At 35.5% G+C, this 120,178-nt stretch overlaps 1 protein-coding gene and 1 pseudogene across 9 annotated transcripts; one reads left to right on the top strand and one right to left on the bottom strand.

The window, feature by feature from the left end:
- Positions 1-8,494: 8,494 nt before the first annotated feature.
- On the bottom strand, positions 8,495-9,898 carry LOC141506417 (ADP-ribosylation factor-binding protein GGA2 pseudogene; annotated as a pseudogene).
- An 8,920-nt stretch (positions 9,899-18,818) lies between these two features.
- On the top strand, positions 18,819-115,862 carry N4BP2L2 (NEDD4 binding protein 2 like 2). 9 transcript variants are annotated; one of them, XM_074216071.1, is made up of 12 exons: positions 18,819-18,946; positions 21,627-22,962; positions 35,311-35,435; positions 38,296-38,384; positions 38,768-38,844; positions 43,706-43,840; positions 78,335-80,124; positions 86,755-86,840; positions 88,708-88,791; positions 89,258-89,306; positions 91,210-91,407; positions 94,432-115,859. In XM_074216071.1, the coding sequence occupies exons 2-11, from the start codon at positions 22,001-22,003 to the stop codon at positions 91,368-91,370; spliced, it is 3,558 nt and encodes a 1,185-aa protein (XP_074072172.1). In that variant the 5' UTR covers positions 18,819-18,946; positions 21,627-22,000; the 3' UTR covers positions 91,371-91,407; positions 94,432-115,859. The 9 variants fall into 9 exon arrangements, 7 of the variants coding, with proteins under 7 accessions (XP_074072172.1, XP_074072171.1, XP_074072175.1 ...); XM_074216070.1 differs by having other exon boundaries at positions 91,210-115,861; XM_074216075.1 differs by having other exon boundaries at positions 18,824-18,946; positions 78,335-78,426; positions 91,210-115,862.
- The last annotated feature ends 4,316 nt before the right edge of the window (positions 115,863-120,178 follow it).

Here is a 120,178-nt window from a genome sequence, read left to right on the forward strand (position 1 = left end):
AATCTTAACTAGGTCTTCACCACAACAAAGCTAATCCTTTAAACCTAATAGTTTTGTTCTCCTACTCAGCACAGTAGAAATTCCCAACCCTTTCATACCCTCCTCAAGCTTCTTATGGCACTCCCTTCCCTTCCATCCTCTCAGCTAAGACTGTCACTTTATACTTCACTGAAAATCAAAAGCATTTACAGACAGTATTCTTCTCTCCCTTTTTCTTATTCTCACATCACCCAAACATTTCCACTGACTATATTTTCCTTCACTACTGTCTAACAGGAAGAGAGGGCCTTCCTCCTTGTATATGAGCCTTTGATCTCATTTTTCCCTTGTTCTCCAGCAGATTGTCCCCCCTCTGTCATTTCCCTTCTCTCTAATTGCCAATCTCTTCCCAATTACTGGCTTCTTCTCTGCTCCCTACAAACATTCCCATATAGCTCTCATCCAGTGAAAACAGATTAGATGCACAACAAACAAGCAAATTGACCTGGTAGCCTAGTGTTGGATAAACACTAAGGCCCAGCAACAGTGATAAGGATTCACAGTTTGTTTGATTGATTGAAAAATGCTGGGAAAATTGGATAGCACTATGGAAGAAATTAGGTTTAGATTAATACCCTGCACCTTATACTAAGATAAACTCCAAACAGATAAATGAACTAGATATAAAAGATCAAATTATAAACAAATTAGAGAAACATGAAAAAAATATCTAGAAAGAAAGTTCAGGGCCAAACAGAGGATAGAAAGGATCACAGGAGATAAAGTCAATAATTTTGAATAGATAAAATTAAAAAGTTTTAGTACAAACAAATCTACTAAACCTAAGATTAAAAGGGACACGTTAATTGAGAAAAAAAAGTCTTTGCTGCAATTTACTTCTCCCCAAGTATCCTAAAAGAAATAAAATGGATTAAGTATTTTTTAAGTACCACTCATGTTTCAGATTAAGAGCTTTTCAAATATTATCTCATTTGATTCTCACAAAAACCTCATTGTCCCCATTTTATAGTTGAGGAAACTGAGGCAAATGATTCACCCAGAGTCACAGAACTAGAAAGTACCTTAGGCTAGATTTGAACTCGGGTCTTCCTGACTCCAGGTCTAGTATTTAATCCACTGTGGCACCTGGCTGCTTGAGGAGCTAGGGGCTATCTGTCATTGACTAGAGCATCCTCTGTGTTCCCTCCAAATTCAGAGTTTCAAACACCCACTTCCCATTTTACCAAAATTAGCTTTTTTAATGTAAAAGTTAGTTTATTCTTCTACTTTTAATAAATGAGAAGGGAGGAAAACACAGCAGCCTGTCTCATATAGAACATTGATAATACATAACAATCCATAAAGCCTCTTGGTGAGGTAGGAACAGCTTTGGAAAATAATGTACAGCTGTAAAACTTATTAAAAAACACATCAAGTTTGGGGCGGCTGGGTGGTGCAGTGGATAAAGCACTGGCCCTGGAGTCAGGAGTACCTGGGTTCAAATCTGGTCTCAGACACTTAGTGATTACCTAGCTGTGTGGCCTTGGGCAAGCCACTTAACCCTATTTGCCTTGTAAAAACAAAAAAAAACACATCAAAATCAGTAATATTTTACACAGAAAATATATTTGTATCTGCATTTAGTGAGATGACAAGTGCATAAAACTGCACCACATTCTGCCTAATGTTGGCAACAGCAAAAAAACAAAACTACATTATGAAATTTTCATATGGACTCACGGTATACACTGATGTATTTTCATTATGTGCTGTATCAAGGCAGAATCATAACATGACCATTTCCGTATCTTGAGCAAGACTTCTCATATACAACCATATATACTATCTGTATGCTGCTTTCTCTTCAATATTATTTTTTTTGCAAGGCAATGGGGTTAAGCGACTTGCTCCAAGGTCACACAGCTAGGTAATTATTAAATGCCTGAGGTCAAATTTGAACTCAGGTCCTTCTGATTCCAGGGCCAGTGCTCTATCCACTGTGCCCCCTTAGCTGCCCTCCTTCAATATCTTTTTGTCAAAGATAATAGACCATCAGATTTTTGCTTTAAGGGTCAAGGTTAGCTTTTGCAAAAGAGTAGTTTACTCCAAGGGAATAACAAAAGGATACAAACAAATATTTTCCCCTTCCACCCCTTTAGGGCATAATTTCTCTTACAACCTCAATTTCTCACCCAACTTCCAAGTCCATTGGTAGGTTGGTTGCAACATCTGACCTGGAATCCTGGGTTTTTAAGTCCCCACCCTTGAGTTCTTAGACTGGTAACTCCATTCCCTGTACCTAGAACCAAAAAAATAAATAAATAAACAAGAAAAAAATCCTAAACCCAATTTTCAGGGCTACACAGGAAGATGAGGTAGCATCTTTCCTTTTTATTTGATGCTGCTTCAGAGGTAAATCTAAGGACATCATTAAATAGTTCTGGCTATGTTAGTTAATAGGTGTTAATTATGTTAGTTAACTAGGTGGTACAGGGGAAAGAGCTCTGGACCTGCAGTCAGGAAAATTCTTCTTCCTGAGTTCAAATGTGATCTCAGACACATATTAACCATGTGACCCTGGGTAAGTCACTTAACCTTGTTTGCCAGAGTTCCTCATCTTTAAAATGAGAAGGAAATGACAAAACATACCAATATCTTTACCAAGGAAAACTCCAAATATAGTCACATTAATAAGGAACTACTGAAACTTATTTAGTGGGGAGGGAGGTGGTGTATGGTTTAGGAAGATTACTTTGGCAACTGGAAAACAAGGAAAAATTTGAACCAATATTTTAGGAATAAGGTGATGAGACCTTGCACTGCAAGTAGAGAAAAGGAAATATATACTAAATATGTTTAAGTGAAGAAATGACAAAACTTGGCAACAGATTACATATGTGCAGTGAGTATAAGAAAGGAATTAAAGATGATACCAAAGTTGTGAGCCCAGATGATAATATCAAAATTGTAAGTCTGTGTGAGTAGGAGAATTCCGATGCCTTCACTAGTTACAAAGTATACAGTTTGAAACTCCTAGAAAAGCAGTAAGCACTTTGAGACTATGTGAAGTTTGAATCAGAGTGAGAATGAGAGGGAAAGAGAAAGAGAGCAAGGACAGAGTCATGAAGGTTGGCTTAATCTGACCACATGGCATGGGGGGCCCATGGTGCTCCAGAGGGCCTAAATTGGGAGCACATGGCTTAAGAGAGTTAGGCATCCTTGAAAGTAGAATCCAGAAGAGAAAGAGCCTGAGGAGGGGTGGTGCTTCTTTGTTTTTGTTTTGTTTTTAGGTTTTTGCAAGGCAAACGGGGTTAAGTGGCTTGCCCAAGGCCACACAGCTAGGTAATTATGAAATGTCTGAGATCAGATTTGAACCCAGGTACTCCTGACTTCAGGGCCAGTGCTCTATCCACTGTGCCACCTAGCTGCCCCGGTGGTGCTTCTTGAATGCACTTCTGTAGTGTGTAGAACAAAGAGTAGCACTTGGGGACAGGTCCAGCACCCAGTTCAGGTATCCTCCCAATAGGCAAGCTATGTACTGGTTCTTCCTGTCCCAAGGTGGATGACCTCTAAGTTGAACATGTCATTTTCTGTCATGCCAACATCAATGGGCAAGGTCAAATAGCTGCAAAGCTATTTGGAAGCTAGGGGAAGCTGTAGGAAAGGTGAAAAATCCAATCTGGAATGGAATCCATCTTCCCTGCATCATCAGGAATATAGTGATCCAAGATAATTCTAAAGGACTTGTAATGAAAAATGCTATCCACTTCCAGAGAAAGAACTGATGGTATCTGAATGAAGATCAAAGCATACTATTTGTCATTTTCTGTATTTGTGTAAGTGTGCTCTTGTTTTCCTTGGATCTGTTGTTTTTTACAATATGACTAATATGGTAATATATTTTGCATGATTAAACATGCAAGTATCTCAAAATGTTTACTATCTTTGGGAGGAGGGAGATGAAGAAAGGAAAGAGAAACATTTTTAATGAATGTTAAAATTTGTATTTACCTGTACCTAGGGGAAATACTATGTAAAAAAAAAGAGAAAGAAAATAACCTCCTTGAGGGCAAGAATTGTCTTTTTTTTTCTTGTATTTGTATCCTCAGGGCTTTGCCTAGTGCCTGGCCCATAAGTGCTTAATAAATTCTTGTTGCCTTTTAATAAACAAATTTAATGACCTTTTCTCAGCCCTCATCCTTCTTGATCTCTCTTCAACCTTTAATTCTGCTTATTACACTTTTCTCCTGAGTACTAGGTTTTCATAACACTACTTTTTTCTTGTTTTCCTCCAAACTACCTGACCATTGCTTCTCAGTCTCCTTTGCTGATTCTTTATTCACATTACCATCTGAATAATTAGATGGCACAGTGGATAATACACCAGACATGTAGTCTGAAAGATTTGAGTTCAAATCCAACCTCAGAAACTGACTAGCTGTGTGATCCTGGGTCAGTCATTTAACTCTGTTAGCCTCAGTTTTCTCATCTAGAAAATGATCTGGAGAAGGAAATAGCCTTCAGTATCTTTACCAAGAAAACCCCAAAAGGGGCCATAAAGAGTTGAATGTGAAATAAAAATGATTCAATAATAATAATAATCCAAATTATACCCTCTAATCATAGGGTGCCCCAAGGCTCTATCCTCAGCCCTCTTCTTTTCCCTCTCTCAACTATCTCTATTGGTGATTTCATTAGCCTCATAAATTAAATTTCCATTTCTATGCAGATGATAACCAGATCATACATCTATCCCTAACCTGTATCCTGAGTTTTAGGCTTCCATTTCCAGTACCCTCTTGTATATTTTGAAATGTAGATAATTCAAACTCAACATGTACAAAATAAATATTTTCCCCTTTAAATGCTTCCTTTTTTGCAAATTTCCCCTAGAACTAGTGAAGGCACCACAATTCTCTTACTCACCCAGACTTACAATTTTGATATCATCTGGGCTCACAACTTTGGTATCTTTAATTCCTTTCTTATACTCACTACACATATGTAATCTGTTGCCAAATTTTGTCAATTCTTCCCTTAAAACATCTTCAGTATATGTTTCCTTTTCTCTACTCACAGTGCAAGCTCTCATCACCTTATTCCCAAATATTACCTCAAATTTCTCCCTGCTCCAGTCAGTTTTCCAGTTGCCAAAGTAATCTTCCTAAACCATAAACCACCTCTCTCCCCACTCAGTAAGTTTCATTAGTACTTATTAATTCTAGGATTAAACATAAAATCAGCTATTTACCTTTTATTCTTTCATACCCTGTCTCCTCCTTACCTTTTTTTTACTCTGTTGTCCAGTCACGTCTGACTCATTGTGTCTAACTTTTTGTGACCCCATTTGGGGTTTTTCCAAACAAAGATGTTCATTGTTGCTAAGTTGTGTCTAATTCTTTATGACTCCATGGACCACAGAACACCAGACCCTCTACTATCTTTTTTTTTTTTTTAGGTTTTTGCAAGGCAAACGGGGTTAAGTGGCTTGCCCAAGGCCACACAGCTAGGTAATTATTAAGTGTCTGAGACCGGATTTGAACCCAGGTACTCCTGACTCCAAGGCTGGTGCTTTATCCACTACGCCACCTAGCCGCCCCACTCTACTATCTTTCAAAGTCTGTCCAGGTTATTTCCTGTTTATAATGTCCAGGTTTATTATTTCCCTGATACTATCTATCCATCTCATCCTCTGTCCTCTCCTTTTCCTTTTGCCTGCAAACTTTCCCAACATCAGAATTTTTTTTTTCCAATGAGTTCATATTCTCATTATGTGGCCAAAGTATTTAAGCTTCAATGTTTCACCTTCCAGGGTATAATCTGAATTAATTTCTCTAAGCTTTGACTGAATTGACCTTCTTACTGTCCAAGACACTCTCAAAAGTCTTCTCCAGCACTACAATTTGAAAGTGTTGATTCTCTAAGCACTCAGCTTTTCATATAGTCTAGTTCTCACAGTCATAGATTATTACTGGAAAAACCTTAGCTTTTGGACCTTTGTCAGCACACTTAACATTTCTGCTTTTTATTCTGCTGTGCAAATTTTCTATAACTTTCCTCCCAAGGAACAAGCATCTTTTAATTTCATGGCTGCATATCTGTCTGAAACCATCAACAAGCATTATATGCAATGGGGATAAGCTAGAGACATTCCCAATAAGATTGGGGGTGAAACAAGGATGCTCATTATCACTACTACTATTCAATATCATATTACAAATGTTAGCTTCAGCAATAAGAGAAGAAAAAGAAATTGAAGGAATTAGAATTGGGAAGGAAGAAACAAAACTCTTACTCTTTGCAGATGACATGATGGTATACATAGAGGACCCTAAAAAATCATCTAAAAAACTACTGAAAACAATTAACAACTTTAGCAAAGTTGCAGGATATAAAATAAACTCACATAAATCTTCAGTATATATATATATATATATATATATATACATATATATATATATATATATATATATATAATTAGCAAGATACAACAGCAAGAGCTAGAAAGAGAAATCCCATTTAAAATAACTTTAGACAACATAAAATACTTGGGAGTCTGCCTGCCAAGGAAGACTCAGAATTTCTACAAAAACAATTATAAAATACTTTTCACACAAATAAAATCAGATCTAAATAACTGGGGAAATATCAACTGCTCATGGATAGGCAGAGCTAATTCTACCTAAATCAACTACTTATTTAGAGCCATACCTGTTATGGTTGCCCCTCAGGTCCCCTGCCCCTGAAACCTGACTCCCCAGTCCAGCAACAAAGGGCCTGTAATTTTCCACTGTAGCCCCCTGCAGTACTCTGACATCCTGTTTACAAAACCCTCTCTTGCCCCTGACCCAGCACCTGTAACTGCAACGAATGTGCTGCCATATCGATTTCCTGCTTGGCTCTGTCTTCCATACTGTGGTTTCCCCCTTTCTTGCCTAAGATGGAAAGCCCCCCTCGCTTGGGTAGAAAGCCCTCTCACTTGGGTAGAAAGTCCCCAGGTGAAATAGTATCCACGTGTGATATTAGATTATGATAAGGAGTAAACAAGGATGTGGTTTTTCAGCATATAAGCTTGCTTATACCTGTATCAATTTGCTATTGTCTTGGATGCTTCCAGGCAATCAGTCCTCGATTCCAGTAATTAAAGGCTCCTAAATTCTGATTGACTTGTCTAAATTCTTGTGGCCATAACATACCAATCAAAATTCCAAAAAATTACTTTAATGAGTACTGGCTAAGAAATAGAGTGGTGGATCAGTGGAATAGACTATGTGCAAAAGAACAGCAGAAAATGATTATAGTAATCTGCTGTTTGATAAACCCAGAGTCCAGTTTCTGGGATAAGAACTCATTCTTCAATAAAAACTGTTGGGAAAATTAGAAAATAGTATGGCAGAAACTTGGATCTCATACTCTATACCAAGATAAGAACAAATTGGGTGCAGGATTTAGACATAAAAAAAATTATAAGCAAACTAGGAGAACAAGGAATAGTTTACCTGTCAGATCTGTGGAAAGGGGAGCAATTTATGACCAAGGAAAAGATGGAGAACATCATAAAAAAACAAGCTGGATAGTTTTGATTACATTAACTTAAAAAACTTTTGCACAAAGAAAACCACTGTTACTGAGACCAAAGAAATGTAGTAACTTGGGAAACAATTTTTACAACTAGTGTTTCTGTCAAAGAACTCATTTCTAAAATATATAGAGAATTGAGTCAAATTTATAAAAAAAAAAAGTCATTCCTCAATTGACAAATGGTCAAAGGATATGCAAAGGCAATTTGCTGATGAGGAAATCAAAGCTATCTATAGTCATGAAAAATTGCTCTAAATCATTACTGATTAGAGAAATACAAACAAAACATCTCTGAGGAACCAACTCATACCTCTCAGATTGGCCAATGATCAATATTGGAAGGGATATGGGAAATCTGGGATACTAATACATTGTTGGTGAAGGTGTGAACTCTTCCAACCTTTCTGGAGAGCAATCTGGAATTATGGCCAAAGGGCAATAAAAATGTATGTGCACTATGGTTCTATACCCTGAAGAGATCAAAAATATTCATAGCAGCTCTATTTGTGGCAGCAAAGAATTGGAAATCAAGGGGATATCCATCAATTGGGGAATGGCTAAACAAATTGTGATATTATATATATAATATATATATATATATAATATATATATATATGTTATGAAACACTATTGTTCTATTAGAAATCAGGAGGGATGGGATTTCAGAAAAGCCTGAAAAGACTTTTATGAATTGATACTGAATGAGATGAGCCCAACCAGAAGAACACTGTACACCTAAACAGCAACATGGGGGTTATGGCCAATCTTAATGGAATTGTTCATTCCATCAGTGCAATAATCAGGGACAGTTTTAGGCTATCTTTGTTGGAGAATACCATTTGTATCCAATGAAAAATCATGGAGTTTAAACAAAGACCAAAGATTATTACCTTTAATTTTTTTAAAAAAGTTGTATTATATAATTTTGCTATTTCTAATATTTTGTTTTTGCCTCCAGAATATACTTTACTGGTGAATTTTTGAGGAATGTTTTCTGATGAAGAAAATTCAATGTACTTGATAGGTCAGGGATTAGAGAAGTCTGGGGAGTAGGCAAGTCCAGTGACAGTTTCTTCTCCTGAGAGCTTCCTTGTTCAGCCCAGCCAGGTAAAGGCTTCTTGGCCGCTATACTGCAAGAGAAATTCCCTTCTTCCAGGCAACCATTCTCTGAGGCAATTGGAAGAGCATCAAAGTCTGAGAATGTCCTGTATGTGACTGGGGCATCACTGAGACCTAGAGTAGCCAGCTCTTTCTCTAGAAAACAAGATGATGTCAGCTCAGCCTGCTGGGAAGGAACCCCAGATTCAAAGTCCAGTTCAGAAAAGTCAATCAGGGAATAGATTTTGATGCTGCCTTCCTTATTCTGCAAGTCTTGAGAGGCAGGCAGCTTTCCCTGAGAACTACTGGTGGCCATACTGGGGGTCATGTTCCCAGAAGTTACTTGGCCCTCCACCACCTGCTTATACAGGAGAACACCCTGAGTAAGCATGTCATTGGCCTGGAGAATCTCTGCTAGGGCTGCAAGCCAGAAAAGTGTGGGTCTCAGCTTTTCACACTTCTCATACAGGCCCTGTAGGTTCTTTAGGTCCAGTTGTTCCAGCTTTGGTCCCTGACAGCTGCTCAGCATCTCCTTCATCATTTTTACATTGTTGTGGACCTCCTGTATTGTGCTGACCCTCTTGGATACTTTCCCAGATTTCTCTTGTTCCTCCTTGATGAGAGGCTTGATCAGTCTGTTGGCTGCCTGTAAATCTTCAGGGTGATTACTTTTCAGAAGCCTTGTCAGGAGCTTTGATCTTTCTTCATCAGCATCAAAGATGGAGCTCTTGGGACTGGGAGAAGGTGGGGGTAAGATTTTGTCCACTGGTAATTTGGGGTCTTGCTTAATAATTCCTTGTTTTTTCAGCATCTGATAAGCATTTCGTATTTTGATATCCTCAGGAAACCAAACTGTCCAATTGAACATTATTTCAATAATTCTTGATTTGACTTTCTCTGTGGTCCAGGATCCAAGATACTTTGGAGAAAGTACTTTGACCAACTCATTCAGAAAGCAGAACTTTGCTACTTCACCATGGAATTTTTTACCACAATAGTTCATACATACTTCCAGTACTGTTAAGGCGTGAAGAGCTTCCCTCTCCTGCGGGGACTGGATCTTGTGGGCCAACAGACAAGGAGCATGGGATGGGCCATCAGGGTCACCATTTACCTGGTCACAGAAACACTGAGTACAAGAACAGTTCTCTTCAGGCATGCTTGGATCCATGGCTTTATTGAGCCACAGCTCCACCGCCACCACCCCCTGAGGCCTTAGCACTGCCCAGGCCACCGCCATCTCAGCTCTCTCTCCGGCTCCAACTACACTCTACCCTTTCACCCCCATCAAAAAACTTCTTACTTCCTCTTTCTGCCATCAGAGTGGTGTCATTTGCATATCTGTGATTGGTTTGTTTTTTTTTTTTGAAGGGGCTATGGGCACTATTTATTGAGATTTTCTGTTTCTTATATCACAGTTATACTTTTTTTTACCACTACATTCACTTTTTATTTTTTTGAGTGACAATTTGGTTTATTTATTTTATATTATTACAATAATCTTGTTGTGAGAGTAAACATAAACCCCTCTACCCCAAAAAGGACAGAGAAACCTCAAGCCTAATGAAAGAGGAAAAAAAAGTATACTTCAGTCTGTGTCCAGATTTCAATGGCTTTGTTTCTGGGATGAGTTGCCTTCTTTATCATAAGTCCACCAGAGAAGTTGATCAATATTTTTCCCACAGTTGCTATTACTAGCTGTGTTTCCTTCCACTCCATTCCTCCCCACTCTCGGTTTATTCTATTCTCTCTCCTTTCACCCTATCCCTGCTTAGAAATGTATTTGAGAATCCTTTCCCATGATCTTCCCTCTCTTCTATAACCTACTCCCCGCTCCCATCACCCCATTCTCCCTTATCCCATTCCTTTTTCTCATTTTTATCTAGGGCAATATAGATTTCTATACCCTATTAAGTGTGTATATTATTTCCTCTCTGAGTCATTTCTGGTGAAAATTAAGGCTCACTCATTCCCCCTCACCTTCCCCCATTCCACTCCATTGCAAAAGCTTTTTCTTTACTCTTTTATGTGAAATTTTATTTTTAGGTTTTTGCAAGGCAAATGGGGTTAAGTGGCTTGCCCAAGGCCACACAGCTAGGTAATTATTAAGTGTCTGAGACCAGATTTGAACCCAGGTACTCCTGACTCCAGGGCCGGTACTTTATCCACTGCGCCACCTAGCCCCCCCTTATGTGAAATTTCTTAGCCCTTCTTCCTCTCCTTTCCCTTCCTCCCAGTACTTTTCTTTATCACCCATTGACTCCATCATTATACCATATTTTATCATTATATTCAATTCCCTCCTGTGCCTTGTCTATAGATGTTCCTTCTAATTATCAGTATCTTCTTCCCATACAAACAGTTCAACATCATTAAGTTCCTGCACTTGGAGATCAAACTTTCAGTTCAGCTCTGGTCATTTCATAAGGAAAGTTTGAAAGTCCCCTGTTTAATTGAAAATTCATCTTTTCCCTTGGGGAAAAAAAATGTTCAGTTTTACTGGGTAGTTGATTCTTGGTTGTAAACCAAGCTTTTTTGCCTTCCAGAATATCATATTCCAAGCCCTATGAGCTCTTAATGTAGATGCTACCAAATTCTGTGTAATCCTAACTAGAGAGCCACAGTAGATGAATTATTTGTTTCTGACAACTTCTAGTATTTTCTCTTTGAGTTTGGGAATTTGGCTATAATATTCTTGGGAGTTTTTTTGGGGGGGGGAATCTCTTTCAGAAGGTGATCAGTGGATTTTACCCTCTGCTTCTAGGATCTCAGGGAAATTTTGCTGTATTATTTCTTGAAAAATGAAGTCTATGCTCTTTTCCTGGTTGTGACTTTCAGGGAGCACAATAATTTTTAAATGATCTCTTCTAGATTTGTTTTGAGGTCAGTTGTTTTTCCAATGAAATATTTCATATTTTCTTCTAATTTTTGGTTCTTTTGGTATTGTTTTATTGCTTCCTGATTTCTTGCAAAGTTATCAGCTTCCTTTAGTTCCAGTCTACATTTGAAGGACTTATTTTCTTCAGAGAGCTTTTTTATCTCCTTTTCCAGCTGGCCAATTCTGCTTTTTTAAGGCATTTTTCTCCTCATTTGCCTTTGGGCTGCTTTTTCCATTTGGCCTAAACTGGATTTTAACAAGTTATTTTCTTCAAGGTTTTTTGGTATTTCATCAAGCTGCTGACTTGGTTTTCATGATTTATCTACATTGCTCTCATTCTCCTCCCAATTTTTCCTCTACCTCCCTTAATTCTTTTCAAAGTCTTTTTTGAGCTCCTCTATTCCTGAGCCTATTTTCTATGTCTCTTGGAGACTTTGGATTCAGAAGTTTCGACTTTGTCATCTTCTGAGTGTGTATTTTGATCCTCCATGGAACCAAAGTAATTTTCTATGATCAGATTCTTCTTTTTCTGTTGTTTGCTCATTTCTTCAGTCTATGACAGATTTACTGCATTTCCAAGGCTTTGGGGAGTTTTTAGATCACCTCACAGGCACTTTAATTCCTCCAAGGTCTTATGAGAGTCTTTAACTGCTCTCTTGTCTGTGCTCTATATGTGGATGACCACAGGTGCTCCCCTCTGCCCTGGAGCTATGAGGAGGGTCTATGCTCAGCTATGGTAGTATAGGGATCCAAACTGCATCCTGGATCTGAGTATGGCCATACAGCAGAGTCCTGCCCCAGGGAGAGCAGAGAGATCTCTGCCATCTCTCCCCGACCCCCCTTACCGTCTGTGGGCTGAGAGCTCTGGAAGTGCTCAGTGGCTTGCCAATTACCACTGCAGGTTCTCACTGCACGGCTGCTCTGAGGTCAATGCTCTGCTCCACACTCACTCTGGTGTGGCAGAGTTCTCTCACTACCCCTTCAATCTGTCCCTAGTGATCCCTGGGCCAAGAGGTCTGGAAACTGCTCCCTCTGCCATGGACCCAGGCACCCCCAGTGACCCAGGTGCCTCATAGGCTGTTCCTGGAAGGCTGGAGCTAGTTTGCTCTGGCCCAGCTGTGCCAAGCCCCAGTGCCAGTGAAACAGACCTTTCCTGCAGAACTTTCATGTTGTCTTGGACTGGAAAATTGTACCACTCAGTCTTTCTGAGGGTTCTGCCCCCTCTAAATTTTGTCTAGAGTCATAATTTGATGGCTTTTGGGGTTTGGGTGGGAATGAGTTTCTGGGAATTCCTTCCTTCATGCTGTCATCTTGGCTCTGCCTTCCACATATCTGTGGTTGTTAGTATTTCTTCTGGCAAATTTAATTCTGGCTTTTGAGTCATCCTGTCAGGTGGCATAATGTACTCTGCATATCAGTTAACTAAATAAGTTGACAGCCTTGTACTACTCCTTTTCAACCTTAAAATAATTACTTGTTCCATATTGGTTCTTATTGTTGCTTCTAGAGCCACATACAGTTTCTCAGATAAGTAAAATGATCTGGCTCCTATTTCTTTGAAGACTTGTCACACTTTTATTGGGATCCATTCAGTCAAAGCAGAAGTAGATATTTTTTTCGGAAACTTACTTGCTTTCTCCATAATCCAGTGAATATTGTTAATTTAGTCTCTAGTTCCTCTGCTTCTTCAAAAACCAGCCTACTCATCTGGTAATTCTTGGTTCACATATTGCTGAAGCCAAATTTGCAGAATCTGTTGCCAAGTTTTAGCAAAAAGTTTATGCTAAACCACAAGTATAATCTTGTGTGAATTGAGTACAACCATTTGATAATTTGAAAATTCCTTGTCATTGCCTTTCTTTAGGAATGGTATGCAAACTGATCTTTCCAATCTAGTCACCACTGTTGTGTTTTCCTGGCATAGTGAGTACATTTAACAACATAAGCTTTTAGGATTTAAATAGTTCAACTGAGTTCCATCATTTCCACTAGCCTTATTGTTAGCAAATTTTCTAAAATCCATTTGATTTCATTCTTCAGGTTATCTAACTCTAGATCAGTATCAAATTATCATGCTTATTGGTGAAGTTAAGATCTTTCTTGTACAGTTCTTATTCTCTCTTCTTAATATCTTCTGCTTCTACCATTTTATTTTGCATGAACCTTTTTTACATGAAACTTTCTTTTGATGTCTCTAATTATTTTTGAAGAAATCTTTTGTCTTTCCCATTTTGTTTTCTTCTATTTCTCTAATAAGTAATGATTTAGAGCAATTTTTCATATGACTATGGATTGCTTTGATCTCCTCATCTGTAATGAGGTTCAAATTCTGACCATGTAACATGACTTTGGGAGCTTCATGGGACTTTATTTATAAAATATTTTTTCAGCTATAAAATAAAGTTGAATTAAATAGTTTCTTAGGTCCCTAGTTCTAAGTCTTATGCTTTAAATGGACTTCTGCTTTGAGAAATACTCCACAGAATTATTGAAGAGAAAGCTGATGGGGAACTTAGAATTTCACTCATCAACATGGGATATCAAAAAAATTAAGCAAATAAAGTTTTGACTTTGGTACTGTCAGAACTCAATACTAAAGTATAAATTGCTATTTTTTAAAATTTCAATACTTTGATAGGTCTGTAATCTCATCAGTGTGGGTATTCCTTAAAACAGTGCAGAGCAAACTCATTCATTCCTTCTCATCTTGTAATTCTCTTTTAAGGGATCCATGAAATGTACTGGGGGTCTTCCTCTAGATCTCATAACATTGGGAAAGTAATCCTGGAACACATGGACTGTCCATCTGTTTCCATCCTCTAATTACACATTTTCATTGGCTGTACTATACTTGTACTTGGAAAGCTCTCTCTTATTACCTCTACCTCCTGTCTTCTCTTTTTCCAACAAGGCTCAGTTCAAATTCTAACTTTCTACAAAATCCTCATCTTTCTCATTGCTAATGCCTTCCTTCTTTGATTATCTATCATTTGTACTGTGTGTGTGTGTGTGTGTGTGTGTGTGTGTCTGTGTGCCTTCAAGAAGCTTATGGTCCTTTACCCCAATTTGTTCTCTTAAATGAAAATTTTGAGGCTGAAGAAGGCATGGTGCCCAGAAACTGCATAATACACTAACTTGAAAAATTTTTCAGTTTCTCAGTTAACATATTCTCAGTGTGTAAAATTATACCTATACAAATGACAGATAATATCATATATGCCATTAAACTATTATAATAATCAATTAAAATAATGTAATATACTATGGCATTGTGGTATTAGGACCTTTTGAAATATCAATTATCGATTATTTATTAATTAATATATTAATTAATTATTAAATATTAATACTAAATACTAATACTAAAATTAAAACCCCATCTCCTACAGGAAACCCTTTATCTCTTCAATTCTTCCTCTCTTCTCCTATTCCAAATATAGCTTGTTTGTACATACTTTCTATTTATTGTCTCCCCGCATTAAGTTGTAAGGTCTTTAAGGACTAGAATTATCTTTTGGCTCTTTTTGTATCCCTAGCACTTAGCTCAGTTCCTGATCCTTAGTAGGCATTGAAAGGTGTTTATTGGATATGATCATGATTGATTGATTAATACACTATAGGGTACTAATTTGCAATTATGTAATTTTTATTATATCTTGGACTTAAGTTAGTTAGACAATAAATTTGGCCCAGAGTCAGATATAAGGAAAAGAACAGATTGTATTGCATTTGGGAAATTGTGTAATGCTTTTTATGATTCCAGGCTTCTCCCTAAAATAAAGGCCCAGGTTTTTTTAACACAAATATTCTTCCAGTGAAGCTATATGTCTGAGAATCATAGAATTCTATTTTTCAAAGAATTTAAGTTGTAGGATACCCAAAGGAAAAGAGAACAGACTGCTTTTATTATCAATAAACATCTACCCAGAAGGATGTAAAGAATTTTCCCAAGAAAATGTGTAATTAGAGGATGGAAACAGATGGACAATCCATGTGTTCCAGGATTACTTTCTCAATGTTATGAGATCTAGAGGAAGACCCCCAGTATATTTCATGGATCCCTTAAAGAGAATTACGAGATGAGAAGGAATGAATGAATTTGCTCTGCACTGTTTTAGGGAATACCCACACTGATGAAGTCACAGACCTATCAAAGTATTGAAATTTTAAAAAATAGCAATTTATACTTTAGTATTGAGTGTTGACAGTACTAAAGTCAAAACTTTATTTGTTTAATATTTTTGATATCCCATGTTGATGAGTGAAATTCTAAGTTCCCCATCAGCTTTCTCTTCAATAATTCTGTGGAGTATTTCTCAAAGTAGAAGTCCATTTAAAGCATAAGACTTAGAACTCGGGACCTAAGAAACTATTTAATTCAACTTCATTTTATAGCTGAAAAAATATTTTATAAATAAAGTCCCATGAAGCTCCCAAAGTCATGTAAGTTACATGGTCAGAATTTGAACCTCATTACAGATGAGGAGATCAAAGCAATACATAGTCATATGAAAAATTGCTCTAAATCATTACTTATTAGAGAAATGCAGATTAAAGCTTCTCTGAGGTACCACTTCACACCTCTCAGACTGGCCAATGTGACCAGAAAGGATAATGATCATCGTTGGAAGGGTTGTGGGAAATCTGGGACACTATTACATTGTTGGATCAATGTATACCATGGAAACAATGTAAAGACTGACAAATTGCCTTCGGGGTGGGGGGAAGGAAAGTAAGATTAAGGGAAAAATTATAGAACTCAAAAATAAATAAAATCTTTAATAAAAAAAGTAAATAAATGAGAAAATTTGTGTGAAATGATGAAGAGTAAAATGAACAGTACCGGGAAAATAATTTATACTATCATATCAATTTTATAAATGATTTAAAAAAACTTATGAACAATTTTGAAAAACTTAAGAACTCTTAGCTGAGCAATGATCAATCCTGATTCCAGAGGACTGATGATGAAGAATGCTATTCACTTCCTAACAGAGAGGTGAATGATTAAATATACAGAATGAGACATATAAATTTGGACTGGTTAATACAGTAATTTGTTTAATTTGTAACAAGATTTGTTCTTGTTTTTCTTTAGGGGAGGGGAGCAAAGGAGAGAAGTAGGAAGGCAAAAATATTTGAAAATTAAAAAAAAAATTTAAAAACTCCACTCTAACCTGACCTAAAGTTTCTGAATTAACAAAAAGGTAATTAGATTGGGAAAAAGGGCATTTGAATGCAGATTATGAAAATTGTGTACAGTTTAACTTATATGGAGCTAAATTATCTTGATGTAATTAAAAGAATCTGAAAATACTTCAGCCAGCATGCATCCAAGATAAAAATTATTTTATAAAATTTTACAGAGGGTTTTTCTCATAAAACCACAGATAGTAGAGGGGGAAGTCTATAAAGCAAATTTTGTGAGAGACACAAATGAGCAGAATGGTAGTTGCACATTAAAAATTCCTTGAAGGCTTTTAAATGCATTTCCTTTTAATGCCTGGCACATTCCATGTTATAGGATTTTATGAAATATCTGTGGAATGATTAGTGAATTATCTTTGTCAACCAAAAAGAACTATGTCTCATGAAAAGGAAGCTGAAAATACTATGTAATTTTAATCAAAATCTTGGCACTTGAGATGAGTCTCTTTATACCTTGTTTCACATGGTCCTTGTCTCTTGCATTTACTTAGCTGTATTTCTTTAGTTACATTTTAAGTCATATTAAATCATGGGTGGGGAATGCCTATCAGAGCTTGTTAATCAAATCAACATTGTGACAGTATGTCTGTGTATTTATGTACAGATGTATATGTACATAAATATATTTCTGAGTTTAATGAACTATCAAAAATGAGCATTTTCATATTAAAAAGTAGAACATTTTAAAAAGTGATTTAACATAAATTATATTTTTACATAAAGCTTGCTTTTTTCCTTTTATAATAAAGTCAACATGAAACTTTAAAAATGACAATTTATCATCACACTCCCTTCTCTGATCATCACATCTAGTGCCTTTATATGAAACATCAGCCCATCTCTCAGGGGCCCCTTCTATATCATTTACTGTGTCCTCTGAATACCTTCTGTTCCATTATTTTTAATGTTTTTGATTTTGTTAAATAATTCCCAATTGTATGTAAATTTTTTTAATGATTTTTTAAAATTTTGAGTCTAAATTCTTTCTCCCTCCCACTTCACTCCTCTCTTTGAGAAAGCAAGCAATTTGACACTGATTATACATGTGAAGTCATGCAAAACAATAAATATTCTATTTTATTTTGTGTTAAATATTTTTCAATTATATTATTTTTTATATATTTATTTTTGGCAAGGCAAATGAGGTTAAGTGGCTTGCCCAAGGCCACAGCTAGGTAATCATTAAGTGTCTGAGGCTGAATTTGAACTCAGGTACTCCAGGGCAGGTGCTCCATCCACTATACCACCTAGCCACTCCTCCAATTATATTATAATCTTGTTTGGCTGGACTCTGGCTACAATGGTCTCATATTTGACATCTCTGGAGTGGATATCAGGAAGATTTGAGTTCAGATTCTACTTTAGAATTGCTAGCTCGGGGTGCTGATTGGCTTAACTGCCCTCATTTTAGCTTCCTCATCTGTAAAATGAGTCTAATACAGTGGTGGGAATCACAGGAGAGAACATAAGCAAAGCAAGCTTAAAAGCACGCTGGAGATAATATCTGCTTATATTAATAAACTCCTTTAAATCTGGAATGATTTCATTTTGATTTTGTCTCTTCAGCACCAAGCACAAGATCCGGCATTGAGGCACTTATTAGATGTTTGTGGAAATAAAATGAATTAAACGACAGTAGCGTTTAAAAAGGGGGGAGGGGAGGGGATTAGTAAAATAAATGTTTGGTTTTTTTTAAAAAAATCAACACCACCAATAAAGTTCCAAATATTTTGGTATCTGGAAACTTCCAGATTCATCCGGAGTTTGAGAGAGACAGGCATCGCTTTGAAAATGCCTCAAAATAATTCCTGCATCCTTTTGGAGGACTTTGGAAACACTCCATGTGCTTCACCGCCTTTAACAAGAGACTCGGGAGTTTAAACAAAAAGGGCCAACTTTAAAGCATTTCCTCGACCCACAATTGCAGGAAGTTCCTCCCGGGCCTTTAAAAAGAAAAAAAAACCGACCCATCCCAGTTTCGCAAAGGATTCTGGGAGTTGTAGTCCTGAGCCGATGAGATTCCGAAGGGGGATTGGGCGCGCCCGACTCCAGTTCCTCTGTGCAGGGGCCGCGGCCCGGATGTGGAAGGGGCGGTCGCCATCTTGCCGGCGAGAGGAGCCGTTGCCGGCTGAGGACCAGCGGGGTCGCCCGCCCCGGGAGCCGAGAACCCCGACCTCGGCTTGTTTTTCTCCCTTCTTTCAGGTCAGTCCTAACGAGAGGGTTCTCTCGGGAATGAAAAATCCCTTGTGAGGCCTTTCCCGCCCTCGTTCTCCCGCCGAGGGCCTCCCGGGTCTGTTGTGACCGGGACGGCCAAGGCCATCCGAGGGCCTGGGCCTCGCCGGCTTGTGCAGGCCTCCGGGACGCTAGGCGAGCACCGGAAGTGCCCTCCGCGAGGCCAGGCCAGGGACGTGTCGTCACTTCCTGTCGGGGAGAGTCAGGCCTTCTCTAGGCCCGGCTGCCCGGGCGCTCTCGCTCCTCGCCGGGCTTGGAGTTCGCCGAACGAGCGGCCGAACCGGCCCGGACTCGGCCCTCCTCCTCCTCCTCCCCGAGCCGTGGTGCTCAGGGGCGCTACTCGTGTCTGGGACCCTTTGTCTTTGAGGTATGTTAGATGGGCGCCAGGCAGCCCATGGGGGGGGGACTGATTTCATTCAGTCAAAGCATTGATCGCTGCGTGAGATACAAAATGAATCAAAAATCTTCCCTTCCCTTCGGAAGTTGAAACAAGTAAGTAGAGATTTACAGCAAAAGACACATAAGAGGAGACTTGAAGGGGAAGAACTTTTAAGAGGTCGTGGAATAGGAAGAATCACACGTGATTGGAGAAGCTGCACCCAACTTCTTGGAGTTAGAATGAATCCTTTGGGGTATGGCAGGCAGTGAAGTGGGGGAAAAGCTAGGCCCTTCCCCAAAGCGTATCACACTTTTATCTATGAGAAATCAAATTCAAAGACTTTACCAAAAATAGAGATACCTTAACTTGCTGAGGACAGGAGGACTCACCAAGTCACCTGTTGAGATCTCTTATGGTTCCAAGGGCTGTATTTTATGATTCTTCCATATGATTCGGAGACAGTGGTGGGTTTTGGAAATGTGGGATCCTCAAAGGAGATTGCCTAGGAGGAATACTTATTGAAATAAAGTGAGAGACGGTATATTTGGAAGATCAATTGAAGTCACTAATTTGGATGGGAAAGAGAAGACTTAGTGGAGAATCTACATTTGAAAGACACACAGAAGAGAAATTAAAACTCATTCTTTTTTTTTTTTTAGTTGTTGTTTTTTTTTGTTAGGCATCGGAATTAAGTGGTTTGCCCAAGGCCACACAGCTGGGTAATTATTAAGTGTCCGAGGTCAGGTTTGAACTCAGATACTCCTAACTCCAGGGCTGGTGCTCTATTCACTACGGCACCTAGCCGCTCCTCCAATTATATTATAATTTTGTTTGGCTGGACTCTAGCTACAATGGCCTCATATTTGACATCTCTGGAGAGGATAGTGTTGGACCTGTTATCAGGAAGATTCATTCTTTGTGCCACCAAAGGGTGGGTAGAATGGGTAGAAGTTACAAAGAAGCAAAGTAACAGAACTATCTTCTTAAAAGTAATAAAACGGTTTGAAAATGCAGAAGGCTGCTTCAACAGTTAGTTGATTTTCCTTTTAGTGGAGGTCTTCAAACAAAGGCATCCTGACTTTGTTGAGCATGTTATTGAAGTAGTTATTTATTTAGGTATGGTTTGGACCAGAAGAGCTTCTGAGGTCTGTTGAAAGGCCTTGAGATTCTATGAAAGATAGGAAAAGGGATAATGTGAATCAGAAAGGGAGAGGGTCCTGGAATGATTTTTTTTTTTTGTAAAATATACACAGCTATCAAAAATAACTACAACTGGCTAGGTGGCTCAGTGGATAGAGCACCAGCCCTGGAGTCAGGAGTACCCAAGTTCAAATACCACTTAATAATTATTTGGCTGTGGGCAAGCCACTACTGCCTTGCAAAAACTAAAAAAAAAAATATGATTGCAACTAAAATTAAATCAAGTTAAGTATATGTAAATATATATAAATATGTATAATATATATATATATATAAATATATAAATAAAAAAGCCTTTTTCTTGACTAAAAATATTTAAGCATTTAAATAAACTAAGCAAAATATTCATGGATCCTTTTAGGATTTTGAACATGGGAAGTGCCATCTTTTTCCCAGCAATACATAATACATGTTTGTGTTATTTCCCATGTTCCCCCCAGTCTTTATATTTATTAAAATGTTGTATTTATTTGTGAAGAAGCTTTTTTTTTGTACTTGATAGATAAGTTATTTAAATATTTGGGTTTCAGTTCTTCTATTGCTTAGGGACTAGAAAGAGTTGGTGGTTGGTTGATTCAAACTTATGAATCTTTGTCATTTCACCTATAAGATCATATACTTAAAATTTTAAGAGGAACAGAGGTGAATTATGAAAGTTACCTCACACATCTTTGTCAATAGAGACAAATTAAATCAGTGATATCATTACAGTTCTTGTAGACAAGTGTCTACATCATAAAGACCTCCATTGTTGGTACACATTTCAAATTTAGCTTATACTCCCTTTGAAAAAAATAGGGAACTATGTTTTGAGTCTGAAATTGACTCCATTTCAGGGGTAAGAGATACTGAAAAAGAGGGGGGTCTTAATGTAAATAATTTTCTGGTTTAAAAGTTATTCATCTGTCCTTAGTGAATTCTCTAAAAAAATTAAAGTGAAAGTAATGTTTAAATACAGACTTTTACAGTATGACCTTTATCTTCAATTTTTAAAAAAATTTTGTTTCTTATTAGAAAAATCAGTTCTACCTCAATAACCTAACTGTTAATTGTATGAATTTTTTCCCCCAGATGCCTTATTGTGAAAGCTAAACTGAGTCTTTGGGACATGGTTAAAAAAAACTTAGCAAGTGAAAAATGCAATAAAAAACTGAAGTCAACAGAAGATTGATAATAATATACCATGATGGTGGTGACCATTTTCACAGATCCTAAGAGAAAACAGAAAACACCTGGATCCTTTCATCAGTCTTTGATGGCGAGAAAAATGGAAAAACTCAGGAGAGCAAGACTGAAACTACAGTTTTGTTGAAACCTTTAGGCTAGATTTTACTGAATCATTTCATTCAGAAGACCTACAGCATGCAAATCAAACAGTAGTATCCATGAACATCAATGAGATATCTAGAAATAACTAAACTTATGTTTCTGTAAATAATAAAGAAATGAGAATGGAAAGAAATCACAGTGAAGCTATCCCAGTTAGTGGGGAGGAAGTGGAATACAGCACAAGCACAGCATTTATAGGCCCTATTTACAAAAGTCCTGAGGAAAATAAACAAGATAAAAGAAAACATCACACACAAAAAGTCACTGGTGGATTGGAAAACAAACAGAACCTTTCTTCTAACAAACTAGATATAGACAGTGAATTATCTCAGTTTTATAAAGAAATTCAGGAGCTTGAGAGTGAAAAAGAAGATTGGGAAGGCAATGGTCAGGAATTTAAATCCCCTCAGGAACAATTTAGTTTATATCATCATGACTATTACAGTGACAATTTAAAATCTGATGAAGAAAACAAAGATAGTTGGTTTAGTACTATACATTCACCCCCTGGTGATGAGCAATATTTTAGTAGTGAGCCAGTTCTTTGGAACACTGAATATCCATTTAATGGACAAGTGGAACCTACATTTTTTAACCACCCAATTCCTCCTTTTAGGCCTGAGTGGCAACCAATGGAATCTTCTTTAGTTCCTCATGGCCTTTTTCCTTCTGAGTTCAATTATCATTTAAATGTTCAAAGATTTAATCCCTCTCCATCTCCGCCACCAAATATTTTTCATGCTCAAGATGTTAAATTATGTGAAATGTATGATGGATATAATGTAAGCAGTGGCAGCATAAATTGGAATTGTCCAACATTTGATCAGAATAACAGATACTTTGATTGTGATGAGAGGATCAGTAGCATACAGACTTCTAGAAGTGGCTATAGTGAACAAGATGGACGAGAAAGTAATGGTTTCTGTGAAACAAGAGAATCATCTTGGGAAGACCCTTCTCTATTCCAGATGGAGAAAACAGACAGGTTTCTCAACCAGCAGTTCCAAGATGAAAAACTAAAGAGGCTACTTATCCTTTTAAGAGGTCTGCCTGGGTCAGGGAAAACGACACTTTCTCGGTAGGTAAATATTGAGTTAGGTATCGGGACTATTTGGTAATCTTAATGTTTTAATCAGTAATAAATTACTACTGTAATCAATAGCAAATATTCTCACATTCCAAGTAAAAAAAAAAAACACAAAACATGTCCAAATTGGGGAGGTGAGTTATAGACTGTTAGTTAAAGAAATATAAATTTATTGATTTTGAGTACACAGAAACACTATTGATATGGGAAAGGGAGTTAGGCTTTGAGGAAATAATGTCAATTATGGCAAATTTTATGAACAAAAATGTTTAATAAGCATATATTAGACTTTACTTTTTAGATAAGATACTTTAGAACATTTGGCTAGGAGTCAGAAAAACTAGATTTTAGTCATAGCTTTGCCAGTTATTTGCTGTGTAATCTTGGGCAACTCATTAAACTTCTATTTTAAAAAAAGTGACCTAGTCTTTTCATCAGTCAATAAGCATTTATTAAGCCCCTATGTGCCAGTTACTGGGCTAAGTTCTGAGAATACAAAGAAAGGCAAAAGACAGTCACTGGTTTTAAGGAGCTCAGTCTATTGGGAGATAAATCAACAGAGAGAAGGCATATTATCTGTATTAGATCAAGAATTAAGAGGGTTCAGGAAAAAGTTGACTAGAATGGAGTGAGACTCATGACAGAGACCAACCAGAAGGCTAATGCAGCAGTCTAGGTCTGGCATCACCTCCATAGTCTTGTGGTCTTTGAAAATGAAGGACAAACATTATATTACTAGGTCTGAGAAAATGAGAACCTTCACTGTCGGGGAAGTGTCAGGAGAGAAGGGAGGTGTATGTGAGAGATATTAGGATGGTAGACTCAACAGATTGGATAGAGTGAAAGGGAGGAGGTTATGGATGATACCTAGGTTGCCAGATGGAGGACTGGCAGAGTAGTAGGACCCTGGACAATAATAGGGAAATTAGGAAAAGGGAAGAGTTTGGGGAGGAAGATAATATTAAGTTCAGTTTTGCAAGTTTTGAGTTTAAGATGATTACATGTCATCCAGTTGGAGATGTCTAATAGGCATTTGGAGATGGGAGAGTGATGATTAACAGAATAAGTAGGTCTGAAAATCATCAGCAAAGAGACTTAATTGAATCCCTGGGAATTGATAAGAGCAAATGAATCTACCAAATGAGGGAGAAAGGGTAAAGATCATTGTAAGACAACTACTTTTAGTGGGCATAATCTAGATAAAGATCTAACAAAGGAGACTGAGTAGGAGTGGTCAGCTAGGTAGGAAGAGAACCAGGAGAGAGTGTTCTGCAAACCTGTGAAGAAAAGAGTATTACAGAGAAGAGGGTCATCAAAGGTATTAAAAGGCTGAAGAGAGAGATCAAGAAAAATAAAGACAGAATAATTGAATAGATTTGGTAATGAAGAGATTGTTAGTAACTTTGGAATAAGCCGTTTTGGTTGAATGATGTTTTTGGAAACCAGATTGTAGAGTTAAAAAAAAAAGAGGGAAAGGAACTGGAGACACTTGCAGAATTTATCCATAAAAGAGGAGAGATATGGAATGATAGTTACTGAGGATACAGACATCAAATAAGGATTTTTTAAGGATGAGGAAGAGATGGGCATGATTGTAGGCAGAAGAAATCAGTTGTTAGGCAGGCAAAGATTGAAGGTAAGAGGATGGATAATGGTTCGTGCTGCTGGAGAAGACAGGTTGCCATGAATACCACTCATGCAGTTAGAGAAGATTGCCTTAACGGAACAGGGTCACTTCAGTATTTGAGATGAGGAGCAAAGGAAGTTGTTAGCAAATTGCAAATCACTTTCTATATAATCTCATTATTCCCACTTTATCATTCCCACTTTACAGAGGAAAAAGCTGAGGCACAGAGAGGTTTAAGGTTCCTTGTCTAATTCCTCACTGAACTCTGGACAACCTTAAATTTTTTAAAAATGGATAATATTTATATAGTGCTTGAAGGTTTGCCAAGCTCTTTACAGATATTATGTCATTTGATTCCTCATAACAACCCAGTGAAGTAGATGCTATTTTTAGAACCTGTTTTTACAGAGAAAACTTGAGACAGTGACCTGTCATACAGCTAGTAAGTGTCTGACACAGGATTTGATTTTATGTTACTTTTGTTACAAATGAGGATTAAATGTGGAATTTCTTGGTAACTAATACTTTAGGGTGAATTTGTGTTTTGCTAATTTTGTGTATTCTAAATGTTGTTCAGTAGTTTCAGTTGTGTCCTATTGACTCTTAATGACCCTGTTTGGGATTTTCTTGGCAAAGATACTGGAGTGAAAACTGAGACAAACAAGGTAAAGTGACTTGCCTAAGGTCACATAGCTAGTAAGAGTCTGAGGTCATTTTGGAACTCAGCTCTTTCTGACTCCAGGCCCAGTGTTTTTAATCCACTGTACCACCTAACTTCCCCATATCCTAATTAGTTTGTTGTAATGTTGATTGTTGAAATTAAATTTGAGTATATATTTATTACTGAAGGTTTTGTGAAGTTACTGATTTCAGGATTATAGGAAGAACAAAGTTATCCAGCAAATTCAATATTATTTTCCAGAACTCTAGGGTTTATGAAAAAAAAATAATTAGGAATAGAAAAGGATGAAGCAAATTTTTAAAATAGGTTTACCTGAATATAGCAAATAATTGTAGCTGGGAAAGATGAGTGGTTAGATAAACAATACAAGTAGGAAGAAAAAACTTAGTATTCTTCATTTCTTTATTTCAAGTCACTCCCAGGTATTGTATAGATGTTTAACACATGCTCTTGTGCTTGCGCGCGCGCGCGCACACAACACACACACACACACACACACACACAGACACACACACATTCATATACATAATGCACACACATTGTTGCTTAGAAGTAGATTCCCTGGCAATTGAAATTTTCCTTACTAAGGCAACATCTTAAACATCTGTGGTATTCATAAATAAAGACAAACTTTCACCCCCACTATTAAGATTAAGCCAGGCTATGGAATTTAAGTAAAAATCTTTGATTTATCAAACAGAACAATATTAACAATTTCTCCTGAATTCTGGAGAAGCACTTTACTAAAAAATCATTCAGTCCTAGCAGAGTAGAGGAGGAGGTAATAACCCTAATTGAATTAGTTAAAGGGAATCTGAACATGCTAAATCTTGGTTCTCTGGTTTATTAAGAGTTCTTCCTTGAATTTTGCCTTAGTTTTCCCTTTAGAAATTCATTTGACCTTTACTAAAGAATTTCAGACAAGGACACTTTTTGGCATTGTTGAGAACTTTCAATTGTGTCTGACTATTTGGGATCCCTTTGGGGGTTTTTCTTGGTAACATTACTGGAGTGATTTGCCATTTCCTTCTCCAGCTCATTTTATAGACACTGAGGTAAATAGGGGGTCTAAGATCATATATTGAATAAATATCTGGGGCCATATTTGAACTCATGAAGATGAATCTTCCAGGTTACAAGTCCAATGCTCTAGCCACTGCACCACCTAGCTACACTGGTGTTTGATTAATAATTGACAAAGCTTATTTTATCATATGAAGTCCCTCATAAAGAATGATTTAAATTTATGAGATTAAGAGCCATTCCCCATTTACTAAATGGTTAAGGATTATGAATAGTCAATTTTTAGAGGAAGAAATCCAAACTATCAGTATATAAACTAAAAGGTGCTGGAGGGGCCATGGGAAAATCAGTACAATGAATGATTCACTGTTGAAGCTATGAACTGCTCCACTCATTCTGGAAAGTAAGTTAGAATTATATCCAAAATGTTATTAAACTATATACCTAGTGATACTGCTACTAGAACTATATTCCAAAGGGGAGGAGATGGGGGGGGGGAGAGATAAGGACCCATATATATACCCAAAATACTTATAGCAGCTTTTTCTGTGGTGGCAAAGAATTGTAAAATGAAGGGATACCCATTATTTAGGAAATGACTAAGTTATGGTATATATGAAAAAAGTAGAAGACATATGAATTGATGAAAAGCAAAGTTGAGAAGAATCAGAAGAACAATGATTATAGTAACAGTAACATTATAAACATAATCAGTTTTGAAAGACTTAGCAGTTCTGATCATCAGTATAACCAACCATATTTCTGAAGGAATAATGATGAAATATGCTATCCACCACCAGATAGCTAATGGACTCAATTATGCATATTAAAACATTTTCTTTTATTTATTTTCTTTTTATGGACATAGGTAATATAGGAATTTCTTTTGCATGCTTTACAAATTTGTCATGGTGTAGCTTAATGGTGCAATAGATAGAATGGTAGGCTGGAATCAGGAAGATTCATCTTGAGTCAAAATCTGACCTCAGATTAGTTGTGTGACCCTGGTCAAGTCACTTATCCCTAGTTGCCTATGTTTCTTCATTTGTAAATTGAGCTAGAGAAGGAAATAGCAAACTGCTCCATTATTTTTACCAAGAAAACCCCTAATGGAAACATAGAGAATTGTGGCCACAACTTAACAAACAAAAAACATATTTTCATGGGTTTTGTTTTTCTTATCTCCACAGTGGATGAGGGGAAAGTTCAGAACTTAACATAAAATAAAATTGAATGGTGTAGATGAATGAGATGAATGGAAAAAAAAGAATCAGGACATTAGAAGATTTAAAAAATGTGGTGTAGATTTTATTCTTTAGTGTACTTAATACAGATTAATGTTTATTATATTTATATGAATATATAATTATAATTGTGAATATGTGGTTTGGAGTTTGATGATCATCTTTAGAAAAAAGCAACAGGAAGTTTGATTTTTAAGATGAATTTTAAAGAAGGGAAAGATAGGGATTGGGTGGATTCCTAAAATTATTTAGTAGAAATTAGAAAATAGTAATGTTTAATAGTTGGAAGGACAGGAATAAAGTTGGTACCATGCACAAAGGAAAGCAAAGATTAAAAAAAAATAAATTTAACCTTCAAAGAGTTTTATCCATTGGAGAAGAAGGGGAAATAAAACATGCACTCAATAACTATAATAAAAAGCAGGATGTGGTAATTGCAAAGAAGTCTAAACCAACTGCCTTGAGGAATATGAGGGGTAGAAAATCACTTTAAACTTGGAGAATAAAGACAAGAATGAAATTTGTAGAGGAGTTAGTACCAGAATTTTGGCTTGAAGGAAAAGAGAAGGAATCTTACATATTTAGTGGAGGTGTTCCAGCCACATCAAGAGCAAAACCAGAGATGGAAGTGCATAGGATGAGAACATCCCTACTTTCCCATCCCTCTTCAAGATCCTGTGAAAGTCTCTTGTTCTTTGTTTGAACTTACAGTGGTCTTGCCTACCTTCATTTACTGTTCATACTTCCCATTTGGCACTAGACTAAAAGCTTGTGTTTTTTATCTTTATGTATATTTTGTCTTTCCAACTAGAATTTAAGTTCTGAGAGGATAAGATCTAAGTCTTTTACTGACCAGTAAAGTCCCTGCATTTAACACATTAGATATTTAGTAAATATTTATTAATAATGAGGTAGGCTATGAAAATTTTTAGTCTCTTAGGGTTGAAATAAGATTTGGACTCTAAAACCTTGCTTAAAAGTAAGTATCATCCAGAGGGAATCAGAACTAGGTCTGCTTGGCACAGTGGGTAAAACACTGGCCTTGGAGTCAGGAGGACAGGAGTTCAAATCCAGCCTCAGGTACTTACTAGCTGTGTGACCTTGGCAAATCACTTAAATAAATCCTGATTGCCTTGCATCCAGGGCCATTTCCAGTCAGATCTGGTCATTAGACCCAGATGACTCTGGAGGAGAAAGTGAGATTGGTGACTTAGTACAGCTACCCCTCACTCAATTCCAAGTCATGTGCTTGTCAATGGCATCTTCTCCCTGATGTGATTTTCTTTGAAAATGATGGCAAACATTATTAGAAATAGGGTTGATGAGAGCTTTGGGGAAGCATTTTGGTATTTACCTTTGTTAAAAAGGAAGACAGGAGAGGGAGAAACCAGACAGTATAAATTGAACAGGGTTGAAGACATTACATTACTAGTTTCCTTTCTGTTCTTAGTTCAGGGAATACATTTTTAAAACCTACTTCAGGGACAGTTAGGTGGCGCAGTGAATAGAGCAATGGCCCTGGAGTCAGGAGTACCTGAGTTCAAATTCGGCCTCAGACACTTAATAATGACCTAGCTGTGTGGCCTTGGGCAAGCCGCTTAACCCCATTGCCTTTCAAAAGCCTTAAAAAAAAGCTAGTTCAAGATTTCACTGGACTCATTCCTAATTCTTTCTTTTTATTATTAGGCATATTCAGAGTGTTGCTAAATTTATTATTCATTTTAATATTTGGGTATGTATCCAGGACTTCTAACAACATCTGATTAAAAGGACTTTGAAGCATTACTTCAAGCATTTTTCACAAGTGCCTTCAATTTCTAATTGAAATTCTTGTTTCAGTTATTTTTGCCTAGTTTTTAATTTGATATTCAATATCTAGAATTTTTATTCAAGTACAAGTTTAATTCAGTATATTTTCTCAAGTTCAAAAATGCTCTATTATTTAGAAATTTTTAAATGGTACCTAAACATGTTTGTTCTACCCTCTGCTGGAAAACAATAGCCATGCTAAACCAAAGAATAAATTAAGTTTTAATTATGTATTATTTATATAAAAAGACACTGTTTATAGGGAGGATGTAATAGAGTTGGTAAAAATAAAAACCTTATTTCTAACTTATATTGCTTGTCAGCATTTATTAAGTAGACCTCTCTAGATAAGGACATTAATAAATGATGGCAAAAATCAACATTTATAAGCATTATGAAAGGGACTGTGCAATAAGGTAATGAAATGTAGAGGTTTCTCAGACAACTAAAATTTTATTTTATTTTTAATTTAATTTTAAAAAAATTATTTCAATTATATGTAACTCTCAGGAATGTGTTTACTATTGCGATGAGCTGTATCCATCACAATTGATCCATCTCACAATATTGCTATTAATGTGAACAGTGTTGTGGTTCTAACTGCTTCACTCAGCATCAGTTCAAGCAAGTCTTTTCTAAAGTCCAGCCCATGGACTCTAGTCTCTGGGATAAGAACTTATTATTTGATAAAAACTGCTGGGGAAAACTGGAAAATAATATGACAAAAATTAGACAAAGACTCATATCTCACACCCTATACCAAAATAAAATTGAAATATGAGTACAGGACCAATCAAAAGAACAAGAAGTAGTCTATCTGTCAGACCTATGGAGAGGGGAGAAGTTTATGAATAAATTAAAGAATAGATGATTTTGACTAGATTCATTTTAAAAGGTTTTGCACAAAGCCAATGTAATCAAGATTAGAAGGAATGTGAAAAACAGGGAAACAATTTTCACAGCTTGTGTTTGTAATAAAGGACTCATTCCTAAAATATATAGAGAACTGAGAAAAATGTATAAGAAGACAAGTCATTCTCCAATTGATAATGAGTAAAGGAATATGAACTGACTGTTTATAGATGAAAAAATTAAAGACATCTATAGTCATATAAATACTCCAAATCATTATTGAAAAGAAAAACAGTGAGTTCTTATCCAAGAAGCTCAAATCTTTGGGTTTATCAAGTAGTTATATTATTTGTCAGTAGTGATTATCAAGTAGCCCATGTGAGGACATTAGTAAATGCTATGAGACCAAGTTAAGTGACATAAAAACAATGTTTATAAGCATTATGAAAAGGGAGTATGCAATAAGTAATGAAATGTAGTCCAAGTTTTTCGGTCACCAATAATTTGATTTTAAAAGCTTTTGTTGTTTATTACATTATTTTTAGTTTCGTTTTGTTTTTGCAAGATTTAAGGGTTAAGTGACTTGCCAAAGGTCATACAGTTATTAAGTGTCTGAGGTTGGATTTGAACTCAAGTCCTGCTGACTCCAGGGCCAGTGCTCTATCTACTGTGCCACCTAGCTGCCCCTATTACATTCTTTTTGAAGTTTTCAAAAATCCAATGAAAGTAAATGGCAGACTTTTCACATGCAGAGTGTGGGCAGATTAGCATCTTTTGCTTTGTGAATAAACTTTTGGAACAATGACAGTTTCTTGAACTTTGAGGAGGAAAAAACCCAAGGCAGGGTCTGTTTCCTATTGTCTGTGTTTTGAGAGTTATTTAGATATTGTGTTGTGTTAACAAATGTAGTACACATTTTATTATTGGTGGTACTTGTGTTGGTGGTAATGAGGTAGAGGGTACTTTGGGAACCTAATTTTTAGTGAACTTACTATAACATGTCACTTTTCAGTGATCCCAAAACATACTGGGCAAGTATGTTTTCTTTTTGTTCCCCTTTTCTTCCTTATTGTATTTCCAGATTGATGCTGGAAGAAAAGGAATGCATCTTCCTCAATCAGTCTTGGTATTCCTTCACCTGCTTTTTCTGCCATTGATTAGTTAAAGCTTAATATGTTCTCCATTTGGAACTTTGGAATTCTGGGTATTTTATTAAATAAAGGTCCTTTCTTCCTTAATCATGAGCTAAAGTATGTTTAATTCCCCCTTTTCACTCTCAGGTAAATTCTCTTAAAAAAAATGTACCATTTTAGAGGTTCAGATATTTTATGCCATAACCTCTAAACATTGTTAACCTACATAATAATGTTTTATTTGTTATTTAGATTTGTTTGGGTCAAATATGAGATTCTTCATATTAAATAACCTCCATAGTGCTTATTTTCAGATTATTAGTTCTCTGAAGGTGAATTCATTATATAGCTACTAAAAACATAAAGCATAAAGACAAGGTGTCAAACTGTTAGTGCATTGTGATAGGTTACTGGCTTATGAGGCTTGAAAATCTGGTTTTCCCTGACATGTTCAATTCTTTTGTTAAAGCCAACAACATGTTAAAAACATTATAAAAGCACTTTGCTGTTTTCTTTGTTTTTTTAATTTATTTTTCCAGTTATATGTTAAAAATAGTTTTCAATTTTCATTTTTAAAAATTTTCTCCTTCCTACCTTCCCTCTCCTCCCCCTAAGATAGCAAAGCAATCTGTAAATCATAATATACATATTTCCACATTAGTCATATTGTGAAAGAAGAATCAGAACAAAAGGGAAAAATCCTGAGAAAAAATATTTTTTCAAAGTGAAAATAGAATTCTTTGATCTGCATTCAGACTCTGTTCTTTCTCAGGATGTGGATGGTATTTTTCCATCACAAGTCTTGGACATGTCTTTGATTATCATAGTTGATCATCATTATTCAGTGTTGCTGTTAATGTGTACAATGTTCTCCTGGTTCTGCTCACTTCATTCAGCATTAGTTCATATAAGTATTCCCAGGTTTTTTTGAAATCTGCCTGCCCATCATTTCTTATAGACCAATAGTATTATGTTATATACCACAACTTGTTCAGCCATTCCCCAGATGATGAGCATCCGCTCAATGTCCAATTCTTTGCCACCACAAAAAGAACTCCTATGAATATTTTTGTATATGTAAATCTTTTCTCCTATTTTGTGATCTCTTTGAGATATAGATCTAGTAGAGGTATTGCTAGGTCAAAGGGTATACACAGTTTTATAGCCCTTTGGGCGGCATAGCATAAAAGCACTTTGTGGCAACTTTGTGGACCTTGTGGCAACAGCAAAATGTGACAGCTGGCAACAAAAGAAGGAAAAAAATAGACCACAGACCAATTAAAAGAACAAGAAGTAGCCTATTTCTCAGACCTATGGAGAGGGGAGAAATTTAGGAACAAATAAGAGAGAACAAATAAATTGCAGAATGTATGATTTTGACTAGATTAAATTTAAAAGGTTTTGCACAAACAAATGTAGTCAAGTTAGAAGGAATGCGAAAAACAGGGAAACAATGTGATTTGTGGAAAATGTAGAGAAGGATAACTTTTTGTTTTTGTTTTTTTTTAGGGGTTTTTTTGCAAGGCAAATGGGGTTAAGTGGCTTGCCCAAGGCCACATGGCTAGGTAATTATTAAGTGTCTGAGACTGGATTTGAACCCAGGTATTCCTGACTCCAGGGCCGGTGCTTTATCCACTGCGCCACCTAGCTGCCCCAATTTATGATGATCTTAAAAGTTGTCAGAAATATTTTATATTTTTAAAACCATCTTGGATTTTGACATTGGTATGATGTTATCTTTGAAGGGCTAATTTGTTAGAATTAAATTAGCTCATTTCAATATAACTTTGATTATTAAGTACAGCTAACATTTTTGATGGCTTTAAAAATATATTTGTAATTAAAACAATGAGGAGATACCATCTCACACCTATCAGATTAACTAAGATGACAAAATAGGAAAATGATCAATGTTGGAGAGATTGTGGAAAGATTGGGACATTAAATGTACTGTTGGTGGGATTGTGAACTAATATTCTTTTTTTATTTTTTTATTTTTATTAAAGATATTATTTGAGTTTTACAATTTTCCCCCAATCTTGGTTCACCCCCACCCCACAGATAGCACTCCATCAGTCTTTACTTTGTTTCCATGTTGTACCTTGATCCAAATTGGGTGTGATGAGAGAGAAATCATATCCTTAAAGAGAACAGAATTCTCAGAGGTAACAAGATCAGACAATAGGATATCTGTTTTTTTTTCCAAATTAAAGGGAATAGTCCTTGTACTTTGTTCAAACTCCACAGCTCCTTATCTGGATACAGATGGTACTCTCCTTTGCAGACAGCCCAAAATTATTCCCAATTGTTACACTGATGGAATGAGCAAGTCCTTCAAAGTTGAACATCACTCCCATGTTGCTGTTAGGGTGTACAGTGTTTTTCTGGTTCTGCTCATCTCACTCAGCATCAGTTCATGCAAATCCCTCCAGGTTTCCCTGAATTCCTGTCCCTCCTGGTTTCTAATAGAACAATAGTGTTCCATGACATACATATACCACAGTTTGCTAAGCCATTCCCCAATTGAAGGACATTTACTAGATTTCCAATTCTTTGCCACCACAAACAGAGCTGCTATAAATATTTTTGTACAAGTAATGTTTTTACCCTTTTTCCTCATCTCTTCAGGGTATAGACCCAGTAGTGGTATTGCTGGGTCAAAGGGTGTGCACATTTTTGTTGCCCTCTGGGCATAGTTCCAAATAGCTCTCCAGAAGGGTTGGATGAGTTCACAGCTCCACCAACAGTGTAAGTGTCCCAGATTTCCCACATCCCTTCCAACAATGATCATTATCCTTCCTGGTCATACTGGCCAATCTGAGAGGTGTGAGGTGGTACCTCAGAGAAGCTTTAATTTGCATTTCTCTAATGATTAATGATTTAGAGCATTTTTTCATATGGCTGTGGATTGCTTTGATCTCCTCATCTGTAAATTGCCTTTGCATATCCTTTGACCATTTGTCAATTGGGGAATGGCTTTTTGTTTTAAAAATATGGCTCAGTTCTCTGTATGTTTTAGAAATGAGTCCTTTGTCAGAATCATTAGTTGTAAAGATTGTTTCCCAATTTACTACTTTTCTTTTGATCTTGATTACATTGGTTTTAAAAGCTTTTGCACAGATAAAACCAATGTAATCAGAATCAAAAGAAAAGTAGTAAATTGTGAACTAATATTCTGAAAAGTGATATGGAACTATGCCCCAAGAGCAGTAAAACTGGTCAGACATACCCTTTGACCCAGCAATTCCAATTCTAAGCCTATAAGCCAAAAGAAATCATAAAAAATCAAGTAAGTCCCTCATAAGAATATTCATGTTAGCTCTTTTTTGTAGTGGCAAAGAATTGGAAATTGAGGAGATACCCATCAATTGGGGAATGGCTGAAAAAGTTATGGATATGAATGTTATGAAGTACTGTTGTTCTATAAGAAACTATGACTCTAGAGAAGCATGGAATGAATTACATGAACTGCTACTCAACGAAGGAAGCAGAACCAAAAGATCATTGTATATACATTAACAACAACCTTATGAATCGATCAACTACTATGATGGTTGCAGGTTCTTTCAGCATTTCTAGGACAACCCTTCGAGACGTGTTATAGACAATGCCATCCACATCTAGAGGAAAAAAATTTAAAACTTCCCAAAATCTGAATGGATACTTTGTGTTCACATTTTAAAACTTTACTTAAGTTTTTCCTTCCAATCGCGAGGTTTTCTTTCTCCTAATTCTTCGTACACAAAATGTCTATTATGTAAACATGTTAAGCACAAATGTACAACTTTTACCAGACTGTTAGCTGCTGAGGGGAGAGGGGTAGAAAAATGTATAACTTAAATAGGCAAAGTGAATAAATATTGAAAAAATTTCATAGCATGTAATTGGAAAAATAAAATATCAATCAAAAAATGTATTGTAGATATTTCTGTATATAACTTTTTTTAATTTCTTTGCTTCTATTGACAGTGTTCTGCTTGGTCAGAATCGTGGTGGCATCGTCTTCAGCACTGATGATTATTTTCGGCATCAAAATGGGTATACATATAATGTTAGACAACTTGGTGATGCCCATGACTGGAACCAGAGCAGAGGTGTGATAACATTAGATGGTGTTTCAAGTTTTTGAATAAATAAATAAAACAGGCCTTCATGTATCTCCTCAAATCAGCATAAAGATATCAGCATATAGAATTTCATAATTCAAGGGAATCTCAGTATTTAGTCTAATCCATTTCTGAACAAGAATACTTTCTGTAGTATCCCTAAGAAATGATCATCCAACTTCTGCTTGAAATCATATAGTGAAGGAGAACTTAGTATTTCCCTAGGATTCTTTTCTTCTTTTGAATGCCTTTATTTTTTAAGAATGTTTTTCCTTATATATCTAGCTAAAAATCAACCTTTTATGAAACTTTTATTCATTGGTCTTACTTCCTCCCTTTAGGCTCAAGGAAAATAAGCATTTTTCCATGTGATAGTATTTCAAATGCTAGAAGATAATCTATTATGTGTTTTCCCCCAACCCCTTTTCTCATTCCCCAGACTAAATAACCTTATTTACCTATTTGATCCTTAGTCCTTTCTGCATACTGATATCTCATTTCTGGTCAGGTTTCGTTCTTGGAAAAATAGAGAAAGGAGTGTTATATTTGAAATCCAGTACTTCTGTGACTGTAAGGAAGGCACTGGAATTCTTTGAGCTTTCACCTCCTTTGTAAAATGGGTATTAATCCTGATAGAGCTTTCTGTGCTTCATGCTGTCTGCTTGTTTCCTGTCCTAAGTATGTCTGCTTTCATGTTGGACTTTGACTGCCAAAAGCCCAGTCCTGGATTTAGATCTGCCCTGCCTACTTCTCATTTAGCTCTAAACTATCTTTTTTTTAATACCTTTTGAATTCCTATTGGAAAAGCATTATGATGGTCTGATAAACATAATGTATAGTGAGTTGAATCAATTAAAGAATAAAGATCATCTTAAGTTTAGGATCCTCCTTTTGAGGCCCAAAGAAGTTGTGAGTGACTTTCCCAAGATCACTGTGATAGTAAGGAAGAAATAAATGATTCTTGAGTTTACCTCCATTTCAAAAGTCTTCATTCTCAGTAGACCATTAAGCATTCATTAATTTTCTGCTGTGTGCCAGGTTCTTTGCCAGAAAATTGAGATACAAAGAAAGGGACATGATCTTGCCTTCAAGGAATTCACAGTTGAATGGCGGGGAGGGGCAGGTTGCAGATAATGGAACAAAATAGCTCTAGGCACTAGAATTAATAGGGATTGGGAAATAATTCCTGTAAAAGGTGGATTTAAACTGGATTTTGAAGAAAGTCAAGAGATTACATGCATAGGTGGTGAAAATGTCTAAAGCTAGGAGTTGAATTTTTGTTTGAAGATTTGCCAAGATCACTGGATCTTTCGAGGGGGAAGGAGGGAATGTATAAAGTGGAGAAGACTGGTGGTATTGGGGAGGGCTGGCTAACATAAACAGCTTTGATCACCAAACAGGATTTTAAATTTAATCTTGTACGAGATGGGGGAGCAACTGGAGTTGATTGAGTAGGGCAGCAATATGGTCTTAACTGTATTTTAGAAAACTCATTTGGGTGGCTGAGTTGAGAGTGGACTAAAATGGAGAAACATGCAGGCAGACCAGCCATCAGGTTATTGGAATAGTCCAGATGTGAGGAGAAGAGGGGCACCAAAATAGTGGCAGTATCAGAGGAGAGAGGAAGGCGTGGTATTGAGTGATGTCATATAGGTGAAATTGACAGGCCTAATAGATTGGATATAGAAAGGTAAGAGATGTTGAGACCTGAAGCATAGCTTTTGGGAGACTGGGAGGTTGATGGTACCTTCAGCAGTAATAGGGAAGTTTGAAAAGCATAATGTTTGGAGTAAAGAAAATGAATTCAATTTTGAACATGAGTTTAAGATATCTATAGATATTTAGTTTGAGATACTCAAAAGGCATAAGATGAAAGATGACCGTAGAGATTAGGGCAAGATAAGTCAATTTGAGAATCATCTGCAGAGATGATAATTGAATCCATGGAAGCTTACTGAGATCACCAAATGAAATAGTATAGAAGGAAAAGGGAATAAGTGAAATAGTAAGTCTGACTTACTATTTTGGCGACTGAATGGAGGATGGACTGGAGTGAGGAGAGATTGAAGTAAGGAGACCAAGTCCTAGAATGAGATGATGGATGCTTGTATCAGTAGTGCAAGCAATGACAGTGTCAGAAGAGAGAAATTAGGTAAAATCAGCAAGAGTTGACCACAAGTTGGATTTGGGAAGTAAGAGAGATTGTGAACTCTAGATAGCTAGAAGGATGATGGAGTCATTCACTTAAGAATATCTCTAGTAGTAGTATTTCAGGAATAGGATACATATTTTTGACTCAAGGTAACCTTTTCATGTTGCTATCTGAATGCTTCCATCGAACCCCTTGAAACACCCTAGAAGACTAGTAGTTGCTCAACCAATCTGCTTCTATGATAATGGTGCTATTTTTCTATTGTAAACCCTGGACTCCAGGTTGTATTGGTTGGTGCTACAGTCGTTTATGATGTTCTGACTTCTAGATTGGGCCTGTTTACCCTTAAATTGTTTTGAAGGTTTGAGTTTAAGCTAATATCGAAGTAGCCAGATTCACAAGTTCTTCCAGGTACAAGTGCTTTCTGCCACATTCTCTCCTTAGAGTAAAATCTAAATGTTACTACATGACTCAAGTAAAGCGGAATAAACACATTAATTAGAGCTTTTCAGACTCCAGTTACTTGGCTAAAACAACTGTAACAAGTAAGCTAGTCAGTAAATTCACAGTTCTAATACAGAACAAAGATAGTTTTTCTAGATTGATTAGAATGATTGCTTGTTAACATTTAATTTTATTGTGCCTATTTACTTTGTGTTTCTGAATTCTTACTGAAATTTGCTTTTTTTCTTTCAGCAAAAAAAGCTATTGATCAGGGAAGATCTCCAGTTATAATAGATAATACTAATACCCAAGCTTGGGAAATGAAACCTTATGTGGAAATGGTAAATATGAGTAACAGAAAATTTTGGCCTGGTTATTGCTTTTTCTGTTCTTTTATTCACAAATATTAAAAATTTGCAAGCTTTGATGTTTATATTACTCCTATTTCAGAAAAGATTATTTTAAAATTGTATATGATAACCCTCATGCAGGGCAAAGTGTACTTGCCCAAAGTTTATAATGTCAGAATTAATTTAACAGTTGTGATTTTTAAAAATATTGTTAAACTAAAATGAAGAAAAATTTAATATATCAAGTGTAAAAAATGTGAAATTTACAATTGGGCACATTTAAAATGCCATCTAATGTGTATGCAATTGAACAACTTTTTCTTATTTTAGGAAATCTAATTGCTTTTTTACCTTGATTTTTGATTTTTTGGTAGGCTATAGGCAAAGGATACCAAGTGGAATTTCATGAACCTGAAACATGGTGGAAATTTGATCCTGTGGAATTAGAAAAGTAAGAAAGTACATTAATTTTTCAGATGAATATTTTTACACTGCTAAATCACTTGACAATAACATTTTATATTGATCTATATAATTTAGAAAGCACTGTTGCATACATAATTTCTTATTTCTAACAACTAATTTCTGAGGGGGATGGAACAGGAAGTATTATATTTCATAAAGATTTAATGATTTACCCAGTTACAAACTAATAAGTGAGATTAGAATTAAGATCTTCGGATTTAGTTCAATGCTTTTCTACTGTATCTTGTTGCCTCTCTTTTAAATTACTTTATGCAAAATATTAATGATAGAGTTTCTGTTAAGTGACATCAGATTTTTCCTTTAAATTTAAATGGAACATTGACTTTTTTTGTTACATTTTGATTTTATACATATCTTTTGTTTTTATGCCACTTTATTTTTAATACTTATCTTTCCCCTACTCTACCCAGCAAGACATTTCATGGCAAAGAATAAAAAAGGAAAAAACAGTTCAGCAAAGTAAACCAACAACCTGGCTGTTCACTTCTGTCCCACCCTGTCTGACTGTATTTCTAAGGAACATTTATTTTTAAATATTAAAACATTGTTTTTAAAGGATCCTTTCATTAATTGCAATAACTATCTTTTACTAAGCATGAATATTAGAGCTAAGCATGAAATATGTTCCCAATTACTTTTTGACAAACCATATAGGAAAAAATTGAAGGGAGAATGAAGAAAATGATACAAATTTCTTCTAGTGTTTGAAGAATAATTTTATTTTCATTTTTTGATAAATCCAATCTGTCTTGAAGTCCCATAAGACATTTTCATCTTCTGTAATTCTTGTCTGAATTTTCTTATAAAGTTTCCTTAGAAGCCCTAATGTATCATATTAATGCATCATTTATATTTAGACTTTTTTTATGTGACTGGTTTATCTTCTTTTTTTGGTCAGACATGTCCTTCATACTTGTACATGAAATTATCTTTTTAGAGAAAGCTCTCAAGGATTTCGTCTTTTTCCCAGGTTACAGAGAGTCCATTCACCTCAAGGGAAGTTAGCACCTAGCCTGGGGTGGGAGAATAGACTAGAGATAGGACAGCTTGGCCTTTATAGTGCTTAGTGATCGTGGTAAAGGAGTATGACTAGACTTAATGATGAAGGATACAGAGTGGTTCTAATCATTTGACGCTGCTTCAATTTGATACCACTTCCATAATTAATATTTCTTAGAATGAGGCATAATGAAATAGAGAGGATAAATTACAGAAACCTTCATTGCTCCTATCATTCCTTCAAGCTGTCGAATTAACCTATAGTTTTCTTGATTTTCTCTCACTCATGTTTTAAGTTCCTTGAAATCTGACTTCTGACCTTTGTTCTTTCCAAAATTACTAGTTGTCTTTTAATTGCTAAATTTGATGGCCTTTTCTTAGTAATCTTTATCCTTAGTATTCCTTATTTTCATCAAATCTCGACTCGATTGCCACCTCCTGAATAAAGTTTCCTGATTCCCCCCAACTGCCTTCCCCTCAAAAAGCACCCGACACTCTTCACTTATAATTCAGTGCCTTTTCACTGACTCACTGGCACTTCCCTAGGCCTGGAATGCTCTCTCCTCATCTCTACCTCCTGGATTTCCTTGCCTTCTTTCAAGACTCAGGTCAAAACTCACCTTCCACATTCTTCACCCTCCAATTATTCCATGTCTCTTGAGATTCCTTCTAACCGTCACTCTTTGTCTTCTTGAATCCATAGTAGCTTGTCGTCTCCCTCATTAGTCTGTAAGCTCCTTGAGGGAAGACAGTGTTATTGCCTTTCTTTGTATCCTAATGCCTAGCACAGTTCCAAACACTTAAATGCTTATAGAAGAAGAAGATGAAGATGGTTGATGATGAAGAAGAAAATGGTGTCAGCTGCTGAGTTATAGTTTTCCTGGAGGAACAATGTGTACAGAGAGTTATAAATAAAAGAGATACTTGAGACATCCTTTTGTTTTACTTGGTACAATAGAGCTTCTGTTTCACAGGTAGATGTCCTAGATGAACATATCTCTCCCTACTTTATATTGCATTTGTTGTATTAACTTGGGAATTGTTAATGCAGTTTCCATAATTAGACATGAAGAGAATCTTCAGGGTTATATTTTACTCTTCTGAGCTTTTAAAAAATCAGTAAATTTTGCTGCTTCCAGATTTGAGTGACCATGTGGTCTGATCTTCTCTAATGTACCTTCTGGTTCTAAATTTTTTTATTCTAAATAAGTACCAAAAAGATCTTAGATCATTAGTCATTCAAGTGACTGTAAAGATGTAGTTTGTTATGGAAAATTATCACAATTTACTTATTCTCTTTTCAAGGAGAGAACAGTTTTGTACAGACCTTTAGAAGTGAGAAAGGAGTCAGTGGTTGTTGATATCTATTTGTTGGGATTTTTATTTTGTTTTGTTTTAGTAATAGTGCTCTCTGTGATCATTTGAAATCTTTGTCTTTTTGAGATTTTTTTTTAAAGAATTGATCCCTGAGTACTTTAAAAATTGTGTCCACTTTAGTATGGATTTCTTTCTGTATTTGTTTATTCTAGTCCTTCCTGATTTCATTTTCTTAAATATAGCTAAGAAATGGCTTCTTTGCAGAGCTGGTGAAGTCTTAAGCATGATAGTACAACAAACTTTGAAAATTGAGCTACATTAAAAATATAGGCAGATCTATTCTATCTTTTCCACCTGTTGTCAACTTTTGAGATTCAAAAAACATTTTGGGATGGACTGTTTTAGCTGTATCCCGATTAGATTATCTCCAGAATAATTTTTGTTTTTGTTTTTTGCAAGGTTATAGGGTCAAGTGACTTGCCTAAGGTCACACAGCTAGGTAAATTATTAAATGTCTGAGCCCAAATTTGAACTCAGATCCTACTGGTTTCAGGACCACCTAGCATCACCTAGCTGCCCCGTGCAGACTAATTTTTTAAAGTATTGATTGATTTTTTTTTAAGTAAATTGAAATTTAATTCGTTTTTCTAATTACATGCAATGATAATTTTTCACCAATCATCCATTTGCAAATTTATTAGTTCCACAGTTTTCTACCACTCTTCCTTCCCTACTCCCTCCCCATGATGATAAACAATCTGATAAAAGTTGTACATGTACATTCCTGTTTAACATATTTGCATAGTAATCATATTGTGAAAGAGGAATTAAAACTAAGGGGAAAGGAAAAAAACTTGAGAAAAAAAGAAAAAAAAGTTTTCTTTTTTTTTCTTTTATGTTATTACAATAATCTTGTTAAAAGAGTAAACATAACCACCCCCACCCCCCCAAGAAGATGAGAAACCTCAAGAATAGTGAGAGAGGAAAAAATATGTACTTCAGTCTGTGTTCAGATTCCAATGGCTCTGTCTCTGGGGTGAGTTGCTTTCTTTATCATAAGTCCACCAGTGAAGTTGCTTCAATATTTCTCCCACAGTTGCTATTACTAGCTATATTTCCCTCCACTCTATTTTCCCCACTCTCATTTATTCTATTCTCTCTTTCCTTTCATCCTGTCCCTGTCTAAAAAAAAAGTTTTTGAAAAAGTGAACATAGTATGCTTCGCTCTGTATTCAGACTCTGTAGTTTTTTCCTCTGGATGTGGATGGCATTTTTCATAAATTGTCCTTGATCTCTGAAATGCTGAGAGGAACTGCTCTAGATTTTTTTTTAAGGCAGTGGGGCTGTGACTTACCCAAGGTCACATAGCTAGGCAGTTATTAAGTGTCTGAGGCCAGATGTGAACTCAGATACTCCTGATTCCAGGGTGGATGCTCTAGTCACTGCACTACCTAGCTGCCTTGGAGCTGCTGATCATCTCATAATGTTATTGTTGTGTTCAGTGTTTTCTTTTAGTTCTGCTCACTTCAGTCAGCATCAATTCTTGCAAGTTCTTCCATGGTTCTCCATAGTCTGATTGTTTATGATTTCTTTTAGAATAATAGTATGCCATAGCATTCATATCCTAAAACTTGTTCAGCCATTCCCCAATTGATGGTCATGTCCTAAATTCCAATTGTTTGCCTCTACGAAAAGAGCTGCTATATAAATACTTTTTTGAACATGTGAGACTTTTCCTGTTTTTTTATAATTTCTTTGGGATATAGACCTAGTATTTGTATTGCTGGATCAAAGGATATCATCAGTTTTATTGCTTTAATGTATTGATTTATTAAAATGATCATTTACATTCCAATAAATTTACTTTTTTAAAATTAATAATACAACATTTTAAGAGTACTGAAACTTACATTCTTTTAATATTAGGACTTCTGTTAGGCATAAAAAGAGTGATTATATGAAGCTACAGAATTTCTGGTTTTTAATCTTTGAAGCTTTAAACTCCTTATGGAGGAGATTTTAGTTTAACAACATAAGGTGACAGAGCTATTAATTTTACTTAAAAGAATAAAAATTTTCAGATTACTGAATTGATGTCCGGAGAACAATTTTCTCTATATACAAAGGATTGTTTTAGTTTAGAATTAAAATATTAAGATTTTTTTTCCTATCCAATGAATGAAAGATTTTTTAAGTAATGTATTTCACATACTTGGGTTATTCCTGATATTCCTAATAATGTTCCATGATGATATTCCTCATAATGTTCAGTTTTTAAATTGATATTTCTTTAATTGTAGAGGATTAGAATTCAGTGATAATTAAATTTTTTCTTGTGAATTGCTGTACAATTTTAACTACTGTAAATGATCTTTGAGAAAGCAAATATAAATAATTGCATGTAAGTTTTTCAAACAAAACCTAACAAACACCTGGTATTTTGTCAATCTTTAATATGTTAGCATACAAAACTACATATTTTTTAAAATTAAATATTTTTCTTTTTGTAGGAGGAATAAACATGGGGTGTCTCGTGAAAAGATTGCACAGATGTTGGATCATTATGAATATAAAATGTCCATCTCTATTGTAATGAATTCAGTGGAGCCTCCACATAGAAGGTCTGAGAGACTTCGAAGACAGAGGTGGGGAGGCTGTCTAGACTCATGGAATCACTTTGATGTTGCAAAATAACTAATGTACAGTCTGCTTTCAACTAAAATTAGCTTGTGGCTTACCCTTAAAAAAGAAGCATTGAGACTTTCTGGAGGTTTTTAAATAGGTTCAAATCTAATAAAAAAAAAAACTATCCATTACCTCACAAAGTTTGTTCCCAGAAAACTGTTTAAATTTTTAAATGTAAATAAAAAATAGTATATAAAATTGTACATTATTTTTTAATAATTTTTATTGTACTAATTTTGGTTTTAGCAAAACATCTGAATGGTATGATGTGAAACAAAATTCTTTTCCTTCAGTTGAATACTAAAATAATTTTGAGGTCCAAAGGAAGAACCATTGAGTAGTTTTTAATAAGTGTATTGTAAAAAATTGGTTATAGATAAAATCTTGACTACTTTGTTCCCCCACAAGAAACTTGGAATATGCAAAAACATAGCTAACTTGTTACAGTGCATTCTAATATTTTATATGGTAACTCATTTCTTTATATGGATAAAATAGTTGTTTATACAAATATGTCCACTTAAACCTTTCTAAACTCCAACCAATAGCTCAATTATTTCCCATAGATTTTAATTTTAAAAACAAATTGAATAGTCCCTTAGAATTGATTGTAATAAAATTTTACCATGGGATATTTAGCTTTTGCCACTTTTTTATATAGAGCACCTTATATTTTCTGGACTACAGTTTGTCTGTTGAATTAGTATTCCATCATTTAAAATTGTAAAATAGCATTCTTTAAGTTAATATAATTCATCCCCCTTAATTTCAGGCAAGGTCGAATAATCATATATGAAACTAAAATGAATTAATAGATAAATGAATTTATAAATATAAAGTGTTTTCTATGTACTAGTTATTGTACTAAGCTCAGGATCTGAATAATTTCAAACTAAGCATCAAATCCCTTTACAATTTGACTAACACTAAACTTTTACTTCCCTGGTTACTGCCCTTTTAAACACATTGTAGTGATCATTTAATACACACTTTTAATTTTATACATGAGAAAACTGAGCTCCAGGGAAGTGAACTGTTTTGTTCACCTAACACAAAACTGTAAGCAAGAGAGATAAGATTCAAACCCAGCTTGTTCTCTTGATTCCAGTTGCCCTTTTACTGCCTCTGTACAATTGCCCTATATCTGCTCTGTTCTTGAAGATCTCCAGCAAATTTCTTTGTTATTCCCTTCAAATGTTTAACAGTTTAATTAATAGGAAATCTTTTTTTTTAAAGAAATCTGATTTTATTGGTGTTTAAAATGTGCCTCAATGCAATTACAGACCTTCTATGCCATAGCAGATAATTTATGAGTTGCTGGGGCAAGAATAGTTTATTACCTAGTGGTCAGCTTCAAGATAAGAAGCCCCTTCCAATTTAGCTGGCTTTGTCCTTGATCAGTAGGGCCAAGGACCTGCTAAAAAGGACCTATTTGAGCTTGTACTTCTCTTGAATTGCTATCAAATCCCAGGATCACTTATGAAGTTACAAAACTTTATAGGGGATTTGATGGTATTGGATAGTTATAATTCCCTTTCATATGTTATAAGTATATCATATCATATGAGAGCCATTTAACAATACTGTCTATATTCCAGTACTCACAATTTTTGCATCTTTTTTGTTCTGCTTCCTCTTAGTATTTTGTTCTCCTAAATTTTCAGTTCTTTGCTCATTCTCTTCATCAGTTTTGCATTGTAGAATTCAAAACTAGATGTAATATTCAAGCAGACTTTAGGAAAGTTACCTCAGGGTTTACATATTTACAGCTCAGTGTCATGTTTAATTTTGAATGAGTGTTACCTTACTCTTGTTGTTCAGCATGTATCAGCATATGTAAAAATAGGCATATTGCTAATGCATTCTTCATATTTTTTTTTCTCAGAAGAGTTCTTTTTTGTTTTTTCTGTCCCCTTCAAAGTTCTCTTAGGAAATGAAATAAAATAATCCACATTTGCTTTTAGGAACAAGAGGAAAATAACAGGAAAACAAGGTCATAGGCTATACCTTGTTGTCATTATTGATTTAGCCCATTTTCCCATAATCTATAGCCATAATCTATTAGTCTAGACTACAAAATGATTATTCAACAATTCTGAAGCATTAAAGATTTATTACCTTAACTAGGATTTATATATATATATATATATATAGTAAAACCCAAAAGGAAATATTTTCAAGATAATTTTTAATAACAAAGGTTGAAGTAGCAGTTTTTGGCAAAAACAAAAAAAATTGTTCTTGCCAATCTTCACTTTCCTTCTAACTTTTTGAATGGTAATGTCAGAAAAGAATAAACGAGTGGTCCCTTTCCCTCAGATTTCCAAGTTTTAGGTGATCACCTAGTAGTAAAATAGTGAAATAAATATGAAGTTTATTAGTTTGAAAAATGAAATGATTTGATTATCCAAAATTTATAGGCTGAACTTAGGAATGTAGGTTATATTGATGGAATCTTGTGTGTGTGTGTGTGTGTGTGTGTGTCTGTCTGTGTCTGTGTTCTTAGTTTTTGCAAGGCAATGGGGTTAAGTGGCTTGTCCAAGGACACATAGTTAGGTAATTATTAAGTGTCTGAGGCCAGATTTGAACTCAGGTACTCCTGACTTCAAGGCCAGTGCTCTATCCATTGTGCCACCTGGCCGCCCCTATTGATGGAATGTCTATGGTCATCTTCCCCCTTCCCGGCATCAGTAGAAGTTGATATACTTACTTTTAATTAAATAATATTGTGTTTATCAATACCCCAGAACTCCCTACCTGACCTAACTCTAAAATTGATAACAGATATCCTATTTAGAAAGATCATTTATCTTAGTGAACTGCAGCCATAAAATTTACTCACAGTTCTTAGCTACATTTTTCATAGGTTTATATAAACATTTGTGCCCCCAGAATAAAGTAGTTTTCAAGTTCTTAATGTGCCACAAATCCTGTTAATATTATTTTTTTTAAGGATTTTGCAAGGCAAATGGGGTTAAGTGACTTGCACAAGGCCACATAGCTAGGTAATTATTAAGTATCTGAGGCTGAATTTGAACTCAGGTACTCCTGACTCCAGGGCCTCTGAGCCACCTAGCCGCCCCCTGTTGATAATTTTTTAATGGCAAAAACAAACACACTTGCATGATCTCTAAAATTGAACTTAATTATAATTATCTTTTGTTTTGAATTAACATTTTTAATTCTCTGTGCTTTGCCTGCTTAACTGGAATATTATCTCTGTTGATAAAATCTCTTAATAATGTTTTCAGAAGATTGGGTTATATTTTTTGAAGACTGGTGGAGTTCAGATATTTAGAAGCAGATACTTAGTATGTCTCCCAATTAATCTATTTGGGATTTTCCATTTTCTATATAGAGTTAAGCTTCTGAGAGATCATGATTAAGTTGAATGGCTATTGTTTGTTATTAGAGAAATGGTTGGGGTTTTTTAATGTATTTGTTTTAAAAATATTTGTAGAGTCAATAGTGGTGTACAATTAGTGAAAAATGTTGAAGAAAAGCAGTTTTTTTATTGTTATTGCCACAGTTTCCAAGGTGGCATCTTGAGTGATTGGTTTCCCAGCTTCTCTTGCATTTTTATTTAGAATTAAAGTGTGATTGATTTAAGTGTGCATGCAGTTTTAAATTAAATTCTCCTATAACTCGAGTAAATCAGTTTTCACCAGTACTGTACTGGAAAGTATGAGGTGACTTTGCTGTTAAAAAGCCATTCATGTAAGACATAGAGATCAACTAGATTGGATTAATTTTCAAGTGAGAAAATCTGGTGCTCTGTCAGAAGTTTACATGAGATTTTCCTACATGTTTAATGGAAACCTGAGAATAGGAATTGGCTAGTAATAAGTTTATTACAATAGATAGGTCCTCTAAGAGAGGTTGGAGAGGACTGTCTGGAGCAGCTCTGCTATGTGGCCTTATTTTAAAACCTTTGGAAAAGAAATTCTTAACTGTTTTGATTCAAATTGTGAAGTGTTTTAGGACTAAGAAATATTTACGTGGTGATAGCTAATAATATTTTCAAATCTATTTTTGAAATATATTGAAAAATCTATTACCTTGATTTCATAGGGCAGAAAATGTAGTAATGGGAATACTTGGAATTTTTATATCCACCACTTTATTTATACTTAGACCAGACTGAATTGCGCAGTTTAATTGTTTAAAAATGTGAGAAAATACATATTTTCACTTGTTCCTAATACTTGAGAAGACTAAGTTAAAATGCATCATCTTTGGAAATACAATTTTACTCTTCCACTTGATTGAAATTATGTATAACATACTAAAAGGAGACAACCAGAAACACAATAGCTATTTCAGAAAAAGCCATAAAATGAAATAGAATTTGAATTGGCCAGTTCTTATTAATTTAACACATATGATTAGATGTTGCTTAAATCTTAGAACAACTTTGAGTCACATTGTCTAGCTATCTATTGAGTAACCAAGGCCTTAATAAAAAATTGTCTTTCTAGTTGTGAATAATCTCACATTCTATCTACAGCAGTGAATTAAAAAAAATCTTTGAAAAAACATTTGCAATTTTTAAAGGAAATTTTTTTGTTTCTTTTTTAAAATTCCATCATCAATTAAACAGATAAAAATAGCCTATGCATTTGAGTTAAAAATACGTTCTGGCTTTATAATCATCATTGAAATATATAGTTTGGAATATAGTTTGGAATATTTGTGCTTAAGTTTGTCTTTTCAGCTATAGGGAGAGATGAAAAATTGAGTTTTTTCCAAAGGTGACAATTTTTGCTTACAACTTTATCTCCCTCTTTCTTATTGTGCTCTTGACAGTTTAGATTTTCTCCTCTATTCCTAAGTATAACAAATTAATGGGACATTTTGGAGGAAGATGTATATCCATTCTCTTCATTTTTTTCTGCCTTTCCTCTTTTCTCATTTTGTGGTTTATTCATTACTTGCGTTTTTTGTTTTTTGCCTGTTATCCTCTTACATCTCCTCTCATCTTTTCCCTTCAATTTAAAATTTCGGTTTATTCTAAGAAATGTTTATGTTAATCTCTTTTTCTGTGATCCTCAGAACAGTTTTATGTGGTTTTATGTGGTGTCTATTTGGAATGGACAAATAGACATTAGAACCTTATATAGAAAAGCAACTGAGGAAAAGAGTAGAGGTTTTGGGCCACTATTTAAATTTTATTCACATTGGAATGTGACTCCTCTTCCAGCTCTTAAAGTGTAATAAGGGTGTTTCTATGAAGGGTATTTCAAAAAAAATAAAGCAGAAAAATGTTTTGTTTGTACCTGATTTATCAGCTCCTTTCTTTTGATCTCAAAATGAAGAGGATGGTTACGGTATATGGATGTCTGAAGAACCATTAGGTAATTTCTTTGCCCCTTTGTGCTCAGCTCTGCTAATTGTACTTTGTTTAGTGAATCTAGGGTTGGAATAATGAATTATAGTAAATAATCTTAAGAGCCCCAGGCAAACTCCTGGCTTGGAAGTACTCTGTAAAAGGTTTTTAAAGACCTTTTGGTATATTGCTCATTCTTAGGAATCATGTATACTTGGTTGATATATTTAGAATAGAGGTAAACTACTATTTTTAAATATACTTGTTTTGTTATTTTCTTTAATTTTAATAAGTTGCCTTGAGGTGTTTAGAATTAAGCTATTTTTTAGCTTCATTAGTTGATATTTAATCAGTCTTTTCTAAAATCAAAACTCTTGACACCATTTATTTGTACCCATCTTTTTTTGGCGTTCATGATTCACCTAAATGTACTGATAGAGAAGTCATGGAAATCATTTCAATTTTCTGAATATGTGTAAAAATAAAGTTATATACATATATATTTTTAAAAGGATTGGGAGCATTCTGTTGTCATTTACAACATTTTATTATTATAATCATTTCCTGTTAAAAAATTATTTTTTATGCTTTTTTAGTTTTATGCAATTGCTAAATTAAACCCACAACTTGCAGAGCAATATTAGTATTACTTCCTAAATGAATAATGTACAAGGATTTAATATTCTTATTTTTTATTTTAAAAAAAGTATTTCAATGCTGCATGAAGACTTATTAGCTTTCAGTCAGGTAATTCCTTTAATTTTAATATGATAAAGATGCTGGGGGGGGGAAAAGTGATTTAACCTAATTGAGTTTTGTTTCACTACCTTAGAGTTCAGTTTATTTTTTACTTTAAATTCTTGGCATATAGTAATTGCTTAATAAATATTTGTTGTCTGTTTCCCACCAACAGATCTAAGTAGATATCTTTAATTGTAGCCTTTTTATCTTGAGGAAAGTTATCCCACCATTTTTATAGTTGAAGAAAACTAACTTGCATGAGATCACATGTGATTATAGAGATAGGCACAAAAGGGAACGTTAAAAGACATTGTATCCCCTAGTACTTCACCAGTGCTTAGTAGAGTGCTTGGCACATCTTAGGGGCTTAATCAATATGTATTGACTATTTAATCAGAATGCCTAAATTGGTGTTTAGGGGCAGCATAGAACAAGCTATTGATAGAAATGCAGTTGATAGACTAAAAAAATGACTAAGTCAGATATGAGGTTTGGTCAAGGCATTTTATCTTGACTGTTTCAAGCTCAGATTTGAGTTTCTTTTATTCTGGGAACTAAGAGATTTCATAGTGTTTTAGGATCGGAAGGAATTATTAAATTCAACATCCCCTTTTATTAGAAATAGAAGCCATAATTGATTGAGCCATAACTTCTCCTAGGAGAAGTTCTCTATTAAAAATTCTGCTACTGTAATGAAAAGAACTAAGAGTGTATTGATTGCTAGAGAATTAGTAGGATAATAATTGTAATGCTCCTGGACAGAAAAAAAGATGCCAAGGTTGACAAACAATAGGTTATTGTATGCTTACAGCTTATCCCTATAGACACTTCTGATCGTATGCCCTGTATGCCCTCAACATACAACCTTCAGATCTGTTCTTTTGATTTCTAAGAACAAATCCTGGATCACAATGAGTTTAACTAATATTTAGGCATCTCTTGATAATTAATATGCCTCTCATTGTGACAAGTGCTTTCAGAAATAATTATCTCTATGATCTTTTTTTCAATTTTACTTGTTTCAAACAAAGATCCACCTCTCCTTCCCTTGCCACCACCCCCCATGTGAGAGAGCAAGAAAAACAAAATGCTGTATTTCTTGCAAACGTGTAGTCAAACCATTGGCCATATCCAAATTGTCTCAGTCTGCACTCTTAAAGCTATCATTTCTTATGAGGAGGTGAGTATCCTGTTTCAATCATATGTGTGATTTCTTCTCTGGGTTTTCACAAAATTGCCCTCCTGGTTCTTTTGTTAGATGATGGACTGCTCTTCACTCTTCCATGCTGCCTCATCATCCATATCATTCTTACTAATTATGTGCATCACAAGATCCTATCTTGGACCTTTTTGTCTCTTTGCTCTTTTACTTGGAGACCTCTTCTCCCCTCAGTTTGATTTTTATCTTTTTGTAGATGATTTCCACATATATATATATATATATCTCCAGACCTGTTCTCTCAGGTTCCAGATTCACATTGCCAGCTGTTCATTGGATATTATAAACTAGATGTCAAATAGACTTTTCCAATTCTACATTTTCTTAACAGAAATCATTATCTTCCTCTGAAGCACCAGAACCCCTTTACTTTCCCTATTTCTCAACTTCCTATTTCCACTGAGGAAATCAGTGAAATTTCCTGGAAATCGGTGGGAAAAGTTTTTTTTACCATCATTTCAGTCTCCTAGGTTCACAACCTCATCATTACTCTTGACCACTCACTCCCTCATTTGAGATCTCCATTCCATTTGCTTGATCTTGCCTAGATACAACTCTTGTGTTTTTGACCCCTTCTCTCAACTCATCTAGACTGTTATCCTCATCCATTCTCTATTGTAATGGCTGCCTAATTGGTCTCCCCTAATGATCACCAAGCCTTTATTCAACAGTGCTATGTGCAAGGAATACAATTAAGGATTATGATAGTAACATTTAAATAGTGCTTCAAGATAAGCAGAAACTTTACCTGTAGGATCTCACTTGATTCTCATAACCCTATGAAGTTTTTGCATTTTGCAAAACCCCACTTTGCTGATGGGGAAACTTTAACCAAGAGGTTAAGTGACTTCCCCAAGGGCATAGAGTTGGTAGTTGTCTGGAGCTGGACAAAGACACTTTAGAAAGATAAGAAAGTGAGAAACAGTTCTAGGTTGAAAGAATTCACATTTTGTGAAGTTGGAGAGAGATGACGTGCTTAAGAATGTATGTCAAAGGGGCAGCTAGGTGTGCAGTGGATAGAGCACCGGCCCTGGAGTCAGGAGTACCTGAGTTCAAATCCGGCCTCAGACACTTAATAATTACCTAGCTGTATGGCCTTGGGCACGCCACTTAACCCCATTGTCTTGCAAAAAAAAAAAAGAATGTAGTCAAATCAAAACAAGGTTAAAAAATAACAGTTGGATGGTAGGGCAAGCCACTTAATCCCATTGCCTTGCAAAAACCTTAAAAAAAAAAGTGGAGAGGAGGATGAGTAGAAACATTCCAAGTGTGGACCACAACAGCCTGTGCAGATAACAGGAGCTGGAATTTTGTGCCTTGAAACAGAAAGCTGCAGTTTATTTATCAATGAGCTTTTGAAGGGAGAAGTGTGTAACCAGTGTAGAAAAATTGGTGAGAGCCAGATTGTAAAGTGCTTTGTCGATGTTTGTCCTTTGTTCTTTTTTTGTAAGCTTTTGCAAGGCAAAAGTGACTTGCCCAAGGTCCCACAGCTAGGTAATTATTATGTTTGAGAGCAGATTTGAACTCAGGTCATCCTGACTCTAGGACTGTGCTTTATCCACTGCCCCACCTAGCCTCCCTGTCCTTCATTCTTGAAAGATCATGCTATCAGGGGAGGTGATGCCATAATGTTCTTTAAAGACCAAAGTAATCTCTGTTCCTAGAATTAATAGGGAGCCATTGGAGCTTATAGAATAGGGAGATAAGGTGGTCAGACTTGGCTCAGAGAGGGCAGAGACAAGTCTAGGAAGTTTTTTTAAATTAGCTAAGATTTAAGGCATCTAAGTGGCACAGTGGATAGAGCACCAGCCCTGGAATCAGGAGGATCTGAGTTCAAATTGGGCCTCAGGTACTTAATAATTACCTAGTTGTGTGACCTTGGGCAAGTTACCCCCCCATTGCCTTGTTTAAAAAAAAGCAAACAAATCAACATGAGATAAGAGGTCTTGGTACCTGTATGTAGGTAGTGGAATAGAGATGAGTAGATAAATGCAGGAAATGTTGGAGCAGTTGGAAATGATGATTTGATAACTGACTTAGGTATATGGGGAAAAGAAAGATTGAGATAACTGAACAAAACACCAAGATTGAAAATTAGAGTGACTAGAAGGATGATGATACCTTGACTGAAGTAGGGAAATTTGGAAGTGGAAAGGTTATTATGTTTGATGAAGCTGATGTGAGGTGTGCAGATGGGGCTACAAATAAGAGTGCTCAGAAGTTCAAATTCAACCTCAGACACTAAACTATGTGACCTTGGGTAAGTCACTTAACCTCTGCTTCAGTTTCCTCATCAGTAAATTAGAGATAACAGTACCTACTAACCATGGTTATTGTAAGGTCAAATGAAATTATAATTATAACATGCGCAGCAGTATCTAATACATAATAGGTGCTAAATGTTAGCTGCAATTATTATTTTTGAAATGTTGATATCTACAAGTTAAACAGTTCAAAATGTCCAATGGCATTAAGGTATGCAGGTCTGGAGGTTAGGAGAGGTTAAGATTAAATTGACAGTTCATCTACATAGAGATAATAATTGAGTTCATGGGATCTGATGAAATCGTCAAGTGATTTAATAGAGAGGGAGAAAAGACTGTCCAGGACAAAGCCTTAGGGGTCACCCCCAGTTAGTGAGTATAACCTGGATAAAGATCCAGCAAAGGAGACTGAACTGAAGAATGCTCAGACAGTGAAGAGAATTGGGAGAGCAGTGTCCCAAGAACCTGGAAAGAAGAGAAAATCAAGGTGATTGACAGTGTCAAAGGCTAAAGAGATTAGAATTGATTAGGATTGAGAAAAGATTTAGATTTGCCAATTAAGAGAGCAATGATAACTTTGGCAAGAGTATTCAACTGAAATTGAATGATGAGGTCAGAAGCCATACTCCAGAAAGTGAAAAGAGTGGAGGCTTTATAGATGACTTTCTTCAAAGGAGGTTTGCCACAGAAGGGAGAGAAGGGTGATAGCTAGCAAAGATAAATGTATCAAATAAGAACTTGTCAAGGATGAGAAAACATTGATAAATTTGTAGGCAGTACTAGAGATGACTATAGAAAATCCCTTATTCTTTTGATGCTCACTGTAATCACAAAATTGCTGTCTGCTAGTATGAATTTTCTGGTGAGTAACTTTTTACTCATATCTCCAGCCTGAATTGCTAAATTGGAATTTTTTTTTTCTGATGCCAGTCTCTCACTTACTGAACTTTTGGGTGAGCTAGTCAACCTTGGTCCAACTTTACCTGGGTCTCCTTAGTTCCTGTGCTGACCTCCACCTCCTGGCATGCATCCATGCTAAGAGTATGGGTAGGTTCTATACCCACACCCCACCCTATGCAAATATAGTTCAAAATACTGGATCACTGGGGCCCACTCTTAGTATCTTAGAACAGAGTGCTAGAAACTTTGGAGCCCCTGGCCTAGGAAGCTCCAGTCTGAACTGCTGAAGTTTCCAGAATCCTCACTGTGGATTTCTGATAGGAGCCCTTCATTCTTGATGCTCCAGATGCAGAGCCTTATAGGCTGTCATTATCTCTGATCCCTCTCTTGTGTTGGAACTCCTGTTTTATTGACCCATGCTATCCTGGCAGGGTTCCTTTTCCTGCCACCTGTGGATTTCTGACTTTTTTTTAACATTCTTGGGTAAATGAAAATTCTTTTTTTTTTAGGTTTTTGCAAGGCAAATGGGGTTAAGTGACTTGCCCAAGGCCACACAGCTAGGTAATTATTAAATGTCTGAGACTGGATTTGAACCCAGGTACTCCTGACTCCAGGGCCGGTGCTTTATCCACTGCGCCACCTAACCGCCCTTAAGATTCTTACAATAGTTTCTCACTGGATTTCTTGATCATTATTAGTTCTGATGCTATTTTTTAGATTTTATTAGAGACTAGGCTGCCTCTCTCCTTTTAGCCATCCATATTGGTTGGAAATTCCATTAAGTCCCTTTTCATAGAGTAAACTAGACATATATAAAATGCAAGTTTTATTTAGTCTCTTTTTTAATAATGATTGTCAATATTTTAAGGAATCTGAAAATTGGTATTAGATTTCATTTTCAGTATTCTCTAGAACTCACTCAACTTAATAGAAAACATCCGAGGTTTTTAGGATAGCCACTCTGAGGTTAAAACTGTACATTTGAATTATACTGTAAGACATGCAGAGGATCATGTTTGCATACATGGAATGAATACTGTGATATAGGAATGACATGGAAAATTGTCCAGGATTTTCACCAGCATTAGAGTTGAAAATTGTCACTTAATTTGTCTACCTCCATTCTGAGTAGTATAACTATTGATATTCAAAGATGTAAAAATGTCAAAAATCCCATTGAAAAAGTTTCAAGTAGGGGCGGCTAGGTGGCGCAATGGATAGAGCACCGGCCCTGGAGTCAGGAGTACCAGAGTTCAAATCCGGCCTCAGACACTTAATAATTACCTAGCTTTGTGGCCTTGGGCAGGCCACTTAACCCCATTTGCCTTGCAAAAAAAACAAAAAAAAATCTCAAGAACATCAGAAATCAAAGTGCTCATAACTTGAAGGTCAACACCATGGTATAAATATACCTTAAATGAAGAAGGATACCTACTAAGAAACAGTATTATCTCAGTGTTATTTAGGAGCCCTTGACCTGTCTCAGATGTCACCTATTTCTTAAGTTCTCGAGGGCAATTACCCATTTTGATGTAACTGGCTTGTCATTAGTTCAGGTTGTCTTACTGGCCTGGGCTAGATTTATTTGTTCTACAGCTAATGATATTAGAATTACAGAACAGATCATGTGAATTAGACAATTGGAAGCAGACCAGAAAATAACAGGAATATACTTTAAACAACTGGATTTGAATCTTGGCTCTATGACATTGGACAAGTCACAACCTCTCTAGGCTACAATTTCCTCATTTATAAAAAGGAGTTAGTACTAGAAAACTTCCAAGGTTACTTTTAGCTCTAGCTCTGTGGTTTTATGAATTTAAAGCAATTCAACTTAGCCATGAATAATTATGAACAACAGATAGTATCATACTCAATATACCATGTCATGGGTTGAGTTTCTAATCAGAGGTAGGTATTGTGCATCTCATGTGACAGGATAGAAAAGGGTGCCAACAGTGATTATAGCCATATGTTGAAAGACAGTATCTGCACCTGCATAGAGTGAGAGGCAATGGTCATTTTGATGATGATTGGTTTAGTCATATATTCTTGGTGGCCTCATCAACTTTAAAGGGAAATATAAACAATTGAGGAACTTAGGGTGTGAAGTCAAATGCAGAAAACTATTAGAATACCCATATCAATTCCATATCTGACCTGGTTATAGCAGAATTTAAATTTTTCTATGTGTTTCCAATGGTCAGCTTTTCAAATGGGCAAAGGAAGGTTGCACTTGGGTTGAGAATCACAGCAAGACTTTAACATATAATATAAACAATGACACTTCATGTAACCAGATGATACCCACAGCTCTCACTAATGTAGCTGAGAACCTGAAAATAAAGAAAAGCAGCCAAAGTAGATTTCTTAAAGTCCTAAGTCCTTATTGCAAAATTGAAACAAGCTTAAATTTCCCACCTACAACAGAATTTTAAAAAAATTTCTTGAGAAGAAACATGACATAGTGATGAGAGCTGGTTTTAGAATCAGGAAGATCTGGATCCCAGTCCTAACTGATGTACATGTAATCATGGACAGGACTTTTAATATTTTAATACCCTAGACAAAAAGTAACAATGCAGTTTGAACATCTGCTGATATTAATAGCATGAAGAGTTGAGGCATTTCAGAAGGCAATTCTTAGGTTGAAGGTTATTCTGTACTTAGGAAAGGATAGGTGTTTGGAACTTAACATAGGTACAATAATCCAACAAAAATTTGTGTTTCAAGCCTAGCAAACTAATTGATTTGATTTTGCTAATAATTCTTGGGGGGATTTATATAGACTTTGCAAGATGTAGGGCATAAAAGCTTGTGATTTTGTTGGGATTTTCCTTTCTTTGTCTTGGTTCTTTAAAAGAGCATATTTTGAAATGTTAAATACAATGTTATGAGTGTGTGGAATATGACACTGTATGTGGTCTGCACTCTGTCATTTTTAGTCCCAAGATTAGGGTATGTGGATAAAAAGTAAAGCTTTTTTCGGAGTGTGTGTGTGTGTGTGTAGCTAGTAAGTATCAAGTGTCTGAGGTTAGATTTGAACTTGGGTCCTCTTGACTCTAGGGCCAGTGCTAATTTAAAATAAAGTCTCTTCTACATGACATGTTTTGAAGAACACTGCAGTTTATTCTCAAGTAATATTTTAATCTTAGTAACAGTTCTCAAAGGAGTTCAAAATTTATTGATATTATTGAATTCTTTATCATTTGGAAAAGAAACTTGGTTCATGATGCAAGAAGAGCTTGACCTAACTTGTTTTGCTTTTCTCCAGAGAAGCAGGGTCATCATTAGCATAAAAGTTGTTTACAAGCAGAAGTCTTAGCAAAAATCAAAACAGTATTCTTTTGAAGACTAAGCACTTTCACTCCATTTGCTCTGCTGTCCTGCCCCAGACCTGCACATTAATTTCCCTTATGATTGTATTCCATTTTTGTCTTATGACTTCTTTGTCTCTTCAAATTATTCCTACAAATTCTGTTGCAGACCTATGACTTGTCCCCACATCCTACTTTCCCTGGTAAATCTGACCTAGACTGCTTTTAGGTCCTTATTCTCATCTTACTGAGACTCCAACTTCTACCTCTAGTCTATGTCTTCTAGGATCTCTCTTGATGGATTTCCAGTTGACCTCCATTATTGTGTTTTATCCAGCTTCCAGAGGGTACATTTACAGAATCCTCTTCCCCAGGAGGAATCTTCTAATAACATTTGAGGAATCTTCTCGTAAAACTCATACTGATTGATGTTCTGGCCATTTGAGAAAACTTTTCTCACCACAACCAGGGCATTTTATTTTGCTTCTTTTCTCAAATAGGCCTAGAAGATTAAACAGCTAACATAGCATCAGAGGCTGAATGAAATAGGTTGATTCCTTGTAAGTTAATTTGAACCAGTTATAAACAGAGTCTGCAAACCTACAGCACAATTGGCAAATCACAAGAAGGAAAAACATGGCTATCAGAGCACTTCAAGAAAGGTCTCCCTTTCAAAGCCTGGCCCAGCAGCTCATGCTAAAAATTATAGATTACAAGGCGACCTGGTATTCTAGAACTCCTTTTCCCACTCCCCGGACCAAGGTAGGGTTTATTTTGTTCTGTCACTTAGATCACACTAATTATGGACCAAGTTGTCATTACCTGATCACTTACTGCTGGGAAATTTGCTGCTATCCAAGAGGATATTTGACAGTCCTGTCTACAAGCAAGATGTCCACTTAAGGCAGTGGCAGTCTCAGTAGAATCGGATCAGATATCATTTATGCTGATTTTTTGTGAATCTTCACTTAAGCAGGCATGAAGCTGTGCTTTTTAAACAATTCCTGACCCTTGTCAAAGTTAAATCACCCTTCCTGCCCTCTGTGGTGGTACATAAAGATCAAAGACCATCAGTAATCTCTCCTAAAATAGTGTGTGAAGATGAACTCATCAATGTGAGTGGACCCTGCTTGTTTATCCCAGCACCAGTACAAGACAGCAATCCCACTGTTGGACCCTGAGAAATACCTCCAGGTGACACTCAAGCATAGTTTCTCTTATTGAATGCATGCCAGTTTGACAAAAATTTCTGTTTGCACTTGTTTGCCAGGATACTATGCCACAGACTGACCTGTGGACCCAGGGATCAAAAATAGGATATGGCAGGTTCTTCAGTGACTAAACCTACTGTAGAACTCTCCAGTCCCCCTCTGTCAGAAGGGCCTAGCTGGTGGAGTATCCTTTCTTACCTGGACTTTGAGGCCACCAGAAACTCTGGGTGAAGGCCCTTGGGGCCCTCGAGGGGCCCCCAGAAAACGAGGATACATGGTGGTCGTAGAAACTGTAGGTAGATGTTCTCTCTAGATAGATCCAATAATACACAGAAACTTCCCCTATAGATTGAGAAGTCATTACCTCTGGAGATCTCTTGTTCCTGGCAGCACTCAGAATGCTGAGATTTTTCTTGTATGATATCCACATTTCTTGGAGTTCTAGGTAAATCTAATTCAACTCTTTCTGCCTCTATTAATGCTTTATTATCCACTCTGAGTTACCACCATCCACATACTCCTTCAACTTTCAGCCCTTTACTCTCCAAGAAATATTGTTTAAATGGGGAACTATTTTAATGCTATAGAATAACTTTCTCCTTACACTCCTGTGTATTAGATTTGGTTCATGTGGACACCTTCTGTGTCATGTTAGAACTCAAGATCTAGGTCCTCTACACATCCTTGTGCACTTTCTGCATTAGAATGCTATTGCTCCATGAAAAAAGAACAAGGTCTAGTTACATCACAATTTTCGAACCTCCATGCCATTACAATAATGGGTTAGTTCTTGCTACTTCTCTTGGACTTTCTGAACCAGTTAGAGCGAATCTCTTTCTATCAAGTTGGAGGTCTATGTTGGCAAGAGGGATGAATGGAAAAACTTCCAAACCCCATACACATCAGGTACATAGCCATGCCCTTCAGCTTATCTAATATTTCTGCTATCCTTCAATATTCAATATTTTGTGAATTCCATCTTCTAAAATATAACTGAATTGTAAAGTGGTAGCATAGCTGCATTGACACCTTCAGCTACTTTCAGGTCCCTAATTTCCCAGGTAGTCCACATGATTCCAGTTTATCTTCATAATCATCTCTAAAGTTCAAATGTACTAATTCAATAAGGAGCTAGAATTTCCTGGGTACCGGATAGGTGGACATATTTTTAGAAAGACTCAGTGAAAGGTAAGATGTACTTACATAGAAATGCTACCAATAAGATAAAGATCTTGAATATTTCCTATGAGATGTTCTCATCAGTTATTTTTGGGTTCTCATCACTGTCCTGTTGAAAATTCCCAAGTCTTTATAATGACTGGATGAATTAGAACAAACTTTTAAGAACTTTGAAGCAAGTTCATCACTGCACCCCTGCAATTGTTCTTGGACCCTCAATGACTGACTAAATCTGGGCTAGATCTAAGACCAGGGACCCTTTACATAATCACTCATTATCAGGCACTTTGTCAAGTTAATCTGCAAGCTACTCTGCTAGTCCTACCAACAATATACCTAGAAAATATTAGGCCAGAAGAAACTCCTATACCATCCTGTGAAGAGGAATGCCTGTTTGACTTCTCTAAGAGTGCTGAGTACCATATTAATATAAGGGATTACCATCCATTTATCTTATAGTCTGATTTAAAATCAGTTCAAAAGCAGAAACAGTCCCAATTCTAGTGGACTCTGCTTTTTGACCTGATTGAATAATCAAATAAAGATCAAATAAGTCTCAGGATCAACAGAACTGATCAGCTTATATTTTTTTCTAGAGGGGCCAAAATGATGCATCCCATTGCATTAGAGAATCCAATTTGGGTGACCTTTTGTGCATGAGTGACCACATTCATGTGTTTTCTAGGGATGTATAGTTAAATTCTTAGTCAAAACAGAAATGTTCAATACCCTGCACCTGGTATATACCTAGGACTTTTTATGATATAGGTTCACTCTGATTTTGGCTTTCATGTATATACCTTTATAAAAGTGAGTTGGTCAAAGACCCACTGGAGAAGCCAGCAGATTTACTTCAATTCAACCTTGCAGCAACCTTGATCCTCTGTATTTGGGGATTTTATCACTGACCTGGCTACCTTAGAGTATCAGGTTTCTATCTTCATAAGGGACAATATGCTAATAGAAATAGTTCACTTCCTCTCTTGTGATTTCCCCTTACATCTAACTGAAGCTGTCTGCATGCATAGTTCTTCAGACTGCCCTCCCATCTTATCCATAACTGAAGACTGGTTACTCAAGTCAACCCTACTTCCTACAACCCATATTCCTTTGGGAGAAATTGGGAAAATATCAACTGCTCCTTAGTTCTCTACCAACTGCTCTTTAGTTCTATACCAAAACTGTACCCATAGAGACATGGACTACCATAATCCCCCACTATGAAGTTTTACTATAATACTATTTATCTCTTCACCAGTAATAAGCCTTTCTTGGCAAACCCTAATTGCTGTTTTCCTCAGCTGCCATAAATGTATCCTGATCTTAGTGGATTGTTACCTAGGAGAATTTGAAATCATCCAGACTGAAATGCAGACCACTCTGAAAACTCTCAAGGTGACCTCTAGATGGCTGCCACTACAATGCCCTGAGGGAACCCTTACAGGTAGGACAAGTTGGCTGTTTACTGGGAATATCTGTTCCACCTGCTTTCCAGAAAAGTGGAGGGAGAAGTCTTTTAGCCATGATGCAGGTAGTCAACTTGTAGTCTTGTGAACCAATAACCCCTCATTCTGAATTTATCCCACATTTCATTTATTTCTGTTATTCAAGGCCTAGCTACCTCCAAATTTCACCCTTATCCTCCCCCCCCCAACCCTTATGTTTCTCCAGTTTTTTGAAGGCCAAAAGAACTCTGTGGTGTGGTAAACCCCCAAGTTTTCAGATACTGTAAATATTGCCTTTAGGACCTAGTTGCCTGATAAGATAATATTAGAAGACCAGACCTGTACACCTCTCAGCCACCTCCAGATTCTAACAATAGTCTGGGTGTTTCACCAACAATACTCTCACAAGATCCAGCACCTAAGTTTTGGAAGGACTTCCAGGAAAAAGGTGATATAAAAACTTGACCTGTTCACAGTTTATGCCTCTACTAGGTGAGATAGAGTTTAGTTATCATAAGTGGTTTCCTGCAAATGCCACAGCAAAGAATGAAATGTTTGTTGAATTGAACTAGTCAGCTTAACTCACTTTGTTCTGTTTTCTGTATATCTTGCCATTATTGTATGACCTCAGAATCTTTTGGTAATATTTTCGGTCTATCATTTCTTTCTTTGGTATTCCCCATTTGAATACATTACTCATCTGGAAATCACCTCAAACATATGCAAATCAGCCCCAGGCTGCCTAAGAACTATACCCTCACCTCAGAATAATTCCATCTTCTGCTTTTAGACTTAATTTCCCAGTATCCACTCAAGGGATTTCCAGGTAACTTCCATCTGTATGATTCTACCCAGATTACATTTCACAGGATTCCATCCCTCTGCAACAAATTTCTTGTAGCCATGCTGATCGCTGACCAGCTGGGGGCACTCTCTAGCTCACAGTCCCATTGGATAATAGTGACTTAAAGGCTTTTTGTATATTTTCTACCAATTTTAAAAATATTTTTTCTGATCCTTATTTAAATATTCTTATTAATAAGTTTTTCTATATTAGAACAAAACAGATTTACTGAAGTTTAGTAATTAGTTCCCTACTTGTCAAGGTATAAGCATACATCTGATCTGTTTGAGGCATTTTTCCTCTGGAGAAAAGTAGTATTTCTATTTTACACATCAGTGAAATATTCTCCATTTAGGAAGAGATTCTTTTTATGGTAAATAATACTTTCCATTGTTTTTTATGTTTATTATATGATTTCCCACCCAGTACTTTGGAATTTAAGGTTAGCTGTAGAACTTAAATATTATAGGCATCCATTTTATAAAAATAGTAATAATAATAATAATATTGAACATTTATATAGTTTTAAGATTAGCAAAATACTTATTATATACATTACTTGGCCCTCACAACAGTCCTTTTGAGTGAAGTACTTTAAATATCTCTATTATAACTATATGAGACAGGGAGAGTTTGAGTGACTTGTTTAGGGTAATACAGTTATAAATATCTAATTCCAGGTCTGACATCCTAGCTACTGCACTGTGCTACCTTACATTATACCATGCATTTTATATGTTCTGGAATTACTTTCAGTTTTATATCTACTAGACTTGTTACAGATTACTTATGCCCTGGTTCTGTTTAATTTAACAGGAATAGAGTTGGTAGAGGTGTTTGAATTTAAGAAGACCTTATTCATTGTAAAGGATCAGGATAAATGATGATCCATGGAGCAAGAAGATTCTCTCAGTGCTCTCTCTGCCCAGTAGACATAGGAGCAGTACTCCCATCTAAATGCCTGTATCCATAAATTTCTCTGCCTTCAATTTCTGAAAACTTTCCCCTCTAGTCCTCTCTAGGATCCCCTCAAAAAAAAGGTCTGGGTATCTGCTCAGAATATGAGGCAATGGTGGTAAGAAGGCAGGTAAATGGAACCAAGGGGGGGGGGAAAGGGCCTTTCTTTCCTTAGCAGGACAGCAAAATAAAGAAACTGTAAGTCATTCTGTGATAAACAAAAAAGGACATAATTGTTTCTGCTCGTTTCAAAAGTATATTCCCTATTTGTTTTTTGTCACTAATAAAATAGTTTTTGGTCCCAACCTATGCTAGACATGCATCTTTTTTTTTGGTTTTTGCAAGACAATGGGGTTAAGTGACTTGCCCAAGGTCATACAGCTAGGTAACTATTAAGTGTCTGAGGTCAGATTTGAACTCCAGTCCTCTTGACTCCAGGACCTGTGCTACTGTGCCACCTAGCTGCCCCTGGACATGCATTTTACATAGAGGTGAATTATTTCTTTAGGCTATTTTATGCTTTTAATTATGGTTTTAATGGTGGGAATAAATTTTTTTTAAATATTACATCTAGGTATCCTTAGGAATCCATAACATTAATTATTTTATGTTTAGCTATCTATTTGTCTTGATATCATTATCTGTTCTTTGCAAAATTTATTCATCTGTTTCTTAGTAATGAAAATGACTTACATATATCACCTTTTAATAAAGTAATAGAAAGTGAATTGAGTCTTGGCAGCTAAGCTGGTATATCAATTGTATAGGAAAGATTTAATTATTGTAGATTTAGTTAACACATAACAACATGAATTCATACTTCATTAGCTTTGTTCTACACCAGTGGCAATGCTATTGTTAAGGTAAAGTAAAAAGATTTTTTAATTTGACCTAACCAGTTGAAGCATTTGAACTTAGCTGGGTTTACTAGACCTTTGAGAAGAAAATGGCTTAAAATATTTGCTCCAAAGAATTAAAGTGTCAAGAAAATGCTAGTTTTGATCAAAAATATTTTTCAGCAAGGTCTTTTTTTCTACATTTCTTTTATAGGAATAGGCATCTGAATCTGATAATTTTAAGGACATGTCCAAAAGGAAGGAAGAAAAGGAGAGAGGGAGAAAGGAGGGAAGAAGGGAAGGAAGATCTATTATGTGATAAGCACTATAATAATTACTTTGGCATGTTGAAATTATATTATTTTATCATTATTATTATTATGTAATAATTCATTTAAGAATGGTATCTATCTCATTTGAGTTTTCTTGTACAAAATTACTAGTGTGGAAATATTTTAATTGTACATGTATATCTGATTGTTTACCATCCCAGGGAGAAGGAAGGTGAGGGAGGGGTAAAATTTGGAACTCAAAATTTTAAAAAAAAATTTTTTTTTTCAAATTGGGGATGGGATGGCTAGGTGGTACAGTTGGTTAGAGCACTAGCCCTGGAGTCAGGAGTACCTGAGTTCAAATCAAACCTCAGACACTTAATAATTACATAGCTGTGTGGCCTTGGGCAAGCCACTTAATCCCATTGCCTTGCAAAAACCCTAAAAAAAACCCTAAAATAAAATTAAAATAAAATAAAATTGGGGAGGAAAAAGAAACTTATAATACAATTCTGAAAAGTGGCTTACTTCTGGAAGAACTGCCAAGAGAAAAGAGAGGGTATTAACTTTTTCATTTGATCATTAGAGGAATTAAAAAAACAAAGTAAAAAAAATATTTAATTTAAGGAACATTTTCCAGATAAAAAAATTTATAAATACAAAAAACAAACTTACAAATTTATTTGAATACTAAATAAATGTCTTCTTAATAAACTCCTATTTTAATACCTCCTCTCCCACCCTCAAAAAATAGTATTGTAATGGTCTGAAATATTGAAACCTCATGTTGTAGAAGCAGAAAAATCACCTCAGTTCATCATTTCTAGAAATAAAATTAGTTTGGCATTTAACTGGCAAGAAAGCTATAAGGTCATCAATTGTTTTAAAGGACTTTCAGATGGAAGAAATTATATGCAATTACTGAACTGGCTTTACATGTTGAAATGTCTTTATAAGTCACTGAAAATATGCTCATGTTTCCAAATGAATTGACTATGACTAGCTTAAGTTAGAATTTTTGATAGTAACTAAAACTTTTAGAACAAATTTATTTCTATTGTTTTCCTTCATTTTGCTTGCCTTAAAAAATTACCAAAGGCTATCTAAAGGGTACTTCTTGAGAATTTACTTGTGTTTTCCTGAAACATACACCCTTTTTTTTTTTAACATTTTAACATTTTATTCATAGACAATAGTAATATGTATCCATCATTTTTTGCAAGATTCTGAATTCTACAGTTTCCCCCTCCTCCCTTCCCCCCCACAGAAGGCTGTCTGACAGTCTCTATGTTGTTTCCATGCCATACATTGATGTAAATTGAATGTGTTATAAGAGTAAATATAAGAATAAACATACCCCCCCCCCCAAGAAGATGAGAAACCTCAAGGAGAGAGAGAGAGAGAGAGAGAGAGAGAGAGAGAAATTTTACTTCAGTCCGTGTTCAGATTTCAATGGCTCTGTCTCTGGGGTGAGTTGCTTTCTTTATCATAAGTCCACCAGAGAAGTTGCTTCAATATTTTTCCCACAGTTGCTATTGCTAGTTGTACCTCCATTCTCTTTCTCCCCACTCTCATTCTATTCTCTCTCTCCTTTCATCCTGGCCCTGTCCAAAAGTGTGTTGAAACTGAATATCCTCTCCCTCCATCTTCCCTCTCTTCTAACACCTACTCCCCCTTTCCCTTCCCCCATTCCTCCTCATCCTGTCCCTTTCCTCCCATCCTTCTCCAGGGAAAGATAGATTTTCTTACCCTATTAAGTGTGCATGTCATTTCCTCCTTGAGCCATTTCCGATAAATGAAGGCTCACTCATTCCCCCTTGCCTTCCACCCCTCCACTCCATTGAAAAAGCTTTTTCTTGACTCTTATGTGAAATCTCTCAATTTCTTCATCTCTTCTTCTTTTCTCCCAGTATTTTCCCCATCACCCATTGACTCCATCACTTTACCACATCATATCATTATATTCTGCTCCTTCCTATGTCCTGTCTATATATGCTCCTTCTAACAGCTCTTATAAATGAGAAAGTTCATATGAGTTATCAATATCTGCTTCCCATGCAGGAGTACAAACAGTTCAACATCATCAAGTTCCTCATAGTTAGTCCCTCTCTTCACTTCCTCTATGGTTCACCAGAGTCCTGTACTTGGAGATCAAACTTTCTGTTCAGCTCTGGTCATCTCAATAAGAAAGTTTGAAAGTCCCCTCTTTCATTGAAAGTCCCTCTTTTCCTCTGAAAGAGGATGTTCAGTTTTGCTGGGTAGTTGATCCTCGGTTGTAAACCAAGATATTTTGCCTTCCAGAATATCATATTCCAATCCCTATGAGCCCTTAATGTAGATGCTGCCAGATCCTATGTAATCCTGACTATGGAGCCTCAGTAGTTGAATTGTTTGTTTCTGGAAGCTTTTAGAATTTTCTCTTTGATTTGGGAGTTTTAGAATTTGGCTTTAATATTCCTGGAAGTTTTTCTTTTGGGATCTCTTTCAGGGGGTGACCAGTGAATTCTCTCAATTTCTATTTTACCCTCTGTTTCTAGGATCTCAGGGCAATTTTGCTGTATTATTTCTTGAAAAATGAAGTCTAGGCTCTTCTCCTGGTTGTGGCTTTCAGATAGCCCAATCATTTTAAAATTATTTCTGGATCTGTTTTTGAGGTCAGTTGTTTTTCCAATGAGATATTTCACATTTTATTCTAATTTTTGGCTTTTTTTGGAAGAGTTTTATTTCTTCCTGCTTTCTTGCAAAGTCATCAACTTCCTTTAGTTCCATTTTGCATTTGAAGGAGTTATTTCCTTCAAAGAGCTTTTTTATCTCCTTTTCCAGCTGGCCAATTCTGCTTTTTAAGGCATTTTTCTCACTTGCCTTTTGTTTTGATTTTTCCATTAGGCCTAAACTGGTTTTTAACATATTATTTTTTATTTTTTTATTTTTTTAGGTTTTTGCAAGGCAAATGGGGTTAAGTGATTTGCCCAAGGCCACACAGCTAGGTAATTTTTAACTGAGACTGGATTTGAACCCAGGTACTCCTGACTCCAGGGCCAGTGCTTTATCCACTGTGCCACCTAGTCACCCCTAACATATTATTTTCTTCAGTATTTTTTTGTATATCATTCATTGAGCTTTTGATTTGGTTTTCATGATTTTTCTGCATTGCTCTCATTTCTCTTCCTAATTTTTCCTCCACCTCCCTTAATTGCTTTTCAAAGTCATTTTTGAGCTCATCCATAGTCTGAGCCCATTTTCTATTTCTCTGGGAGGTTTTGGATATGGAAGCTTCAACTTTGTCGTCATCTTGAGTCTGTGTTTTGATCTTCCATGGGACTCAAGTAATTCTCTATGGTCAGATTCTTCATTTTCTATTGTTTACTCATTTCCTCAGCCCAAGACTAATTTACAACACTTCCAAGGCTTTGGGGTTGTTTTTTTTGAGGGGGCGCCCCACTAGAACCTTTATTCCTCCAAGGTCTTATGCTCTCTAGCCTGTGCTTTGATATGTAGATGGACCTGTATTTCCCTCTACCCTGGGGCTGTAAGGAGGGATCCAGCTTGGTTATTTAGTATGGAAGCTCAAACTGCTGTATATGTGTGTAGGCAAACAGCAGAATCCTACCCCAGGGAAAGCAGAGAAGTTTCTACAGACTTCCCTTACTGTCTCTAGGGGTGCAGGCTGCTTTCTCCCCATTCTCCAGGTTCTGTGGCAGGTGCTCCCTCAACTCCACACTCATTCTGGTGGAGGAGAGTTCTCTCACCACCCCTTCAAGCTTTTGCCAGTAATCTCTGGGCTGGGCTGGACTGAGTGGCTGTGGCTTTTTTCCAACCCCTGGTCCTGGTGAAACATACCTTTCCTGTGGAATTTCTAAGTTATCTTGGACTGGGAAAATGTATCCCTCAGTCTTTCTGTGGGTTCTGCCCCTCTAAACTTTGGCTAGAGTTATCCTTTGTTTTTGGGGAGTTGGGGGTGTGTGTCAGTAGACTGATGGGACACATGAGCAATCTGCTTATCTGCTTCCATATAAATCATCTTTATTAAATAAAAATTAAATAAAAATGCTTACCAGCAGTTTATATAACTATGGGTATTCCCTGATTTACCAATAGATACCTTTTCATGTGCACAGTTGATACCTTAAATACTACTACTTGTCTCCTGGAGGTCCCTCCAGACAACAATTAAACTGATCCAACTTGACAGTGCTAGCTGTGACCCATATATTATATTGTCAGATTCACTGTCTTTCCTACCACCTGTTACTTCAGAAAGATTGTGTAAACACAGTACTCCTTGAAATTTTTCCTCTTTCACTGATTACTGCCTATTCAAGTCCAGTTCATCCCATCTCTTTTTTCATCTTTATTTTTATGCTTTAACTTCTTTTCTACTTGATCATTTTCTCCATCTACTTAGTATTCTCAGGAATAATCTTGCTCAACTGTCCTCACTCCACTCAATTTGTGATTCCTGAAATGACCCTAATTATGACTGATAGGCATGAATATAATCCTAATGATATGCCTATATCAAGGAAAAGGAAAATATTTTATGAAATTACACATATGAGGCAGCTAGATGATAGTGGATAGAACATCAGCCCTGGAGTCAGTAGGATCTGATTCAAATCTTACTTCAGACACTTAATTACCTAGCTGTGTGACCTTGGGCAAGTCACTTAACCTCATTGCCTTGAAAAAACTGGGGGTGTGTGGAGAAATTACATGCATAGAATTAATTGCATCAGATTCTAAAACCTTTGAAAATGTTTAGAAGTCCATTCAGATTCTCTCCAAGTTTCTTTTTACTTTCTTATCCATCCTTAATTGAATTTGCTTTATTTTAAGCACTAACTAACCATCCATTTTTTCTCATCCCTATCCTGTCATAATTACTCCATAGAATAGAAGCATTCCCAATAAGTTTTTGTGAGCTGTATACTTGGAACTACTATATTTTTTTTTTATTTTAAAGTTGTTATCTAGCAGAGGACTAAATCAGCTCATATTTACAATAATTATGTTTGTTTCTTTGGCATTTTTTAAGCAAAAAACTTTTTCCCAACTAAATGTTATTGAATATTATTTATGGTACAGTTGGCCAGCAATCCACTGGGCAGTGAATGAACAATTCAGAAACTAGAGCAAACTCATTAAATACTTTATCTTTGCTTGGTATACCTTTTTTGTTTACAGTAATGTATAATAATTTAAGTTTCCTTTATGTTGGGTCACGGAAAGCCAGAAAAGGTAATTGTTGAGTTATTTTAGCCTCAGGATATAATATTTTTTTCAAAATAAGGGTAAAAATACCATAACCTTAAGTGGGTATCTGTCTGTTGAGGAGCCAGACTAGCTCTCTTGTAGTTTGATGGTAAGATGCATTTTATAAGACAAAGTAGTGATTCACAAGAAAATCATTTCATTTTTTCTTTTATATTTGTTGAGTAGAGAGAATTTTGTATTTTCAGTACTCTTAAAATTAGTATCAATTTAGTTACCATAGTTGTAATAAGTAAAAAGTGTTCTTCTGTGACCTAAAGAAATAAAAATCTTCATTCCTAGAAAATGAAAATTCATAACAAAAATTTAAAGTTTTTAAGCAAACAAGGCATAGATATCTCAAGGAAAGCTGAAGGAATATAACATATAACTGTTTTTTATAAATGATTTGTTCTATATTGGTTCCCTGGGGTTTAGAGTCAAGGCAATAAATCCTTATTTCCTGTATCCTAATGGAGAAACCATGGAGTTCATTTATTCATTCAACAGATATCCATTAAGTTCCCAGTATATACAAGGCACTATTCAGGGGCTAGAGTAAATAATGTACCAGAAAAGTAATGTGACTGATTCTGGGAACTAAAGATTCAAGTTAGTCTTATTACCTGTTACATCATGTGCAACAGGAGTAGTCTGACACAATTCATTATTCATATTCATAGATATTGTGGATTAGATCATGTCTCCTTGTCGTGAATCTATACAATAACATGGAACATCTAGAAAGCAAACATTAATTCTGTTTTTCAAATAACATATTTAAAAAGTGCCCAACTCATTTGTTGAAGAGATAACAAGAGCATTTAAGAACATAAAATTGAGAAGACCACTGTACTTGATCAAATTTAGAGAGAAGAAATGCATGCTGAATGAAACACATTTTTAAAGGTTTCCAGGGATTGGTTTTTGAGATTACAAGAGAAGAATGCAAAAGAATGGAAAGTTCATAGGAGATGCTTTTTGCAATACCACTACCACCACTAGCAAAAAAAAAAAGATTTCTGAAAAGATAGCAGCCACTCACCTGCCTTTTCCTATCTAATATTTTTATGAAAATCATCTAGGGAGCCTATTAAAGACAACCTTAAATTAAAAAAAAAAAGATGAGGCAATTTCCTACAAATACAGAGGCAACTAAGGTGGCCACCTGTGTGACCCTGGACAAAGTCTCTCATATTAAAATCATCTCTGTCTTAAGGATTTAAGATGTTTTAAAGTCCTTTTTTTCAATGACATGTCACAGAGGACCATGGAGATAACTTTGCTCAATAGTCCCCACTGAGTTCTACAAGGAAGATATGACAGGGATACAGAAACTCACCAAATGGGTTTGCCTGTGATGTCGAGGATCTGTGCAGAGTTAAAAGTTTTGTATCCCTATTGATGATGCTGATTGCATTACGCCTCAGAAGCTTCTGCACTCTCCTCTGATCCATAATTATTCAAAAGAGATTGAACTAGTCATCAATGCAGGAAAAACCAAGGACAGGATCTTTAGCTCATAGATTTAGAACTAGAAGAGACCTTAGAGGATATTAATTTCAACCCATTCATTTTACATTTTAGTTCATGGAATCAGTCTCTCTAATTAATACTTATCTAGAACATTGGGGCAGCTAGTGGATAGAGTGCTGACCATCTTCCTGAGTTCAAATCTGGATTCAGATATTTACTATCTGTGGGCAAGTCACTTTACTCTGTTTAACTCAGTTTCCTCATCTGTAAAATGAGCTGGAGAAGGAAATGGCAAATGATTCTAGTATATTTGCCAAGAAAACACCAAAGGGATCACAAAGAGTCAGCCACAACTGAAACAATTGAACAACAATAAAGAACATTGTTTCCCTTAGCATTTTACAAAGTTACTTGTAAATATTGGGTGCCCACGAAATATCTTTTGAGTGAATAGGTAAATACTACAGTTTCTCAATTAGGAAGTAGGATGTAAGAAAGACGAGAGATTTATTGCTTCTACTATGAACACTGGAGAATCAATGTAAGACATTATTACAGGTTGAGAGAATTTAAGTAATTTGTTTAGGATTACAACATCTTAGGCAATATGACAATAGAAAAGAGACAGTAGAATGGAGACAACTGGAGAATGACAGTAATTTGTGGCACATGAATGCAATTTTACATCATAAGAAATGTTGAATGTGAGAAATCCAGGTAAACCTATTAAGACTTATATGAAGTGGGGCGGATAGGTGGCGTAGTGGATAAAGCACCAGCCAGGAGTACCTGGGTTCAAATCCGGTCTCAGACACTTAATAATTACCTAGCTGTGTGGCCTTGGGCAAGCCACTTAACCCTGTTTGCCTTGAAAAAACCTAATAAATAAATAAATAAACAAACAAACAAATAAATAAAAGACTTATATGAAGTGATCAAACTAAAAGTAATTACTGGCATCTGAATTCAGATTAATTGCAATGAACAATCTTTTCTAGAGAACAGATAATGGAACACCCTTCCATCTTTTCAGTAAAATACAAATACCTTACGAGTGGAGATTGTTTCATTCTTTGTATTTGTATTGCTAGTATCCAGCACTGAGTCTGACAAAGTAGACATTTAATAAATACTTGTTGACTAATTAGAGAGGTAGGTGACTGTTGTTGCAGAATGTTGCATACTTTGTCAAATGTCACTCAATTTTGCTTAACTTTTCCTTTGTTAGAAGGACATGTTTAGTGTTTAGTGGAGGGGAGGATGGTATATATTATAAATTATTAAAGTTGGAAGTGGGAAAGGGCACCACAAAGATTTTTAAATGCATATTTCTAAAATTCAAAATATATTATTTGCATGGAAAGTTCATTGAATGATTCCATTAATATATATGTCTTAGACAGACATTACAAATGGATAGTAAACTGGGTGCAAAATGAAACAGGAAGAAAAAATAGATTGTAATATATTTGGGAATTTTCACAGGCCTTTTAGTGATCTCATGATATTTGCTGCCATAAAAGTCCCTATTTTTATTAGGAATATTCATTTGGTGATATAATGAAGCTGTAATTCAAAGAATACCATAAATCACAATAGCAAGTAAGCCAAAGGGAAATAGAAGAACACATGATTGATGTAAGGATGCTGCATTTTACTATTAATAAGGGTTATGTTTGCAAACAAGACTATAAAAGACTTCATCCTTGACTTGCGTTTCTGGAAAAGAAGGTAGGCTGGTCATACAGCAAAAGTGAGGATGATCTAAAGTGCTTGAGTGGTATACAAAAAATAGGAGAACCCATAGGGAGGCCTTAAGCATGTGGAATAAATCCTTATGGATGACTCATAGAAATATATCAAGAAGAATTGCAAAAGCTGTAAAGGGTCACCAATGGATTGCTAAAGGGAGAGAAAGTACCTGTACCTGTGAAATCATGGACTAATTGGAGAATCAAGCATTCTAGACAGCAGTCCTCCAAAGGTTATGTCAGGTGTCTTCAAGGTTACTGATGGCTTATTTTTTGAATCAATAAATATTGATTTCTTTTGTTTGTACATCACTCACATCTCCCAATATATGTCTTCTACCCCATCCCTGAAAAGGACATCTTATAACAAAGAATAAAAAAGAAACATCACTAAACAATATATCAAAAAAAAGTCTGGCATTATGTACAATATTCCAAAGACCTTCTTCAAAGAAGATCAAAAAGATTTAATTTCATATCTCTCCTTTGGGGCTAAGTTTGATCATTATAATTTTACAGTATTCACTTTCATTTGTTTCCATTTCCATTGGTGTAGTCATTGTGGATGCTATTTTCTTAGTTCTATTTTACTTTGTAGCAGTTCAAAAGTCTTCCCATACTTCTCTATATTCATCAAATTTGTTTTCTCTTATAGTAATATTCCATTACATTCATATACCATGATTTGTTTAAACATTCACCAGCTGATGGGCATGTTCTTTCTAATTCTTTTCTTTTAAGGCAATGGGGTTAAATGGCTTGCCCAAGGTCACACACCTAGACAATTATTAAGTGTCTGAGGTCAAATTTGAACTCAGGTCTTCCTGATTTCAGGGCCAGTGCTCTATTCACTACACCATCTAGCTGCCCCCATCTAATTCTTTTTTATAAAAAAATGGTACTATAAATATGTTTAGTGTGTATGAGCTTTCATTTGGTATTGCTCTCTTGGGTTATATAACTAGCAGTAGAATCTTTGAGTAAAAGAATATGGATGTTTTACTACTATGTAGAAACCCTGCTAAACAGTTAGCCAGAATGGCAGAAATGAGAATCAGGCAAACAATGCTATGGTTGAGAATTGGGGATGGGGACTGAGAGTAGAAATATCTTCCATTATAAAGGATAGAAACCTCAGGTTCCAGTGTTTCTTGCAACCCAAACAGGGAAGATATTTGGCAATTTCTTTGAATAAATATCTGGAGTTGAAATTTCTGAGGATGAAAATGAAATGAGTTGTGCATATGTCATTCCTATCCAATATCAAATTACTATCCATTATTATTAGAAGGGATTTCATGTTAAACAGAACTCCCCAGATAGGAGGAGGATTAGTACTGGTCATTCTTGGAACACTTCAATGGCTTTATTGTTTTACCTTTGATATGTTTTGTCCTACCAAGTAAAAGGAAGAGGTAGGGGGATATACTTGTTATTAATTTTTTTTTTGGTTTTGGTTTTTGAAAGGCAATGGGTTAAGTGACTTGCCCAAGGCCACACAGCTAGGTAATTATTAAATGTCTGAGACCGGATTTGAACCCAGGTACTCCTGACTCCAAGGCCAGTGCTTTATCCACTATGCCACCTGGCCACCCCAGGGGATATATACTTTTGCTGAAAATTTTATTTTTTTAAATTTTTTTTTATTTTTCAATTTATTTTTTTTTTTAGGTTTTTGCAAGGCAATGGGGTTTAAGTGGCTTGCCCAAGGCCACACAGCTAGGTAATTATTAAGTGTCTGAGGTCAGATTTGAATTCAGGTACTCCTGACTCCAGGGCCGGTGCTCTATCCACTGCGCCACCTAGCTGCCCCTGAAAATTTTATTTTTTAAAAAGAAGAATTGGGGTGGCTAGGTGGGGCTTTGGATAGAGCACTGGCTCTGGAGTCAGGAGTACCTGAGTTCAAATCTGACCTCAGACACTTAATAATTACCTAGCTGTGTGGCCTTGGGCAAGCCACTTAACCCCATTTGCCTTGCAAAATGTAAAAAAAAAAAAGAAAAAGAAAAACAGCACAAAATGGCCCAAAAAAAAGGTTATGAATATTTCAATCAACTTCTTTTCAAAATTCAAAATTATTTTCCAGAGTGGTTGGGCCAATTCTTAGCTCCATGAATTATCATTAGTGTGCTTTTCTTTCTATGACCCCTCCAAAATGGACTATTGCCATGTTTAGGTCATTTTGAAAACTTAGAAAGGCGTTGTCTCAGTTCTCATTCTTGTCCTTTATACAGCATTTGACAACATTGACCAGCCTGATAAACACTTTTTATCACTACCTCTACCTTGATATTTTCTCCTCTGAGGCTTTTCTTACTTCCTTTTTTTTTCAGTCATTTCAGCAATCCCTATCAGTTTTATTCACTTTTTTCCTCTTCCATTTAAATCTAGACATCCCTCCAGAATGGAACTTCATTCTCTTTTCTGTATTTTCCCATGACACTTTCATCCTTTCTTATAGCTCTATACATAGGTGGTATGGTAGATAGTGTTCTAGGTCTGGAATTCTAGGACTCCTCTACCTAAGTTCAAATCTGACCTCAGACACTTATTAGCTATGTGACTTTGAGCAAGTCCCTTAACTCTGTTTGCCTTAGTTTCTTCATCTGTAAATTGAGCTGGAGAAGGAAATGGCAAACCACTTCAGTATCTTTGTCAAGAAAATCCCAAATGGAGTCATAGAGTCAGACACAACTGACCCCCAACAATAACTTGATGCATTAGGTCAGCCTTGACTTCCATTGAGCACCACTCTCAAATCTTCATTTGACTACTAAATATCTCTACCTAGATAGTTAGTCAAAAACCTATTAATTCAACATGATAAAAACTGAAATTATTGTTTTCTGACTTGGCCCTCTCCCTACTTCCCCCCATTTCAATTGGCACCATCATTTTCCCAGTCACCCAAACTTATTGACATTTCCTTTCCCCTCATCCTGTCTCCCCCTTATCTCAAGTTAATTGCCAAATCCTTTTGTGACCCAACCCGGGGACCAACTCTGGTATCTGTCCCTTTTCACTTTCACTATTCTTCCTTTATTATACTAGACCCACCTGGTCTAGTATAATACAATCCTAGCTTTTCTCCTTGTTTCTAGTCTCTCCCCTCTCCAATTAGGAGAGGAAGCTGTGAGAAAGAACAGATACAGAGAAGCTGTGAAAGCAGAAAAGCTAGAAAAAGAGGAAGATGAGAAGTTGCAAAAGCCATAGAAACTGAATAGTAGAATATAGGGAAGGGGAAACAAGGCTATGAGATTGTCAGTATTCTAGTATGAGTAGAACATGCATGAGGGGATTAGGAAAGATGTATTACTGTCTACTCTTCTGCAATCCCAGTGACAATCCCATGGTAGTGATTTTTCTTTTCTCCTTAAGAAATTTCTCTTACCTCACTGGAGAGTGGTACCTTTCCCAACTAGGAGGGAGAATGTCTGTTCCTTAGAAGTTTGTTGCCCTTCTTTGTTTAACCATTTATTTTCTTCCTTAAGCTGGCAGTTATGATGAATTATAAACTGTAAACATGCTTTTGTGGTTATATTTATTTGAGAATAAATCTAGAAAGAAGTTTTTGAAAAAATTCTTCCTAGGAGATTCTAAAGAAACAGCAGTTTTGATAACATTCTGTGGGCTGGGGTCTCAGAGCTTAAAAAAAAGTAAGAGAGATTCATTTTTACAACTTCTTAGAACAGATAATGAATACTAGGTTCTAAATCTTTTTTTGTGTGTATGCCATAAACCCCACCTTCATAGACTGGTGAAACCCTGGACCCTTTCTTAAAAGCATAAAATAAATACATAAGTTTACAAAGGAAATTATATTCAAATATAATTGTTGGAAAAAAAAATTTTTAAGCCCAAGGACCTTAAACAACATGGTTAAGAACCCCCACCCTAGGCAATGAATGAGTCAGTAGTGTCAAAGGAACTATAACTAGCTGGGTTAGTTAGGAGATGAAGTCTCTTGCAATTTTTGGAGCAAACTAACCCTCCCAGAAGGAAGCAACTGAAGGAAGAAGTAACAGAAGAGACCCTTAAGCCCAAAGGAATGAATGGCCCCACCCACAAAAAAAAGTACAAAGGAGAATTGGAAAGGCTGACATCCCTGCCTAGCTATAGAGAACCACATTGCCACCTCATTGATATAGTGCTTTAAAAGTTGTGAAACACTTTCCTCACAACTATCCTATGATACTGCAGATATTATTTAATTCTATTTCACAGATGAAAAAAAGAGGCTCTGAGAGGTTAATTGTTGCAAATATTTATTTCAGTAATCCTTGAGATTATTGATGATACTTCTGTCTGACTCTCCTCACAGAAATCCCACCAGTATAGTATTGAGATCATTATCTTTCAGTGTTCACATTTCTAAACCATTATCCAGTTACATGGAAATAGATCTTTTCTTTCATTAGAAGACAAAGGATTGAGTTGTTCATCTCTTACCTCTCTTAAATAATTCCACAATCTGGAAATGAAAATAATTAGGTAGAAGGCCACTAAAGTGCTGCTTACTTAACTTAAGGTGAATTTTTCCTTTTTTTATTTTTGGTGGTTTCTTTTGTCTCTCTTGTTTTTTGCTTTTGTTTTTGTTTTTGGTTCTTTTTGTTTGTTTTTGCTCATTTCCTTTACTCTCTCCATCCTATCCCTCTTTACTTTCTAATTTTTGGAAAGTGGACAACTATATTTTTATATGGATAAAGGGAAGAGAAGGGAAGGGAAGAACATCGAAGAGAAATCCCTTGGGACGAAAACCACTTCCATCATAAATTCAAATAGGGCAAATTCATTTCTATATGCTAAAAAGAGAAGGAATCATTGTCACCCATTTGCTCACTCCAGATTTTGGAAACAGATGTAGGGATGGGCGGGCTACTCATTAATATGAAAAGTTAATATTGCAGATTAGTTTTGTGAGTCAGAAAGTGAGCTCCTTAAAGAAAGACACTTTTTTGTCTTTATTTGCCTAGCACCTGACACGTATTAAGATCTTAATAAATGTTGAATTTGGTTAGATTGGTCCGCTAGCCATCAGTGTTCTGAGAATGAACAAAATATGTTTCAAAATGAGTTTACTCTATGACATTAGGAAATCTCAATTGCTTAATGATATATTAAAAGGCATTAAGAAGATAGAATTTCTTTGTTTCAAGAAACCACCACTGAAACTATTTTATAAAATTAGTTGATTCTAAAAGTTTTGTGAGAATACTTAAAAATATAAGAGAATGGAATTTTAAGTGTAAATTTATTTTGTATTTGTATTTATTTTAAATTTTCCATGTGTATAATGTCCATTTCTACTTTCTTGAAAGCATGTATATTGCTCAAGTCAGTGCATGAGAATAGTGTTAAAAACCTGCTAATATTGTCACATCATACAAAAAGCACCACCATTCTGTCATGCATAGTAAATTAAATAGCATAGCTTTAAATTTTCTAATTTCTGTTTTCTGTATTTAGAGAAGAAAATATGAAGAAAACTGGACAGAAACTTAGCAGAGCAAGTCAGAGGAGAAACAGGAGAAGAAATAGGAAACTGAAGAATATTAATGGTAAATCTATGCAGAAAGAATCATATGGGACCCTAAGTTATTCCATGCCAGAGGATGAGGGCACACCTGAAAGTGAAGGACATTACTCAGAAGAAGAAAATGATGGAAACTTAGTGGCTATTTCCACTGGAGATCTGGGATGTACACCCATAGAATCTATAAATGGACATCGTGATAAAAGGAGTAAAAACCTAAAACCCAAACTTGGAAATGTTTCTAATGCTCAATCTGTCCTGTCCATAACTTTGGAAAGTCCACCAAGGTGTGACTCAGCTGTGGAAAATGACAACTTGTCTCAGTTAAGTTTGACATCCATTCCCCATGAAAATTCCCCACTTGGATACATGTTTAATCATCCGACAATGGTTCAAAACTTTCTAGGAAGACAGAATAATCCCTGTGTCCCAAGCATCAAATACTCTGAAGTGAAGGCTGACAGTCATGCTGAGTTGGGTCACTCTGTGGTGATCAGCATTAAGGACAGAATTGTGTCTGCTGAAGCCACTTGTATTCTCCCAGGGGAGGATAGCTTGTCTGCCAAAAGCCCCAGGGAGGAAAAAATGCTACCTAATCAATGCAGAGTTAACTCTAAATATGAAAATTTTAAAAATGGGAAAAGGGCAAATATGAATCAAACAAATTGTTGGGCTTTTTTCTCAGTCACGTTATCTGATAAAAAACTGGAGTGGGATTTGGACACACAGCCCTCTTGTGCTGGTTGGCCTGAGGGGCCTCATAACTTTATAAACCCACAGAGACAAAAGAAAGCTAGGTGTTCCAGACAAACTTGTCCCAACAGCCCTGGGGAACTGATGAGACTTGTCTGCAGATATGAAGATACAAAGCCAGGAAATCATCTGCAAGCACTAATGGAGAATGCTGATACATTAAGAAATGAAGAACTGGCTTCTCCAAATAAACCTATAGGCTTAATTCCATTCATTGAAACAGAAACTAATGTTCTTAGAAGCAGCTTGCCTGAAATATATGTCCAAAAGAAAACACCAGCAGTAATTACTAAGAAGGGAAGGCCTAGAAGGATTTTTAATTTGGCTCCAAACTTTCACTTGCCAAGACAAGTTCTGATTAGTGTAGAGAACAGAGATGCTCTGTTAACAGATAGTCACACATTTAAAAACATTTTGATTGTAGAAAGTGATGGAATTCCAGAAGTGAATCATGAAGAAAAGAATAAGTCAGAAGGGATAATTCTCCAAAATAACCTATCACATTTTAATCAGGATTATCCCATAGATCTTGCATCTAACCGTGGAAGAGAATTTCAGTCTCATGATGTATCATTCAATCAATTGAGACAGACTTTGTGTCTTCCTCAAAGGGCTGTTTTGAAGCTTTTGTTTACAAATGAGAAAAGAATTCTGACAGTCAAATCACAGACAGTGGAAAATATGCTGAATGAGGTAGACCTTATTCCTTTGGAAATCTCAAATCATAAGCCTGATACTATATTATCTGCTAAAGTTTCTCCTAAGCATCCTATTTTCAACTTTGATGTATTTTCTGGAAGTTTTGGTGCCAATGTTCACAAAAGAAATAATTCCAAGTCATCACGATGTATACAAGCTGAAGAGAGTCCATATTCATTAAGTGTTATGCCTAGTTCTTTTGGTCTACCTTTATCCCAGAGATTTGCTTTCCAACTTGTAAATCTGTTTGGATCTCCTGGAGTTCCAATAGGTAACTTTTTTATTCATTTTCTTACAATGATTTTTTTGGTTTCATAATACAAGTTGTCTTATAATCAATTACTAAATGGTGTTTCACATAATTGTATTGTTTGGGTAGAACTTTTCAGTTCTGCAATCAGAATATTCATCAGAAATAGTACTTTATCCTTGATGTTATAATAAGTTATTTTTGAGTGAATGATAATAATATAATCCACATAAGTTGGTATTCTTCATCTAAATAAACTCTGAGAGAGTGAAGAGAAAAGATGAATCAGAATGGACAAATGAGTAGCAGGTTAAGAGAAATAATAGTTTAGTTTTCTTAGTAGTTCCTTAAGTAATTTTAGGTTTTTTTCAATGATCAGGTTGGCACTTAACCCCTACTTTTTCCTCACTCACAGTTATAATAAAATTGTGCAACTTAGATGGAACTGTAAGAATAAATTTTATCATTGGAAAAAACCCTCAAAATGGGGGGCAGGGGTCTCAATCCCATTCAAGATGAGATTAGATAATCATCTTTTGAGGGATGTTGTAAAAAAAAAAAGAGAATTTGGACTGAATGGCCTCCAAGTTCCCTTCCCAATTCTGTTACTTGATTAATTTATTTCTATCAATTTGTATATAAAATGTGATTGATTTTGAACTTAATATGAAAACTTTTATTTTGAAGAAAAAAAATCATACACTATCAGGTATATATTTAAGATACCAGATGCCATAAAGTTCAAAAGGTATAAATGTCCAACTTTTGCCAAATATATAGTGACCCAATTCATAGGACAGTGGTTCTTAACCTTTTTCCTGTCCTAGGGACCACTTCTCAGAATATTTTTTAAATAAAATAAAATAAAATACATAGGATAAAAAGAAAACCAGTTACATTAAAATATAATTATCAAAATATTAAGAACAAAAACATATTAATTGACTCCAGGTAAAAATCACTTTGACAGAATGTCAGGATTAAAATTGTCCAATTTACAATAAGAGACTGGGGCAGAGCTCTTAGTCAATAGTACTTTAATAAGTGGACTTCAGATCTTCCTCACAATCTGATGTGCCCCCTTCTTCTAGAACCTTGTTTAATAAAATTTAATACCCAAATAGGCAAAAAAGGCCTAGTAAAATATCCAATCTCATTAGTTAATAAACCTTGCTCTTGAAAGTCAAACATTGACATTTCAACAATGTGGTCCTGGGTTGGACATCTCCACTGACTAAGTAAGTGGTCTTAAGATGGCTCTTCTACTCAAGTTGAACAAAAGAGAATGTCTGGAGGTACAGAAATAAATTAGGGAACTTCCTAAGCATCAAGCATCCTATGCATGCTGGGTTTGGATATAGAATTTGAATAAAACAGGATAGAGATATCTTGTTATCTTTCTCATTGTTGTGCAGTGAGCTTCCTAGCTTGGTAAACAATTAGTGAATATTAAAGTTTGATGCCCACTACCTATCTATCCCTATATAATTTATGTAGACTATCAAACTGATTAATACTGATTGTAGTAAAATAGGGATCCAATGAATTATTTCTCACAAGAATAGCAGCCTAGCAAGATACAAAGGCTTGTGTGCCCAGTGCTCCATCCTTTTTAAGACCTCTGATAGTGAATTTCTTCTCTAACATATTATTTTCTAGTACCCTCCAGGGTATCAGGACTAATCTGCTACCTCTCACCTTGCAGGCTCACTATTCCATTGTTTTTTAATCCTTTTTTGTTGTTGTTGTTGTTCCTTGATAATCTCAAACTAGTTTAACCCCAAAAAGATCTTACTTAAAATTGGCAATAAATTTCAAGGTCAGAAAGGCCAATGAAGGCAAAGTCAGGGACATATTCTTGGTATTTTTGATTCCTGTCAATACTTTAAGGCAGTGATTCCCAACCTTTAAGGAATTGCTATAGTTTTTCATTTTCTGTCCTCCCCAAAATACCATATAGCACATTTATATATTCATTTCTTTGATTTTGATTTTAAAATTTTTAAATGTTTACAAATTGCTTTATATCTATTTTCTCATTTGATCTTCACAACAACACTGTTAGGTGCTATTATCTGTATTTTATAGCTAAAGAAACCAAGAAACCAAGGTTGAGAATTGTTAAATGATGATGATCCTGCCTTAAACACTTAATAGCTCTGTGACCCTGGTGAGTCATTTAACCTGTCAACCTCAGGCTCCTCATCTGTAAAGTATGGATAAAAATAGCATCTTCCTTCCAGGTAGATGTAAGAAGGAAATGAGAAAATGTTTGTAAAGCACCTTGAAAATCCCAAAGTGCTACATATATGTTAGTTATCATTACTGTTGTGATCAGTTTTTCTAATTACTGATCCCCAAGGTCATCTCTTTCCTCTCTCAAGGAGCTTCGCACCTGATTCACTAGTCTCCACAATTCCTGCCACAAGAGACTTCAGTGGACATGCTAACATCCCAATTTCTTAGTCTCAAATTTCATAACCTGTTCCTTGACTCTCTCTTAGTCCCACACAGTGATGTAGCATCCAAGATCTTACAATCACCTACAAGTATTCAATTTCCATGATCAAAAATTTGACAAACTTCTAAATGATCCTTACCTCTTATCATCTTATCTCCTAACCCTATTCTTTGTCTTCATTGTGAATGCTAATCCCTCTGAGATTTCTCAGATGTTCCCTCCCTTTCCAACCTCAATTCTCTCATTAACCAGTTGAACACCAAATTCCTTATCTTTCCCCTATCCTATTTCCACTCATATCTTGACAAACTGATTTCTGCTCCCCACCCTGCCTTACTCTACTTAACTTGCTGATAAATGAAGTTGAAGAAAATCTGGCCAACCAGCCAACCTAATCACCTACAAATTAATGTAATCTAAACTCATTTAGGCCCCCTCTTTATTCCCAAACTAGAAATCCTTTTACTCCTTCCTAACCAATTCCCTATCCCACTTGCTAAAAAGGCTATTTAAAACCTTTTCTCTTTAGACTTTCCATATCTTTTGCTCCGTTCCCTCAACTCTCTCAATTGAGGACTTGTCTTGTACTTACTGAAAAAGTAGGGGACATTTCTGATGAGTTTCCTCTTCACTTCTTTTCATTGCTGTATTTCATTTCATTTCTGTATTCCCAAGACTGAAAAGCTCAAGAGCCTAAGACTTGGGCCACTGACTTAGTTGTCTTATGTCCCAAGTACAAAAAGTAGTCCATGAGAGGGCAAGAATTACTCTCACACATTTAACCACTATACCAAGATATTCAATACATTGGCTCTCACCTCTTTTCTTCTGATAATCAGCTGGCCCTTTTCCTTGCTAACCCCAACTCTTTCATAAGTGGTCTTTATCCCATCCCTTCCTTTTCCTAGCAAATTACCCCTTTTAACTGTTCCTCCTCCATCTTTTCATACTCTCATTTACCCATTTTTTCACCACTGCCTTCAAATCTGCTGGTCTCCTCTGCCTTATGGGAAAAAAAATACACCAAAACACCTTTAATAGATCCCATTATTCCCTCAAGTTATTTTCCTATAGTGTTCCTCCCTTCCTCAGTCAAACTCCTAGAAAAAGCTATCCACAATCATTGTCTCTATTATTTCTCAACTACAGCTTTGCACTCTGACTTCTGACCTCATCACTCAACTGAAATGTTCTCTCCAAATTTACCAATGTTCTCTAAAACGTCAAATCTACTGATTTTTCTCAGTCCTTATCCTTCTTGACCTTTAGACTTCATTTGACATTTTTAAGCTTCTTGGATGCTCTTGCTTCTCTGGATTTTTGTGACTCTGCTTCCTCCATCTCTCACCCTACTTGTCTGACTGACTGAGCCTTGATCGTTCATCAAATATGTCTTGCCTCCTAACTATGGGTGTACCCCAAGACTTCCTTTTTTTCTCTAAACTTTCATTTGTCAATTTCATCAGTTTTTTCATAGGTTGGACCTTAGTCAGGTCAGTCTGGTATTTCACATTTGCAAGTACAGTAAGATGAGGCACTTTTGGATCATCTTACTCATTGTTCACACTTCATTTTTGAAGAGGACCAGTGCCATCAAAAAAATGATGTCTTGACTTGCTAGCAAATTGGATTTAAGTGAGGCAGAGCTGTGCAGAGTCATCAGCCTCACTTTCTCTTACAGAGTCATTGAAGTCCAGTGGCAAGACAGAATTCAGGACAACTGACAACAATCCAGCATACAGTGGATGATCTAAGCAACTTTAATGTCTGACCAAGTTCTACACACTCCACAACTCCACAGGTGCTTCAGTCACCTTTCATGGCCTTTGGAACAAATTGTGCCCAGGAAGTCTTCATATGCTTGGGGTAGACATCCCCCTAACTCACTGACAAGTTGGAGGTCTGTGATTACCCTTAACCCGGTTTAACCCATCTGCCAAAATGTTTTACTAGAGTGTAGCAGCTGTGCATGTTGCAACCTCTTGGAACCACAGGTGAGAGTTGGATGAAACAAGTGGACACCAAAGGTGAATGAGCAGGTACTAGTATTCTTTAACATCCCATAGCCCCATTTGACAATTAACAAAAAAGAGGAATACTTAGCATAGTATAGAAATAATACTCAGCAAGGATGTAGAATTAACTAACTTGAGCCAGCTTCCTTGCTTCTGCATTGATTACTCTGGTATAACAATCAAGTGTGACAGAGCTATCTTCACTCCCTTGAGAGCTGACTTTTGTATTCGAGATATTAGAAAGCTATGTCAGTGGTACAAACCTATTAAGTCTTGAGGATCTTTCTAATACCATTTAAGGAAAAATTAATCTAGCCTATATATATAAAGCATTAACTAAGCATTTACTTGGTATTTAGTACTATGTTAATACTTGGAATATAAAACCAAGAAAATAAAATGGTTTACTTTTAATTACATTCTTTTTTTTAAGGTTTTTTTTTTTTTGCAAGGGTTAGGTAACTTGCCCAAGGCTACACAGCCAGGTAATTATTAAGTGTCTGTGGCCAGATTTGAACTCAGGTCCTCCTGACTCCAGGGCCGGTACTCTATTCACTGTGCCACCTAGCTGCCCCTTTTAATTACATTCTAATGGGAGAGGAAACAACAGGGAGATGAAAAATATGGAAAAGATGGACTAGTTGCATGGAGGCAAGTTGGCTGATGCGGAGAGTGAGCTGGGGCAGGGAGGGGATTGAGTTGTATGGTTGTGACTTCTGATGCTATGATCATCCTGGGCAAGGATTCACCAGTCATCAACTCAACCCCAGAGTGGAGTTATCTTCAGGATGACAATCCAGCCAATTTGGTACAATATCCTAACCCCATTCCCATCAAAATTGGGATAGTTTTTCCTTAAATGGTATTGAGACCATCCTTGAGTTTGGCTCAGAGATTAAAGGTTCTGGCTATTGTCATCACATTCTGGTCACCTGAGTACAAAGCAGCCATGAAAAATTCCAAGTGTTCACTGATGCTTGGCTGATGAAAAAGAATGGACAGCTGTCTAGGAGAAGCACAGTGAAATTGCTTGAGCTGACCCGAATGCCCATCTTTGTTGAATATTTTTCCATTGCTAAGATGCCTCAGTAAATCTCCTTTTGTTAATTAATGCAAAATCTATGAGTGCTTCATGTTATTCCAATATTAAGTCTAAACTGTGATAGGACTGACCTAAATGGGCCCAGCTCAGAACATCTACATATAAATATTGCTCCTCACATGAGCTCCTAAGGGTTTAATTGTCACATCTATTCAGATGACTCATTCCAATTTCTCTTCTGACTTCTAGTTGTGAATCACCAGCTGCCTTTTTGACATTTTTAAAGTACATGTCCTGAAGTCATCTTGAATTGTGTGTTCCCAAACTGAACTCATTATCTTTGTCTCCAAACTCACCAAACCCACCCCCTCATCAGTATCCCTATTTCTATTGAGGACACTATCATCTTTCCAATCCCTGCATTCACAATCTTGGCATTAGTCTTGACTTTATTTTCTCTCATCTCACATACCCAATTAGCTCCCAAATCTTGCTTCTATTTCCATAACATCTCTTATATCTCTCTCATATCATAACCTTCACCTATTAGCATCACAATAACTTTCTAATTGGTGTCCCTGCCTCCATTGTCTCCCCATTTGAATCTTTTCAGCCTGGAAGTCTCTGAGATCAAATGGGAATTCAGGTCTTCCTGACTCCAGGCTTGTCCCCTTTATCTAGCACCACCTAGTTGCCTCTAAATATCATAGGAAATACCTATTTTGTTTTTGTTTCTTACCTTAGGTGTTGCTTCTACTTGATATGTATATACATTTAAAATTTATATCTGCATAGGATTACATGTTTGCATAACCATTTTCATTAAGTCCAAATGCTTTTCACTAAACATCTAATTATTATTTTGGTATCTGAAAGCATTTCCAAATTTTAATCCACATTTCTAAAAGATTTTTAAGGACAAAGGCTGTTTTATATTTTTCTCTTACTCTAGTTATATCTAAATCTAAATTTATTTGTTTTTAATCTCTATATTTCTAGCTAAATATTTATCCTTATCTGTCTATATATATATATATCTATCTAATATATCCATCTATCACTATATTTCTATGTAAAATAAAAGACTTCTGTGATATTAATGACAAAGTATATTCCATTTCACTTTTTTCCAGAGTCTTTGTTGCTTAATGACTATGTAGTTACCCTCGATTGGAAAACATTAAAGATGATCTATTTGCAGTGGAAGACATCAATAGAGGTATATTGTTATACTTTTAAAGAAGCCCTTCACTAACTGACACCTTAAACACTCTTCACCTTAACCAAAACAGCTGGAAAAAACATAGGAAAAGAAAAATCCATCTTTTAAGTTAGGATATTAAAGCTTTTCTCACTGGTTAAAGTAGGAAAATATATGACTGGATAATGTGACTATGTATGCTATACAACTAGTTAATAAAATAAAGTAGCATTTGTTTGCTTAGATTTTCTGTAAGCTGGGATCTTTTGAGAGGATTTCTGTATTGTGGCTGTCCATCACATGTGATTCAGGTAGTAAGTCTAAAGAAGGGTCTCTCCACTAATTTGGATATATGTAGAGTCCCAAAACTCATGGTGTAGTTTTAAGCTATTAATTAAACTACTCAAGCTTAAAACTGTACTATGATTTTTAGAACATCTTGTGTATATATATATATATATATATATATATATATATATATATATATATATATATACCTGTTTTGTCTATGTCTTTACCTACATCTATATATCTATATCTGTATTTATATCTCTAAGTATATCTCATTGTCCACACCCATGTCTATAGATATCAATATATCTTTGTAACTACATCTATATCTTTACCTCTGTTTACTCTATCTCTTTATTTATAGCTACATTTATACCTTTATATGTATTTGTATCCATGTCTACACCTATGTCCCTATATGTAGTTATCTATATTTCTATCACTATATCTCTAGCTATACCTATTTCTCTAAATTTTCACACACACACACACACACACAGACACACACATACACACGCACATATACACATATATCAAAAATCATATTTTCTTTTTTCCTTTTTCTGATCTGATTCTGATGTGGATGTCATATAAATTGGAAAGGCAGTGTGGTATAATGGTTGGAAGACCAACTCTGAATGAACTAAATTCAAATTCTATTATGATATCTACTAACTCTGTAACCCTGGGCCAGTACCTTAGTATCCCCATAGAACAGGCAGCTCTTTTTTTTTAATTTTATGTATTTAAGGCAATGGGGTAAAGTGACTTGCCCAAGGTCACACAGCTAGGCACTTATTAAGTGTCTGAGGTTGGCTTTGAACTCAGGTCCTCCTCACTCCAGGGGCAGTGCTCTATCCACTGTGCTACCTAGCTGCCCCTGCAGTTCTTTATGGTTATGAACAACAGACAAGTTACTAATCTGCATGAATGGAAGAGTTTTTCTTTCCACTTCCAAAGCTATGAAATTATAGATCTTTGCAATTATAGTTTTGGAGAATTATCCCTCCGGGCTCTGAGAAGTTAAGAAATTGCCCAGCATTTCGTGGTGTGTCAGAAGGACTTAAACCCAGATCTTTCTGTCTATCTATCTATATCTATCTATCCATCCATCTATCTATCTATCTATCTATCTATCTATCTATCTATCTATCTATCTATATCTATCTATCCATCCATCTATCTATCTATCTATCTATCTATCTATCTATCTATCTATCTACACAGATACACTAAAAAAATAAACACTCATTTAATAGATTCAGAAATCATTCATGAGACTTCAGTGGTCTTTTATCGTGATACAGGATGTCATCAATCCATTTATTTTGTCAGGAAATTTCATTGATGGCTATGGAACTGGTTTATAAATTAAAATTCAAGAAAATCTAATTCAATTTTGACCCCCATGAAGGGCTTACTTAAGGTCAAGTGATGATGATGAATATAGGTGAAAATATTCCAAGATTTTGCCTCTGATGTCCTCAACCTATATCTTCTCTCAAACCTAATTCAGCTCTTTATTTGAACCTATTTTATGTAACTTATATATTGTTTGGTATTATAGTTGTGTGTGTCATGTTCCCCCCTACAGCACTTTGAGCTCCATGAGGACAGGAACCATGTCTTATCTAAACTATGTATCTCCCCCTGCATACAGCACAGTGCTACACATACAGTAGGTGTTTAATAAATGCTATTTCATTGGATTTGTTATTGTTGTATGTTAAAATAAGTGTGCCCAGAGACATTGTTAGTGCATTTTGATGTCAAAATTATAATCATCAAAGTGTAATGGAGCATTGGAAATCTAAAAGCTCAAGATAATAGATGTTTTTGTTTTTTCTTATATGTATGTGAACATACACACAAAAACAGTAGCTTATTTTTCTATTTATTCAGACAAAATTTTTTCTCCTAAAGACCTCTTACAGTTTCTGATCTCTGTTGACAATCTAAAAAGCAGCAATATTTTAGCAAGTAGAATCATCATTTTTTTCATTGTGCTTCATTGGGAAGTTTTCAGTTCCTCTTGGTTTTGCTCCCCTTGGGAGTTCTCTGATTTGAAGCTTAATGACAATGCAAATAGAGCATAGAATGCTGACTCTCCCTTTTAAACATATGCATTTTATGATGATTTCTAGGAACGGCAGAAGAAGATTAGGGAGAAAAAAAATGAAGATTCTTTGATTGGTAAGTACAATTTACCCCACAAGTCTCTAAGCCCAGAAGGAACTACATGTTGATGTTATTTGGTATTAAAAAAGAAACATTATTGCTATGCTATTCTTGAAAACTAAAATATAAGAAAATTAAATTTTTTACTATAGCAACCCAAATCTGCTGTTGCAAATGTTAAGACTTACTCCAAATTTAGTTCCTTTTTTTGGACCATAATATATGTGTTGATACTGTTGCTGTTGAATTTATTTTCCTAGCTTTATTGGGTTGAACATATTTTATGACGTTCTCTCAAGAGTTTGAAGAGTTAGGTTTTGTTTTTGGTTTTTTGGAAGTAAGGGTTTTGAATGTGGATAAATGATTAAGAAAAAAAAATGTTTAAAGGCCCTAGGAAAATAGGTTAAAAATATAGAAAAGCTAATGTTCACTTGAGAATATGTTTTAAATTTCATTTCAAGTGGATGTTAAATAAACACATTATACATTTGTTTGAATGCCAATTGTTGAAATAAACACAGCTGTCTTATTCTGTATGCACAGAACTAGAGGACTGCTTCTAACTGATAAGAAAATTATGTACTGTACATACACCATATGTTATCTTCAGTCATTTAAAACTAATTTATTTAAGCTAATTTATTTCTAAAATCCTACTGTCTATCCATTCTTCATTTTCAATTATATATTTTGCTTGTTGAAAAAGAGAGTTAGGGTTCTTAGAAGAAGAAGATAATACTTAGAGGGGGAGGGAAGAATTAAGGTATTTGAGAGAAAAACTTAGAAATTTGGGGCCGTTTGGGAATCTGGGCTATATCTTACATGACAAAAGATGAGAGGTTATGGGGGAATTGGTAAGGAAAAAATAAGCAAAGAAATCATGGAAGTTGGGGAAGAAAGAAAGTTCCATCAATCAATAATTAATAAACATTTATTAGGTGTGTACTATTTTCCAGGCACTGTGCTAAGTTCTCGGGGATAAAAAAAAGAAACAAAAGTCAGCCCCTACCTTCAATGGGGAAGACAACATGCAAATAAATATATCATATATATGTGTGTGTGTGTGTGTGTGTGTGTGTGTGTGTGTGTGTGTGTATACTTATATATAATAAATAGGAAAACATTGGAATTAAGAAAGGTTAGGAAAGGCTTTCTGTAGAAGGTGGGATATTAGTTCGGACTTAGAAATAATTTTAAGGTGGAAAGAGGACTGTAAGAGGACATAACAGAGGGTCAGTTCAGATTGAGTAAGATATGAGTTATAGAATGTGAAAAAAAGAAAATTCTGAAGGCACTAAGGGGCAGAAAGAGAAAATAAAGGTTGACAACAGAGAATAAATAGACATTCAGATTCCCTAAGGCCCAACTTGACATAATGTATCTTTCCCATTGACCTGACACAGTTACTTAAATTTCTCTCACAGTCAGTTCTTTTTTTACATGTTAAGACATTGTCTCCATATGGTCTCCATAAAAACAAACAAATATAAACACTACTTGCTTATTAATATATGATATAATATTTATAATATATGATGTATAAACATATAATTAATATATAAACATATAATTAATCATTTATATCACTATAAATTAATATTAACTTACATTATTTGCTAATTATTTATTTGAATTTAGTATATCTACCAAAATGTCATATTCACTTGCTGAGTCCTGAAGTGGCAAACTATTTGGTTGGAAGAGGTGTAGCATGATCTAGGGAAAGGGGCCCTGAATGGGAAGGGTAGTTCCTGGTTTGAGGAAGGTGGTGGAAGGCAGCTGCATCTAGAGATCAAAGGAAATTGGGAGGCATTGGGAGGACATTGGGTGCCAAAAGTGGAGTACCAAAGACGAATTTCACCTGCTTTACAATTTTGCCTAGGACTGACCCTAAATTACAGTTTTTTTTCCTTTGTAGTTGATATAACTAGCCTTCATGATACTGAGAAACTTGATCATCAAGAGAGTCAAGAATATTTTAAACCACTTTCAGAAACAAACTTTTCCAAAATTGATATAAAGGATAATTTCCACACCAAAACAAGCCCTATCTTGGATACCACATCCAGCCATTCTTGAAGACTCATATGAATAAAATGCTATATTGAAGAGAAAGGTAACAGTTTGAAAGGATTTTGTTTTACTAGTCTCTAAATCCCCAAATATTTATCAAAACTAAAAATTTCTCTATAGGCTATATTATATTTTAAAGAATTTGAAAATTAAGGGAAGGGGTTAATTACAGAATCACAAAATTTAAGAGTTGGAAGTTATCTCAGCAGCTCCAAGTCCAACCATGCCTGATAGAATTCCTATTCATCCCATACTCAAAAAAAATTAATTGTTCAACCTCTACCTGAAGAACCCATTGCTACCTGAAGTAGCCCTATCCACTTTTATATAGCTGTAATTGTTAGAATATTTTTCCTGGTGTTGAGCTTCAATTTGTCTGTTGGCACCCCCCCAAGGCTCTTGGTACTGCTCCATGGAGCCAAAGAATAAGTGCAACTCTTCTTCCTCTTCATACACCTTCATATCCTTAAACAAGGCTACCATATCTTCTCTGCTTCAGGCTAAACATCTCTAATTCCTCCATCTGAGTCCCATCTAGCATGAACTGAAGGATCTTCCTGATATATCAGACTACTGAACATTTTCCCACCTATTAATGTCCTTCTCAGACTATGAGATGCAGAACTGAACATATAGTACCTTCAGAGGTAGTATGACCAGGGTATGGGGCAGGCAGATGATACCTCCTTATCCCCTTATTAAACTCTGGAACTCCTTCCCAGTCCAAACCTGGACTAGCAAGACTGCTCCCCAGAGGAAAGCTGCTATTCTGGACTTGGAGTGGTTATCTCTAATATTATCATTCACAAATCCCCATCTTATGTGTTTTCTTCACTATTAGTTGACCAGTTAGTTTTAGCTAATAAGCTTTTACAGTGGAGTATTTTCTGAGAAAATATAGCAAGAATCAAATTATAATAGTTTGCAAACTAAGCCTCTTCAGTCTCTGTGAATATTGAACTTAATGGTTGCTATATAACATTTTGCCATCAAATTTACTTCTCAGGTAGCATAAATAGGGATATAGTAGGGCTGACTTGAACTGAATTATTAAATTTTCAGCATGAGCATTTATTCCTCAGAAATAAAAAATTCTACAAATCAGAATTTATTATTTTATTAGTTGTTTAGATTTAAGAAATCAATGGATAAAATGTTAATAATGCAAATTAAATTTAAAAGTGCATTGTGTGTACTTTTTTGGAGGAGTTTATTTGTTAAACATTTACCAACACATCCTTGGACATAAATAGAGGAATTTTTCCCCATGGCTGGGTTGATTCTTTCCTGAGATGGATCAAGCAAACTACTCTTTAGGGCTTACTCCTCATGACACTTGCCAATGTAACTATCATTAAGTTCTGCTATGGACTTCAGTTGCTGGACCTCTGCTGACTCTTCTCATCTTTTGAAACCCAACTTTAACTTTCGCTAACACTCATTCACCTAAAATTAGTACAGATATACATGGACAAAAGAAGTATCAGACATGAATTCATAGCCACATGGCATCTGGATGGGGAGATAAGGAAGCTGCCATTGCCACTTCTGCTCCCTGCATTTGAAGGCTTATAGAAGTTCTTGCCTAGTTTGCCACCAGGGAAGAGGAAGAGATTTTGTCATTCAAGCTTTTTGTGTGCATACTGGTTCAATAGCCATTTGTTTTTATCTCTACAGCCAACTTAAAAACTTTTCTTCATTATCCGGTAAGCTTGCAGACAACAGAGAATATTTGTGTCTGCCCTGAAATGAAGACAAAGGACTGCTCTACTATATAATTAGGCTCAACAAATCACCATATGGTTGCAAACAAGCAAAGAACATTGAGCATGCTTCAAAGACTGTGCTTTCATTGGCCAGTTTCCCTATTACACCTGCAAGTTATGCTTCTTTTACCATAAGGTCACATTAACTTTTTTCGAATGTTACATCACACTGCCCATTAATATTTAGTTTTTGGTCCACTCAAAACCCTGATCCTTTTCAGACAGACCACAGTCCAGTCATGCCTCTTTCCTTCTGTGCTTGCAAAAAAAATGATTTTAACCCTCCTTTAACCCCCTATTAAGTTTAATTTTACTATACTCAACCCAATGCTTTTAATCCACCAAGATCTTTTTGAATCCTACCTCCATTCTTCCCTGTACTGACCAGCCTCAGTCTTTCCACCCCAGCTTGCTGCCATCTGCATATTTGGTAAGCATAGATCTCTCCTTTGTCCAAATCCCTGATAAAAATGTTACATAGCACAGTCAAGGACAGGTCAGAATGCTGTACCAAAGTCCAACAGTAAGATATTGTGTTCTATCCTTCATTCTATTTTAGTTTTAAAATGACAGTAATAATAACCAGCATTTTATATAGCACTATACCATCCACTGCACTAAGCACTTATCTCATTTCATCCTCACAACCACTTTATAGTTGAAAAAACCAAGTCAAACAAAGGTTAAATGACACGTCCAAGGTTATATATCTAGTCAGTGTCTGAGGCTGGATTTGAACTCAGGGATTTCTGATTCCAGCCCCTACTGTACCACTGGCTGCCTCAGATTAACTCCCCAAATATTAAAATTTTACATTTTATTCCTAAAAAAAGAGAATTTCAAAGTAATTGTCCAATTAAAACTGAATTCAGGGGGCAGCTAGATGGCGCAGTAGACAGAGCACCGGCCCTGGAGTCAGGAGTACCTGAGTTCAAATCCGACCTCAGATACTCAATAATTACCTAGCTGTGTGGCCTTGGGCAAGCCACTTAACCCCATTGCCTTGCAAAAACCTAAAACACAAAAACAAAACAAAAACAGAATTTAGACTGATTTTTTTATACATAGAATTTCTTTTATATATCTAATACCTAAGGAATGCACTTGTCCAAAAAAATAAAGTGATTTAAAATGCAGGGAACCAATTGCTCATTGTTGAGGGGAATATACAATTTAACTATATAGGTGCTGACTTGAATAGAAGAATCAAATATCTCTATACTGGTGTATGCACACTTATTTATATGTTTTCTTGGTATTAGTTCTTGTAATTCTCATGTGTGTATTTTTTACCTTTCCAGCTTCATTAGACACTTCAGAGCTGAGACCATATCTGGATTTTCATTTGACTAAAGATAATCTAACTGAAGACTGTATTTCTACATTAGTAATGCTTTATAAATGGCTTTGCTCATTTCCTTCCAATTAAGAAAGAAAAAAAAAGCCAAAGGGTTGTTTCTAGTTTAAAAAGGAAGCAGGTCATTTGAAGAAGTACTTGGGAGTCCTGCTAGATTACAAACAGTATAATATGACAACCCAAAAAAGCAATTGGATCTTAGATTGCATTAACAATGGCAAGTTCCCTTGACCAGACTTATCTGGAATGCTGGGTAACATGTTTTATGAAGGGAATTGATAAGATACCAGAAAGCATTTGCAAAAGTGTGACCAGGATGACCAGGAGCTTCAAGATTATACCACCTTTATATTTCATCTCTCTGAATTCTGACCCTTATTCTGTCTGGTAGAGTCATTTTTTGGAAGCAGTGTGATTCATCTGACATATTAGCTATCTTCCTCCAATTCATGTTAGCTGAAAATTTCATAGGTGTGGCGTTATATTAGTCACTCATAAAAAATGTTCAGTAAATTAGGGCTGAGGACTGAGCCTTGATATTTATTTTTTTAGGTTTTTGCAAGGCAAATGGGGTTAAGTGGCTTGCCCAAGGCCACACAGCTAGGTAATTATTAAGTGTCTGAGACTGGATCTGAACCCAGGTACTCCTGACTCCAGGGCCAGTGCTTTATCCACTGCGCCACCTAGCTGCCCCTGAGCCTTGATATTGATTATTCTTTTGGTCTTCTCATTAAGGCAATTATGAATCCACCCAATTACATTATAATCCTGAACCCACTTTTCTTTATCTTGTCAGCAAAGATATGTGATCCTTTATCAAAGGCCTCAGTACAATTAAGTTAGTCTATGTATATACAACTTCTTCAAACTCAGTCTTGGGAGGAAATGAGGTAATAGGTGTCCTGTTCAGATAGTATCTAGAAAGAGCATCGGTTCAGGGTGTCATATTTTAGGAAAAATATTCACAAGTTGAAGATAGCATGGCATGGTAGATAAATACATGATTTCAAAACCAGGAAAACCTGGATTCAAGCCCCACTTCTAACAAATGTGACCCTGGACAGAGTGAGTTTCCCCTATACCAATGCTATATCAATAATCTCTATACTGAGAATTCCTTATTCCAATAAAGTAATACCCGGTCCCTATCCCTTATTTTATTGGCAAGGTAGACTGTGTCCATTGGGAAGTGAAACTGGACATCAAGTCATATAAAGGGTTGCTTAGGCTGAGAAAGAGAAAAATTTGGGGTGGGCATGTGGACATGAAAGCTGTCTTCAAATAATTTTTTCTGCTTGGCCCTAGAGGGCCAAGGTAGCATGCAAGTCAAAGAGAAGAAGATTGAGGAGAGATTTTCACCTCACCAAAGGGTGTTAAATCTAGATGATTCCTTTTTGGAAATGTTATAGAGAGAATTCATATTCAGATATAATCTGAACTAGATAGTTTTATTATCCCTTCCAACTTGAAAATTCTGTGACAATGAAAATGGCATTTTTTTCTTAGTGAGCCTCTTCATCATGATTAGTGATTACTATTTTTCTTTCCAAATGGTTTACAAATCACCTTTTTAATAATCTGTTCAGAAATTTTGATGGGCTCATTAAATTCATAGATATAATTAAAAGAATCTATTCACTTATGTTCTTGAAGATCACCTCCACATTTACCCATTTCTAGTCATAGAGAACCACTCTTCATAGCTTCTCAAAGATCACTGACAATAGTTTAACAATCATATGGATGAGTTTTTTAGGGTCTCAGTTTATTTTTTCATTCAAATTTTATTTATTGTTCCTACTATATGTAAAGATAGTTTCTATGTTCATTTTTTAGCTAAGATTTTTGAGTTCCACATTTTTTCCCTTCCTCCTTCCCCCACTCCCCTTGACAATCAGTAATCTGATACAGGTTTTACAAGTATAACTCTATTAAACATATTTCCATATTAGTCATGTTGTGAAAGACAAATCGGAACAAAAGGGAACAAAAATCCATGAGAGGGTTAGAAAAAACAAATGAAATTTTGTTAAATGAAATTTAACAAATTGGAAAATAGAATGCTTTGGTCTATATTCAGACTCCCTAGTTCATTCTCTGGATGTCAATGATATTTTCCATCATTTTCTTTAAGATGATGGGGTAGGATTAGAAGATTCCCTAAGGTCCTTCTGCCCCAAATTCTAGGGTTATAGACATGGGTTCTACCCCACAATGCCATATTTTAGTTATATGACTTTAGAGAAGTTATCTCTCTGGGTCCCATTTTCTGACCTGTAACAGAGAGAGAACTACTATGTGCCCTGCCTGTCTCATGATGATTTTGATGGTGATGATGATGGTGATGATAATAATGTTTGTCCTTCATTCTCGAAGAAGACCATGACATCAGGGAGATGACTCCAAGGCAAGCACATGAATTGGATTTGAGTGAGGGGATGCTGTGCTGAATCACCGGCCTCACTTTCTCTTCTAGAGCCATCTGGGTCTGTGGCTAGATATGAATCAGGACTACTGGAGATGGCCCTGGATGTGGGACAGTCAGGATCAAATAACTTGCTCAGGGCAAATAGCTAGTAAGTGACAAGTGTCTGAGGCCAGATTTGAACTCAGATTTTCTCACTTCAGGACCAGTGCCTGTCCTCTGTTTCATAAGATTATGCCAATCAAATGAGATCATGAATATGAAAGTACTTTTGTTACTATTACTGAAAGTGCAAATGTAATACAAATGTAATTCAGTCTGTAAACATTTATTAAGACCTGCTAAGAGGTAGGCACAGTGCTAAGTGCAGGGAATACAAATACAAATTAAAAAGACAATCCCGTCCAAGGATCTTACAGTCTTTTAAGGAAAAACAAATCCCTTCTCTTCAGGAGTTTAGGAACAAAAAGAAATTGAAAAAAAAAAAGATAGAGGAAGGAAGGGAGAGATAGGAAAGTACCCAGAGTCAGAGTATGAAGTTCAAAAACAATCTGGTCCAGGGTTCTGCCCTCCTGTCAGATGGTACAGTCAGAGGGGTTATAGGATCCTAAGAAGTGAGTACCAAGCAGATTGAAACTTTGCAGGATAATGAAATTTCCTGATGATGAATTCATGTATTTTATATACTTATACAAATGGAAGGTATTGTCAAATGGGGCCAAAAAAAAAAATTCCTCTCAGAATATCTTCTTTTCTACCATAGTGCTTGGAATTCCCACAGTAGGCTGGGCATGGGGGAGGGGGCTAGGCTGGTGGATCTTTTTTGAGGTCCAGAATTCTGAGCTCCTGCAGTGCTAAAGTCAAAGGGGTGTTCACATTAAGTCTGGCACCAGGATGGTGAGCCCTGGGAGCTAGGGTGAGCCCAGGCCTAAAGAAGAGTACAAGCTAGTGGGATCTGGCCCGGGTGTGGCCCCTACCCCTCCAACCCAGTGAGATGATCAGCCAACCAAAGAAAGATCAGTATATTGAGAGAACTACAGTTTATTCCTTCCTCTCCTTTGCCCTGCAAACATATCTGGATCAGACCCCTCTTTTCATACATCATCTTAATTCAGGCCTTTATCACTTCTTATAAAAACTGTTTATGATGACCTCTGATTTCTTCCTACTCCAATCTATCCTTAAGCACAAGGTCTAGGTCCTCAAGAAATTCCATTGGCTCCAGATTGCTCCTAGAATAAAGTAAAAACTCCTGTGTTTGGCTTGGAGAGTCTTCTTCTGCCAGTGAACCCCTCTCTCTCTCTCTCTCTCTCTCTCTCTCTCTCTCCAGTTTCATTCTGCATTGTTCCTCTTCCCACTCTTACACCCTAGATTTCTCCCAGTTTTTCATTCACAGCACAAATCTCCTCTCTTAGTGACTTTTCTCTGACCATCCTCCACGCCTGCAATATATGTGCTCCTGATCCTCCAACTTCTAGTGACCTTCCTTCCTATCTGCCTCAAATTCAAGGTGTGTGTGTGTTTGATCTATTGATATTCCACCTCTGGGAGAATGCAAGGGCCTTCAAAGGAGAGGTTGTTTTGATTCCTTGTTTCCCAAGTGCCTGACATAGAGTGAGTGCCTAATGTTTGAAGACTGATTGAACATTTTGAGGTTTGAAAAATGCTTTGTAAATGTTGAAGTATTAGATAAAACTAATTAAGGTTACCCTAATAAGTGATTTGGTCTTATTCAAAGTTTAGGTTCAAATAACCTAATGAACCCTTTTCATTCAGAAGCTAATTTACTTTTCATAAAAGAATATGGAAACAAAATGGGAGTTAATTAGTTCTGCTCTCTCTTGATCATTAACATTGCCCATGTACCCTTTTTCCTGAATATAGTTTTTTTAAAAAAAAGCAAACCCAAAGCCAATTCATTTTTTTATCCATAGTCTTTTTTCATAAGCCTCAGCTAATTATTACCTTTATTATTCTTATTCTGAGATTTTTTATTGAGTCATGATCTTTTGGTTGTATGCCTCTATTTTCAGTTACATTTGTCCTTTTAAAATATAAGTTTATCAGAGAGCTCTATGTAGAGAGATGAATTGAATTAGCTGCTTGCTTGTTTATTGGAATCACAATACACAGTGTTGACAGAATTTTGTTCTTCAGTGCTAACAGGCTCTTCAATAGTGTACTCCTGAAAGACATTATCGATTGAATAATTGCAAATTAAAACAATTCTGAGATACTACCTCATAGCTATTCAATTGGTTAATAGAGGATAGGACAGAAAAATGAAAAATGTTGGAGAGAATATGGGGAAAAAAGAGACATTAATTTACTGTTAGTGTTGTGAACTGATTCAACCATTCTGTAGAGCGATTAGGAACTGTGCCCAAAGGACTATGAAACCAGGCATTCCTTTTGAACTAGCAATGCCACTACTAGGTCTGTATCCCAAAAGGGATTTTAAAAAAAGGATATATACAAAAATATTTAAAGCAGCTCTTTTCTGGTGGTAGAGCGTTGGAAATTGAGGGGATTCCTGCCATTTGGGGAATGACTGAACAAATTGTCATGTGTGATGGTGATGAAATACTACTATGCTGTGGGGAAATAATGATCAGGAAAAACCTGGAAAGAGTTAATGAGCTGATGCAAAGTGAAATGGACTGTGTACAAAGTAATAGCAGTTACTGCAGGCTTGTGACTCAAGGCAACTTACCAGATTTCCCCTTTGCATAAGACACTTCCAGGTGTAAGATGCACCTTAATTTGGGGCCTGAAATTTGAAAAAAAAATTACATAAAGTTATTGAACTCGTTTTATTCATCATGAAATTCAAGGATCTTCTGCTCGTAGTTTTCAGGCATCTTTTGGGCAAATCTGGTGCATGGACACATGCTTAGTCCGTTCTGTTTCATGAACTTGAAGCACCATTTGTGCCCTCCTTTGAAGTCAGCCACATCTTTTTTCATCAGCAATTCTTCTGGCCTCATGCTGAACCATCATTTCAGACACAGGGATTCCAATGGCCCTTTGCTCTTCAATCCATCTCTTCAATCTCTTCTCTCACTCAGGCCATTTGGCTGACTTGCCTCTCATAACCTTCTTCTGCCATGGTGTTTTCAGTTGGGTTTCTTCTTCCCATAGCCAGTCTTAGATTGTTTTCTTAGTTGGAGGAGGACAAACTGATGTTCAGCAGAACAGATTTCCATTCACTTTTGCAAACTGGATCACTTTGAACTTGAATTCAGCACTGACTGAAAATCTTTTCTGAGTCATTTCTGGGCAGAACATGGCAAAATGTAACCTAATATACCTGTAACAAATGCAAAACAATGAGCACAAAGACAAGAAGTGCAAAAAAAGTGGGAAATGCAAGTAAAAAAAATCCACATTGATTATACATTCCCCATGTATAAGACACTTTCAGTTTTTTAGACCCCCCCCCCAAATTCTTCAAAAAAGGATGTGTCTTATACATGGGGAAATATGGTAGTTTTTTTTTTAGATCAATCAACATTTATTAAGTACCTGCTATGTGTTTAATAGCTATTATTAATTAATAAATACATTAGAGTGGGCAGCTAGGTCACACAGTGGATAGAGCACTGGCCCTGGAGTCAAGAGGACCTGAGTTCAAATTCTGCCTCAGACAGTTATTAATTGCCCGTGTGACCTTGGGCAAGTCATTTAACCCTGTTGGCTTAAATAAAAAAAATTTAAAAGATACATCATGCTAACTGTTAGGGATGCCAAGGCAAACATGAAACATTCCCTACTCTCAAGAAGTTTACATTCTATCAGTGTTAAGGAGCCCATTGATCTCTGGAGGACATGATGAAAAATAATATCCATCCCCAGAGAAAAAACTGATGATGTCTGAATACAGATTGAAGCATACTTTTTTTTAAAAAATTAAGGGTTCTTTCCCTATAATTTCTTTCACAACATGACTGTTATGGAAATGTTTTGCTTGACTACATATGTATAACCTATATCAAAGTGCTAGCCTTCTGAATGAATGAAGGAGGGTGAGAAGAAAAGAAGGGAAAGAATTTGAAACTCAAAGTTTCAAAAACAAATGTTAAAATTGTTTTTACGTGTAACTGGGAAAAATAAAATACTAAATAGGACAGTAAAACAAAAAAAAACAAAATTTCATAAACATGCAGAAAAGCAACAACAAAAGAAGGGAGAAGGGGTGGCTAGGTGGCGCAGTGGATAGAGCACTGGCCCTGGAGTCAGGAGTACCTGAGTTCAAATCCGGCTTCAGACACTTAATAATTACCTAGCTGTGTGGCCTTGGGCAAGCTACTTAACCCCATTTGCCTTGGAAAAAACCTAAAAAAAAAAAAAGGGGGAAAAGACATGCTGTTATTCAGTCATATTCAAGTCTGTGACTCCTTTAGGATTTTCTTGTCCAAGATATTGAAGGGGTTTGCCATTTCCTTCTTTAGCTTATTTTACAGATGAGAAAACAGAGGGAGAAGGGTTAAATGATTTGCCCAGGGTCACATAGAGAGTGTCAGGATTCAGGTTTGAACTCAGGTCTTTCTGACTTCAGGACCACCACTTTAACCCCTACTACCCTCTGGTCTTACATATATGTCTACAGGAGCACTGGAATAAGTTTGGAATAACAAAATCACAAAAGTGGTGGTAGGATTTTTTCTGAAGATTTTTTTTTGTCCCTTGAAAGGGACAGTGCCCCAATCTTGCTGATCACAAACTTAACCATTATACCTCCTGGTCAGTATAAAGATAAAGGGCATGAATAAATAATTCTGGAACAAAATATTACCTAGGAAAAAAGTAGTGTTAAAAGAAACCAAGATCTCCCTTCCCCCTTCCCCAAACTATTCACTGTCAGTTTTTATATCTCAGACCAAAATTTGGAAGAACTTAGTCTCCTGTAGGTCACTAAAGCTCCAGAGTAAATTGGAATGATCCTTGAAGAAAATACCTAAGAGTTCTATAATGATCTTTTGTGCAATTATCTAACTTGTTTAGTGTAAAAAAGAAGCATATTTTCAAGGCTAAAAGTGAAAGAGGCTAGAACAGAGTTTTTCTACATAAATTCATACCCTGGGGTAAAAAAGGATGTCAGTAATAACTGTATTTTGCAATTTGAAAAAAAAAAGTTGTGTATATGTAATGAAGAGTAGAGACAGGGATTTTTTGGGGGGGTTTCTAAATCATTTTGCCATTGTTTAGAGAAGGGTAATTTATTATGTATTTTTCTCTTCCTCTTTCTTTCTTGCTGTTACTTCTTGTTTAGTGTTGGGTAATAGTATGTATGAGTTTTTAAAAATCTTTTTTCTCTTTTTGATTGGGAGAGGACCTCAAAGAACATTTTCCACTGTCATTTTTCTCTCTTTATTGTCCTAGTCTATCTTTCCAAGGGAGTTAGATGGCAAGTCACAACCTTCACTTCTGTCCCTAATATTCTAACTCTGTGTCTTCCCCCTTCTTATGAGCCTTACCTCTATTCACTCTCTTCTGTGGACATGTCTTCTCTGTACAACTGCAGTGTCTATCTGTTTATTATTAGAAATAGAGGCTAATTTTATGATGCCAAGTGGTTATTTGGTTGAACTAATTCTTTTCTTAAAAACAATGATTTACATACTTGCCAATAAGTTGAATTTCCAGTATGATCAATTTATCTTTTAATTCTATAAGCAAAGTAAATTTGTGCACTTGTTTTCAAAGAGAGATTTGTGAGTTTTGGGGTTCCGTATGGTAAGATGCACAAAGTCAAAAGATCCTCATTTCATGAAACAGGAATCACTCTATGAGAGGAGTCTCTGTGATATGATAGTTTTTCATCTTCCATTTTTCATCTTAAAATATGAGAATTATATCTATCTTTTCTCTGAAATTCTTAAAGTCTAGGATATGCCAGAGTTGAATTAGCATCTTCCTTAATTTTTAGGACCTCTTGAATGGTACTAGCACTTGATACTAAGGTTTTGTTTTTCTATTTTGATATGTTCCTCTTTGTCATCTGGCCAGTTTTTTTAAATGTGTTTCTTCTATTTTCTGAGATAAAATTACCAACAAACTAGGTCAAGAAAGCTTCAGATGCTCTGCTTTTATCGCAAAAAAGTTCCAAACAGATGCCCAGATAGTTGCAATCCTCCACAATTACATTTTGGTTCTGTGCTATTTTTTATGATCTCTATCTAGAATTCATTTTCCACTTCTTCAGCTTGACCAGGTGGTTTTTCTATAGTATATTCCCACAGTAAGATCACACAATTAGCTCCTGCTATATCCTTACTCACATATTTTCTGGTAGGCTTTCCCTAACAGGTTGGTGACATTTTCCTCACAAGTATAACATCAGAACCATAGGGCTGTTCTATTCCCTTTTTACCTACTCTAATTCTTTTGAATAAGGGACGATGTTCAGTTACTGTATCACTCATGTTAAAATTATACTTATTTCCTTGATATAAAAACATGACCAAAAACAGGCTTGGTCCAGGTCCTGGATAAGTGGTCATTTCTCAGATAGGATCACTTGGCTTAAAATTCTGTTGAAGAAATCAGCAATAGGAGAAATGTAAAGCTCTCAAAAGTGAAATTCCAAAGTCACAAAAAAGAAACAATTCCAAAGAAGAGGGAAAAAAAGGAAGTTATATAAAAAAACAATACAAAATATAGAGGTTAGAGAAATCAATAAATTTAAATTAAGATTTAAAATAGACAAATATGGACTATGGAAGCAATGGCAAGTAAGGAAAGAATACAAAAGTATAGAATTCTGTGTAAGAGTAACTTCAGGATGCTTAAAGCTAAGGATAAGTTGAGGTTGGTAGGGAAAACAAGTAGTTACTTTAGGGAAAAGGAAAAACATCAGAAAAGGAATAGAGCCTCCTGGTAAAAAAAAGAGAAGGTGATAATAATTGAAGACAGAGCAGAATTGCTCTTATTTTGTTTCTGTTTTCTTTGCAAGAACACCCAGGGGCCCTTTCATCAGTTCAAGTCACTTGGCCAACAGATCATCTTAAAGTATTGAAAGAACTGGTACATAAGATTGTGGGGCAATTGTTAGTGTGATCTCTGAGAGACAGTAAGGAATGAGAATTAGAGAAAGCAAATGTTGTTTTTCAAAGAAGGGAAGAAAATTTTTCTACACACTAGTGAACTTGACTTAGATTCCTAGAAAGATTCTGGACTAAATAATGGAAGAGGTTAATGAATGTCCAAAAATGGAAATGATAATCACAATAATCCAGCCTTCATCAAAGATTGGTCATGACTAACTTCAATATCTCCTTTTGCCAGAGTTACTAAATTATCTGTGAAGAGAATTCTATAAATATAATGACACAATGGATCGGACCTGGAGTCAGGAGAACCTGAGTTCAAAATCTGACCTCACATACTTACTAGCTGTGTGATCTTTGCCAAGTTACTTAATCTTGCTTGCCTTAGTTTCCTCATCTGTAGAATGAGCTGGAGAAGGAAATAACAAAGCACTCTGGTATCTTTGACAAAAAAAAAACAAACAAACAGGGACATGAAGAGTATTTGACAGAATTTCTCATATTATTCTAGAGGACAAAGAAAGTTGAGTACTAGACAGTAATAAAATCAGGTGGATTAAGAAATGATCAAAGGCCAGACCAAAAGAACACTCATGAATGGTTTGAGATGTGTTGTTGCCTAAAATTTTTATAAATAGCATCCTATCAAACTTTGAGATGAGAAAGCTTTGAGGGAAAACTAACTAATACAGTAGATGAACAAAGTTCAAAAACATTTTGACAGGCTAAAATTGTGAATTAAGTTTAATAGTTAAAATTTAGGAAAGATACTTATGTTCAAAGAATCACTTTTGGAAGTCATGGTTAGACAGCAGTTTGTCTGGAAATTCTGGGGGCAGGAGGTGATTAGTGTAGTACAAGGTCAATATGAGTCAACTGCATGATCTGGCAGTCCAAAAAGCTAATGTGGTCTTAGACTGAATTAAGAGAATTACAGCATCTAGCAGTAAGAGCACACTCATTTATTTCTAGGTGTCTCAATTTGAGAAAGCTATTGCCAAGCTAGAGAGGGTAGAGGCCAGGGTATATAGAATAAAGGATTTGAGCTTAAGCCAAATAAGAATTTGTTAAAGGAACTAGGATACTTAGCCTGGAGAAAAGATTTAAGAGGCATTAGGAAAATTCTGTTCAAATATTTGAACAGTTGTTATGTGGAAGAATAATTTGAGTGTTCTGCCTGGGCACAAAGGACAGAACTATTAGTGATAGTTTTGCAAAGTGCAAATCTGAGTTTGATAGAAAGGAAAAATATTCCTAACAATTAGAGCTATTTAAAAGAAGAATGTACTTGTCTCAGAGAGTTTTAGTTTTTCTTCCTTCTCTCCCTCCTCCCCCAGCCTTCAAGCAAGGCTATGTGTCCTTTAAGGAGAATGTGTTGGACTAGTTGGCTACTGAAGTTTCCATCAACTCTTAAATTCTGTGATTTTTGTGAAGGATTTGAAAAGTGGTCATTTGACTAAATCTAAATATCAGAAACATTGGGCGAAATGAAGCTATAGGATTGGGTAGAAAATTTCTAGTATCATTTGTTGTTTTTGTTCTAATTCAGCTATATACATTCCCTTGTCTGTTTTTCCCCCTCCTCCATTAAACAATAAAAAACCAAAACAAAACAAATATTTACACTTTTTAATTTTTTTTTGAAAGTGAATGAATAATATAATTTTTTATTAAGGGTTTGCTATGAAGTAGGCATTGCCAAAACACAGAAGCAAGCATAACCGTCTTGGATCTCAAGGAACTTACATTCTTTTTTAAAAAATATGTTTCAAAAAACTACTTGCAACATCTTTTACTGAAGTCCTACTCCACCCTTCATCACAACATGTAAATGTCACTGGGTTTTCAATGCTATATGTTATTGGAGTATAATCTCTACCCAAATTTACCAGTATTGAAAAAGAATTTTTATTGCTATCTTTTGTTTTTATATCACCCTCATTTCTCAATATATCCCTTCCCTCAATATATATATATACACTTTTCCACCAAGAAAGTCATTCTTCAGATAATCATATCAAAAAGCAGATAATCAACATGTCAAGTTTAAAAGTGTATCCAGTATTCTACATCTATAGTTTCCTTTGCTCTAGAGAATGGAGGGAGGTTTGTTACCCTGTCTCTTTTTGGGAACCAAGCTTGATAATTATAATTGTCAAGAAAACTGCAAATGCAATCACAAAGGGTTGGACACCCCTGAAAAACTCCTGAACAACAACAACTTCCTGACTCCAGATTACTGTGCCACCTAGCTGCTTCCAAAATATGATGAAAAATTTGGTTAAGAATAAAGGAAGACAGGGTGGCTAGGTGGTGCAGTGGATAGAGCACCGGCCCGGGAGTCAGGAGTACCTGAGTTCAAATCTAGCCTCAGACACTTAATAATTACCTAGCTGTGTGGTGGCCTTGGGCAAGCCACTTAACCCCATTGCCTTGCAAAAAGCTAAAAAATAAAAATAAAATAAATTAAAGGTAATAGTACTTGGTCTTTGTTCAAACTCCACAGTTTTTTCTCTGGAAACAGATGGTATTCTCCCTCACAGATACCCTCAAATTATCCCTGATTGTTGTACTGATGGAATGAGCCAGTCATCAAGGTTGATCATCACCCCCATGTTGCTGTTAGGGTGTACAGTGTTTTTCTGGTTCTACTCATCTCACTCAGCATCAGTTCATGCAAATCCCTCCAGGCTTCCCTGAATTCCCATCCCTCCTGGTTTCTAATAGAACAATAGTGTTCCATGACATACATATACCACAGTTTGTTAAGCCATTCCCCAAATGAAGGATATTTACTTGATTTCCAATTTTTTGCCACCATAAACAGGGCTGCTATGAATATTTTTGTACAAATGATGTTTTTACCCTTTTTTATCATCTCTTCAGGGTATAAACCAGTAGTAGTATTGCTGGATCAAAGGGTATGTACATTTTTGTTGCCCTTTGAGCATAGTTCTGGACTGCTCTCCAGAAAGGTACGATGAGTTCACAGCTCCACCAACAATGTATTAGTGTCCCAGATTTCCCACATCCCTTCCAACAATGATCATTGTCCTTTCTGGTCATTTTGGTCTCGTGCATTTTAAAAAATAAATTTGATTCAATAGAACAAAATTCAGTCTTGAAGATTATTTTCAAAGTTTCTTATGTACGCAAATTACAATTTAGGAGAGACCCAAACAAATATGACTATAGAGAAACCTTTGTCCAGTAACTCCCAAGTATCAAGAAAGATATTAAAGAAATATATGCTCATCCGAGGTGTGATAGAAAAAGGAAAAACTAAAACTAAAACTAAATTTGAAGTTTAGAAAACCTGGATTTTGAATTCCTGCTCTGTTCTTACATATCTGACATTAGACAAATCCTTTCCTGTTTCTGTTCCTTATCTTTTCTTATTTGAAGAAAGAAAGGATTGGACTTAATATTTTCTGAGGTCCCTTTTAACTTCAAATTCTATAATTCTACACACAATCCAAATGAAATAATTCCCTTATTGAAGGCCCTCTGAATTCTTTTATTACATATAACATTGTTTTTATTGTTATTCAGTTGTGTCCAATTCTTCATGACCCCATTTGTGGCAAAGATATTGGAGTAGTTTGCCATTTTCTTCTTCAGCTCATTTACAGATAAGGACACTGAAGCAAAGGGTGAAGTGACTTGCCCAAAGTCACAACTAGTAAGTATGTGAAATCAAATATGAACTCAGGTTTTCCTGACTCCAGATCCTATGCTCTACCCACTGTGCCACCTAGTTGCCCAAAATGACATTGTTTAAATTGTAAAGCACAAAGTCTGCTCTGTGAAACCTGAAAGAACAAGGGAGATTGGTTTAAACCTGAAAAAAATATGGATTTTTTTTTAAAAAAAGAACAATTCCTACACTGTAGCATGTAACTAGATGGGCTACTCATAGTCATCAACATATGTACTGAAGCCATAGCTGGATAGTGAATTAGGCTCAGAATCAAATAGAAGCATATATTGATAGAATTGCATTTGGAACATTTCAGTGTTCTCTTAATGAACCTAAACTGCTCGCTGCCAAAAAAAAAGCACATGTCACGAATGCCAATATCTTTGTGGGGATGCTGTATCAGTTACTAAGCTACTCAGTTACTAAGCATTTATACTACACTTCCTATGTACTATGGGTATTGTGCTAAGCTTTAAGGATATGAAGAGAAAGGCAAAAGACAGTCCTTGTTCTCAGGAAGCTCATGTTCATGCCCTATGTATCAAGCTATGAAAAAAAAGCTTGAATTGAAGATAATCAACATTAATGGGGGGGGGGGATCAGAACTAATTATGTCCTGATAACATAGGTATTCTACAACATTTTAACAGTGTTGGTTTTTCAAAAAATAGTGTAAAAGACCTTTGTTGAGTAAATTATTGCCTGGAAAAGGAGGCAGACCAGTTTTATACTGGTACATAATGGTACATTGCTACCCTCTGAAGCATTAAAAGACTTCTAGCATGTTGCCTAGATCCTTTGATGCATTTGTGTTGTCACACAAGTTCTTGTTGAGTTTGTTGACTAGCAACTGCTAATAAACCAGGCATATGAAGAGATAGACAATAAGAATGCAGCTATATTCACTCAAAGTGAGAAATACTTAACCAGAATGAGAATGTGTCTCTTATAAATTAGCTAGTCATATGTAGATGTAGATAGAAATATATAAATTTATTTGTCCATCTACTTATTTATTGTTTGGGGTCATACATAGCAAAAAGTGAATTTAAAATTGGTGATATCAGTGCTTAACAATACTTTCTTAACATTTGCCTTTTTTTACTTGGATTAAATTTATTCTTAGACCATCTGCTTCTGTAAAGCAAAATAAACAATTTAAGCCAGAGAGGTTATAGTGATCATGAAACAAAAACATGTGACCAACATATATAAAACCCAGGACATTCTCTTAAAAAAATAAGGAGGCAATATCAATTGTTCTGAAATAAGGACATATATGACACACACACATACACATGACAACTTGAACACAATTTCTTAGTAAGCCTGAAGAAACATAGTAATTTCCAAAATTAAGTCTTTACCTACACAACTCCTAGAGCTATTGTTTTGAACAGTAGTGACTATTTGTTAAAATTATCCACACTCAAAGGTAGGAACTTAGGTTACAAGAGTAGCCTTTTTATGGGACCCAAGATGCTTCCAGCCACAGACTGAGATTTTATTAACAGCTTTTTTTTTTTATCAAATCTGATACCTTTCCAAAAAGAATTAGGGTAACCCAAGAGATTATATACAATAAACACAATTCTATAAGAGGGCAAAAGATAAAAGAGAATATATATATGTTTCTCATTCCATTTTCTTGAATTTAGCTGTTTATTTCATGAAGTTGTCTGTTTCTTGTAAATTATGAGAGGTCTGTCCTAAACTGCTTTCCACAAACTATCCAGATAAATCTGCTTACAATGGGATAGACCTTTCTACCTTGTTTATAGAGTAGGTTAACATAAGTATTTTTTCTAGAAGATCCATTTTCCAGGTTCCAAGGCATGCAATGCCACTTGTTGATATTTGAATATACTAATAAAAATATACTAATAATATAATTTAATAAGGCCTCACAAAACCTAATTACATTGACCTTCTAGTAATTAGTTCATGTGGTGAAATCCAGCGCAAACCTTATGGCATTTACCTCAGAAATATCAAGACTATATAAAGAATATCAGATTAGATTACTTTTAACTAAGCTGAAATTTTTAGAGAGAGTTCTAATTTTCATGGACCATTTGTTTTTTCTACCTTGCCCAAGACCTGTGCAATATATGATTATATGACCCTGGGAAAGGCATTTAATCCTCTTGCTTTGATTTCCTCATTTGTAAAATGAGCTGGAGAAGGAAATGGCAAACTACTCCAGTATCTTTGCCAAGAATACCCCAAATAGGGTTATGAAGACTTGAACATAACTGAAATGACCAAATGCTTATTAAGTATATACAAGATCTTTTATAAGCCTTTTATTTTTTTCTCCTTGTTTGTTTCATCCTTATTTAAAAATTGATCATGAGAAATTAAGAAAATTATCACTCTCTGGGTTTTTTTAAATATATGAAGTGAATGCATGATAGTCTACTCAAAACTGAGAAAGACACTGTTATCCTGGATATGTTAAACATTTCCAATATAACCCCCTAGGGAAGAAAAGGAAATATTTTAAATTGGGGTCTATAGATATTAAGTTGGCTCAGAGATGTAAATTCAATATATATTACTCTGGATGCAATTTATCCAGTTAGTTTTCATAGATTTCATGAGCAGTACTCAGACAATTCATTATATAAAGTAATTCTATACTACAAGCAAACTTTTAAGTAATACTCTCTTTGGCTATGAATGTTTGTGTTGGAAGAGGGAATCTTAGCTGCTTTGTAAATCAATTTAGTATTTTAAAATTTACAATGCTTTCATTATTGACATATAAACAGGTTTTTTTTTTCATAGAGATGATTAGATTTTCTGACTTTCCCAAAGCTAAAGTTTCAGAGGACCTGGAAAGTCCTCAAAGAATTTCCCACATGATGGAACTTTCCAAGGTCTTTTGTACTTTTTACAAATACTAAGCAATTATCATTAGTCATTTTAAAGCAAAATATACTCTTTTGAATGCTTAACACAGTTTTAAATGATAAGGACATTGTCCTATAAGTAACAGTCTCAAACAAGTGATGGGTCAAATTCACAATTTCACTTAATTCATATCAAAAGAGGAAATAATCATTTGATAATACAAATGAACTCTATGTTACTATGAATTACACTACAAATGAATATACACCATAGGTATCATGCTATATATTAACATCATTTCAATCCAATAACTTTCTAAATCTCAATGCAAGGAATTATAAGCATAATACTAACACAAAACAATACTATGGATTTAAAAGATTGAAATGATACCCTAAACCAATTAGGTGAATCTCTGAATTATCTTACATAAAAAATATTATTTCATTGGCCTACCAATTTTGGATTTCTGTACTAGTTGCGTTCAATGACCAGTATAGGGTAAATGTCTTTTTTGCTCTTATAATAGGTGAAACCAGCAGTTACCATTCAGTGCAAAGATTATGTTATGAATAATAATTTATCTGCTAGAATTGTTAACAGTAATTACTGTTGCGCTCTTAAACATTTCTCCTCTATATTTGGCAGAGGGTTGGTATTGATTAGAGTCTTGCTGAAGGGGCAGGGCACTGCAACAACTGACATTTACATCTCGTTTTTCCCTGCCTCTGAGTCTCTATCCCTTTTTTACCTTTTTCTCTTCTCTTCTCACTTGGCCTTTGAAGATTAAAGTCATCATTTAGAAGATTTCAGAGGAGAGTTTTCCTAACTACCCAAAGGCATGATAGCAGAGAGATATTAAATCATTCTATAAGGAAATGAGATATTACTTCAGGAGTGCCTGTATTTCTAGAGTATGGCAAATGGAGAGAAATCCTTCCAGAACTATTCTTCTGTTGCGGTGACAGAGAGATCAGGGTAAAAGTGGAGTTAGGGAGGAAGAGCCAAGAGAAGTCAAAACTGAAAAAGGAGTTAAAATCAGGGAAAATGAGAGTGAAAATGAGGGACAAGTTGAAGGTGGAAGAAAAAGAACAGGAGATACACTAGATGCTGAAAGAAGTGATGGTCACAAAGGAGATTAGCACACATTATATGGTGAAGCTTCATGAGGTATTTTTTCTTTTCTCAAAAAGAATTATTTTAACAATTCGACAGAATTTGTGCACTTCAAGGTTTACTCAAATAAAACAATAATTCAGTTTTTTAGGCATTAAATCTCTATTTTACCTTTTTTAGAATTTTAAAAATTTCATTATTGAAAGTTCCACATAGTAGCCATTTAGAAGGACAGAGTTAATGAGTACAGACTTAGACATCCCTGAAATATTTTCCTAATTCAAATTCATGACTACTGAGTACTCAAATAGATATTAAGATTTTTGCCAGATTTATGATTAAGGAATATTTATTGACCACTGACCACTTGAAATTTATGACCTGTTTGCACCCCTAATAAAGATAATAATTAAAAAAACTAAAGTGACCCCACAGAGATGGGGATAGATAGGTAGATAGATAGATAGATATCTGAGATTTTATGTCAAATTTATATCTATACCAAGAGGTTTAGGAAAGGGCTAGGAAATAGACTATTAGTCTATCAAAGTATCAAAAGAAAGATCAATAAACAAAATACACAAAATATTAGCCTGTCCTTTTGAATCAAAATTTAGATAAAAAAAGAGATAGACTGCAACTTTATCAGTCCTCCTCTTTCCCCTTCTCCAATGGTCTCCAAATAGGTGAATTCATCTAGCACATGCTGCAAAGTTGCAAGTGTTGCAGATCTGGGAGAATCTGAGCTACTACAGTCCCATCTAGGGTACCAAAATTATTACATGACTACTTCTTTTTGTTCACCAGCCAAAACCAATAGACCAACAATGAGACAGCCACCCAGCACTCTTCCTGCCATTTATTCAGGGTGAGACAAACTGACGATGGCAGATTAGAGGCAACCTAACTGAAACCTCTTAACATTCCCTTCCATACAACTTTAAATAATGCCTCATATCAAATTCTGGTGCAGCACAACCAACAAAAGAGCAATGTGAGATATTTTTCCAGTCTAAGACAACTTAGGATGTCAGCAAGAAAAATTTGTAACATTGGGATAGAAGCCTGATTGGAATTCATAAATACCTCAGTAGCAACAGCAGCTACAGCCACTGCTGAGTGGCAACTTTAGAGAGATGGTAAGGGGTTCAGGTAACTGTTGAGAAAGAGATTGCAGGACACCCTTTGCTGGCACTGGTCACTAATGGCAATTCTTTAATGCAATGCTGGGTTACATTTCCAGGGAAGAAAGGAGCACTGGAGGTTAGTTACAATGGAGCAGGGATCCTGGCTGTAGTTCCAAGGCAAAGAAAGCATTAATACTTATGGCTACAGGGTATCTGGGGCCCTTCCTAGGTAAAGACCAGCATGTAGACTAGGAAACCAGTGACCATACCTCTCCTAGATTCACACCATCCTGGAAACAGCAAAAACTTGCAGGACTAGCACTGAAAATAGAAGCATTAAATAGTCTGAAGCACAAGACAGTGCCTTCCTACTCCAAAGTGAACAGAATCCAGCTTTAGCATAAAATTCAAAGTTAAGAAATATATTGGGGAAAAATGAGCAAACAGAAAAAAAATTGACCATAAAGAGCTACTATGGAGGCAGGGAAGACTAAGGCCCAAACTGAAAAGAAGACAGTATTGTGAAAATAGCTACAACCAAAGCCTCAAAGAAAAATACTAATTTGATGCAAGATCAACAAGAATTCCTGAAAGAATTGGAGAAAGATATGAGTGGTAGAGGACAAACTAGGAAAAGAAATGGGTGATTCAAGAAAATTATGATAAGAAAATTAAAATCTTAGAAAAGAGGCACAAAAATTGCTGAAGAAAAGAAATCCTTTTAAAAAAATTGACAGGGGCAGCTAGGTGGCACAGTGGATAGAGCACTGGCCCTGGAGTCAGGAGTGCCTGAGTTCAAATCCCTCCTCAGACACTTAATAATTACCTAGCTATGTGGCCTTGGGCAAGCCACTTAACCTCATTGCCTTGAAAAAACCTAAAAAAAGTTGACAGATGGGAAAATAGGTACAAAAATCTCACTGAAGAAAAATAATTCCTTAAAAAATTAGAATTGAGCAAGTGGAAACTAATGACTCCATGAGATATCAAGAAACAGAGTCAAAAGAATGAAAAAAGTAGAAGAAAATGTGAAATATCATATCGGAAAAAAACCTGACCTGGAAAATAGTTCAAGGAGAGATAATTTAAGAATTATTGAACTACCTAAAAGTCAGGATCAAAGAAAGAGGCTAGATAGCATATTTCAAGACATTATCATGAAAAACTTTCCTGATATCTTAGATCAAGATGATAAAATAGATATTAAAAGATTCCACTGAGCACCTTCCTTATATGGAAAGATTATACATGTAACTCCTAAGAACTATCATTATTGGGGTAGTTAAAAAGTGTTTATATAGCCAGAGGGTCTGGATGTAAACAGTTTAAATTGGAATGATCTCCTAAATAAATAAAGGGCTGAGAAAGAGGGATGCACTAGGAATGGGAAGAGAGATGAAGAATAAAAAAAATTCTCACATAAAAGAGGTATGCAAGGAAGAGTTTTTTACAGTGGAAGGGGAAATGGGGGTGATAATGTTTGAACCTCATTCTCACTGGTATTAATTTAAAGAGGGAAGAATATATATACACACCATTATATACAGAAATGTAACTTAAACAATAGAGAAATAGGAGGGAAAGTGGATAAGAGAAAAAGGAGAACAGAATAAGGGAAGAATTGGTTAGTTTTGAGGAGAGAGAGAATAAAAACAGAGAAAGAAGCAGCAGAAGAAAATGGGATGGAGGGAAACATAAAATTAGTAATCATAACTGTGAATGTGAATGGTATAAATGAAAGCAGAATAGTTTAGAAACCAGAATTCAACAATATGTTGTCTACAAGAGACAAACTTGAAACAGAAGACACACAGAGTTAGAGAAGAATCTAATATGCTTTAACTTAACTTAAAAAAAAGGGCAGAGATAGCAATCATGATTGCGAAAAAAGAAAAAGAAAAAATCTAATTAACAGTGATAATCAGTGAAACTACATTTTGCTAAAATGAAGTGCTATAAAAAATTTCCAGTAACTTTCTTTGTAAAGGCGTAATTTCTGAATTATATACTGAATATAAAGTGAAATTTGTAAAATTAAGAGTCATTCCTCAATTGATAAATGATCAAAGGATATATAAACAAGGCATTTCAGAAGAAGAAATCAAAACTATATTCATATGAAAATGCTCTCAATCATTGTCATTAGAGAAAAACAAATTAAAGCAATTCTCAAGTATTACCTCATACCTATCAGAAATAGCAAGTGCTGGAGGGGATGAGGGAAAAATAGGTACACTAAGGCATTGTTGGTGGAGTTCTGAATTGGTTCAACCATTCTGGAAAACAATTTGGAATGATGCTCAAAGGGCTATTAAACTATGCATACCCTTTGATCCATAAATACCTCTGCTGGGTCTGAATCTCAAAGAGATCAAAGAAAAGCAAAAAGAACCTAAATATATAAAAATATGGCAGTTCTTTTTGTGTTGGCTAAGAACTGGAAATTGAGGTGATGTTCATCAATTGGGGAATGGCTCAACAAGCTGTGGCGTATGATCGTGATGGAGTATTATTGTGCTATGGGAAGTAATTAGGAGAGTGGTTTCAGAAAAACATAGCAAAATCTATATGAATTGATGCAAAGTGAAGTAAGAGGAATTGGGAGACCATTGTGCAAAGTAAAAACAATTCTGCTATGATAAACAAGTTTATAATGATCAAGTCAATGATCAATGATTTAAGAGTTTTGGAAAAGACTTGGCTGTTCTGATTAATATTATGATCCCAGACAAATTCATGAACAAAAAATGCTATCCACCTCCAAAGAAAGAACTGCTGAACTTTGAGTGTAAATTGAAGTGTAATTTTCTCACTTTAAAAATTATGACTAATATAGAAATGTTTTGCATGACTAATTGATATCATCTTGCTTGCTGCCCTAAGTGACTTGAGAAGGAAGTGGAGGGAGGGAAAGAATTTAGAACTCAAAATTTTTTTAGATGTTAAATATAAATTAAATAATGAAATTTTAAAAAAGTGAGGCAAACTTAGGATGTTTTTTAAAATAAGTTAAGTATATATATAATATATATAATTTGTGTATATCTATATAGTATAATGTATATATATATGCCATTTGTTACATGAGAAAAATGGAAATGAATGCTGCTATTACAAAATAACTGGTTAAATTAAAAAAATTATACTCATTAAAAGAAATATATATAAATATAAAATATATATAATATATAAATATAAAAAAAAAAATATATATATATATATATATATATATATATAACTCATTACAAGAGATAAAGATGGAATGTGTGCTTATTAAATCACAGCTATTCGAGGCAGCTAGGTGGCGCAGTGGATAGAGCACCAGCTCTGGAGTCAGGAGTACCTGAGTTCAAATCTGACCTCAGATACTTAATAATAACCTAGCTGTGTGGCCTTGGGCAAGCCACTTAACCCCACTGCCTTGAAAAAATCTAAAAAGAAAAAAAAATCACAGCTATTCAGATGAGATAAAAGTGGCTCTCTTGAGACATGAGCTAAAGATGAAGAGCAGAAAGTCCTTGGGGCAATTAAAATTAAAAAGGAGACACTGTAGAAAGCCAACTGTTTTAAACCTATGCTACAATAAGAGCTCGGGTCATACTTTGTAATTGGTAAATTTGATCAAAATGGAGTGGTTTATATCAATCCTTAACAATTCATTCTTCATAGTAGAAGGATATGGAAATGAGTCACAAAGAATGAGGTGTTGGAGGGGAATTCCAATATTTATGATATCATAGGTCTAACAAATTATCACATATAAGATCTTCTTTAATGCCTATTATAGCTACAATTTTGCTGCAGAAAAGTGAAATTGTTCCATCATATTGTATAAAGACTGAACAGAAAGTCAGCTCTTAAAAATAGGTTGTTTGCTAAACCAATGATCTAATAAGCATTCGTTACAGGAATACTGACTCACTAATAATCTATGTTTGTGGAAGCAGGTCACATCTTATTACATTATAGGTATTTCTCCATTTCTTATGTAAGATTATCCAAATGTGCTGTATCCATAACAAATCTTGACTACAGTTCTGTTGGCATTATCATTTACTCTACTTACTTAACTGTAATTGTTGATATCATTATTTCTGTTAAATTTTATCTGTGAATTAAAACCTATTCCTAATTCCATGCTCAGGCTCAAATTTAAAAATAAATACTTGATTATTTACCCCATCACCATGATGCAAATTTAGGATAGAGAGAGAGAATGGAGAAAAGAAGGAAAGTGTGGTAAAAAGAGAGATCCAATCTAGACTGATCCTCATCATGAATATAAATGCAGATACCTTACCCTCGAATGAGGAAAAGGGTACACTTCAACCATAATGGGATGAAGAAATAGGGTAGGGGCAGCTAGGTGGTACAGTGGATAGAGCACTGGCCTTGGAGTCAGGAGTACCTGAGTTCAAATCTGATCTCAGACACTTAATAATTACCTAACTGTGTGGCCTGAGGCAAGCCACTAAACCCCATTGCCTTGCAAAAACTTAAAAAAAAAAAAGTAGGGTAAAATTTTAATTCTTCTTGAGTTTTCACAATGCCTTTTTTTTTTTATTTTAAAAAAATACAAAATGAGAAAAGAAAAAAAAACATTGCCATAAATAGCAAAGTGTAAGAAGATTAAATATAAAACAATAAATTTACATTTCAAGAAAACCTATACAAAAAGCGCTACACATTGTTTCAACACTGCCCAGCTTTTCTTTGTTTCCTTGAAAGTTTTCTTGTTGTCTGCCATGTATGTTTTACTTTATTTTTCCCCTCCTTCCTTCCCATTCTAAAGAAGGTTGTGTGTGTATATATATATATATGTATATATATATACACACATATATATGTACTTAGATGTCTATAAACATATGCATACACACATATAAATAAATGTGAGATTGTAATATACTTATATCCACGTCTTTTGTTTCTCCACAATGGTTTTTTGTTTAAATGTGCACACACACACACACACACACACACACATTCAACAAAAATTCCCCCCCCATTTACATTGACTTTGTTAGTTTGAAGTATTTTTAATGTCCATGATTTCAGATAGTTATTTTAAACAAAAGGTATTGACCTACAGTCCAAACCATAATAAAGTAGAACAAAGAGGACTGGTTTTGGGGTCAGTAGAAATTTGCATTCAAATTCCATCTCTGACCTTTACTAGCTGTGTGACTTTGAATAAAGCACTCTGAGTCTGTTTCCTCATCTGTAAAATGGACATAAAACCTCATAGGGAAGTTTTAAAGCTCAAACAAGATCATGTTTGTACAGTTCTTTGTAATCCTTAAAGCAATCTATTAACAGGAGTTGCTGTTTTTTATTATAAACAAATTCTGATTTATCCAGTTTTGAATTTTTCATATTTCTTTACCTACCTTAAGAGTCTAATCAAATTTCTGGTTTCATTTTGATTAGTAGAATTGCTTAATGGGAATATATTCAAAACAAATTAAATTTACGCAACTAACTAGAAATTGAAAAATGTTTAATACATTTTTTTTTCATTAAAACTGTATTGGTCTGTCTGCAAAGGAGAATACCATCTGTATCCAGATAAGGAGCTGTGGAGTTTGAACAAAGTGCAAGGACTATTCCCTTTAATTTAGAAAAAAAAAAAACCAGATAGCTTATTGTCTGATCTTGTTACCTCTTAGACTTCTCTTCTCTTTAAGGATATGATTTCTCTCTCATCACACCTAATTTGGATCAAGATACAATATGGAAACAAAGTAAAGACTGACAGAGTGCTTTCTGTGGGGGGGGGAGGGGGGAGGGAAGCAAGATTGGGGTAAAATGTAAAACCCAAATAATATCTTTAATAAAAATAAATTTAAATTTAAAAAAATAAAATAAAATTCAGCAATTAAAAAAAACTATATTGGTGTCTTTTGTTTCTTTCACTGCATTTTCCAATTTCCTGATTTCTTCTCATCTCCATGGAACCCTCCCCTTTTTCAAAAATAAACAATTAAGCAAAACCAAGCAGCACAGTCATAGAGTTTAACAACTTGGCAACATTCAACACCTATAATTTACCACTTGTCCTGCAAAAGACAGGAAATATATTTCATCTTCTGTTTGGAGAACTGATTGCAGTCATTGCTTTTTACTTGAATTTAGCTGATTTTTTTATCCTTTTCATTTGTGTTAGTGTATTCAAGACAAGTCTCATATTTCCCAAAATTAATATTTTGGAAAATTCCTGAAATATGGTAGAGATTTAATAAATGCTAGTTGGCTTCACTTGACTTTAACTTATGGAATTGCTTAAATTTCCTTACATTCATACATCACAATTTGTTCAACCATTCTCCAAATGATGGGCACTCACGTTGTTTCTAGTTTTTCTGTGCTATTAAAAATTGCTACTATGAATATTTTGATCAATATGGGACATTCCTTTACTTGACCTCCTCAGGTAGGACAGCAAATGTGCAAAAGTCAATTCTCTTGAAAAATGCCAAATTGTTTTCCAAAGTAATTGGACCAGTTAACATTTGTGCCATTGGTGCAATAGTGTCCCCAGCTTCACCCATCTCTTCCAACGATTCTATCCATCATCATCTTTGTAAATTTGACAGTATGAAGTGGGAACTCGAGTTATTTTGATTTACATTTCACTTATTGTTAGTGATGTGGATAAGTTCTTTATTAAGTTCAATCTTAATAGACAAATAATTATTCAAATAATGTTAAAGCAAAAAATGTACAAGGGAGGTTTGCAAACAAAATAATAACAGCAAACATTTATTAAGCCCCTAGGGGCCATGGACTAAAACCAAAGAAGGCTAAAACTCAACATATTTTTAGTTAGCATATGTACTTAGTACATAACCAGGATATAGCAAAATCTGAATTGCTTCATAAGTTCTGATTGCTGACACCCAACACAAATGCAGATATTAGGAAACCTAGAAAAATTCTTTCAAAAAGAACTCTACACAAAATAAAAGGATTAGGATATTTTTTTTCTTAGTGGGAAAAGATTTCTAAGGACAATAGCATATGACCAGGAGGATGGATCCTATAATTTAAGCTTGCAAGGTACCTTAACATTTAAAACAACTCCCTCATATTATGGATGAGGAAATTCAGTTTTACAAAGGTTAAATGACATATGCCCAGCCACACAGATTAGACTCAGAGCCAAGATTTTAATCGCAGATTCTCTGAATCCAGATTTTATGCCCTTTTGAGCTCTATTTTGCACCTCTAATTAATAATATATCCAGTGATTATACAATGACCTATTATCTTTTTGTTTTCACAATTTGAATTTTTTTCAATGAATAAACATTTTCTCTTCCCATCTGCCCCCATTAAAAAAAAAGAAAAAAGAAATTCCTTGTAATAAATATGCTTGGTCAAGCAATACAGATTCCCAAATGGCTATTTTCAAAAAT

The sequence above is a fragment of the Macrotis lagotis genome, chromosome 1, assembly GCF_037893015.1.
Source record: "Macrotis lagotis isolate mMagLag1 chromosome 1, bilby.v1.9.chrom.fasta, whole genome shotgun sequence".
NCBI lineage: Eukaryota > Metazoa > Chordata > Mammalia > Peramelemorphia > Peramelidae > Macrotis > Macrotis lagotis.

Excerpts from the sequence above, each read along its gene's own strand:
- N4BP2L2 (XM_074216070.1), top strand. The coding sequence starts at position 22,001 with ATGAGAATGGAAAGAAATCACAGTGAAGCTATCCCAGTTAGTGGGGAG. Across the intron at positions 22,963-35,310 it reads GGGAAAACGACACTTTCTCG|TGTTCTGCTTGGTCAGAATC; the intron begins GTAGGTAAATAT and ends TTCTATTGACAG. Across the intron at positions 38,385-38,767 it reads TGAAACCTTATGTGGAAATG|GCTATAGGCAAAGGATACCA; the intron begins GTAAATATGAGT and ends ATTTTTTGGTAG.